This window comes from Xiphophorus hellerii, chromosome 13 (genome assembly GCF_003331165.1).
Source record: "Xiphophorus hellerii strain 12219 chromosome 13, Xiphophorus_hellerii-4.1, whole genome shotgun sequence".
In the NCBI taxonomy this organism is placed as follows: Eukaryota; Metazoa; Chordata; class Actinopteri; order Cyprinodontiformes; family Poeciliidae; genus Xiphophorus; species Xiphophorus hellerii.
In genome coordinates, this window is record NC_045684.1 from 3,771,905 (window position 1) to 3,884,584 (window position 112,680).

The window sequence follows — 112,680 nt, forward strand, 5'->3', positions numbered from 1 at the left end:
TCGGGAAGCTGAAATACATAGCAGCAATGCTACTTGACAATCTATTTGCTGGTGTTTGCAAAGCAGCCAATCCAGGAGCTCCTGTCAGGTTTAGCGGTGGTGAGTGGTGGAGGCAGACGCTGAGACCCAGGTAGGATGAATGATGGTGAATTTAATAAAGAAACAATAATCCAGGAAATCCAAAACACACAGTCCAGACAGCACACAGGAGCGGATGCAGGAGCTCACAAACAGTGACAACCGGTAGTGGACAAACACGACGAGGACCCGACGAGGAACAAAGAACACAGGTGGGGTTAAATACACAGAGGGTAATCAAGGAGACAAGAAACACCTGGGAACAATCAAGGGGAGACAGGACAACACGGAGACTAAGAGACACAGAAACTCAAAATAAACACAGATAAGGAACAGATCCTGACAGCTCCATTCATTTTCTTGGAGATGATTGGCTGTACCTCCAAGAGTGGAAATTAGAAAAATGTTAGCTTCTGTGGTAGCGCTAGCATTGTTTCCACTGTGTTTCAATGTGTATTGAGGTATGTTGGTTTTATGGTTGTGAAGCTACTGAAGTCATGTAATGTTTAGTTCAAACTATTCATTGAGTCTTTTGGGATGAGAATCAAAGAATTTGTACATTTTTTAAAAATATTGTTAACTGTTTTCTATTTGAAAATTTGAATGATTTGGTGACAGATAATGGTGAAGTTGCAAATCTTAGCGTGTCTCAACCTGCTTCTGGTTCCTAAAAACAAATTCAGAACAGTACAAAAGATATTTGTTATTATTGTTGTTTGTTGTGTTTGTTTTTGATTAATGTCTTTATGTTATGCGAACAAGAGCATTTGACCAAAACTCACCCCAATTTTGATGAATAAGTTTCAAAATTTTAAGTGAGATCTCCTATTATGTTTTCATTCTCTCTGGTAATGTCAAATTGACCTAAGTAGCAAACAAATGGGTTAAAATGCGAAAAAAAAAAGACTTTGCCTTGCAGCAAGAAGGTCCTGGGTTCGATTCCTGGCCGGGGTCTTTCTGCATGGAGTTTGCATGTTCTCCCTGTGCATGCGTGGGTTCTCTCCGGGTTCTCCGGCTTCCTCCCACAGTCCAAAAACATGACTGTCAGGTTAATTGGTCTATCTAGGTGTGAGTGTGGTTGTGGATGGTTGTTTGTCCTGTATGTCTCTGTGTTGCCCTGCGACAGACTGGCGACCTGTCCAGGGTGACCCCGCCTCTCGCCTGGAACGTAGCTGGAGATGGGCACCAGCAACCCTCCCAACCCCATTAGGGAGAAAGGGTGAACAGAAAATGGATGGATAACATGTTGACCTTATTTTTCTCTTGTATGTTGCTACAAATTTAACTATATGACTAATCTAAAAAATTTACATGACTGGATCAGATTTTTTCCATCCAAAGTGTTGAATTTCAGAGATGTGAACTGACACGAGCCTGTCTTTTGAAAAGTAAACTGTTGAGTTTCACAATCTTAACCTTTCACTTCTTGGCAAAGCTGGATAAGTTGTACAGCTATTTTTGTCTTCCTTCAACCAGGAAGTTACTATTAAATAATTCAGAAGTAAACAGTGTTGTTCCAGATTTTCCTCAAAAGCTAATTTTGAAAAGATAAATAGCAGAAGTAAAATTTCTTGGTAGTTTCAGCTTCTATTATTTTATTAAATTTTGTTGCTTCCCACCATGGGAGAAAGCCACTCTGCTTCTGTTTGCTCAGTTGGATCACATTTTTAAGATTGTTGATCATTAATCTGTAATGTTGTCACTTTTTCTTGTGTCCATATACACAAGGTACATTTGAAGATGGTTGGAGAAAAATAAAGGCAAACTTCCATTATTTTATTAATAAACAATATTTTCTTCCTCCTGCTGTTTTTTGACACCATTTCCTTTCCTATATCTTTCAAAGTGTTTGCTGTGTGGTGAGATGGAGAGGAATTTTATGTTTTCTCGGACTTCAGCTTGTTCAATATAAGATTGATTTCATTCAGAATTACCTCAGCAAATAAAGAAATATGGAGCTTGCTCAGATAAAGAGGGGTGAGGAGGGGAGGCTGGACGGCGTGGGCGTCGAAGCTCAGGCGGCAGCTACGGCTGATGACTCAGGTGATGTGTCATACTCCAAGCTATAAAAGGGAACTTTTACATTTTGTCCACACAAACACAACCACACACACGTACAGTACTCACACTGGACTCAGAGGGACTTTTGTTTACTACAGCAGGAGCCTAAAGATGAAATGTAAGTTTGTTCATCATACTTTTAGAGGAAAACATCATGTGTGTGTTTGTTTGTGGGGGTGTGTAGGCGTGTGTGTGTGTAAGAGGGAGTGTGTTTGTGTAGAGGAGGTGGTGGTAGTGATGGGGGTGTGGGATGGGGGGCATTCACTGCACGTGGTCTTAACTTTTACTTTTTGCCTGTGAATGTTTTAGAGTGAGAGTCAATGAAAGAATGAATGAATGAGATGTTGTTTTAGTTCATGATTGAAGCATGAGAAGTGTTTTTTTATTTAATGTGGAATCTGAATGACCCACTGTTTGGCTTCAGCTTGGCTGTGATTGGATAATCCTTTGTGTACGAGATGCTGTGTGTGTGTGGGGTGTGTGTGTGTGTGTGCGTGTGTGTGGTAGGGATTTCCCCAAATGCTTCCAACAAGAACTAAATTGCTGTATTTTTCTTTCCTCAAAACATCTGTGGTGAAATATTCTTCTTACTAAGCAATAAATTTTCACTGAAATCACTTTTTAAATTTATGGTATCTGTAAAATCCATTTTAATCTTCTAGCTGTTTGTTAGGGTACTCGTTTAAACAACTTTATGTAAACTGGACTAAGTCAGCTACTCCTAACAACAAATCAGAACCACATGAAAAGTTAGGCTTTTTACCAACAAACACCAATCAACTTTCACTGATGTGTTAAAAAGTTCAAAACTTAGTTTGTTTAGAGTGAAACTGAATAACTGACATGATTATTATCAGTTTGTAGTGATTCAATAAGTATCATTTAAATCAGGGAACTTGAAAGTATCATCCTGCCAGGTGGAGCGCGCTGTGTTTGGTCTTCTGTATAAGTTGTTGCGTCATTAAGTGGACACAGTGTTGGTGTTAACTGGGGGAAGGACTCCTTACACCACATGTTGGTCACTGAAAGCAGCAGCACTGACTGGCTTTGTGTTTGTGCTGCACAGCTTTGGTAAGAAAGTGAGGCTGGTGATGTTATGATGCCTCCTCTGTTTTCTTTTCTAGCAAACTGCAGAAAAAAATGCGGTTTTGGGGGAATTTACAGGTCCAAACTTGTATGTGATGGTGAAGTTTTGCATTGTGTAATGGCATAAAAGCAGGATTCTTCTTGCTTTTATGCAAGAAGAGAGTTTGGTTGAATTAATCTTTGTACAAGTGGTGTCTTGATGTATTTTCCTATAAGTTTTTGATAGATTTGAAGTAGCTATGGTAATTCTCTTGCTTATCCATCTGGCTATAATGCCTATTATAAAGTTAATGTTGTAAAAGTCATGGTGACAGTTAAATAAATCAGAAGAAAAAGACTAATGAAGAAAGGCGAGTCACTTTTGCAGACATCGATGTCGTCATTGCACATCACCAGCACACTTACAGTAATATATCCTATAGCCACATCGATCCTGACTCCTGTGATGAGTCAGCACTTAGCAGATTGCCCCTAGTGATCAAATGTGGTACTACAATTGAAAATACACAGCAGTCAAGAAGCTTGTTTTTTGCTTTTTTTTTTCACCTCTTTGTTTCCATAACTGCTGACGCTGTGAATACACCATGACTCATGCAAAAGCTGGTGGCTCAGCTTCTTTTATATGTGGTATCATCCAGATGGGGGTCAGAGAAATGAAGACAAAGCAATGATTAGAAGGTTACATTTGGACTTGTGTCGGGGATAGAGTTATACTAAGTAGTAACGTTACACTGCATGTGTCAAACGTGGTTATAGATCAGGAAACAGAACGCTGCTACTTGAAACTGTGGCTGCTCACATCTATCCAGTTACTCAGACATGACTTAATATGATCAATATCCTCTTTTTACAGGCCAAGGCAGGTGGCTTTGGATTAGTTTCACCTTTTTTATGGAACCAGAGATCTCAGCTTCCTTGACTTGCATGAAAATCAACAGACTGCAGAGAGATGAAGGTCATTAGATTTACACACTTCAGTGATGAGAGTCAATAATGTCAGACACAGCTGAATAAACTTTCACTTACTTAATCATCACATAAGCCTCTGAAACTAATAAAAACATCATCACAGGATAGTGAACCAATGAGGGACTGCATGACACAGCATGATGCATTTCTCTGTAATTGTAATGTGAAACCAGAGTCATACTGAAAACATGTAAACGCTGACAATGGAATAATAGAAGTCCTTTTATTCAAAATTGTAAATTTATTACCTGTCCAGTTGATGTAGATTGATAGCAAGCAACAAATTTACTGATTTGATATCCATTGTCTATTTGCATAACGTAACACTGAGCTCCATTTCTCTAAGCTACTTTTCAAAATGGGAAAGACAAGAGAGTATATCATTCAAGTGAGGTAAATGTGTGTTGAAGTATTCTGCTTCCATAAACTTGTCCATATATAGAGTCAGAGCAATAGTTATAACATTAAAAACAACTCATAATGTGACTAACCTGGCTCTTGCCACCACTCATGAGCTCACTCATAGTGAGAACGTAAGGGAGGTAATAAAAATCTGTTAGATAATTACACCAACGGGTGGTGTGTTGGGGTCACTTAAATCCAACCTTTTAGGTTCTAAGCTTGATTTTGCATCCGTATATTTGAGCAAATCACCAGTTTGCATGATATAAGCTGTGATGGTAAGCAAAAAGATTGCTTGTTTCATAGAAAGAGTTGTGGTTTTGTCCACCTGAATAATCTGATGATAACTCGGTGGTGCTAAAGGAAGTGTGTGTTTTAAAATCCACCAGCCAGTTTGTGTCTGTTTTCTGTTTGGTGCAGAGCAGAGAGGGGATTTTCACTGAGTTTATGTCTGGAAGCAGCTGCCTGTTGCTGATTAAACCCAGACCTTGAATTTACAAACTGTCACACAGAAGCAGCAAGTCAAGGAAGTTAAACTGCTGAAAAATGGGGAAAAAGCAGTCCCTAGTTACTAATTTATTGCTAATACGGTTTCATGCCACATTAATGTTGCATATTTTACATTTAACAACAAGACCCAGTTCACAGCAGGAGCATGAAATTAAAAACTGTAAACATTAGAAAAGCATTAATTTATGAAAGTCAACGCCGAGACTTCTTTGAAGCGAACAGAGCACCTGTTCATGAGTCGATTCGCTGTCCTTGAGAGCAAAAGCAAAGAGAGCAGAGGAAATAAGGCGTCCACTGAGCACACACAGGAAACTCCAGTGTTTGTTTGTCTGACCCAGCAAAAAAAAAAAAGGGGGCACGAACTCAAACGGAAACTGCGGAAGCGGGCGATTATGTGAGACACTGCACGCACTTGTTTGTGTTTCATGTTTGAGTGAATGTGTTCTGACGAAACGGCCTGCTCCACACATCAAAGACGGCCCATTCACTCTGCTTCTGAAGCAACTTTACTGTGAGCCGTAATGCTGTCACAGCTGTTTACTCAGCCAGATACATGACTGTACACTGCTCTGCCTCTGGATGTTTTTCTTCAGGTTTTTTTCTCCCCGTCTCTTTAGGTTTTTGCTGATTTCTTCCTCAGTAATTTTCCAACTGTTGACTGAAGGTATTCCAGTTTTCCAGTGTGTGTCCTTTGGTAACTGAAAACTCCTTCATTACGGCTTGAAACCAAGATAGCAGCTGATAACTGATAGATTTATTTTGAATCATTTTGAATGCCTGGCTAGATGTTAATCTGAAAGAGGACATCTGTTTGTGATTTAATACTTTATTTAGTTTGGCTCTCTCAATTTGGATGCAGTGTTGAACGTTTGTGGTGCAATCCAACCACAAATTTATTCAGTGTAAATAGCAAGAATTTTAATTTCCAGATGTCTTCTCACCACAAGTGCATGCCTCTGAAATTTCTTTCAGACTGAATAGATTTTTTCAAAACTGGAGGTTAATGTGACTCATGTTGACAAATATTTGCTGAAACATTTTACGATTCCCCTGATAAGGGACTTTATCTTGTGTTCTACATTTTGCAATCCCTCTCCCACATAATCTGAGTAGCTGGAGCAAACAGAGAAGGAAAACAAGATTCAGGTGGGGATATGAATAAAACAGAAAAATCTCAAAGTTTGTGATGTCATTCTAGTGGACAATCAGGTCAAAGACAAAACATACACAACACTGAATCATATTTGTAGCTAAGCTATTCTAGCATTAGATTACAAAATGAAGAGGTCAACCTTCCCAGCAAACAGAAGATTTATAGATGTAGCATCCTGTGCACCAGTTACACATGAATAAATCAGATGCATTCAATAGAATATATTTAAAATTCAATACCTTATCATTAGAAATCATCTCTAGACTTGAAAATTAAATATTGACGATGTTCAATATCTGTGGATTTGAGCTACAAATCCAGGTTTTTTTTATTATCTAAATTTTATTGTAGTCTTTACACTAATGTTCATGACAACCGAGTAGCAAAGCATAGTTTGAAACTTAATTTAGTGCTGCAACATAATTCACCAAGTGAAGCAGAAGTTTAAAATTCTTCAAATTCAAAAAGTCTCAAACTTTAATAATAATAAAAAAAGTTGCTTTTGTTGTTTCAGATCTTTGACCTTTTCTAGAACTTAGATTTGGACCATTGAGCATGAAGTTTGAGAAAAGGTTATCTACAAATACAACTTTGTGATGTTATTCACATCTAATTTACCATTAACATGAAAAATGGATCAAGGAGTCAACAATAAGCCTCATGAACTTCTTGCTTTTCATTTACTGCATTGATTTTCATGTAAAATCAGTGGCACAGTTCTTGAACCTCCTACTAACTCTTACAAATAAATGTAAGATTTTTAGCAGATGGAGAACAAATGAACATGTAGAAATTGAAAGAGTTATGTTGAAAATAAAAGGGTAACCACTGTGGCAACCTCCTGCTTTTAAGTGAACTCATAAATTAGACTCATTTTAGTGTCTGGGAAGCAGTAAAAGTGTCTGAACTGGCCCAACACCCTTGACAAAGGAGATGTTTTCTCTCCAAAGAGCACAGCCCAAGGCGTCAGTCTGCTGATGTCATCACATACAGACTAATCTGAGTCAGAACGGTGGGCTTGCTCGTCTCTCTTACAGTGTGAAAGCACGCTCTAAAAAAGCCCTGCATAGCTCACATTCCATAAGCATGACCTAACACATCTAACGGACAAGCCATCTCTTTGTTGATTTGAGGTTTGGGGTTTTTAAGTTTGCATAAATCAGTGAATAGGTTTACAGACAAGGAGCTAATCTTGATGTGAAAGGTATTTCTTCGAAGACAAGTGATTAATGATTAAAAAAGTTTAAAAGTACAGGATTCAAACCATTAATTTTCAGATTATTTTTTTCTCTATTTGGATTCATCAAACACAGAATGAGATGTTTGACCTGAGAAGTCTTTATTAAAATCTTAGCCTGTATTTTTAGATCTGGCTGAAACAACAAAAGTTGTTTTTTTAAGGTATTTTTGGAATATTCAAATGTAAACACAATAATGTCACTAAACAATTTACAAACTGACAAGAAACAGTGACAAATTCACATTTTATTAAACCCAAATCTACAGAAGAATTAAACATTTCTTTATGATCTACCATTTATATAAACCTCACAACATTTTTGAAAAGCCAAAGTATTGTTTATCCTTATCTTGATGGTCCATCTGCTGTAACCCACCCATTCCAGCATGATGCATGAAGTATTTGCAGATGACACTGCAGACTGTCTGCACAGCAAATGCTCTGACCCCACCTCAATACCCAACAGTTGTTGATTGAGTGGAAGCATGTCCAAGCCTGCAATACAATGAAGTCAAGTCACGTTTCTGATGCTTTACATCATAAAAACATCATACAGTCACCAATTATAGTGCAAGTAATAAACATTACATGTTGTCAAATACCATTATCGAAATCATCAAGCAAATAAACATCAAATGTGTTGGTCAGTGTTCCACAGATGCCAAAGTAGAAAGATGCTGCATATTTTGTATCAGTTTTAGATACAAAGATACTTCTTATAGTTAGGCAGCAGAAACAGAGGAAATAACTGTAACAAAGGAGTATTCATCGAAATGAAGGTGAGAACAGCCCTCAAGCACTAAAGACAGAGCAACAGTGCACCTCCTATTAAACTCTTGGGCTCATTTCGCCTGTGGCATTTTCTTCTTTTTTTATATATATATTGTTGGATTTAATATAAACAGAACTCAAATATTTGAAAACTATGAAGTCATAATGCATCTTTTTGGGACCAATGTTGTCCCAAAAGACCATGTTTTTTTGGTGTCATGTTGCCAGTGTGCTGGTCTACACACTGGCAACATGGGGCCAGTATGTAGACCTCTACCTATCAATGCTCTGTAATTTGCTTGAATAAAATATTTACTTTTGGGGGAAAATATGGCACCATAACTGGCTCCAGGCCAGGGGATCTTGTTCTTCCAAATTCAGCCCTAATTACACCTGCTTTATACTGTACTTGCAGAGTCACCCAGCAGTCAATGGGCCAGAGTCACCCAGCAGTCAATGGGCCAGAGTCACCCAGCAGTCAATGGGCCAGAGTCACCCAGCAGTCAATGGGCCAGAGTCACCCAGCAGTCAATGGGCCAGGGAGAGGTTGCCGGTTTATTCACAGGGTCACATAGATGTACATGTGTAGTGAGACCTAATGGCAAATTTAGAGAAGCCGATTAACCAATTATATAGGTTTTTTTACACTGTGGGAGGAAGCCAGACTACAGAGAATGTCTAAACTCCATGAAAAGGGTTAGTGAACCTGTATTTCAACCACATTTCATTATACGTGAGTTGAGCTCTTTATATGGTGTTTAGTCTTCCCAGAAACACGAGCCACGATTGGGCAGAATCTGTTTGTGTTTGATGTTTCTGCTCTCTAAACATCCGTCCAAGCCACAGCGCCTTTCATCCTGTCACAGAGATCAAACTTCTCACAGCTCTTATCTGATTTTTCAAATGACTGTAAATGTCTAGACGACAAGGTACTTTAAAGTTATCTGATAAAACTGTTAATGCAATAAACAAGTGCATTGTAACTGCAAAACAAATGTGAATTGCAGCTGGAGTATTAAAAGTGTTTGACCCAGTTCAAGTGTTGTACAGTGTTACTGCTGCTTTGGCAGCAACTAGCAATAATTATGTCAGCCAAACGGCCTCCTTACTGTCATGGCCTCCTTACTGTCAAACTACAAACTGACTGCAGCTGCCTCAGAGCTAATCTTGTGCGTCATGAGGTGTAGAAATGAAAACAAGCCTCGATCCAGTCTTGTGGTTTTTTACTTTGAATCACAACCACATCACTTCTGGGTAAAAGAGAGAGAGGAAATTTAAGATGTGCTGCTGGCTGATGCAGCGTTGCACACACCTGTCTGTGCAGCTGTGTGTACGACCACAGCTGGATGACAGTCAGTCAGTTGGACTGGATTTGGTGGATTCTTTTGAAGGAGAACCATTTCTTTGTTGTCACAAACGAGGCTTCAATGAAACCAGAACAGTTTTCCGTGGCTCATTGTGTGCGCCTCTCTCCTGTCTCTGCAGTTCTTCCTGAGACTTCCTCGTTCCTGTTCCACCTGCTGCTTCTGACTGAGCTGTTAGTCCGATCTTCATCTCTTCCCATCCGCAGCTCCTCCCACTGTGGATTTTTTGGATCGATGATCCATCAGGTGGAAAGTTTGATGAACTTATCGAGAAAAATCCATCAGCTGGTAAGGCTTGTTTTGAACTTCCTTGATCTCTAGCATGACAGTTATTCAGTTATTATCTTCTTTTTTTTTTTTTTTTACCTCTGAATCATAGCTTATATATCTTTGTTAACTTACTACGTCAGTGAAATTCTAGTAACAGTTTGGCAAGAAAGGAAATACAATTTTCCTACCAGGAATCAGGAAAAGTTCTGGGATTTGTCACCTTTACTGGTATATAGACCAAATGAATGATGTTTTTTTTTTTTTAACTTTTATTTCTTATTGTGTTTTGAACAGAAAACAGAAGACCTCGAACACTTTGAAGATGCCAAATTCAGTCTGGATAGCCTTCCTAACTTGTATCACACTGCTGACCATCTTAAGTCATTGAAGGTATAAAACTATAAAGATAAAAGATTAAAACAACTTATCTCTTCTCTTCATTCCTAAATAAAATATGTGTTTTATGTGCCTGCAGGTTAATGAATCCCTCACTCAGATGTATGGATACACTCAGTCCTTCAAACTGCATATCGACTGGTTGAAGGTTGCTAAAGAAAATGTCAGTTTGCCTTTCCAGACAGAAGAGGGCGCCAGCTCTCACCTTCTGCAGTTGTCCAATCTCATTGAAAAATGTTTTCATCCGGTAGGTCCTCCTGCATTTATACCATTACATTATGTGAAATTTTTCTGCGAAAATAAAAGTACAGAAATTATAGATATTGCAGCACAGAAATTGTCAAGGTACTGTTAATTAAATTATGCCAAAGGATGGTGAAAAAATAGAAATGTAAAATATGTGCAAAAAAAACAAACACATTTATCTGAAGTTAAAAGAAATGCAACAAGCCAACAATTAAAGATAAAGTAAATGGGTGTAAAAATTAAAAATTTGTAAAAATATCAAAAATAACTATTAATTTAGCACTTTTAATAAGTGGCTACAAGGCATATCAGAAGTTTTTTTTTTTTTTTAGATCTTAAGTTCCGATTATGATTATATAATCATATTATCATATCATATCATATTATATTATATGATTATAAAACTATGATTATATTATTATATTCATATTTACTTATGCCAGTAAAGACAGATACCCCTTCATTTTTTTCCTGTTACCATAGTTTCATAAATATGCATATTTATTTGAGTCAATCTGATTTCACCGTTCCTTTTTTTCTTTTTGTTTTTAGCAAAACAATGAGGCTCTTCCGTCAACGGCACCCAACCTTCCTGTTGTCTCCAACGCCTTTGGTGCCCTTGTGTACTCTGTAGAAATTTCTGACAGGTTAAAAGTTTTCTGTGTGTGGTCAAAAAGAGTCTTACGGTACTTCCAGAAGCATTCTTAAAAAAAAGGTCTCGCAGCCTTTTCGGAGGCAGTCCTGCTATTCTAGACAGTGTAAGCCTTAAAGGGCATTAAAACATCTTCCACAAAAAAAACCACTGCTAACTCCAGAATGTTTTTAAGCAATATTATGTCATGTTAGTGGACTACCTCAAGATGGCAGCATTAGGTAATCTGCTGTGGTGGTGCTGACCCAAACATCTCAGCTACAACCCACTGGATTACTATGAAAGCTTAAATTAGGATAAAAATACTTTTTATTAACTTTATTATCCACTTTTTTCTAAGCCCAGCTGTAGTTTAGAAATGTGATTTTCCAAAAGATTCCCCATATTGACAAGACTGTTAAAAACTCATCAAAACAAGTTCACAAGAAAACTTAACGTTTTATGCATTTTTTCTGCAAAAATGTCAGTTTGCTTGGTTTTATCAACAGAAGTGAAATGGTGAGAATAAGGAACCTGTCTGGCAGCTTCATTCACTCCAGACATGATTTTGGTTTGCATTTAATTGAAGTATTTAAATGATATTTTCGAAATGATTTAAGAATAATTTTACCATGCTTAATGAAAAGCTACTCTCACTGCATTATGACAATTTTAGTTCATACATAATTGGCATATTAGGCTTCAATCATCACAGAGGACTTTTTTTTTTTTTTTGCATTTTTACCTTTTATCCATATGTGAAAAGTATTTTTAGATAAAAAGTTTTAGAAATAGATAAACTGAGAAGATACAGAAATTATAGTCTATTTTTCTTAGACCGTTTTGCATATATCTAAATATCACCCACTGGAAACAAACAAATATGCCCAATTTCTTATTATTTTTCCTGCGCTTCTGACATCATTATGCATCAGCTGTGCTGTGATTAATAATCAATAACAAAAGGTTTAAAAAGGTTACTTTCAGTTATTTTACCAGAATTTCCAGCATTGCTCAGACTGTTCTTTGCTTGAATGTATTTCTTTTGCTGGTATCAACATCACTAACCATGAGTGTGGCATGACTGTTTCACCATCTGATTAAATGTTTGCCAAATGGAAAGAAATGTCTGTTTAAGAAATGTATGATGAATAGTGTTGATGCATAAATCTATGCAATGGGCTTCTTAATGCTAGTAGTATCAGAACCATCTCCATTTGATGTGACTGAGGTCAGTGGTGCGTTGTTTACAAAGTATTTTTTTGAACAGGTTGTCATATGAATTTCTTTTAAAGGAAAGCAGAATGTAGGTTTGTCTTGTAGGCTTGAGGAAATGTATATTTTTCTTTTACATGTAGCCATTTGAACTGTACTCATGCACTGTGCCGAGGTAGTGTCACCTTCGACCTTTACTCCCACTGAGACTGTTTACACTCACAGTGCCTGCCAGGTGTTGATCAGAATGATGAACCGAGTGATACGAAATATGGATTCTGTAAGAACTCTTCTGTTATATTTTTTTAACCTATTTAGAATGCTATTTATCAGTTTTTATATTTTGTATTTCAGCTTTGAGATGCAGGCATCTCATTTTTTTCAATAAATATTGTTTTATGTCATATATAATATTAATATTAATGTATTATTGTTATTGTAACTTATACTATTTATATGGTTATAATGTATTGCTTTTGTATGTTTAATGTAATTAATAAAATAAATGAAACATAAAGATTGTTTCAGTGTGGTGAGTAAATTGTGATACAATAAACAAATCAGCCAAAAGGCCACTGATGATTTGAAGTCAAATATATTAACATTTTTCCTCCAAAATGATCAAATATAGACATTTATTTTACATCAGTCTGTGTAAAACTTTAATTATCAGGGAGTCTCATATATAATTTTCCAGTGCTACTCAAAATCCTATTCATTAAGTGGATAAATATTGTGTGGAGGTTAACACATATTTATTAATTTTAAAATATGGTAAATTTGCAACAAAATCAACCAAATTATGGTAGAATTTAATATAATTGAAGATTTGTTTTTGGTAGAAAGAGTAATCAATTCGGGAACACTTTATGTCAGGGAATAGCTCTGATTGTAGCTTTAGCTATTAATAAACTTTGTCAAAAGTCTAAAGTACATTATAAATGTGAAAGTAGTCAAAATTAGGAGGTTTAGGAATTTTTTTATCAAAAGACAATGGAGATTATAACCTTAATCTGCTAGTAGAGCTGCCAAACCTAAATTCATTGGAGTTGAAGGTCCACTGTATAGAAATGTGATTCCTAGTGGTGAAAACTTGAAGTTACAACTAATGTAGTATGTCCAATCTCTTGTATTGTCCCACAATGGGAAAATGTCTGTGCAACAGTTGCAAAGTGACAGGCAATAACAGCAAATCAACTTACACAAAGATAGAATATAAAAATTTATAAAGCCAGAATAAAGATTAAAAATACTGTGCAATAAGAGCAGCATTTCAACATAAATGTTGCATAGTTATAAAAAATACTCCAGAGGAATACGCAACTGAGCTGGTTAATTAAAAAACGTACAAAATGTGCATGTTTTTTGAGCTTTAAAAGACAGACTATTTAAAAGATGACTATAAGACTGTATGAGTCAGAAGGGGAACAGAGACTTACATAACACCAGCGTGTTGATGTAGGACCTCAGACAGATGATCTCACACACAGACAGACTTTCATTGTAACAGAGTAAGCTGTGTAGAGTACATGTAGGCTGAGGCCACAAGCGACAGCTGACACTGGGATTTACAAATCACATGGGGTCCGGGTGTTAGAGGAAAATCCTTCCCCTGAACACGGAGTGAGAGGGAACATGTTTCTGTGTGCAGAGAGTGATGAGGATGTGGGAGAATTTACTGGCTGACAGAAGCTAAATACAGACGACTCAAGAAGAGTCTTCACATTTTACCGTATTTGCAATTTGGAGGGAACACTAAAACCCCAATGCACTAAATACAGTAATCCTTAAGGTTTAAAGATCGGCCTTTAACTGATAACTGATACTCAATACATGTTTGGATGCTTTTAGATGTTCTCTGCAAGCTGTAATTCTACCGTATGCCACACTTCGCTTTGGTTTGCAACCAGCACAGATAGAGTGTGTTCCACTAACAGATATTGTGAAGCAGATAAAGGTGATGGAATTTTAAAGAGCTGCTAATCGACTGTCACGATCTGAAATTTCAGGAAGTCACAAATGAAGTTAAACTTCTCTTAATCATTCTGAATATGAGTCAGTATATAGTATTTTAAAAGATTTCAGACTATTTATTATCCAATAAGAGGCCAGGAGACCATGAAAGTCATTTTTATTCTATGCTGTTTGCAGAAGAACATGCAGAAACTTTTTCTTTCATCAAAATGTGAAACAATACGTTTCGCTTTTTGCATCCTTACCATGCCTTTAAAATTTATTTCACTGCATGCCATCTGAAAACACAGGTCTTTCTTTTTATCAAATAAATCAAAAAAGATAGATGTATTTCCACTGTTTAAATTTGGGGTCAGTGTTTTTCTGTGCAATGTAATCTTTAATGTCCAGTTAAAAAGTGATTCAGCTAGTCTGGGTTCATTAGGAGACTTAGCATTAGCTATGTGTCACCAGGTAGTAAAATCAATGCTGTTCCACCCAACAGCAGCATATAGATAATAAAACCTAAAATTGAGTCTTGTGTTACACCGTAGTTTTGCTTCTTCACTACCATTCTTAGAAATTGAAGGGAAACTGTTAATCTGAAAGATGAACAATCCAAATGAGATAAAACAAAGAAGAATCACGTATTAAATGGAAAAGTCCCACACACACGCACACACACACCCTCTTTTGCACAGCCCCATGCAGAAACATTCATGACACCCTTCATGGTCTGTCCAGCAGTGCAGCAGCAGCAGATTAAAGGCGGGAGAAGGAGAGGACATGAGGACAGAACAGCAGCTGCCGAAGACATGAAAACGTGTATTTAATCGAGTCCAAAATCTGGTGAATAAGTGAAAACATTGAGACCAGAACTGGATATTTAGAGCTCAATGTTTTTTTTAATTAGTATTATAGCACAGAAAACCAGGGAGAGAAATATTCTGACTGCTGCACCTGCTGCATGAAGTCCTCAGCAGTGATTTGTGTTGGTCAGATTTAAGGGACAACATCAAACCAGGACTCCAAGATGACAGTAAGTTGAAAGCAGATATCGTCAATGATGAATGTTGCAAATGAAGTATAATGTGTGCTTTCAGAAGATAACAAGATTGTCCACTTCTAGACAAAAGTGATTTTTAGTATCTCTAGTGCTTGGATTCTGTCTTTACAACCAATGTGAATAAAACTGAAACACTTTTAAAGAACATTTTCAGAAACAGTAAAAAGTAATTATACAAATTAAGAATTAACATTCACTGCAATAACCTTTCACAACATAAAAATAGAAATAACTTGTATCTACACATCGAGGGTTGAAAACTTCCAACATAGCTTCTCAAAATTTTACCAGTAAAGTTGCTAAGCAGAAAACAAATACTGGAAATTAAAATCAAAACGGTTCACTGCAGGTTAAAATGAAGCTTTAACATTTTTACAATTCTGACAGTTTTTTTGCCACAATAATAAGCTATTAGCAGTTACAGATAAAAAAAAATACATGAAAAATTTCTTGAGACTTCAAGGATTGTTTAATATTTTTGACTGTTTTTTGAATGCATCATGTACAAACTTTAGAAGATTATGGAGTAAAGTATGGTAAACATTACTATATATAAACAGTTTCTTTATATTAAATACATGCTTGCAACCAAGGTCATCTTGTATCAAACTTACATCAAAATATAATGCATAGTTTTGCCCAATATTGTTCATACCTCTGGCAGATTTTAGATTTAATTTAATTTTCCATTAACAAAGACACGTGTTTCTCATAGGAACTGAGACAAAAATATCTTAATAGGTAATTCAGATTTAAGTTTTTACTTAAATTAAAAAAAATATCTTAGAGATAATCTACACCCTTCTCAATAATGAAAGGAAATCTGTGATGACTTTACAGTAATTAAACTTTTATAATTGCTCACTACCCTCCTGCAAAGTTCTCTCATGTTATTCTTAAGATTTATGTTTTGTAATGAGATCCAAGTCTTTGAAGTTGGAAGGCCTCCTTGCCATCGCCCTAATGTTTAACTCCCTCCAGTTTGGACTCCGGTTGGGCCTCACAGAAACAGAATATTACTCCAAAGCAGAATAAACATATTGGTAAAAACTGAACCTACATCTGCCAGGAGTATGTTTACTTTTGTGCCAAACTGTTCTACTGTGATTGTTTCTATTGTTACAAAAGGTTTTGTTTTTTCTGCTCTCCTAACATAAATTCAACAATGAATGAGGTTTGAAGAGCACAAAACATTCCTCCTTCCTCCTACTTTCAGAAGCTGTTTGTGTGACCTAAGCTGAGGAATTCAGTGTCAGCATGCAGAACATTTGCAGCTCGGATTTGGACTCTAATGAGAAGTAATGAGCTGCCCTCTGTTTGGATCTGGATGTTGACACCTAATCTTTGCTTGAGAGGTGCCAGCTGCAGTGGAAACATCAACAGACAAAACCAAGACCAGTGTGTGCCACAGGGTTTCATGTGGCTATTAACAGACATGTTTATGTCCACGGATGAATGTTATCAACGTCACCATGGCGACAATCAGTGCTGAAGCGGTCGCGTTGCATTCCCAAACGCTGTCAGGAATTCAGTTCATAAGAGAAAACTAGTCAGCGAGAATGGTATCTACATTTTCAAATTTAAAAACCCACTTTAAAAACTTCAAATATACTTTTCATTTTTAATGTTAAACCATTTAGATGTTTGACCATCTGTTTTGCTGAGTCTCATTTTAACTCTTTATCTGTTTCTCAAGGCTGCCACAAAGCTTCTGGATGAGATGTGCCATCTGACGGCTCAATCTCTGACAGCGATGGACACGTCAGAGCACTTCCAGGTCCTAAAGCTGCTGGGCGAAGGCTCATATGGAAAAGTAATGCTGGCTGTGCACAGAAAAAGAGGTGAGAAAGTTAACCAAAACCAAACAGCTCCAAGAAACCAAACTTGAAAGTAAAGAAATGATGTTTCTTCTGTTTCCCTCAGGAACTCCAATGGCTTTGAAGCTCTTCCCACGGGAATCCACCTCACTTTTCTCCTTCCTGAGGGAGTACAATCTCTCCTTGTCATTCTGCACCCATCCGTCTCTGACCAGAGCTCTGGGAATCGCGTACTCCACCCCGTCACATTACATCTTCGCTCAGCAAGCCAGCCTCTTTGGTGATCTCTTTGACGTAATCACACCAGAGGTATGCAACTAGGGTTTTAATTTGTCATATAAACTAAGAAAGAGTCTGATAAGAACAATGTTTCAAAGGAATAAGCAGTTTGAATGAATGACTGTAAGCTCACAGTAAGAAATAAGAGAATATGGACAGAAAGACTGATAAAATCTTGGTCCACCTGTTCTACAGGTGGGGATGGAGGACGACTGCTGTCAGCGGGTGGTGTCCCAGCTGTGTGGAGCTCTGTCCCACCTCCACTCCCTTGGTTTTGTCCACAGAGATGTCAAACCTGAGAATGTCTTTCTGTGTGACTCTGCGTGTCGATGGGTCAAACTTGGAGACTTTGGCATGGTCAGTCCAGGACTATCAGCATAATATGTCATTATAAAAACAGTCTTGCCAATAAAAACACAGCAACCAACCGTAGATTTTTTTATCCCCAGGTGAAGGCCAGGGGAACCAGAATCCCAGAGGTCTGGTATAGTTCTCCTTACTGCACCCCGGAGGCTGAGATTGCTCGAGGAAACGAGGACAGCTGGAGCAGCACAAATGACGAAAACGGTAACTTTCAGGAGGATGAGGAAAAGAAGAAAACAAAGAAGCAGAGAGTTTGGGCGTCTGTGGAGCCCAGCACAGACAGCTGGGCGCTGGGCATCCTCACATACGCCATGCTCACCGGCAGTCACCCCTGGGCTGAGACAGCCAGCGACTGCTGCTCATACGTAAAGTATCGAGATTGGTTTGAAAGTGCAGAAGGTCCTGATGATGAACTGGATGTGTGGGTAGAACCTGACACAGAGAGCACACAGGGAGCCACTGATCTGAATGGAAACAGACAGAAGGACGGTTCACCTGTCGCCCCTCAGTTTGCCTGTTTCACACAGTTAGCCTGCTCCTTCTTCCAATCGCTTCTCGACCCCAGGCCGCAACTTCGAGGAAGTCCTGAGGACGCTCTGAGTTACCTTGGAGACCACTGGATGATGGAGAAAGAGAGGATGAGACAGGAGAAGGAGAGGAAGAAGAATAGTGGGAAGACTGCAATTAAATCGGTGAAAGAGATGGAGGGGAGAGGAGAGCGGTGAGCAAAGATGGCTAAAGAAGACTTAAGACTGTGTGATCAAGATGAAAATGCAGTCATGCTTGTTACTTAGCATTGCACTGTTTTAAAATGTATCAACCTAAAATCCTGTTTATATTCCTGAATATGAATATTGCAATCTCTATTTTTGTAATTTTTGTAATTTATGCAATTTTTTTTATTTTATTTTATTTTTGGGGGGATCTGGAATGTGTGAAAAAGTTAGTCACTGTAGATGCCATAGAAACCAAGCTATGCAGTCAGGAAAAGTATGTTACCGTAACTTTTCATAATAAACTCTCCAAAGTTATGATAGACTCTGTCAGTGTGTAATTTTGTTGTGGCCAGTTCCTCAAGAAATTTGTCACAAAAGACTAAACACACTCCAGTCCTAGAGCGCCAATGTCCTGCAACCTTTGAATGCATCCCTGCTCCAACACACCTACAGATATAGCAGAAGGTAAAGTGATAAAATAAGGGCTACAAAATTTACAAAGTTTATAGACCTGAATAAAGATTTTAGAGGATTTTAGAAAACCTCAACAAAATTGCCATGGTTCGTGGAAAAGTGTGGGAGCATCAAACAGTTTCCCTCACTTTAGAGAATTTTAAACATCTGCTAATTTGCTAAACAATTTAATAGCAACAATTTTGAGAATTATTTGTCTTAATGGCAAGATTTTAGGTTGCAGTGGACCCAAACAAAGAAAATATTCTGGCAAAAACAAGGAACTTACAAAACTCACATGAGGAGGAAACTACATGGACCTAATGAGTGCAGCAAAGGAATTCTGCTCTGAATGATGGGAACCAAGAAGCCCAAACACTGATCAAAATGTGGAGAGTGAAATCAGGTGAGCTTAACCAGAGGAATCCAAAACAGCTGTGGAAGAGTGTGAATCAGAGAGACAGTGGAAATAAACACAGAAAACACACCAGGACCTAAACTAAAACACAGATCTACAAAACAAAAAGAGGTAAAGTCTTCAAACACCTGTGGATCATGACTGTTTAGTGGAGATGTAATATTACCATGTCCTTGTAAGACACTGTCTGTGGAGCTCTGTGATATATTTGGATCTAGACTTTGGAGAATACGTCATACTGGGTCATGAATGGTATGTAGACTGAAACTATAAACCCGTCTAGAGTTCAGTTTCCTTACAATCACAGTCAGGTCTCTTAATCTTTTACAAAAAAAAACTACCTTAAAGAATTTTATCAAGTTTTCAATGAATCAAAGACATTAAGATTTAACAGCATAATCATTTTATTATTCCTCTGTAATGCGTTTGTAAGATTATACACCAATGTGAATATACCACACACTGTAACGCCCATCAGGAAAGCCTCCCCAGGTGTTTTCATAAATAGACATTCAGTAATCAGTTTGACATTAAAACCTTTCAGCACCACAGACGTGCCAGAATCTTTAGCCTCATCGTCCGGCCAAGTCACACTCTCAATGATCATGCAAGCGCAATCCGCTGGATCATTTTTAGATCTCAGAACTGGCATGAAACACTGAGACTTGACAAGCATCATTAAAGGAATCACTTTTTTTTCATTTATATTTTGTAAAGGTCACAGCTGCACTGAGAGAATGACGCAACCAGGAAATAAAGTAGATGGACGCAGTTTTAGCCTAGTCCTGGTTTCTCTGCCAATAAATATCAATCTAGTATCCTGACTGTGTTTCTCACAATGAGAATGTGGGAGAAAGGCTACCATGTAATGTGTTTGCCAGAAAATATCTGATCTTTAGCACATGTGTTGAAAAGAGAAGGACAGTAGAAGTGGGAGTAAGGTCAGAGAAAGGTCATCTGCAGCAGCTGAATATTAAACTGGTGCCAAGTTCCAATAAAAAGACTTTTCTTCTTCAAAAAACTATGTAAGCTAGGAATAAGCCTAGAAATAAAATATCTGCTTTAACACCTTCTTGAATGTTATTTTCAGAAGGTCCTTTAATCTGAAAGTATGTTCTAATTTAAATAACATGACTTTATGTCATAATTCCATGTCTGAATGAGACATGGAAGTTATAAAAAAGGATGAAATCTTGTAACTGTTATCTCTTCATTGCTCCAAGTTCTCTTCCTTCATCACTTCCACAGAGAAAAAACACCATTGCAAATAGACTGGGTAATGTTGCACTGTAAAGTTTGACATGTTTGGTATTTTCATTGCTATCTCACCAAGGCAATAAATATAAAAAGACACAGACGAGGAATTAATGCATTTGCTAACAAACAGTCCCAGAAGCTGACCCAACAGACATCCAAATCAACTTGTAGAGTGTGTTTAAGCCACCTTCAGGATAAAATGTCATAATTCTAGACTTTAAGATTTAACCTTTTAGCTCTGACCCCATGTCTGTTACAGCTTCACCCAGCAGCTCCTAAATCTTTTATACAACCAGAGTCATGAAGTTCAGCAGCTCCTGGTTTGACCCAACAACGACTTCCCGACCTTACAGAATCACAAGCTGGGGGCCTTTGAAGTAGCCTGATCCAAACTCCACCACAGGAATTTCTCCTTATGAAGTTCCCTGCATAAGTATTCATACAACATCAGCTAAGTTTAATGGATTTTAGGGGAATTGACCAAAACAACGCAGAGTTTCATTGGATAAATAAGTTTGAAAATGTGGCATCCATTTTTATTCGTTCCCCAAGGTGACACTTTACAGAACCTCCTCTCACTGCAGTTACAGCTGCAGAACTTTTGGGGGGATTTCTCTTCCAGGTTTGTACCCTTACATGGATTTTATGCTAATTTTTCTTTACAAAGCTCAGTTAAAGCTCAGACTTGTTGAAGCGCATACACAATGAATCGTTTTTAAGTCTTGATACAGATTTTCAGCTCGGTTAAAATCTAATCTTTAACCATAAAAAAAACAAAAATTTGTTTTTGCTCTGAACTATTCAATTTCAGCTCTAGCTTTATGTTTAGCATTGTTTTCCCTCTACAGGTTGAACCTCCACTCCAGTTTCAAGTGTTCTGAGACGTCTCAAGATGTTTTGTCTACAAACGCCCTCCATTCAGCTAATTTTTGGGTTGTAATCAACTCTGACCAGGTTTTCTATCCCTGCTGAAGGAAAGCACATCCACAGCCTGATGCCGTCACCACCTGGCTTCATCATGGTGATCATATGTTAATGGTGATTAACAGCATTAGTTTTCACTCAAACCTCCTTGTAACTTTTCTGCAAAGGCCAAATTCTGTCTCATTAAATAATAAATATGCACTGCTTCAGTTGGTCTATCACATTAAAAATTTCAATAGTCATAACTAACCTTAAGACAAACCAGTTAATTAAGCTTCATTTCGGCAGATAACTTCATGGAAAATTAGGAGGCTGAGTAAAGTCAAATGTTTGATTGCATGAGCAGAGTCGAAGCAGAAATGACAGAAAGGTAAACATTTGGATACACTTCTCTGGCATCGTTATAAATTACCTTTAGTTGGTATTAAAAACTAATAAATTTTGCATTGTATTTGCGAGTTTTAGTCACTTGATAAAGAAATGGCTAAGACTGCAATAAGAACACAAACTCTGTGTTAAAATTATTTCATCTTCCTCTTGCAGTTTCACTTTGTGATAATAAAATGAGGGATTTTTGTTTCCACTAATCCACTATTCTGTTAATTTACAGCAACCAGGCAGAGTACAGGTGGGATCAGACATAGTGGTAATTATTCCTACCTGCTTTTTGATGAAAAAAAAACTTCCTCCTTATAAATTTACAAATCTATGCCAAAGAATAGTTTCTCAAACTATTTGCATGGCTGTAAACATAACAGAAGATCTACACCTATATGATAGTAACACTTGAGACCAAATGCTGAAACCTCATTTGGATCAGGAGGAGGGAAGCAGATCTCTTCAGCACATCTCATTTTCTGAACCAAACTTTCTCTGGGCAGCTGCTCAGAATGTTGTCATCAGAACCCCAAGCCAAACTGAATATTTACTGGTCTAATGAGAATTTATGTCATGCTAAAGTATCTATCTTTTAAAGGTAATGCTAATATTGGTGTAAGTGACCTAATCCACATGTTAGCTGTCATGTCTGTTCTGACCAGATCAGATTGGAGAGAAAGTTAAGAAGAAGAAACTATCCTGGAATCTGAAAAATGCCAGATTTTGAGGTAAGAACGTTGAGACATTGGTACATGCATAAAAGTGATATATGATTTGTGATTCTCGGAATATATAATGGATTTATCTTTTGATTTTAATTTTTATCAGATAAAGTGGATTCCTATAAAGTGGCGTAAAATATTTTCCCAACATTTGATTACCTTTGGTATATTATACAAAAAGTTACAATATTAAAGTATTTACTGAAAACATCACATTCAAAACCTTTAATCCTGACTTTTTCCATCTGATCCTGAACTTATCTTTGCATTTTAGTGTACAAACCTGTTAAAATAAAAAAACCCACCTCGTGTTATAAATTTTTATACTTGAATAACAACCTGTGCCTTGAAATATAAGAAACTGTTGCTAATAAGAGCTCTCTGGAAGAGGAGCCAGAGAGCTGCAGTGGTGTTGCGAGTAAGAAAAGTCTGTCTGTAATTCAAACTAGACTTTTAATAATTAATCAAAATGACAAATGAGGTGGCTTGGAGAGATGTGTTGGATGTGTGACAGCGTGGGCCGAGTCCAATCAGAGCAGCACTGAGATCCAGACATACAGTTCCTGTCAGACATCCCCATCCACTCATCCACTCATAACTGATATGGGAAATATATTTGAATTTGTCTTTTTCAAGGGTGAAATAGACAAAAAAAAAACAGCTTTAATGATTTGCTGTACGTTTGAAATTATTCTGGATTTTCTCTGATTTATGCAAACTTAAATACAGTCATATTCAATGGTTTGGGTATTATTGAGAAGTTCTTTTTTTGGCTAAATGATCTAAATGAAAAATATGATGCACTATTATATAGATGAAATACTTTACGTAGTGATGTTTACAAGGCTTCATTTCTGTTAATTATGATGATTTCCTGCTTACAGATAATGAAACATTATTAGAGCATTACATCAGACCAATAAAGAATATTTTAATACAAAATTATGTGCTTCATAAAAAGTATGTTTAATGTCTACTTTAAGGTTACATTTATAAGGTACTTTTAATCTGACAAAATAACCTTGATATTCAACAATCTGATTTATTGAATATGGCTGTATATATGTAGCATATTTGTAAAGATAATTTACTATATTTTCAATAAATGTAAATGAATTGTGACCAATAAGATCAATGGGCTAGTTTTCACAGAAGGTAAGTGCGACTCATGAAGGAGCAGACCAGAAGTTTGCAGTTGCGAGTGCCTTGCATTTATAGTGTGAAAAAATTATATACATATTTACAACAGTGGAAACATCCAAATGGCCATATAAAAATGCGCAAAAAAAAAAGAAAGAAAAAAAAAAAACAATAAACAAAAACCAAAATCAATCCCACAGTTCCAACATAAATGGACCCACACCCTTCAGTTCATCTACCTCCAAGCTGGGGTTGATTAGAGGCCCCAAGAAGATTACAGTTAAAATGCTTGGTGCAGTGCAGGTCATCAGCTGACTAAAGTCAGATCAGAGTGGAGACAAAATTGTTCATTAGCTGCAAGGAGCCTCCAGCCTGGCAGGAGAAGCAGAAGTCTTCCAGCACCAAAAGTGCAATCTTTTCTTGGGTTCTAGCTCGCCATCGCACCTGGCCTGAATAATGAACAGACCATTTTCTCAGTATGTACATATAAATATTCAAAACATTCTAGTGTGCACACAAATTCATTAACTGGCACTCTTTGCACTATAAATAATTCTAAAACAGTCCATTTCAGTTAATATGCATTTTCAATAATTATAAAATTCAATATAAATTACATCCATGAAAAATCCAATAAATATGCACCATATAAATTAGTCAACATGAAATGTAAAAAAACCAAATCTAAACAAGTGCTCAATAAATATTTAAGGCACCTTATTGTCCATCAAATGGGTTAACGGTCAGTCATTTAGCAGCTACACCGACAACCAGTGACAATGAGCTAATGCTAAATCACACACGGAAACACTCACCAATTCCGCAGTTTTATCTCACACAAATATTGATTTAAGGTGAATGATGAATGACACAACGCTCAACTAACTAACTAATCTAAAGCAGATTAGATTAACTCAACTAATCTGCTCCTCCCAACGCGTCCTAATGTTTCATACCTCCCGGCTCCTGCTAATACACCTAGCAGATAGGCTGCGATGGTACATGTGACACTGATTCCCAACAGCGATTGGCTGTGTGGAAATCTCGCGAGAATCGCTGACATTATATGAAAGATATCGCGAGATTTGAAATTAAAATGGTCAGGGTGTGGAGAAACCAGATAATGGGGGAATGGAAGTTAAAATTTATACCCGGGTTACTTATATACATACATTGCCAGTAATATTTGGTTAAATGTACTTTGGCAACTTGGACCTCAAGCAAACTGTTTAATATCCATCAACAAGTTTCTTGTGACCAGATTTCTGAACATACTTCCTTTAAGAATTGGTCCAGTTGATTAATTTTCCTTTCACACATCAGATCTGAAGCAAATTCCTCAAATGTCCATGTTGATTGGAGGCAACTCTCCAGTAATAAGATGCCACTATCATAGCACATCCACCAATAAAACATGATACACTCTTATACAATGCTAATGTGAAAAAATTTTCACTGAACCTTTCTCACACTGACCTTTCCCATCATGTGAATACCAGGCTGATGCACCTTGACACAATGATATTGCATATTTTGTAAACGAATACCAGGTTAGATGCAAACTGATATTTGAGTGTGTGATCTGAGTTGATCACACACTCTGAACCAGAGGAATCGAATTCCTGATGAATCTTTACGGAGCCGCTCGCCGCCTGTCCAGCTGTCTGATGCTCTCTGTTTCTGTCTGTCAGCAGAGCTAAAAGTTGCAGCTCCTTGAAGTCATGTCCGAATGTCTCACAACATTTCTCACTTCTACTATGACTGTCTCCGTTTCCTCATTAACAAGCTTCTTAGAGTACATAGTGTTTATTGCCAGCTTGAGGCAGCCAGGACAGATAGGGTTGAATAATCTGAAGAGTTTAAATATAGGTATATGAAACACTGGGATTTTTCATTCATAAAACCTTTCTGCTTTAGGTTCATGGCCATGTATTTTCAATGTTCAATGTATTTAGAAGTTAGAGAAAATTAAAATGTCAAGTATTTTTCACTTTTAAGGCAGAAAAGAAAAACGAAAACCCACAACAATCTAAAAAAACAGAAATGTTAAAAAAAAAGTACAGACCTGATGTATAGATACAATAGTTAATACTTTACCTGTTACTAATTCATTTGTTAGGCCTTGTAAAGATCTAGGATCAGGAAAAGGGAAGCTATCATCTCTGCAGACCTTACACATCCTGGACACAAACTGTTAAGGTTTTTACCATCATGTCATCACAGAGACAGTTTCTTCTCCCACATCGCTTATCAGTCAAAGTTAATTTGATACATACTGGCAGTAATTCAGCCTTGTCTTCCTCTTTTTATATTTTACATTTGAAAAGTTTTCATCGAGAGCAAAGCGGAATCAGAGTCAAACTCCTCATTTGGATGCACAAACAAAAACTCAGTTTTGCTGTGTTCTCCATAGTCACCGGGTCTCCATCTCACAGAGCATAGATGGAGATCCGATGGAGAGGAACGATGGCGCCCTGTAGAATTATTGCTGCAGACAGGAAGGTATGAAGGCAAAAGGGGGTTCAACCCAATAGCAGCAAGGTGTACCTAATAAAGTGGCAGATCTGTGTATCCCTATCACATATCAAAGTAAAAGAGACAGTGTCACAAATTGCAGTGGTGTGAGGTGGTGAGGTAGACGCCAGGAGATCCAGGTAAGTGAAATAAAGAATATTTAATGACAGAACTGATCCAGAAATGTAGTCCAACAACGAAAGCATCACTGCAGAGCAGAAACCAGGGCTCTTCACAGGTAGCGACAAGGAGAAACGAATGGACTGACGCAACATCAGACAAGACGCCAACCGAGACGAGGACCCGACAAAGACACAGACACACAGGTGATACTAAATACACAGGAGGTAATCAGGGAACAAGAAACACCTGGGAACTAATCAAGGGGAGAACAGGACAACAAGGAGACACAGAAAACTCGAAATAAACACAGAAAAACACAGATCCTGACAGACAGGGTACAAAAAGGTTAAAGAAAAGTACAAACTTCATCCATCCTTTGAAAGGTTTTATTGCCTCTCTGTCATTAAACTAGTCATAAATCAAGAGCTAGTCCAGTGAATTTACATCCAGAATGGAAGAAGCAATAAATGAAGGAGATGATATTTGATCTGGCAACATGAGTAATGTAAACATAACACATGACAACATAAACGAGTCAGTCCTATATCTCAATGCCAGTCAATTACAGAATATGTGATCTGATCACAGCACATCTTCAATACCTACGCAGATAATTTTAAATCACAGTCAATAATACAATTCAAATAAATTAATGTAAACTTTGTCTAAATTAATAAGACTTTTAGAGCAAAAAGATCAACATTTCATCTGCTGCCATTAACACATTCAGAATGAAGCAACACAATCATTTTGTTTTTCCTCCAGTGCTCAGGTTGCTCCTCTCACATCTCCTGCAGCAAACAGCTCAGTTCATTCTAGGACATGTTGACACATCTGGTGAGTTTTCAGAATCCTGACTGGAAAATGTTTATTTTTCCAGGCCACACCAGCTCATTCCAGTTTTTATGCACGTCCAAGCTCACAGGAAACAACTTCACCTAAAATAAAATCGTCTTCTGCAACAACATCACACATTTGCAGTCCAGCCTTCAAGGTATTTCACTGTTAAAATCTTTTTTATGATAACTTTCCACATATCAGAGGGCATTAAAACTGTTTACAAATCCAATTGTGGAGCAATTATTTGTTTTATTGTGCAGCACAACATCAGTCCGCCAAGACAAAAAGCCCTGTTTGTATCTGAACCAAACGTTTTACTTCCAGTCCACTTTTTCTTTAAACTTACATTAATCAAATCAGAAGGGATGTTTAAAAGGTGTAGCAGCACTGCTTCCTTTAAATTAAATTTCACGATTTAGTGACAGTGATGATGCCAAAAGCATTAAATGCCAAAAGCAGAACAATTACTTGACAATAGCCACCACAGAAGAGCCTCTCTATGATATCCTGAAAGAGAAATATTTTTTCTCTGATCCAATATCTTCACCAGATTACATGAGATTATGTAATTTGGATATGTATATATATCATGGAAAGAAGGATTTCCAACCACTTTTGTTTTTGCTGTAGACAGAACAGCAAAAACTGTTCTGTTTTTGCTGCCAATGTCTTACATTATATGCCAATGTAAGACATTGGCATATAATTTTACACTATATAACCATAAAATTGTGGACCTAATAATCCCATATAAGCACAGATGTATCTGTATGTCTATGAGAAAACCTCCCCAATAATATCACCATCACCTTTAAGTGATATCTATAAATTCTGCATGCTAAACCATAATTTTAATTCCTCTGTAAAACTAAAACACCAGCAACTTTTTAAAGCCAGTGGTTTAAAAATACATATTTTAATTTTCACACTGGTTTTCAAATACACATTTTTTAATGGTCATGTGATTGCATTTACATTTATATTAAAGTGGTTTAGAACCAGTGAAATAATTTCAGCCGAAAGGACAAAGCTACACAAAGTTATGTGTAGCTTTTCTTTTCTCAATTGCTTTTTGCTGTTATAAAACGAAAAAAAATGTCTTGCATTTTGTTTTTCAAAAAATAAATAAATAAGAGCTAGTCCTAACTGAATATATACATATTCATATAATTTATCTTAAATTAGTATTTTTCTTTAGCTCCATTTTGCTTTTTGCATATTTTCAGCACTTTTAAAAGGGCGATAAGAAACTGTATTTGTTGACATTTAGTACTCTTTGGTGCCAGCAGAGGGCGCTGTCACACAGACAAAATGTAAATCCATCTCTGTCCAAAAAAGAAAGCTCTGCTCAGAGGGACCCCTACAGGCGAACTGATGTAAACACATGAAGGAGTAACACCTGCCACATAGCCCTTATATACTGTTGCAGATGGCTCATATAATTTCATGGCTTTAAGTCATTAATGCTTCATTTGCTGTCAGCAGGATTTGAGAGGGAATACACGCTTTGACAGAACAATGGGGTGTGTAATCTCTGCTCTGAGGAGGGTGATGGTGTGGGAGATACTCTCAGAGGTTCACAGGAAGCCATGGACACGAATGCAGCAAGATGAAACATCACATCTGATGTGAGAAGCGACGGCTCAAAACTGGATCCAGTTTGTGGAGCTTTGAGTCGTTGATGGAGGAGAAACAGAGCTGGAAGTCCAAAACACACAAACTGATTAGTTGTTTTTTTTTTTTTTTTTTACACATCAATAAAAGTAAACGGTTTTCTTTTTGAAGATTAAAAATACATAATCATAATTTCTGAAATTGTGAAAAGAATAGAATATAAAATGAAATAACTAAATCATCAAATGTATTATTTGTATTGTTATTATTAACGTATTCACACCCAGACAAAAAAGACCACTGAAAAATTATTTAAAAAAAACCAAACTTTTAGTCACATTTGTTCTGACAAAATGTGGCGAGATATAGGGCCACATCTATATAGATGGCCAATAAATAAATACATAAATAAATAGATAATAAGAATAAATTTCCAACACCAGTGAAGTCATGGTCTACCTTGCTGGAGCTGAAAAGTCTCCCCAGAGTAGATCTGAGCTCTGATTGGACTGAACCACTGTGTTGGAGTTACTGCTGTCCAACTCCAAGAGGCAGCCTGAAAGAGACAAAGAAATATGAAAATCACTTCATGCAGCTCACAGATGGCACACTTTTTAAAATTCATTTCATGCAGCCGAAAGAGAGATATTCTCTAATTAACATTCTGACTGAGAAAATGGGTTACTCATGTAGGTTAAAGCTGCACAAGGTGGGATTTTTCCATGATTCCCAGGTCTGATGCACAGAGATTATTCATTTTTCCTCCAATTAGTTTTCATATGAGCTCATGTATACAATACAGTCGTGGTGCAGCTGTAGCACAGTGCTACTAACCTGTTGCTGTGCCAGCTGTCTGGGGAACAGTGTTGTGGTTAGATGAGCCAGACGAAGGAGGCGGAGCTATCTTCCCTCCAGGTGGTGGTGGCAGGAGTCCAACCCCCGCTGAGCCCTGTGGACGGGGCTTATCCCTCTTTTTACCCTGCTGTTTATGGAACAAAGAGAAAGCCAAGTTAAAGGCTGAAGAGAGAAAAAAACTGAGCATGTTTATGGTCAGAAGTTAAATATTTATTACTTTGCAAACTTTGCAAAAAAAAATACAAACAAAACAAAGTTGTTTAAACTGAGTTTGGTAATCAGCAATGATATTGAATATCATTGCTGATTTCACTGGTGTTTGTTTTCAAAACATTTTAACAATTACTAGTTTTGACAAGGATGATATTTATTGTGTATTTTAGATACATTTCTGTTAGTTTTATACCAAATTTATCAATTGAACTGTATTAGTTTGTATTTTTAGTAACTCCTATGTTAAGGAGTTGCATAGGATTTCCAGAAATAAGGCTTCACCATTAGCTTAACTTTTTATAAAAATCAGGGAATTAAGGAAAATCCAGATATTTCCTTACTCCTATATTCAGTGTGATTGTCTGTCCCTCCTTAAAACCCAAATCCAGTTTTGGTCCTGAATCCCCGAGCTGGTTGCTTTTACTGATTTCACTCTCCTGTTTCACCCACCTACAAAGATCCAAAAACACAAAGAATTTTCACTTAGAATTTTCCAATAAAACAAGCTGTGAAAACTTACATGATCAGATCATAAGGAAGTTTAGACAAAAATTCTATTCTTTAACATTTTTTTGAAGCTGAACATACATTTGCACACTGAACCTTCTTGCTTACTTGAAATGATCCTGCAGAGCGACGTTGAAATCAAAAGCGTCTCCTCGGTCCCCAAAGCCAACTCCTATGAAAGCACTGCGGCCTGCATGCAACACATGGTGTGAGAAAACGTGGATTTGTTTACAGGTTTCTAGTAGAAATGTGGGATAAAAATACCAACAATGCATTGCAAAAAGAATGTATAATCCCTAAACCTTTTCACATATATCAAATTACAGCAAACTTTCCTGTATTTTATTTGACAAAGCAACTAAAGGCAGAACCTAATTGTTAAGACACATTATATGCTTTTCATTTTACAAACAAAAAAATCAAGTGTATTTACTTAACTCATCATTACTTCAAAATAAAATCCAATGCAATCAGGTCCCTTCAGAAGTCACCAAATTAATTAGACTCAAAATATCCAAAAGCTATAAAAATCTATTTATGAAACATATGGAAGTCCTATGTTTGCATGAATCTTGTTTTGGAAACAACAAATGTGCTCTGATTCGGTGAGACAAAAATGTGACTTTCTTTCCATTTTCAAATGCTGTTATTGGCAGAAATCCTGGAGTAAAAACCTTTTGAAGAACAAAAAAAAAACTTCAAATTGGAACAACAACCCTAAACATGCAGCCAGAGAGATAATAGAATGACTTAGTTCATTCAAAGTCTCACCCTAAATTCAGTAACATGGTGCAAAAATGTTAAACATTTATGATCACAGAGAATCTCCATTAAATCTAACTGAGGCTGAACTATTTCGAGACATACATAACTGTCGCTATCAGAGACAAGCAGCTGGAAGTGCAGGTTGTGATGGTTCTAAAACTAATTCCTCAGAAATCAATACAAGTTCATTTCAAATATTTTAGCTTTCGAAAGCCATCTATCCTTGTCCTTCCGTGTCACAAAGTTTCTCTACTTTGAATTGATAATACAAAAAAAAAAAAGAATTAAAATACCCAGAAGTTTGTGGTTGTAACATGACAAACTGGAAAAACCTTTAAGGGGTGTAAATACTTTGACAGGGCACAGTTAGTATCCTCACCGCTGTCATCCTGTATCCTCAGAACAAAATATCGGCTGGAATCACTGACGGTTTCCACAGCGACGCCGGGGTACTCCTTCACAGGTGCCTGGGCAAACAGTTCTCCTGCAGTACCACAGGACACATGTGTTAAAAACTATAGAGGAATAATGGCTCCAGTTCATCTGCACTGCTTGTTTGTGTCAAACTGCATAAGTGTCAAAAGTACATGCTTTCAATGACAGCAATGTAATGTGCATGGAGTTTGTGTGACCTTAACACAGTTGTGTTTTCATTCTCAGTGGAAATGTCAGCGTCAGCAGGAGTTCCACTACCCGAGGAGTCTGACTCAGAGCGATAGAAAACATCAAGTCAACAAGTTTCATATCCAACCTGAGACTTTGTCTTCTAGTTTGATGTATGCTACTGTTCCTCTGGCCGTTATTCTCATCCGACCGGACCAGTCCGGAGCGTCTAGCTTCCAGTCAGCAGCCCTGCAGACAAACGGTTGTGATGAACAGTCACAGAGCTGCAGGTCTGCTGGGATTATACAATCTAACAGTATGATTATTCTGTTAGGTTATTCTGTTATGATTATTCAGCTTTCCCTGGAAGTGCAGTGATGAAATGACTTAACTCAAGGTATCACTTTGCTCTGATGTGATCGACGTGATGACATTTTTAATCTGAAAATAAATACTAAACAATAAGCTCCAAGTAGAACTGAGTTTCATGAACACTTTACTTTTCTTTCTGTCAAAAATTGACTGATTCTTCACATATATAATGAGATTATTTATCTAAAAAAAATAATTAAGAAAAATCATCTTGCTTGGCAATTTTGTTGGGCATTTGCACAACAAAAATTAAATATTGAAATTAGCACAGGTTCTGATAATACAAAAATCAAAATCCATCCTTTTCAGATTAAAAATGTTCATTACTCCTCAGAACAGCCTGGGGCCCAACTTTCCCTTCCTGCCCTCGGGATCCTCGCATGGGGATTCCGCCCATGCAGTGACCAGCCTGATGGACACGCAGCAATCCGTATGTGATGATGAAAGGAAAATAGACTTTCGATTTAGTTTTCAATGTGTTTCCCGGGTCAGCATTTCCAACAATCAGTTCCAGCCTATGGAGAGTGTCGGGAACTGTCCTGGCAAACTGCCCGTACTGATCCAGGCAGCATGATGACAAATAACACGGACCCTTTACCGCACACCGCGTCACGCAAGTAGCCAAACACGGAGCGCTCCAACAACTGGGACGTGTTTTGAACAGAAAAAACAGAATTACTACAGTTTCACTTGCATTAGTGGAACTCTGTGGCTTGGTGTCCATGTGGATGTAGGATCCGATCGTCACCGACCACTAGTAAACCCCTTCAAGTGGTTCTGCTTTAACCTCGCAGGTGTTGGCTTACCTGTACGCGCGGTTCGAAGCACGAGGCGGGATGCGGTAAACGTTGACATCTGGTTTAACGCACAGGATCGACTCGTACTCTCCCTCAGCCGCCATCTTATCCCGAGTGCTGATGTGGGAGGATCGTGGTCGTGAGTCATTTATTCAGCTCTTTTCTAACGGGTTCGTGAGTATGGCAAGACATGTTGTCATGTAATAATGAGACCGGATCTTAAATTGCCATAATTCAGTTCTTCATTGGCCAAGTAAGCAGTTCAGCAATCTATTTGTGTTTAAGTTCATATCTAAAATAGTTAAGAAGACTTAAGAAGACTAAATCTGCCAATCATCTCAGCTTTATTGCCATTCCTAAAAACATAAACCATGTAGAAGAACAAGATTTGTTTTGTGTTGACTCAAGCTGCATTTAACATGTTCAAACTAACGTACCATAACACAGCACATTGGAAATCAAATGACATATTATCCATAACAGGGAACCTTGAAAATAAAAGTAAACAATAAGACAAAAAACAAACAAGCAAACAAACAAAAAACAGCGTGCAAATAGATGCAAGTGAAAACCGGTAGACACTGGGCATATATTTATATATGCATATACAGTATATATTTATTTCTTTTTTTCCCCGGGTTTAATTATAAGTTACAATGGCCTGCCATAAAGAAGACCTCTTTACTTCACCTCGGCGTTAAACAAGCTGGTATCAATACTTTATTCTTACATTGTAGTCATGGAGTGAAAAAAGCAGGTTATCCAAAGAATGAATAAATAAATGAATAAATAAATAAATAAATAGTAGGTAGCAGTATTGGATGTGGGTGGGGGGGCAGGTTGGGGGCGTGGTCATCTGCGGAAGCGGAAACCGTAGCTTCGTGTCGTCTGCTCGAAGATATCTGAATATCTCTGGTCAGTTTTTTCTCGAATACGTCTTATTTTATTTACAAAATATCCATACCATTTAGCACTACTTTAAACTGTTAACAGTGCTTGTTTTTGACATAAAATAAGTCTTTTGATTAGCATTTTATTTTATATGTAGCTAATTCCTGCAAACTTGACACCCAGGGTAGCCCGTTAGCCATGTTGACGGTAGCGCGCCGTCTTGAGTCGCTCTCCGAGGTGCTGAAATATGATTCTTCAATTTTATTCTTGTAAGCGCATCTGCTGGTAGCTGCTTTAGCTTACAATTAACCTCCTGCTTTATTATAATATGCCAGGGTTTTCCTTGTTTTTTTCTTACACCCATGCTAACTAGCTTATAGCTTAGCAAAACAGTTGGCAAACCTACAGTAGGTGAGGATCTGTGTTTGTCGCAGAAGGGAGCAAGCTAAGATCTCCACCGGAGCCAGTTTACCGTCACTGTCATAATTATCTGGTCTATCCAAACGTTGGCGCAGCATCTTTTAATGTTGACTGGTTGCATCTCTGCAGCTGCTGGGATCTGGTTTCTGACTCCCTGATACAAAAACCAGTCCAGTCAGGAGGCAGAGAGAACAACAAGATGAAAGGTCATTGATCTACAACCTGCACGCAAGCAATTTAAGCTAACACTTCAGCAAAAGAGGCTGCATTTACTTAAGGTATCTGTCATTATCCATTTATATGTGTGATTAAATATGCCTGGTTTTGGATCTGTCCAGCACCGCTTGATGTGTTTTCTCTTGGACAGACTGCTGGTCGCATTCCCCACCTCCGCTGGTCAACATGACGTCTTCAATGCTTCGAAGGCAGCTGAAGAACCTGGTCCAGAATTACTCTGAGGCCGAGGTCAAGGTATAAGAAACACGTTTTTGGGTTGTTTTTATGTGAGTCCGCAGGAAGCATCAACCGGTTTTTAAATGTTTAGTGATGATGTTGGTCCTGACATGAAGGTGTGTACTGCATGCCATAGAGCCAGCACACAACACAACTGTACACAAATGTTATCCTTAAATGATTTTATGTGCTGGGGAGTTGACTGAAGTCAAATATGTAAAATGTTATATTTGATGTGAAGTTTTGTTCATGATCTATGTGAATCAAATTATCCTGCAGTTTATAGTATTATGATGTGTAACCATGTAAGTTTTGTGTGTGTCTTTTCTTTCTTTGAAAAGCAACCTCTGTTTTTTTACTTGTCTTGATTTGTTATTGTCCATCAGTTTAACATATAATATTCTGTATTAATAGAAGCACTTAATAGTACATCTGCATGCAGAAACTTATCTATTCACAGTCTTATAAATTTGTATTCACTTCAGTTTCTTTATTATAATGTGTCACTTGGATTGATGTAAATCAAGATTCATATTCAAGCAATTTATAGACTTTTGATTGTTTAAATGGTTAACTAGCTAACATACTATTAAAAAACTAATTGAAAAAAAAGCAGAGCACCAAACACCAATTAGAGTGGAAATCTTGAAGATGAAGGAAATGGAGAAAACACACTCTGTTCAGAATTTCTACAGTAAAGGTGAGACTTTATAATGCTACACCTAGAGGGGTTTTAAAGTTGCAATGTAAAATGATACACTGCAGTCAAATCTCTCACAGTGCTGAAGTCATTGTTTCTTTACTTCTTTTCAGCTGCTGCAACTGTATTCCTCCTTTTGCTTTGCAGCACCCTTACACTTTTCCTTTTGCTTTTTCTGCAGGTTAGAGAAGCGACGTCCAATGATCCATGGGGCCCTTCCAGCACTCAGATGGCTGACATCTCTGATCTCACCTACAATGCGGTGGCTTGCAGCGAGATCATGACAATGCTCTGGAAACGCCTGAAAGATGACAAGAATTGGAGACATATCCACAAGGTGAAGAAGATGAGAAACAGAAAATTAAAACAAAACACTATGTGTTTTTTGACAGTCTAGAGCATTTTCTGTTCTTGGAGAAGTAATTGTTTAGCATTGAGATCTGTTTTTTTACAGGACAGCTTCAATCTTTTAATGCCTGAAATGTGGAATCCAACACATTATTGATTAATTTTTCTTTCTTTTTTCTTTTACTTTTCAAAATTGGTAAAGCAGCTCTTCCTCCAGAAGCATTTTGTAAATTAATACCAATAAATGACGACGTAACATTTAAAATTTTTGCAACCACTACTCCTCAGTTGGATCACTTAGTATCAGACCTTGCTCTCACTGGAAAGAGTTGCTGTGACAACAGGTTTTTAATTGTTTTGCTCGAAACAACAACATTCTACTGGACTTTTTATTTTATTCATCTGAATAATTCCAGAAATCTTAGTAGTGTATTAAATGACTATTATGTGCTTTGAAGTCCTAATCAAGACCATAGATATTTAATTACGCTTTGCTTGTATTCATAATTGTGACACCTGTTTGGCTAAAATGTCATCACTGCTCCAGCTAATCTGCGACTTTACTTGGTAAAGTAATAAATTAATTGAGTTGTGTTTTTCTTCCCAGTCTCTGACTCTGTTGGAGTACCTCCTGAAGACTGGTGATGATCGTGTGATGCTGAAAATGAAAGAAAACATCTACATTGTCAAAGCTCTCACAGAATATCGTTTTGTGGAAAAGGATGGGAAAGATCAGGTGAAGCTTGTTTTTATCTCAGGCTTTTAGCATTCTGCCCGGCCAGTTGGGGGTTTATTGAACTGCATTAAGAGTATCCATTATTGGTACTAAAATATTCATTGCCTTTTACCTTCATAACCTTTTGGCCCGGTGTTAAGCAATATTGGATTGACTCAGTAAAAGCCTTTAGAAGAAACATTCACGGTTTGGAATGCTTTGGCAAATTTTAAATAAAGATTGTTAAAGATAAACATTATTTTGGAAAATGTTTATATGTTTTCCTATACATTTTCTTCCATATTTGCAGTACTAAACCTGGGTTGGTATGAGAGTATCATGGTATATTAACCTCTGGTGAAATTATTCATGGTGTCATGGTATGGACACAAGATAATCAAGGTTCAAAGTTATTGTAGTTGGTGCTATCATAAGATAGCACATTATTATTCCATTTATAATGATATTATAATGTGTACATCCTGCTTGCTGCTTGCCAACTATAAACCATGTCACCCTAAATTTATAGGTGGAACCCCTCTAGTTTCAACAACAATAATCATCTGTTTTTAGGCCAAAGTTTAGTGTTGTGTTACTTCATCACCCTGGAACTTTCACCTGCATGAACCACAGGAGAAGCAGGAAATGAAATACTTGCTGTTTTGACTGCTAACCTGTTTAAAACATTGCTATACCTTGATACCTCTAACTGGCCCATGCTTAGTCTGTAACTCGTCAAACCAACTAAGGAATAATATAATTGAATTTGTCATAGGGAGTGAATGTAAGAGAGAAGGCCAAGGTCGTTCTTGTTCTTATGGAGGATGATGAAAAACTGAAAGAAGAAAGAGAGTTTGCTGTGAAGACCAGAGAAAAGACATCCAAAGGTTCTGCTGGTAAGATATTTGGACTTGGAGTATGACTGCTGAACACTTTCTGGTTCCCTTGTTACCTTTACTTGTGTCAGCATCTTATACATATTTTGTTAATTTCTTTTCTATCTCTTCCTACTAGCATCATCCACAGACAATGTGAAGGATCCTAACTACAAGCCAGTTTATGTTCCTGGATCTTCGGGACTTCCATGCTTGGACAACATTCCATCTGTGGCCGACTTGACTGCTTCTTTTGCTGCCCGCAAAGAGGAGCGACTTCGACAAGAAGCAGAGAAGAAGGAGGCTGAGAGACGAGTGAGTGAGACAAAACAAGATTATGAACTGAGATGTAGCCAGGGAAATTTTGTACTTTTTAAATACGATTTAAAGCTCAAGGGGATTACTTAAGCTTAAGAAATTAAGCAAGTTGATTCCTCAACAAAACAAAATGGTAGAGAACTTTCTGATCAACAGTCTGACTTTGTTTTGATGGGTACTCCGTCTTTCTATTCTAGGCCAAGATGAGCGAAGATGAGCTTAAATGGGAGGATGCAGGAACAACTGAAAATGCAGCAAGTGAGGCATGGGGTGGCGAGAAAGAGGAGGAGAAGAAGAAGGAAGTGAAATCAGATCCATGGGGAGCTCCCAAAGAACCTAGTACTGATCCTTGGGGTGCTACAGCCAAAACTGAAGATCCATTTGTGGCAGACAAATCTGATGAGGATCCATTCACAGCACCTAAAGACAAACCAGATCCCTTCAGTTCTTCCAATGGGGATCCATTCAGTGCTCCAAAGGATGATCCATTCAGTGCTCCAAAGGATGATCCATTCAATGCTCCAAAAGACGATCCATTCAATGCTCCAAAGGAAGATCCATTCAATGCTCCAAAGGAAGATCCATTCAATGCTCCAAAGGATGATCCATTCAATGCTCCAAAGGACGATCCATTTAATGCTCCAAAGGAAGATCCATTCAGTGCTCCAAAGGATGATCCATTCAATGCTCCAAAGGAAGATCCATTCAATGCTCCAAAGGAAGATCCATTCAATGCTCCAAAGGACGATCCATTTAATGCTCCAAAGGAAGATCCATTCAGTGCTCCAAAGGACGATCCATTCAATGCTCCAAAAGATGATCAGTTTAAAGCCCCCAATGGTGACCCATTTGGTACTCCAGAAAATGATCCATTTAATGCTCCAAAAGATGATCAATTTAGCGCTTTAAAAGAAACCCCGAAAGATGATCCATTTAATGCTCCTAAAGATGATCCGTTTGAAGCTTCAAAAGACGTCCCATTTACAACACCAAAAGATGATCCTTTTGGTGTCCCAGCAAATGATCCTTTCACTGCTCCGGTATCAACACCCCCTAAAGAGGAGCCGTTAGTAGAAGCAACAATATCTAAGGCTGATTCGTTCACTGGTCCCACAACGCCACCTAAAGCATCATTTTCATCACCAACCAAACCTGTTCAAAATGATCCTTTTGGTGAACAAACAACGCCGGGTAAGGAGGATCCGTTTTCTATAACATCAAGAGATGACCCCTTTACTGCGTCATCAGCACCATCAAAAGAGGACCCATTTACAGTGCCATGTAGTCCACCAGTGGAGGCTGCTTCGGATCCCTTCAGTGCCCCTGCAGCAGGTTCGCCCCAAGAAACTGCAGATACATGGGGAGCTCAAACCAGTTCTCCGCCTGCCAAAGGCTCTGATGCTTGGGGAGCACCGAGTGTTCCAAAGGAAACCAAGAGTGCCGATCCCTGGGGGAACGACCCAAGTGTCTCTTCGCCACTTGCTGACTCTGACCCATTTGGAGATGCAACCAAGCCAGACGATGACCCATGGGGAGCCCCTGGTAAGAAACATTTAAATCTGTTCTTGGAACCTGATTTGGATGTTTACATTTCCAGTTTGATCAGCAGCTGGATAAGTCTTATTAAGGGCCTTGACATAAACTTCTTGAACATTCCAGCATTTAATTGTACTATTTCTAGCTTTGTTGGACGTGAGCGTTCCTTTTAGAGATATAAAAGGCTTATGGAAGAATAATGCTGTGGTGTGAACATTGTCTACAAAGAATATAACTTAAATTTTTATGTTGCTGTCGATGCAAACAATTGAAATGCCCACAGATATCTGGGCCATAAGTAGATTCTTGGGCGGGGTTCCAAGTCCTGCCCCACATCTCTTCTCCCACACTCCTGAATGAAATGAGCAGCTTGTTTTCCACACTGACCTGAACCACTAAATGCTGACGAGACAGTTGATGAGAATATTTGATTGAAGTGTGTTTAAGAGTGGATACATCAAAAAGTTGCAGGACAGTAGATCTCGAGGACTGGAATTAGGAGCCCCTGTTCTAGTGGGATGATTCCCAACAGGTTTTGCTGTTGAGTGGATAGTAGTGCAAACTGGGAGAATTGAATTATGAATCTGTCATCAGGTGACAGAAAGGCAGTGCTTTCACACTTTCAGTCTTTGGGAACCACAGCGGACTTCACAATATTTCTGTTGATGCATTGGTTTTCTCTGGGTACCTCTGCCTCCTCCCACCTTCTAACACATTCATACCCCTCTCTGCTTTGTGTTCCCAACAAGAGAACAGGTGGTGTGTCCTTCACAGATACTGCAGGAAGTGGCGGATGCAAACTCATCAGACTGAACTAAACATGCAACTATTTGAATTAGAGAGGAATATGAAGCATTCAGCAGCCTACACTGTTTTTTGAATTAGTCTGTTGTCAGATATTTCTGCTTCTTTTTTCAAGGTTTTACTCATCATAGTTTCAGTAGTTTATGAACAAGAAGATGTGTGTGTCTCAGGCTGTGTGTGTATTTTAGCTCAGTTTTTGCTTTCACAATCAATGGATATATTTATAAAACTACTATCTGGGGTAATTGACCACTTGGGGTGCAACCCACATTTGTGCTTCGTATTATGAAGTTCCTCTAGCTTTCAGATGAAGCCTTTCACACATGACTCCATTGGGAGCATGAGTGAAAGGCTGCAGTCATCTGTACAGCCTACAGATAACAGACTGTAGTGTTATCTGTCACTACAGCTGGTTATTCTTAACTGCAACTAATACACACACAGTTACAAGATACTATAAGTTTATGGTATGCCATTGAGGGATTTTAGGCTTTTTCCTGTCAGAAGGTTCAGATAGCAGCCTGTCTGTGTTGGATCTTTGTCTGATTCATTGTCTTGAGACTCTAATGTTCACTTATTGTTGAGGTTTTTTCTTTACCTTTTGTTGAACAACCTTAGCATTAAACAGCAAATGCTTGTCTTACAAACTTTATTTATTCTCCATCGTATCATTTGGAGGTAATGTAGTCTTAATATAAATGTTTTTTTTCTCTGCTACTTTCAAATCAAACTCTTGTATAAATGTGTGTCACTTCAAAATTCCTACAGGTGTTTTTTGTTCTCAGACTTATTTTCTTTCAATTACATATTTACAGTAAAATATCACAAATACTGTAACAAATTTGATTAATCACAATGAAAGGTTTCTTTGTAAGAGAATATGTTTTTCAGTAGACAACCTTGACTCGATGAAGGTCAAAATCAGTATTTTGTACTGAACAATCAGTACAAAATACTGAACAATCTTTATAGAAAGGAGTAATTTTATCTTTACATCCGATATCTTGGGAAACCAGAGTACCATTATCACTTATTTTATGTTAATATATCCTAATGAATATTTTGTACTATAAGGTTGGACTCGGCTTGGGTTTTGCTGTTGCTGTTTTTTAAACATGTACTTCTGTTTAATTTTTCCATTCAGCTTCAGCTCCAGTCACATCTGATGATGCATGGGGAACCCCAGCTCCTCCCGCAGACTTGTCCCCCTCCGGCGACCCATTTGGAGACGGAGCAACTAAAAGCAGTGATCCCTGGGGGGCACCAAGTAATGCTGGTGGTGATGGTGCAGGTAAAACATGGCTGTTTTTTATGTATATTTCTGTCATCCATCCATCATTTAATGAAGCATACTGTGATTGTGTCTAATGTGCTTTGCTCTGATTATGTCACTGTACCTGTGAGTAATCTAATGAAATGCTTAACTTTTTTTCTGCTGCCTAGTGCAACGTGGCAAATTGTGATTCTATAATCTAAGATTTGTGGCTGTTTGTGTATAAAACCATTTTTTCTGTCATTGTGTGATTTTCATCTCTAAAGTAAAGCTTCTGCATGTGAAACCTTTTACCTTCAACACTTTTTCCTCACATCATCTGTACTTTAGCCATCATTCAGCTAACAATCTTAACCAATTAACCTTCTCTTCCGCTTTGCTCTCTCTTCCTCTCTGACCTGGCCCCTAAAGAAAACACCTTTTAGAGTAGCATTGGACCTTTATCTGATTTCAGGAAGACGAACATCAAAAGAAGAGGAGATCCGTAGAAAGACTGCTTCATTTTTGGGCTCTATGGGGGGGTCACTGGTTGACGTGGACGATCTGTTTGCCCCGAACCCCAAAACCAAACAACAGCCCCTCATCAACACGCTCGCTGCCCGGACACATGCCATCGGTAAGGTCAGAAAAAAAGCATCTCTCTGGGTCACAAATACCCTTAAGGACACAACCTGTGTGGGGTATTACTTGCAGATCACTTGATTATTAAGGAGGCATGATTCATTTTCCTGGGAACCAAAACATTGCTGTTTCCATGGTGATTTTCAGAAGCACCTCAGAAGGAAGTGTTAATAGAAAGAAGCTAAGATTGACCAACAGTTATTAATGGGTTTATATGGAAATGCTTATTGTGATCATTTTGCACCAACCCGTCCCTCCTTTGTGGTCTTGCTGTCACATATAGACGTGTGTAACACCTGTTAGCGTTAATGACCTGCTGTAAAGTTGCCCTCTGTAGATAGTGGTGTGTAGTAACCTGCCGACATCTTCTCATTCCTCTCTTTGCTCTACTTTGGTGTCTCTTTTCTGGAATGCTTCAAACTGCATACCCCACCCTCCCTCCTTCCCCTGCCTCCTCTTACCGCTCACACTCATTTCCCAGGTACATCCAAAGGCATGACATCTGGTCCTTTGGCCAGATCAGAGGCATTCACTGAAACTTTAGCCCCAAACTATAACCCCTTTGATCCCAGCCTAGCACCCACTCCTGGTGTAACTCATTCTGCTTTTGGAGCTGCCGGTCCCTCTGGTGAAACTCTCCAGTTTAGGGAACCGTTACACGCTGTGGGAATGCCTCATTCTTCTGTGCATGTTCTTCAAGCAGCTCAGGACGCTCCAAAATATGGAATGCCACCACCTGCAACACAAATGGGGTTGGGAATGTTGGAGTCGGAATATAATGTGGGGAATATTTTGGGAACAGGGGACGCTCCAATTAGCTTTTTTGGAGCAAACTCAGCAGGTGTAAATCCATTTCTATGTGTTTCTCCACAGACAGGAAGTGAGAATAACACAGGCAGTGAACCAAATGAGATGATCATAATCGATACCAATACATTCTTGCTTTAACAGATTATTTCATTGAGTCAAATGAAATTGTTATTAAATATCAATAAACAACAATAACCATTATGGAGCTTTTCAGTTTTATGACCATGATGTTGTTATTTAAGGCATGTTTCCACTTCTACGTCTGTTGACACAATGAACAATGGTCAGGATCTGCTTATGAAATAGTAAATTATTCTTAAAACCTTCCCTTTTGTATTTTGTTCATTCCTTCAACTGTTCAAATAAAAAAAACATGTCAGCTGGATAAACCATTAAATTTATCTGGGAAAGGAAACATTCAAGTGTCTTTGGGGAAACACTAGAGTAACTGTGTATCTGTGTGGTTCTTTTGTTACATATGTTTGTTTTCTTCAAGTGTGCATGTGTTCAAAGAAGATGTGTGTGTGTGAAGTGTGTGCACACTGTGCAAGTGTGCAGTATATAGTTATATATATATTGTGCTGATGTAAATAGTGGAAGTAATTACTGCTAAACCTTGAATTATACTGTATATCAAAGTGTTACAGTCAAGATTAACTATTTATGGATATATTTATTAATTTATTTATTGCTTCATACATTATTGATGCAACTGCGGCCTCCAACAAAAGAAGATCAGGTGAACTTATATTAAAATTCAGCTCAGTAACTGTTGGTGCGTCCATTTTATCCTCTCTGATTAGGATTCATCGTGTAGTGGAACATGTCTGCGTTGTATGTCCCAACAAATTGCTTTCTGTTACATGCATGCACTCTGAGCACATCCTGTTATCGTATATGTGTGGGTGTGTGTGTGTGTGCGTGTGTAAGAGTGAGTTCGACCTTTACAGTTTTGGTGTGTGAGTGAAACAAAATTCTGTATTTTAGAAAACAGCTGCTGTAAGAGTAAATAAAGGGATTCAGTTGATGTCGTTCTGATTCCAGCAACATGGAACTGAACAGTAGCAGCTAAAAGGACTGAGTTTCAACCTATACTGAGCCATGCAACTTCTCACATTTAAACTGTTTGCATTCTTTTAATCAACTCGGGGGGTACCTGTTCATATTCTGCTTTATGTGGATGAAATTAAAAATTTTGATTGAATGAAATCTGAATTTATGCTCACTTGGATTCTAAGTGTTTCAGGTTTTGCTCATCCTAAACGATTAAACAGAAGGTTGTCATTTAAAGCCTCACACAGCAGATGAAACGTCTGTGTAAAGATAGAAAGAAGGTCAGCCTCTGTCCGTTCAGACTATGAGGATTTTGGCAGATAGACCGTGTGATTTTCAGATTTTATTTTGTATGAGATACATTTATTTTGCTGTGTATTTACCTTTAAAACTGTGTTGTAGACTGTGACAGTGTACAGTACGTTTGAGAAATAAAATGGATTGTGTTGCCTCTGTATAGTGTGCTATGTCAAAATTTGTGTTTCAAAACAATGTAATGTCATTTTTCATCTCTGGTAATCAAATTGAGAAAGTTACAAACAACAAAATTTTGTTTTACTTTACTGTTTAAACAAAAGAGAGCCAAAATATCTAGTTAAGGAAAAGGTTGGGACACCTGGCCCTCTATTAGTAACCCTTTGGCTTAAATAGCTGCATGAAGATGCTTTTTGTGACCTTCTACCAGAGAGATGAAGCTTATTCTAAGAGACAAAATCAAATAAAACGTGGAAACATGTTAAAAAAAATGCTCAGCATCAACAGGGATCATTTGATTTATGTCGACCCAATGAAGGCTTTTGCACTGATCAATATAAAGGCTTATTGCTTTACCCCTTGTTTTATAGCACATCATTTTATTTTAGGAGGTGAATTTTCATATCCTATCATAAAAAGAATACATTTCCATTCAATGAAAATAATTATAGATCTAAATCTGCCACAGTATGAATAATTTTGAGCTCAATTTTATATTTACATTGACTTCTGATATCGTCAGTATCAAAAGTCACCGCAAGAGGGCGATAATGAGGCACTACGACACCACCACGTTTTCATGTTTTCAGCACATGATTGGTCTGTATACTCACATTTTGAAGTAAGATCAATTTTGTGTATAATATCTAAAATTGTATTTTTAAATAAGTGATTTTTTTTAAATTGTGATTTAAGGTCCCTGTTCAAAACTGCCGTTGTGGTGTATGTTACCGTTTACCGTTTATGTTTTGATCTTTAAGGTCAATCAATAAAAACGATACATTTCTTACTGTATCTAAATGCAAGATTTGAATAAAAACCATTGTTTATAGAGACCTTTCCATTCACATGCATGTCCTGAATTTTCCAGAGGTGTAAGACAATAAAGAGGCCATTACAGAATTGTTTTTTGAGTAATTCAGGATATCCAGCTGAGCCGGATCTCAGCTGTTACATTCATGGAGAAAGAAGCTTAGAGTCTAAAAGCAGAGAGATGTGTCACATCAGGACAAAATGGGTTGGTCAAGTCAATGTGTTACCTATTTTCACTCAAGCAACTTAAATAACATAATCCGCAGGAAAAGCTCCTTTTTTTCAGCAACCCAGATCCATAATAATTATAATTATGGAAACATAATGAGTATTTTCCATGATGATGACAAACCATTGAATTAATTAAGCCTCTGTAAGATTAAACTGAAAATCTGTTATAAGGTGTTAACAGTCTTGTTTTGAAATCAAACCTGTGTGATAAACTTTCATTGTTGTCAATTTTGACATTTAAAGTTTATCATCTAGAGATGGCCTATCACAACTTGAACCTATTGGCTTAGATGGACTCCTTGGGAAGTAATTAGTCAAAATTGTCTTCCTGATGCGGGGAATATGCTTGTGTAACTTTAGGTATCAATTAAGGTAAACTGTTAATTTACTTTATAGTGTTGCATTGTTGTGTAAGATTAATAAATAATACATGTCTCTAATGTTGATATAATGAAAAAGCAATGTCATAGTGAAGGTCACAGCAGTGTCTAGTATAGATGAAATGTTACCAACCTGTGGAGTTTAAGCTGTGCTACATCAAAATGTTTCTTTTCACTAGATTTCATGGTTAAATTGTTGGTGTGACTGGTTTTCTGTAGTGACTCTGTAATCTGTTTGTGGGTCAGAATTATTCCAATTTTCATGCATGTCTGCTATAACAAAACCACAACCTTTAGGTTTATGTGTATGAAATTTTGAATTTCTTGTTTCTGTCATAAGAACTCAAAAACAGCTTCAATTTAAAGTGCATTTTGAAAACGCTTTCATCTGTAAATTAAGAAAAGTCGTCACCGTCTGAGTTGGATAAATGACATAAAGTTGTGTAAAGTTTCACACCTGAAACATGAGAATGTTGGGACAGTTTGTGGATTAGCAGTAGCATGGCTGCCCTGTACATTGAGGCTATTAGTCCTTGAGGTAGCTGTTCATGGATCCTCTACCTATTTCCTGTCTGAATACTGTAAATATCAAAAACTTTTTAACATAAGACAATACTGAATGTGTTTTATTTTCCCCCACTAGCCTGCCAAATGGGACATTGTGGAATTTTGGTTCTTCAACTTTCAAATTATTTTTTGATACCTTCTCAGAATTTGACTGAAAGCTTAATTTTGTTGACAGAGGAAACTTTGTCTTGTGATTTGAACTTTTTTTTTTCTTTGAATTCATAATCTCCCCTTATTCTGCTAATGAATTGCCAAAGACTCGCGTCTTTCTTCATTGAAACAAATGCGCAAAGTGTATTATAACCTAACTACATGAAAAAAGTCCAATAATACCATGACAATCAGATCCCTGACTAGTGTGTGTAAACATCTGGCCACAACTGTGCAGCTGCACTGGATTGTGTTGAAGGGTCAAAGCTTAAGAAGCAACACGGACCATCAGAGTTTATCACTAGTGCACTCATCCAGCTCCCAGCTGTTCGATACCACGCCGTTAAATGAGTCATATTGGGTCAGGTTGGATGAGAGAGACAAGAAATGAAGTCAACAAGAGAAAGGAAAAAGCTGCGATGATGGAAGGATACAAAGAGCGAAGGGGTGGGAAAGTAACAGATGGACTTGGGCGGATTAGAGCGAATCTGGGTGGGTTTCTACTGGAAACCAGGAGCGATGCCGGAATCAGGAGAAAAATTCAGGAAACCTGAATCTATTATTCAAGAAGGTTGAGACAAACACAAAGTGAACGTTATCCAGCCTACAGGCATTGGTAAGTGACACTTCATTCCTAATTCGTTGCTATGATTTCTTGCTGTGTGAGATTTTTTGTTGATCAAAAAGTTGAGCTCTTCCAGCTGCGGCTGGATTTTCTAATCCCACCCCTAAGGGAAAAGATTTCGGCTCATTCTGATGAGACGCTTACAGAAGAGATCAACTAACACATTACTGCATGTTATTTCATGTGAACATTGGTGTTATTGATTCAAAAATGCAATGCAAAGTCAGATCAAATGTGTGAAGAAGCCTGAAAGAAAACCTGAATGATGAGCAAGCAAACTGTTGGGGTTCTGGAGAAACATGTTTTAGAACCACTTGCTCATATCAACTCGGAACAATTGACCGTTTAATTTAAAACAAATGAAATTACCAGGTATCTTGTTGCACATGTAGATTTTCAGTAGCCAAGATTGTTAATTAAAATAATTAGCAAAACCTCCTTAAGCAAAAGTATAAATTAGATTTGTTTGAAGAAGAGAGTGTTTGCTGCTAGGCAGACATTAGATAAAATCATAGCATGTTCACTTCTGAAAAGTTATTGTAACTGAGTCTGAACTCCACTTATTTCCTAAATTAAACAATTTAATTGTTTAATTGATAACTGTTTGCATGTCGTCTACAAAGTCTATTGTTTTGCTCAATATATCTCAAAAACATACTCGTTCAAATTACAGTTTCTGTGCAACAGAAGTGAATGCCTCTGCACTAACTTCTGAAAAGTTATGTTGGTTTAATTTGAAGCAATCTTATGGTTGATAGAAGCTACACAATAATTACCATAAATAGGTTGAGGAATGAATCTTATTGGTTTACTATTCTAATTCATTGTAAAAACAGAAAAAATAAATTATGTTAGGTCTCGCACTTCGGTTTTTATTCCCCAATTCCTAACTCTGCTTATCTGAAGTGGACCACACATTTCACGTTGCTAAAGTAAGGCATACATATGGACAGGAGTTGATTGAAAGAGCAGCCAAAGTTAAAAAAAAGTTAATATAAACATCAGAAACCATGATTTATTAGTCAAGACTTCTTTAAGACAACATTGCTCCTTTAAACAAATTACAAAGACATTTATGTGCAGCTCTGTTAATAATCCTAAATGAGCCTAAATCCCCAGGAATCAGTCAACAAAAATAATAACATTAAACTTTGTAGAGGACATGCAAACAATTATCAAGAGGAATGATTTTAAACCAAGGTGTCTAAATCCAAAATAAAAAGATAAATTTTGGATGCTAACAGAACCTTAGCACATACAAAAACCCCCACAGTGTCCTGAGGTCTCTCAGGACCTGAGAGATTCATCATCCAGTGATCAGAGTTGTCACAAGTTTTATTGATTATCTTTAACCATTCACCAACAAATCACATTTTGCTTTCTTTTTACTGTTTCTCTTCTTTAAAAACACTTCACTACTTTACTTCACGGTAACAACGCAAATCTTCTTTGAAATATTTTATTGTGAGGTAAGAGAACCAGATAAAGGTTAGGGAACTAGGATTTGATGCATAAAGGAGTAAAATCGTGGGATTTTCGGTTGGATTCAAAGTTCAAATAAAATCTGAAATGAAGAAAATCCAATCAGTGCATCTTTAAAGTTTAGACATTTTTATAGATAGAGCAAGAGAAATTATAACAATTTTTGGTAAGCTGCTTTGTTGAGATAAAACCGCTTCATCTTTTGAATTGAGGAGCTTTTATTGAATTTCACAAGTCATAAGATTGTTCAAACTAATCTAAATCTGGTCTTCTCTTTTAGGTGGTCAGCTGAAAATAGGCTTAAAAGTGGTCAAAGTCCAAAGAAAAACTTTTAAATGCCTTTGGAAACATTGAACAACTATTGATTTAGAGAAGAAAATGATGAATTATCACTTTTCATTTGCAAGAACTGGAACAATGAGTTGTTTGTCGATGAGTCACCATGTGAAGGCTGAAGATGCTACAATAAGGAGCAAAGCTTTGTTTTATTTGACTAAAATCTGTTTTCACAAAACTCCATTTTCAATCCAGTCGTTCCACCGTAGACAGATGGATAAATAGGTCAACAGCACAACAGCTCTTAAGGTACTGATGAGCCAACATGAACTTCGCTTCACTTAGAGCTTTGCAGATAAGAGGTGAAATGTCTTCAAGAACCAAAGATTAATCCAAGTTGACTTCGGGTTAATCTGCCATGGCTACAATGACGTTATAGACGTATAATCTTTCAGGATATGCTTCAAGTTTTCTTGATGATTTTGGCCAGATGTCAACCTTCTTCTTCTCTTGTTCTCATGATAGGTGCAGCATGAGAGTCACTGGCCATTAATCTCCTCCACCTTACCCAAGATTAAAACAGATTTACTGGGACCCAGAGGCAGGCCTGAGATCCTGGACTAATCACTCCTTCTTTAACCCAATCCCTCTCGGAGAGGTGAGGGAACAGGTTGAGAAGAGGGATGTACCATGAGGCTGGACCTGATTAGGTGTAAAATCCGGATTCTGAGATTTAAATCTGCCTTGGAGCGGAAAGAAGAACTCATCAGGAAGACGGATATGGGAGGAGCCTCGAGGCAACATGAAACACAGCTAGACAGGCGGCTGGTGCTGTAATACTCTCAAGAAACAAAGATCTTAAATTTAAATCTGATAACCTGCTTTGTTCGCCTGGTAAATCCCAAGTTTCTGTAACAGACACTACAGCTGGGATCCTCCAGCTTCGATAAGGACGCAACAGCTGGAGCTCCTCATGCAAGTTCCAGTCGGCACATCTGCCGCAACTTGATTAAAACCCAGCACTTTCTTTCCCTCTCTGTCCTCTGACCTCTCATCAGATATCTTTCCTCAGACCCTGCCCTCCTTCCAACTCTTCACCACTGCTCATCTTCCTCACTGACCTTTGTTTCTCTTCTGAAACATCCTTAATCTCCTTATTTTCTCCTCTTCTGCTCCTCCATGAGTCACTCTCAAACTTCCAATCAGCCTTCCTGCTTCTTACTTTTCACAAAGTTGTCCTAATCTTGTTATTGAGGATGCTTCAGCCTGCTGACCTTCATCCCAATAGGTCACCAAAGCTGGTTGCCATTTTAGGGACATCAAGGTAAAATCGTCCCACCGCCTGCCACATTTCTCCACTGGCTTCATTCCGGTTGAGCAGTAACGATGCTGGAGAAAATGTCCAGACGTAACCGGACCCTGCTGTCCCTGGGTCTCACCTCTCTGGCCCTGACGATGTCCGTGTCAGCCTTCTGCAGTTCCTACTGGTGTGTAGGAACACACAAAGTAGTGAAGCCAGTCTGCCTGTCACCGGTCAAGATGAAGAACTGTGGAAAGAACAACAGCCAGCCGTACACAACAGGTGAGGCTGTGAGGGCTGGGGATGATCAAAATACCAGCTACAAGTAAAAAGATTTTCTTTGACATTAAAAGGTGTTTTATTTCTCATTTTGAGTTGAGGGTCAATTTTCAGAGGCAGCTTTCTAACTCTGACCTTTGAGTCTTTCCATCATAAAAAAAATCCTCATTTCAAACACCTAACCAAACTTTGGTTGGGTGTTTGAAATTAGACACAACAGCTTGTCTAAGGTGTCACTCTTTTACTGTCATGACACTAAAGTTCTCATGAACCCAATGACTGTAAGCATTTTGAGAATCATAGTCAAGGGGTTAAAACTGGTTCATTGAAACTTTGTTACAAGCAACCAAAATAGAAAAAACAATCAATGGAAAAACAGAAAATTACAGAAGCATTCAACTTTCATATCCGGGAAATAAAGATATGGACAGCATCTCATTAAAACAGAGAAGGGTCAACATTTTAAGGTTAAGCATCATTTTAAAACTCCAAAACCTCTTAACACTGAATAGATTTGATCAAAGTTTTATTATTAATGATATTTAATTAATCTATCATGTTCTCAAATACCAAGTCAAATATTTTTGAAATTATGTTAATTTGTGTGCACAGCTTCTACCCTCAAAGTCTGATGCGATTTATAATGTTTTTACTAAATAATATACAGAGAATCTCAAATGTTTTTACATCCTTGTTATATTGACAGTTTCTTGTGACGTAATCTAGAAATCATGATTAATATTTTTTTTAATTGTTCATAAGTTCACCCATCTTGACAAAAACTTCAAACTGACACCAGACCATGATTGGGGCACCACCATGCTTTATCTTAGGTATGATATTTCTTTGTTGATGCTCAGAATGATTTCTCCCTCCAGGCTTTAGGATATCTTCCAGATATATGGAGAATAGTGGAGTCTGCTGTCACTAAATTATGAAAATGAGCAAATGTCAGGATATCCCTACTAGAACTCTATTTCTGAATAATCATATTCATCCTAATTGATGGCCAGTTAAAACCCAGGTTAATCAAATTGTGAAAATGGATCAAAAGATACTTCCAAAAAGTATTATCCGATGGTTGTGGACACATATGCAGCCAGTTTGCAGCATTTCACTCTTTTTTATTCATATATTTAACTCAGATGGCTGTTGATTTGTGCACAAAAAATATTATATTCAATGTGGGCAATGTTTTGAAATACGTTTTTATGGTTTTAATCAATTTCTTACAAGAACCTATTTTAACTGGTGCATAAATTTGCAAAATTTTCAGCCATTTGGCTCAAAATATTTGGATATTCTGTGCATAATTAAGAACCGTCTCTTAACATGTCAGCGTATGTAATCATATAGCATTCTGTGACAAATATCACAAAGACTCTGTGGCATCTCTTAGCTGTGCACAACACATTATATGCAGCAGCATAATGTGAAACTGCAGGGTGTTCTCTGTGGAAAAATAATCCCCCAGCCAGTCATTTAATAAACAGGTTAAATTGGTAACCTAAGAGCTCAGTGGCAAAGCTTTGAATGTAGACATTGTCATACATAATTCACATAATCCCATGTATGCTCTAATCTCAGTAAAGTAATAAAAAACACCACAGCTGACTTTAAGAACAGTGTTTGAGAGCTTTACATGCTGTCATACAGATGAATCATCACTTCATACAATTTTCTCATACTCCTGTAGTTACTGCACAGGAATACTTAAAACAACCAAAAGCCACATTTCTAGATTGTTTTAGGTCATATAAAATCAGTTTATTCTACTTTATAAAATATGTTAAACTCTTTTATCAAATCGATCATCTGTATTTTTTCCTTCTCAAACAGAGGCTCCCACCCAGGACCCCAAGAACCCGGTGTCCAATGTGACGCTGTCTCCACAGCAGAAGGAGGAACTGGCCCAGATAAGGAAAAAGCAGTTGGCCAATGCCGTGCAGTATCTCTGGGAAACGGGCGAGGACAAGTACATGCTGAGATATTTTCACACGGGTTTCTGGCTTTCCTGTGAAAAACACAACGAAGGTTGGTGAGGCAGAGAGCCAAGAGGCTGAAAACGGGTTCAGATGTTTACTTAATGTCTAAACTCATTTGTATTTAAAGTGAAAAAGAAAATCAGTAATAATCGTCTCCCAGAGCATTTTCGTCGTAATTTAAATAAATTCCCAAAATCTTGAGGGAATTTGTTTTAAGAATCTGGATTCTGAAAACAGTTTCTAAGAACCAACTGAATAATTTCTTTTCACTGCAGCATTTTATTTTATTTATGGGAGTTCAAAGCACATAACTGATCAAAAGAAATCTGTTTTCGAAAGATGCATATTATAATGACAGCTTTAGATAAAAAAAAGTAAAGTTTGTTTATCATAAACATGAAAATAAAGTGGATGACAAAATTGGAACCTTTGTACTTCTTTTTGTCTTTCTGTAAGGTTAATTTACATAAACCTAAATGTATGTAAATGAAGACAAAGGTGTCTGATGTGCAGAAACAACTGTGTGATTAGTGCAACTAATACCTCCACCATAAAGCATGTACAGACCTGCAGAATCCAAATAGCAATCACTCAACTTAGATCAGAATAAAAGATTATAGGTTTCCAGAATTTAGGTGTAAAGCTGACAGAAGGTGGAAGCCATTGCACTGCATGTGCTCTATTTTAATACTGTTTACATTATCTGAATCTGTTCATAAATCATTCAGAAATTAAATTAATTCAGGGAACCAGGTGACTTGAGGTTGTATGTGGAACATTTTGTTTTTAGGAGATGATCAGGAAGAAAAGTGCCGCAGCTTCATTGAACTCACCCCAGGAGAGACACAAGGTTGGTGCAAAAACAGTTGTTGGCTATATCAAATATTATAGAAAATAAGCAATAATAAAAACACATTATTTCTTTTTTACACTTGCAGGTGTGCTGTGGCTGTCTGTTATCAGTGAGTTCATGTACATCGGCCTTCTGGCGATGGGTTTCCTCCTGATGTGTGTCGAAGCGATGTGCCTCTGTGCCAAGAAGGAGATGAGCTCCCTGAAGATCAACGCCTTCGCTGCAATGTGCACCGTCCTTTCAGGTCAGTGGTGAAAAATATTGTAAACATTTTTTGATTTTTCTGGTTCAGTATACGCACTGGAGTAAAAACCAAAAGTTTATCTCTGTTTTTATACACTATGTTAGGTCGTTTTTTCTTTCCTCATCTCTTTTTTTTTAAAGCGATTCCTTTTCCATGTTTACCAGGTATGATGGGGATGGTAGCCCATATGATGTACACCACAGTGTTTCAGATGACAGTGAGCATCGGACCAAAAGACTGGAGGCCGCAGTCTTGGGACTATGGATGGTCTTTTGCGTGAGTTAGTTTTTGTGATCTCCTTGTTTTGAATATTGTCCAAGGCTTATAGAACTACTTTGACTCTCACTGGTTTTCGAGATCCATTAAGAAACCTCCTATGTTCTGTAAAATGAAGGCAGTAACCAATCTCATCAGAATTACATTATATATATTTGTTTTTTTCTGTGTCTTATCTCATAAGAACATTTCAACCAACTTTGAATAAATTCCCAAGGAGACCCTTAAAGTCCAGGTCTATCTCCAGGCATTGCTGTTTTTATAACACCATATCACGTTATATTGGGAAATTAAATAAAAACAATGCTCAGTGTTGTTTTCTTTACTCTTTTCATGTCTCAGGTTAGCGTGGCTTTCCTTCAGCTGTTGCATGGCAGCTGCTGTGGCAACACTCAACTCATACACTAAGACCATCATTGAGATGAAGCACAGAGCCAGGTTGAGGCTGGAGGAGGCCCGAGCTGCTACCATCGCCCCTTCCTATGAGGAGGTTGTTCAAGCCGGAGGCGGAGGGCTTTACTCAGTCAGTCAGCTGATTCATCTCGGCCAGCAGGGGGCCCTCATGGATCCACTGTGGCCAAGAGGAGAGGGACCGGCAGTTGGACCTTTGGCATGCAGTGCTGGTGGGGCCCTGCTGGTTGGAGGTGGAGTCGGGGGCATCGGGATGGGAATGGGAGGAGTTGTAGCTGGAGGAAGCACAGCTATTGGAGGAGCAGGTGGGATCGGTGTTGGAGGAAGTGGAGTTGGGATGGGAATGGGAAGCACTGGTGGGACAATGGGGGCAATGGGAGGAGGTGGAATGGGAACAGGAAGAATGGTGGACGCTCACGGAGTCGTAGTTGTGGAGGGATGCGCCACAGAAGGATGTGAGGAGTGTGAGCGAGAGCTGGATGAGATAGATTACACTCTGCAGGAGGAAAGAGAGGACTCCATCTGCTAAAACTTACAGGACTAAGGACTGGTGAACAACACAACACATGAACAACACAACACAAGACTTGAAGAATCACCTGTATTAGGTTTTTTTGTACATAAACTGTCTTCAAGTTTTTAGATGTTAGGTGTGTCAGTTTCATTATCTCTAGACTAAGATTTCCAAACTTAAATGGCATGACTAAACTTTTTTTTTTTTATCATGTTTTGTCATGCCTCAGAAGTTTGCAATTACAGTTTGGATTTATTCATATTGCAGTCACATAATAAATATCCCTCAAGTCTTCTTCCTGAAGAGCTGGTGAGTATTGTCACAGTAAACCGATAACATAGATATCTTCAAAGTGGTATAAAAAAAGACGCAAAGAAAATGTCATTTGGAGTGAACTATTAACTGTTGTCTCAAGTATACAAAACCAAACACCAAAGACTTCATATATTTTAAGAGAACAATTCCCTATCTGTAATGCTTTAGATTTAGGCTAACCTTACTCATACTCATATAAGGACATTTGCTGGTAATTAATTTAAGACTGAAAACTTCAAGAGATTTTGTGAATACATGCTACAAGATGGTCACATTCCACAGCAGCTTCTTTAAGTTTACTCATCGTTATCAGGACAAGTAATAGAAAACTGAACCAGTTTACTTGTGTAAAACTAGCCTTACACTGACTTTTTATGTGAATGAATGTGTTTTATCAGTGATTTAGATAATCAGAATTCAAAATTACAACTTCTCAGGGCAAATGATTTTAGTTATGTACTTTTTAGCCACAACTTTTCAGAAATACTTATGGACATGACAAAAGTTGCACATATGCACATGTAGTGACAGAGTGACAAGAGACATTTTGAATTTAGTGCGGCATGGATGCCCTGCTGCCTCCTGTTGTAACAAGTGCAGATATGAAAAATAAAAAACAAAACTGATGAAAGGTAGAAACACCAATTTTTCTGATTAAATTTTTATTAGTGTTCTGCAAAAAAATGTGGATAAAACAGTATTATTTCTTTTATTTGGAGGGGTGAGGGTTGGGTTGGGTTGTGTTGGGTGTTGGAGACTTGGAGTAGAGTGACTCAGTTGAGGCGCTTTCGACATCTGGTCAGGCTGACCCCTGCGTGCTCCCTCTGAGGGTATTTTAGGGCAGACCCAGAGTCAGCTAGAGGGACTTTATAAAAGCTTGGGAAAAGCTTTATGTTCCACAGAATAAGACTAAAAGTTTCATTGGGGGAATAATATCCTGTTTTTTCTCCTAGACCTGAGACCCTCATGATCCAATCTCAAATAAGCTGATAACACAGGATGCTTGTTTTGGTTAAATGTTCTCAATCAACACAGATTTTTCTGCTCCCATAACAAAAGACACAAACTGCCAAGCAGTGTCAAAAACTTTCTGGGAATAGAGTGTGATTGCTGCTATATGGTTCGGTTTCTGCTTCTGAGAATGTGAAAAAGTCTATCTAGGAATACTGAAAAACGTGAGATGACTGTAGCAGAGAGGTCTGGATTTTGAGACAGATGTTTTTAGATGTTGGACAGAAGATTACGTCAGTAATCTCTACCAATGATGGAAATAAGACAGAAAGAGAGAGAGGGATTGACTTAATTCAGGCAGTGAGGCGGAGATAAATTCAACTCTAAGGTTATCGAATGGCACTGTATGAGGACAGTAATTAAAAATGTAATTTAAGAGGTTAGATAATGCAGCAGTTATGCAACCTCAACCATATGGGCAGTAACCGGCTCCTGTATCATTAATTAGCAGCAGAATAATGTTGACCACAGCATTTTGCTTTTGTAATAAATATTTATGATTTTTCATAAACTGAAACATAAGTGATTTCCTCTGAATGAATCACAATTTAAGTCAGGAGATTTTGGAAGAATATTCCAAAAATGACAATAAACAGAATACTTGTGAACCTTTTTTCAAATATGTCTTTGCATTTTATTTGACATTAAAGCAAACAAATTCTAAAACCTCATTTGATCAGAATTTTATTGTTTCCATTTATTGAATATATTACAAAGGAACATGCAGGACCAATGCTAATTTTCATAGTCATCACATAAACAACAAACATGTAAAATTGTGCCCCGGGGTTAAAATAAAAATGGTTAAAGACTAATTAAGCTAAAGTAATGAAGCGATATTGTATGTCGGTCAGGGTTTATAAACAATAACAATAATTCTTATAATTAACTACTGAATTGAATACATCTTCAAAGCAAAATAAACCTTCATTGTATCCCTTTTTATTTGCACTAAATACTGGCTGCATCAGAAATTCATGATATGTAAATGTATGTGTTTAAGTGTCAAATGGGTCCAGAAAGGTTTCTGTCCACTAAGCAGCAAAATGGACAGACAGCAGTTTATAAATACCTGTTTACAGATACTTGTAAAGCATGTTGCATACTGATTTTTACAGTCAAAGTAATCTGTTTGCACTACTTCACTTTTTCCCAGTTTTTATTGTATCCTTCATATTTCAAACTACAAACAACGTGGACAGCACACGTAGACAGGCAACAAAACGAAGTAGGAAGTTAGGCTTCAATACTTTTCAAGGGGCATTATGTGCAGTTATGTGTTCACATTGTGTGAGGATACCATCAGGTGCCACTGCATTTACAGAAAGACCGGAACCAGAGGGAAATGGATCAGTCAGATAAAGAAGTTATTTTGAAGGTTCATACTGAATCAAACGGAGGGCGTCTTCATTTTCCAACAGTCCTTTGATGAACTCTCCTTCTGCAACTCGGTCTAGAGAAAACAAAATAAATACCAAAACATACAGTTACCCCATGATTAATGCATACTTATCCATTTTTGTACACACATTTAATAATAGAGTATAAATGTATTTCCGAAGAAATAAAAGATTTAAAATGATAGTGAGTAAGATTGTTCTGGTCAAACTGGAACAGAGATTTACAAATATTGAAAACAATTAGAAATGTCTGCAGTTTTTTAAAATCCTTTTGCATTTATGAACTTAATTAAAAACAAAGAAATTTCTGGCTCCAGTTGTAGACAATTGAAGAAGAACCAGATTTTTTTTTTAAAGATTTAAAACAAAAACTCATCTACCACTTTTGCTCTTGAGACATTTCACTACATTGTTTATTTGCTACCATCAATACTACTTCATCGTACCGTTGTCACCCTTATCGAAGACTTTCCAGAGTTTGTTTGCCCTCTTTTCAGGTGTGTTTTCATCCTCAGGTAGATCACCCACTTCATCTGTTGGTATCAGCTTGAAAATTGACTGTAAAACAGGAAGGAGAGTAAATAAATTGCTCAAGTCAAAATAATGAGTTCTTCTGTGGATTTTCATCCAGCACTGTCTCCAGTTTCATCTCATTTCTCTGTTTCGTTTATCTACATTTATTTACAACAAAAGTAACATCCTTCCATAAAGCCATTTATTTAGAGAGCATCTCTGGTTTTATCTAATTATATTTTCTCTTATCTTTCTCATTTATATTTGACAATGAAACATGCTTACATGGAAAGTGGACAACTTTATATAGTTACAGCAGTGCTGTGTAATTGCTTAATTACTACAACACGAATGCTGCAAGGACATATAAAGAGTGTCAATTGAGGACTTTTATAACCGTAGATTGAGTGACATTTGCTTGAACTTTACTATGTTTTTTTTTTTTTGGTTGAGAGGACTTTGTGTAAAGTATATTCATATGAAACTACTTTCATAGATTTCAAGAAAATATAGTAGTATTTGTTTTAATGCAATTGTTTTATCCTCACAAGGACATATTACATGCACTATTATTACAATTCTTGCATATCTTGCTTTAGTCACCATTTTGGATAAATTAAATAGGACATAACTTCCCTTCTAAGGTGTTTGAATGTTCAGAAAGATTTGAGACACAAAGTCTCAAGAGCTGCTTTATAACATCCAGTCATTCGCACACTGATCATGGTAAGCTACAACACTGCAGCCACAGCTACCATGGGGCAGTCTGACAGAAGTGAGGCTGCCATGCACTGGTGCCACCGGGCCCCCTGACCACCACCAGGCCCGTGCACCACAAATAGCAGACAAGGTGAGTGAAGTACTTTGTCCAAGGACACAACGACTAAGACAGACAGAGCATGGGTTTGAATCAAAAACCCATTACAGGACGAACTCTTCCCACCATCGCCCTGTTTTTTACATTATCTAATTGCAGTATCATTTTATCAAAATTTTAAAAAAGAGAAAAATTGAGCCTTCTCAGCAATTACTTTCAATATTTTGGCTTTTTAGATATTAGCTGCTTTATTACTGTTGTAAATTTACCCTGAAAAGTGCATCCATGCAGTCAGTGTTACTAAGCTGTCTTCTGACTCCAGCATAAGCTTAAACTGTTTATCAGCGTGAATGAAAGTCTAATCCTGAAAATATGTTACCTAACCAGTGGAAGGGCCTGACCTTTTGGCTAAAAATAAATTAGGGAACTGACTTCAGACCAGACATGGACAAGAAACAAGTTCATAATGTGGTCACAAAACAACCATTACTGTAACAAAAGCAGGTTGGGAAATTTAACAAAATATTAATTTTTGACAAGGAACATTGCAGATTAATGTCCAAAAATGTCAGTTCATCCAATTATTAAAATTTGCCATTAAGAATCAAATCACTGAACTTAGAAAGTCAAAATCATTGGAAACCTGTACTTGTTTGTGTGTATAAATCTACATCAACACAGTGGCTCTACATCTCTTCTAAGAAAAGAAATATGGTGAGAAACCTGGGGAGAATTGTAGGCTTTGTGAACTAACTCCGTCAATACAGATGTGCTATTTCCTTCACAGATCACAGTCTGTGTACTCTTTGCCATGGAATACCAATAAAGATCTGCAACTTTCCAATCATGCTAAAAACTGACATGTAAAATGTAAGGCAGATGTTTCTGATAGTCATTATCCAGTTATCAATTGATCTACTCCAGTTGTTTATGCTATGCTATGCTCTGAAAATATTGGAAAATAATAAATAATAGTAAAAATATTTACAGTTTCACAGCCTGAAAATTGAAAACACTACTGTCAAGCTCTATGTCGATGACACAGTTTTCTCCAGCTACGTATCCAAAACTCACTGTGCAGATTTCTGTGACCTCTGACTTGGTGATGTATCCGTTCTTGTCCACATCAAACAGCGAAAACGCCCATTCAAGTTTGCTCGTGGTTTTCCCCGTTCCAGTCATGTGGAGGGCGATGATGTACTCCTTGAAGTCCAGCGTGCCGTCGTCATTGGTGTCGAAGGAGCGGAAGACGTGCTGGGCGTAAGTGTTTGCATCGCTGTCCGGGAAGAACTTGCGGTAGATATTCTGAAACTCGTCTTTCGAGATGCGGCCCGATGGACACTGCTTTTTGAAGTTCTCATACCACTGGACAATCTCAGTCTCTGAGAACTTGGTGTTGAGTTTAAGGTCCTCAAGGATCTCCTTGGACACAGCTCCACTCTTGCTGTTACCCATTACTGCTGGTGTTGGAAATCTGTTTAGAGGTTTAACTTGTCGGCCCTTGGTTTTTCAATGGCACTTGTAGCACAACTTCAGCCTCTGAAGTTTCCTACTCTATTTTGTGAATTAGTAAAAGAAAGACTATTTATGAGACACAGCTAAAATGTTCTTGATGCTGGTGTTGGCCTGGTGTACAACTCGTAGACACAAATGCTGTGAAAAGAGCAGAAGGCACTTGGTAAGCTCATTAGGCCTACGATTAGATCCGGTAAGAGGTGTCAAGGACATGTTTTATCTTAGGTCAAATCTCAAATGCTTGTTTTTCGTTCAGTGTGAAGTGGGTTCTCTGACATGTTGTAGAATCAAATCAGGTTAAAAAGTATTGAAATGCTGTGAGTTGAGATAGGAGTGGGTGTGAATGCTGAACATGTTTCACGTTGCCGCAATATCATCCCATGTGTACTGCTATTAAATGCATCTCATAGATTTTAATATCTATACAACATAAATATACAAGAAAAATGAACAGCTGAAATGCTTATTTAGTAATTTTCATCTTTTGTACACACATTTACTCACTTAGTCCTAATTAGCCCAAATGATTGTAAAATATAATTTCTTTCCTGGTGACATATTTCTGTAATTATAGAGTTGTGTTAAACTATATTTGCAAACTACTATTATTCTAAAGTGTGTGAGGGTTTTAGAAATCACTCTTCTAAATTATCATTCAATGGGCTAAGGGAGAAATTTAATAAAACAAATAAAAAAACAACCAGAAAGAGACTTGAAATCTCTAGGCACTGGTAATCCTCTATTGCTGCCATAATCCAGAGTGACAAACGACTTGGAGTGACCTCAAATACAACCTCTAAAGCTGTAAGAGACACAGCAAAGGTAAGGGAGGCTGAAACTATAAGCTCTACAGGCAAAAATACCAGGGCGGTGATAATAAATGGGAGAAAACTGATTTCCATGGTATTTTGGTGTTAGAGGTGACCTAGCTAAGCATATGCTAGTTTGAGAGCAAATCCCCAAACTTGATTCCAGCTTTGTTTTTTTTAGTTCTTCAAAGAGTTGCATCATTATGTTTTGCAGTAGTCAAGAATGTAATATGTAGTAGTTATATTTGCATAGGACTCTCAGTCACAGTAAATTAAGTGGCCAGGTAACATCTGATGTGTCCAGGGTGTACCCTACCTCTCACCCAATGACTGCTGGAGAAAGGCAAGGATGGAAACATCTGACAGGTAACTGAATAATGACCCTCCAGACTTCTTTCCAAATGTTAAAATTTTTGTTTTTGTGATCTGGAAGGTCATGCCATTTTTCTACAATGGAGAGCTCCAAATTTCTACCAGGTTTAGAAAAATATTACAAATTTTATTTTGAACATTGTAAAGCTGTCAAATGGTTCCAGCTATTAGTGGTTTGATAAAAGTACTTCCACTAACACCTCATATTAACATTGCATTTAAGTGCCATTTTGGGCTGACTGATTACAGATATAATATGCCTCCTCAACAATGTTTTTTGTTGGGGGTTTTCAGTTATGTATTGACTTGAATTAGTTGAACAAAATTAATTCACATTGACAAGACACATTTTTAAGCAAAACTCGAAACTGATTGTTTCTGAATTGTAGCACAGTCTATAATAACACTAACATAAATATTTGTTTGAACAAATAGGAGTATACTAAATCGGGTTTTTCAGAATTTGAGAATTCTTCAAAATCTCAAACATCTATAGTTCTATACCTGAAAACAATGTCATAGTGTCATAAAGTAGGGTTCACCTCCAACTCAAAAATCACACTGAACATTTTAGAAGTTCCTCAGTCAAACTGAAGTGATTAATGTCTCATTATTCTGTGTCATCAAAGGAAACAATACCATTCCAACATCTTCTCTCAATCATTTTTTAAAATAAATTCTATATTAAGTAAATGTCAATATTTCTTCAAATTAATCTTCTCAATCAGAACATTTCAAACCCAGTTATCATCCTTGAATCTTACAGCACACGCTAAACAATTTACTTCTACACCAGCTCAGTTTCAGGTATCTCAGATAAACACACAGAACCTCCAGACCACAATGAATAAAGGACAAGTCAGACTTATTCAACAGCAGCATAAAGCAACAACAGTGTGAACAGACAGCTTCCAGTTCGGTTTGTGTCCTACCTGTGTGAGCAGTGGAGCGGTTTGGTGCTAACAGTGATGCTCTGACTGTGAACAGCAGAGGAAATCAGGTTCCACCTGCTGAGATAAGTCAATTGGACTGGCTTCCCCCTCAGAGGCGGAGCCACACTAACATCCAGAAGAACTCTGACAGCTTCAGGAAAATGAATTTCATTTTCTTTTTTGTAAAATTTGACAAAGCCTACCTCACAAGTAGCTGCTTTGGATTTCTACACCACCAATTGGTTAATGTATTTTTTCTTTTTAAAATTACGCTTTTTCCCCAAAACGTATAAAAACACATTCATTCTTAGTTAGGAATATTTTTTATAAACCTGTGATAAAACACATGAAGTTGAAATGCTGTGTAGTCAAAACTAAAGACATGGATGCAAATCAAGTACAATAAGAAATTTACTTGATTTATTTTTATTTAACTTTTGGTGGGCTCAGGAAAAATGCCTCACTCAGGGTGTCGTCGGTGGCAGAACTGCATCTGCTGAAGTTAACAGACTTTCTTAAGTCAGTGGTGTCCAGGATCTTTGCCATGTTGGTGGAAATTGTAGGGCAGAAAGCAATAATCAGCCACAAAAACTTGATTTTTGAATAAAAAACATTGTTTTACATGCTCAACTACAAACAAAACAAGGAATATTTTATTGAAGGAAGAGAGCTGTATGAAGTCATCCCTAGCCACACCAACAGTCCCTGGGCTGCACTTTGGACACCCTTGTCACAAAGGGCTCAAACTTTGAACAACGACTAAAGTTTACCACTAATCATTAAATATGGAAAGAATTACTATGACCTAAATATAAGCTTTAAGAAATACAGTACTGAGACATAGCATATGTACAACCTCAGGATTTTTTTAGGTCAGCTTTTGACAATGTCAGCCATGTTGAATAAATAAAATAATGTACAGAATTCTGAGCCAAATAACCTTCTTAGGGTTTGTAGCAGCAGTGTTATAGAAAATCACAGATTTGTGTATTTGTGTGTGAAATAGTGTCACTTTACTCAGCTATACTACTTTAAAGGTAACGTTGGTTCTAAATCTCCAGTCTACCTGGTAGATTTCCAAGAGACCTTGCCAGCTAATGGTGCTAATGTGGCGCCAGAATTCCAGAGTTGATGAGTTATGTTGTTGTTTACTATAGAAAAGAGATTATTATTGATTTTTTTTAAAAACCAAGAAAGATAACCATAGTGCTCAAACTAAGCAAATAGGGTATCATCAGGTCTGATCAGTTGGATGTTGCATGACTTGCCTAAAATTTCTGAATAAACATGACAGAATTCATTTTATCTTCATAGAGTGTAGGAAATATTTTTCATAATGTATCAGTTAGGTTTCATAATAATATGCACCTATAAAACCTTATTTAAGCAAATGTGTGTTTTTGACAATCAAATTGAAACTACACAAAAAATGTTCCGAAACGGATTGGAAATGACTTGTGATCTCCGAGCCGCCTTCACACCTGCTCAGAGCGAGGTGTGGGTTTCCTTATGTACAGATTTGCAGTTACAGCAAAGCAGATGGAGGATTCAGCAGTCAACACTTAGTTAATTAAGAGCATTTAAATCCCGTACCGACTGCAGCAGAGCCACCCTCCACCCACCGGATTTAAACCGTTAAGTCCTGACCTGATCAAAGGTTCACAGTAGTTTTGGAAACAACTATGCTTTATTTTTACCACTACTAAATCCTACAGAGTAATTGTGGTTCAGTCAACTGGCTTATTTTAAGCTGAAGTTCAATGCAAGTCAAAGTGCTGCAGGATATTTACTACCTGCTTGTCTGCACACATCTTCCCTCCGTAAAAGCCTCAAACACAATGTCTATCCGCCGGACGGACATTGTGTTATCAATGATGCTATTTTACAGCTATGGTTAAAAGTAGAAAACATATTTCATCTAAGCTCAACTGGACCAGTGCTGGTCAAAAAATGTGTAAAAATAATTGGCTATTGTCAAAGGAAGATCAATTAAAGACAATCAGGAAGCCCAAAGAGAGATTGATCAAAACTAGTTGAAGATATTACACACATGTAAACCTTTAGAAAGGAAAACATGTAGAAAAAAAATATGAATCAAGACTTTTGTGCTGTTTGTACATTCCATGTGTGTTAATTGTTTTATGCAGATAATTCTCAAAATTTTTACCATTCTTCAGCTTTATTTGTAAAAAAAATCCTTTTGAGGGAGGGTGGAGTTAAGGAAGGCTCCAAGCAATTTCATTTTTCATAAGTTGAAACCAAGTTTTTAAATACACTGGATAAAACACAATTCTTTCTCACGGTCTGATATTATGTTTAACAAAATGCCAAAATAAAGAGAAAATATTCAAATTTTAATTTGTAGAAATTTTTTTTATATAAATATATATATATATACAAATCTTTATACTCTCAAATACTTTGACCTGGTCCAATCTTTTTGTCTGTCTTTCTCACTTCACTTGTAAGCCATATTTTTGTACAACTTTTTGTGATCTGGGTCATGTTTGAACTCTGCTTAAGCTCTATGTTTAATCCATTCCACAATTTCACTGCACACACAGAAATGCAAACGTGTTGCTATGACAAAATGTTTTACATTTTACATTCATCTCAACAAGGAAAACATACTGTATTTGAATCCAGCCAGGGAATAATTTGTTTATTATTTTGTATGTTATTTGTTCTGGCAAAAGGTGGAAGAGAGCAGATAAGTATTTGATGTTTTTGATATCACTGCAGTTGCATAACTATCTCCCCAGGGCTATGTCAAATAATTCAAGAGCCACTGCACAATTTAATATCTAAAGTAACTTTGTGGTCATTTAAAACAGTTGGATCTTGCAGAATGACTTTGTAAATGTTTTATAGGAGGTTTTCCATCTTATTTTGTTACTTTCTTTCACCCTGTCGGTGCTCAGTCCATTTACATGCAGTTAAACTTAAATAACAGCTTTATATTTAACAAAATAACAAGACTTTTATTATTATGATGCTTTTCATGCCAATTTGTTGACATTGACATAAAGTTACTCTTAATTTTGCTCGTTTCTGAGGTAATTGTTTCAAGCAAGGCCTTTATTTTTTTCATCAGTGCATATCAAGATATTGTGCATCAAAAGAATAATTCATTTTTGCATTTTTTAATTTTTTTTTTTACATTTTTTTTTACCTTTTTGTATTTCAAAAGGAAAATAAATGATCTGGGACTAATACAAGGTCTTGAAGAACACCATCATTATCTTTTAATTACCAATAGACAATTCATTAGGAAAGGAAAATATGAAATATATTTCTAAGGTAAACTGGCCTTAATGCAATCAAAATAATTTAATATTGTTGATGTAAAATGGTGGTAGGAGAGGAAATATGCTCAAATATTAGCAGGAATGTTTTTGTAGAAATTAGGAAAAACTACAAATATTGAGTTTGAGTTTGTTGAGGGTAGTGACGGTTATAAAATCTAAGAGCTGCTTGGAGGAAGGATCTGTGACAACACTCCTTTGTGAACCTGTCACTGAATGAGTTCTCCAGTTCAGCAACAGCTTGATGCATGGTGAGAAAAACACTGTCTGGATATTATTTTAGCCAGAGTTCTTCTGCCACCCACCACCTCCAACAGGTGCACAGGGGCATCCGACCTAGACGGAGTTGGCCTTCCTAATGAGCTTATCCAAATGCTGCCTTTAGATAAGCTGCTGCTCCGACACAAAACACCATAAAAGATGTCTGATGTCATTGCAGAGTAAAACAAAATGGTTCAGTAGCGCCTCATGCACTTCAACAGATCTCAGGTAGAATCTGCTGTGACTTTTCTTGTAATGAGCATCAGCGTAGTGACTCCAGTTCGGGTTATTGTTCAGGTAAAGACCGAAGCCCATTATTTCTATGTAAGCTTCCTGGATATTTTATGGTTGGAGACTAAGAAAAAATAAGAATTAAAGTATAAAATTACGAGAATAAAATGAAAATAGTATGAGAATAAAGTCATAATGATGTGACAATAAAGTCACAATATTTTGAGAATGAAGTCACAGTATTACTATGAAGTCATTTCATTATGAGAATGAGTTTTACTAGAATAAAGTCAAAATAATAGGAGATAAAGTTGCGATAGTGTGAAAATAACGTAAGACTAAAGAATAAAGCTGTATTATGAACCTAAATGACCAATACTTCTTGGTATTGTTTTACTTTTGCTTATTAATACTCCATTTTCTCTGGTGTACCTCTGACTCGCTCCCTTTCTGTTGCTTCTCATTCAGTATCCATCATCCTTCCTCTTCCAGTCAGGATCCGCCTACCGGCCTCACACTGTAAAGAATCTGTATTTATTGGATAAGCAGGATTTTTGTTGTGTGGCTTTGTGGACCAGCCTTAACCTCACACAATCCACAGTCTGACCTTTGACCCTTAACTTGGCTTGGATTAAGTTCCAAGAAAGGGAATCCTTTAACTCAGAGAAGCCACGAATTAAAGTTGAAGCAGAAAGAGTCAAACAGCAAAGGTGGTGACGCAGTGCACTGTAAGGAGGATTTGGCACCAAGCAGACAGCGAGCCTTAGAAACCTGGTGACTGTAATAAAGTTGAGCTGACAGTTTTCTAAAAGCTCTTTGGCCAGAAGTCAAGGTGTCTATTTTCAGAAAAAGAAAGTTTAATCTAGAAACACTTACAGTCACATGACCCGAAGTGAGGTCAGCTCCAGGACACAGTGGAGAAAATAAGGGATGGCTGCAGGTCTGTTTTTATTTATAGCAAAGTCTGGTTCCTGTAGGAAGCCATTTAAATTCAAAGCTCCTGTCACAATTGCTGTAAAGGATCAAATTATCTAATATATCAAATTGCTGGTCTAGATATGGCCAATATTTTTATGAACAATGCATAACTTAAGTTAGAGACGCTGTCACAATTGTCTCAAAGATGTTTGGGGTGTATGATTTACTTACTACGTTTTGGTAAGAGTCTACTTTTTTGTTAAAAACTCCCATCTATGGTAATCAGCTTGCACTTGGAGTGCGCAAGAAGCTTAAGTGTTTAACCTGCACCACATTTTATGTAAAACAGGTCAAAGGTGTGTCAGTCTGTGGTGGAAGCAGAGGTGAAGGATTAAGGAGGAGTTAGGATCCAAGCAGGAAAAAGAAAAGAAGCATAAATCATAAATGTACCAGCTAAAATCCAGTTACTAATCATGTTTATTCAATGAGAACAAAATGTCAAGAAATAGAATAACCTTTCACAAGATTAAAAGATAAAGAGACAGGGGTCTTCTTTGCACAATCTCTCTTTCATTCATCTCACAGCCTATCAATATTACACCAGAGAAATAAGACTTTATATCTGGACTATGTTTCATGTCTGAGATGGCTGAGGAACAAAGAGGATGTTGTGTCTTATTTTTGTGTTGATGCAGGACATTTGTTTTGGATCATAGTCCTGTTGAAGAACGCAACAATGAAACATTTTCAGTTTTCTGGATAAACAGAAAATTAGACTTTATTGTCCATTCACATGAAAGTTTATCTTTGATTTTTGCCCAACACCACCACACAAAGAAATGTCTTGTACTTCCATTTGTCATGCTGTGTTTTCCAACATGTTTTAAGGACAGTTTGTAATTCTTTGAATATTTTTGATTGGAAAAAAAATTACAGAAAAGGGTAAAAATGTTTCCTCCAACGTTATATACACAAATTCTGGAATACATTTGGTTACTGAAAAAAAATGAATCAAACTTAAGACACTCATTAAAGATATAAGTTTGACTGCTATTGGAAATATGTTTTGTTTTAGTGACCATAATTTCTTAAGAACCAGAAGAACAACACAGAGCTGACGTTCCAGAGCCATGTCTTCATAGTTCCCTAAATTTTCACAACAGAAGTGAGTTATTGATCAGGGATCACAGAGTGACTCACCTCGCATCAAAGAGCTTCTGGCTTAAATCCTCCTCTGACCACTGATCAAATGCTGCTTTTGTAGAGTATGTTTCCCTCTAGAGGACAAACCAGGAAGATGTAATGAAATTACCCCTGCATAGGCTGCAATTTGTAAAAAATAAAAAATAACACTAAAATACCACTTTATTGAACGATAGCTAGAAAATGCAAACACTGGTTAATAGTAAACATTTGAGTAAATACTTTGCAGGTGAAGGTGTACATATGCTGAAATGATGAATGTACATATCTAACACTTGTTTTGATTCAGTAACATTTTCTGAAAATACTGTCAGACACGATTTGACTGTGAATAATATTTGTTTCTCCGATGGGAGAAGATCTTCCGGCTGACTCGGCGGGCGAGCCGGTCAACAGCGGAGTTGAGATGTCCGTGCTCCTTCTTGGGGGGCAAACCCTCGATGTTCCCACTGTACCACAGAACCCATCCAGCCAGAGACGCAACTAAGAAAAGGATTCCTGAACAAATGTTATACAGAACCATATGTTAGGTTTTTACATTTTTTAACAGCACAAGTCAATTGGCAAAATGAGTTTTTGATCAGATTTTAGCACAACTTTCAAACTAAAAAAGGAACAAGAAAAAAATATGGGTTCAGAGGAAAATACTTCCAAAGTTTTGCACCAAATATATTCGATCCTAAACATTCAGACTACACACATTTAAAGCACAGTTCTCATACAGTCTCTCTGTATGGGAACTGCACCAAATACTTTTTTTTCAATTTGTAAAAAAGAAATGAAAATGTAAATTCTTGGGTTTTGCAAATCCAGAAATAATCAAACTTAAAGCCTAAAAAAATACTGTTAAAAAGCATAAACACAGCAAGTATGTGGAAAATTTAGGTTCAACATTCATATGACTATAGGGGGCAGCAGCAGCCAAATGCTGCTTAGCAATTGCATCTGATTAATTGATCTGACCACCGATAAAAAAGCAAGAGTTTTCTCAGGCTGTTGCTCTGGATCATAAAACAATTGTATTAACCAGAGAAATAACCAGCACTGGCCTTAGAAAAGCCATTGTTCAGCCCATTGAACTAGGAAGGGTTATAAGGTTATTTCCAAACTATTTCATGTCTTTCATCCTGCAGAGTGAGAAGATTTTTTACAACTGTCAAACATTTTAGACTGCTGCTCATCTCCCCAAATATAAATTTAGCTTAAGGCCAGACTGTACTTTAAGCTAAGGTTCAGTCTCACACAAAATTTTCCTCATCAGGCAAGATTGGTTTGTATATGAATCGTTTACAAGCAATGACAATGAAACTGCTCTCTGTATTTAATAAGGTTCTCTTTTTTCCAAGAATTTCTTGATAGTTTCTTGCTAATTTAATAACATTAAATTGCCATAAAATAGTATGGCAACATCAGCTACAGCAAAAACACGTGAGCATTAAAAATAAAAAACAAATTTAGATAAATACCGCTATAAACCAAGACGTCTCCACATTCTTCTCCATTTAACTTCAAAGAGGCAAAGACTCCCACCAGCAGAGAGGCGCCTCCCAGTAGATCCATCAGCACAGCAATCACCAGCGCCATCTTGCAGTGAGACAGGTCATCACACAGACCCATGGCGAGACTGCAAAAGCGGGAAAGGACGTAACATTTTTATTAGAAAGAAATATTAACATTAACAAAACTAATTAGAGCTTCAAAAACACATACAATCCACCATACTTACGTTTCTTTTTGACTGGAAATATCCCACTATAGTGGTAATCATGTGTATGATGGAGAGATGTATAGATGAAATTACTTTTTTCTGTTAAGACTATTTTATCTTGTAAATTCTGATGTAATTGTTATTTTCTCCCATAATAAATCAGCTGTATTCACAGTGCTGATATCCTCTTTAACTGTTACATACATAATCTGAATCTGACAGGATCTTAAAGAAATAAAAAAAATTAAAATGATTTATTTTAAAACAAGAAAAATATCTGCAAGTGAAATGCTAAATGAGAGTGAAACAGATATTGAGAACAATTTTAGTGTTTAGAGCAGGAAACTTTAAAGTAAGACTTGATGTGTTTTTTTTTTTTGGTGTTTTAAACTTTTTTTAGATAATTTTTATTCTGCTCACTTTTATAAGCTCCTTAATATTATAGTTTTATCATTTGAGGTCATGCAAATATTTATCCAAGGCTCGCTGAGAACAAGCTGATGCATCTCGACTGGTAAATACATGTCCATATGTGTAATATAAAAACTTTGTTAAATGCATTAATAGAAGATAATACCCACTGGATAGCTGATTAAATGGCTAACTGTAGCATGAGTAGATAATGTACCTTAGCAACATATTTGAGATAACATTTTAGACGTTCAGTCTTTCAGACAAGACTGTACCTTGAGATAAGAATTCAACTTTTCTCACGCTGACATCCTAAAAATCACAGAAAGCAGAGATTTTAAAGTTCAAGTAAGTGAACTCGCTCTGGATGAATTTAAACACAAATCTTTAAACTGCCTTACTTGTTCTTTCGACTCGTGCCGATGAAAACGGCTCGCTGAGAGTTTAGTTTGAACTTTTCTCTTCAGTTTCCGTACTTCCGTGTTTACTGCCACCTGGGCCCCTCCCTTTAGGTGAGACGGTTTGCCGCGTTCACTGATAAACTCGGAATTTTGGCCTTTCAAATTCGGAAAAGGCTACACAAACTTTACCACAAGCCAAACTACAAAGACTTGTCACCACAAACTCATTTTGCATAGTTAACTAAATTAAAGAAGAGGAACTTCGGTTTTTTTCAAGCTCATTTTTTAAACTTACGAATTCCTTTTGGGAGATTTTTCAAATTATTTATTTATTTAATAAAGAGAGGAGCACACTGTTTTCTTAATCCAAACAAATCAGAAAACCATCAAAACAAATGTTTTCTTGTAACTTTTGTATAATATTTCTATATGTGTACACAAATGGAAACCTAAGATTTTTTTTTTATCTGCGATGCACATCCAATACATGCTTTTTTTTAGTTCATTCGGTAATTATAATCCTTTCAGTAATAAAGCAATAAATAAAAATGTGTTTTGGGTTTTTTTTTGTTTTTTTTTGGTTAAAAATTGCAACAATTCGACGGAAGTTTATTTTTGGAAAAATGTTGCACAAGGAACTTCATCTATTTTACACGCAGAATTGTTTTAATGTCTGTAATGTAACTGGAAAGCGCTCTGCGCATGTGTGAGCTGATCCAAACTGAGCGCGGTCCACCTGTGGAGGCTGAGTATAATCAGGTAATTGCTGCTGCAGGCCGGGTTTCTGCTCTGCGGCGAAGCGGCTGATGTGACACCGTTTCAGGCTGTATTACAGAAGTATAACCGCGAACAAGACGCCTGGAAGTAAATTATAACAACTTACGGCGGACATACTGCGGACAGCTGCCTTATTATTGAGTCACTTCATCATTATCTGCCAAGCTCAGCTGTCATGAATCCCGCAACCAGCAGACACGATACAGACACGCCAGGTAACAGCAACTCTTGGACGCATTCACCCGAATGTTTAAATCTCCCAACTCCTTTGTTATGAACAGTTCTGACCTTTCTTTGTCAGTTAATATCCATTTTGTTGTAATACGGTTCCTTTATTGTGACAAATCATGTTTTCTATGTAATAACTGTTTCAATTGACTATTTTTCAGCTACTCTCGCGTGATTTCGTTTGTCTTGGTTTTTTTCGTTTTTCTTGTGCAGAGAAACAGCAGCTAAGACAGTTTTCAAGCTGCGACACTTCTATAATAAACTGGGTATTTATATTCAAATAGAATCACCAAATATGATTTTATGATGTGAAGTACTTGTTCTGGAGACCCTGCGTATTTTATACAATCTGACAGATTTTGATTTATTTGTGTCTTTTGAGTAGTAGAGCTACAGTTTTAATACTTTTGGGGAAATACCAGCAAAGAGTTTAAAACAGTCTTGAAGTCTGACATGCACTTTTGCAGTGTCTCATTGAAAGAAAAAAAATAACAGAAAGAGTCAAATAGGAAAATTAAAAGTTTCTCATTGACCCAAACGCCAGAATCCAGGATGGCCACCATGCTAATAAAACAGTGATAACTGGATTTAAGTACAGCTGGACTATTTAATAAGATGATTTTAAAGGAAAGTCTAGCTGGTTTCAATAAAATTCTACAAAAATGAGGAAAATTTTATGACATTTTCACTGATTTGTTTTAGCAAAGACCTGTAGCACTTATTTCATCTTTTTCTACTGTGTCCTTTTTGTACATTTTGTACAACAAAATTTTCAACTTCTCCAACCAAAACTTTCACCTATTTTGCCAAATGTTACTTTCCCATATATCAGAGCGCTACACCTCCCAGGCTTCGTCTTCTTCATCAGGAATGGGAGGAAGTGGACAAACGGGAGGTTTGTATCTAAATGCCTATGAGGTCTCGTTTCCCCTCGAAGAGAGTGTGGAGCGCCCAGCTGCCTACCACCTGAACCATGGTCAGCAGATGATTGAAGGTAAGTCACATTATGAGAACTACATTTATTATGTATCAGTAAATGGCAAAAAAAAAATTGTTCAACTCTGAAAACAAAATGTACAAGCCTTACAAAAGTATAGAATATTTATCAATTTGCCAGGTTACAACCAGAAACTTCAATGGATTTTATGTGATGTGATACACAAATTAGTGTACAAGTGTGAAGTAAAACAAAATTGTGATTCCACTACATCAGTGGTCTTTAGAAAACAAAAAAACCTGAGCAGTTCTGTTGAAGCACAGGAACTATAGCTCCTTGTCTCTTATGATTAAAATGATAAATTGGTATTGTTATGTAACAATACCAATTGTTACATAACAATTGTACCAAGCCATGTATACATTTTTCAGTCCCCTGCTGGTTGTGTTTATATATTTATTTCCTCTGCTTTGAAATCAGAGCCAGTGGTACAGGAGTCCCTTCACTCCCAGTACAGCCCTTTCATCCTGATTTCTAACCTGCGGGCTCACCTCTACGTCTCGCTGGAGAAGAACGCCTGGCTGCAGAAACGCATTGAGGAGCTGGAAGAGGAGCGAAACTTCCTTCGCTGTCAGCTGGACCGCTTCATCGTCAGCATGAGGAGTCCAGACGGTGAGGGGGGCTGATTTACGAAAAAAAAATTAATATGTTTCAGCTGATTTTTCTGTGTTACAATTGTTGTTGAATTCAATGGCAGACTGGTCTGGAGAAGCCCAGCGTGCTGTGAAAGTCCAGCCTGCCAGCTCTCCATCTCCTCCTTCCCCGATGACCACCAGGTCGGGGATGACCCTCAAACGCCTCCAGCGCCCCGGAGCTCGGATCCGCCGCAACATCACTGTCCCTGGTGAAGAGCATCACAAAAAGCAGTTGTAACGTTGTAAAGGAAAGGCGCTTTATTTTCTATTTTTATTTTGTGTTGCATTTTTTGTTTGCAGTCAAACAGGAGTTTCATCTTGAAGAAGACAAATATTACACAGAGGAAGAGTTTGTTGAGGAAGAGGGGGAAGAAGAGGTGGAGGATGATGCAGACTCGACTGTGGAGAGCGGGTCAAAGAAGAAGAGCCGAGGGCGTGGCACCGGAGAGCCGAAGATGAAGATGAGGAGGATCTTCAGGATCACGCATGGGAGGGAGAGGCAAAGAGGTAAAAACAGATAAAACTGAACTGATAGTAGAAAGAAACATAAAACTGATGTTTTGTTAACGAGTAAAATGTCTATTCTTTAAAAAAGTTGGTGTAGTTTATACTTTTCAATTCTCTCCAAGCTTAGCCCTCATTTGCATAAAATCAACACCTGCCTCTTTAACTCAATTATTTGACCCATTCTAAAAATGCACATGTAATATCTAACACTATTTATCTCACATTCCACCTGCTTTTTACCTCTCTGCTGTCCAGTTAAAGACCCAGATGGTGTTCTGATTCGTTACAAGAAGATCCTGTCCACATACCAGCGGGTGAGGAGCATGTCCAGAGCCTTCCAGATCCACGGAGTCGACCGAAACACGATGGCCTCCACCTCCCCGATCGCAGAGCTCCTGCTTGTGGCCCCAGAAAAGGTGTTAATGTCACTTTTATGACTAGAGCAGCAGGCAGATCTAAATATTTTCTATTAATCAAAAATTCTCTGGGTTCCCTGAAGGCTTTTCCTTGGATTTTGGTTGCTTTACATTTTCAGTATTTGAATGGACTTTCTTTTTGGTTTTAAAACTTTTAACATTGTTTAAATAAGTGATGAAGAAAATAACCTATAACATCAACAAATTCAGGAATAACAGCGCCAGCAATTTACATGAAATATAATGTTTTTATGGGTTTGTATTTCAGCTCATCAGAAACTGTAAGAAGTTATCATTATGTTTATGCAAGATAAAAACATTCAAGCCAGATGGGCTCTCTGCCTTCAACAGGTCATTGATTTAGGACATAGATTGTCCTTGTTTGATAATTTTCCTGCTGTATTTCTACAACTAGTCTAGATTTCCACCTTTGTAAAGACTGAAGTTTTTCTCCTGCAGGTGACTGATGTAGGAGAGTTTGAGGCCTCCAAGGAGAAGCTTCTGGATTACGCCAGGCGATGCTACAAGACTATGGATGAGGAGACGCACGCTAAGGTCCAGAACATGAAGAAGACCAACAAGCTGCTCCCAATCTCCTACAGGTTCAGGAACTGAGGAAGGAAAGTCATGTTGGTCATATATATCTTCTTTGCCTTAAAAATAAAGTTATGCAAAGGTCAAGTGCCAATATACAATATTTAGTCTACATATAAGAGATCCATGTGATGAGTTTTTTTTCAGATGTTGGGCAGATTTTCTTTGAGTGGATCCTTTTTTTTTCTTTTTTGCCTGCAGTAATTTAAATATAAGACACAGTGATCTTCACTGTCTGAGGTGTTTTGTTCTTGTGTTATTGTTTTTGTTTGTACATTAACTGAAGATCTATATTAACTTAATAGAATGTAATAGACTGTCCCTGAATATATTTTGTTTTTTAAGGAGAAAAATCAATTTTCACTCAATAGTTACTGCATGACGTCTACATACCAAGCTCAGGAATTTTGATTTCTATTAGACAAGCTTTGCTTTTTTCACTTTGTGGTTTTGTCTTTTGCACACTGAAAAATAAATGTTCAATTGCATAATTTGTTTGTTTTCTTGTCTTAATTTAAAACAAGTTGACAGTTTTTATTCTCCAGACATTTTTTGACTTTTGTCAGGCTAAAAAATAGGTAAATATTAGGTATTGTTTACATACAGCAGAGATTTGTCTGAATCCCCTCCTGAATAAAGGTGAACATTGTAATAATCTGTAATCTGTTTTACTAGCAGTCAGTAAGCAGAAAAACAATGGTTGGCTTTTAGAATTAAAGCAACTGACAAACATCAGCGCCCTCTAGTGTATTACAGGCGTACTGCTCAATAGGACAGCCAAAAAATGACTCCCTCTTGAAATTAATCACACCAGACATATTGTTTATAAAATTACAAATTTGAACTCAACTTGTAATGAATCATACTCTAAACTATTTGCGCTGAATTTTATAATCTGATTTTGCAGAACTTCCATGAAAGAAGGAATTCTGTAATGAATAGGACATGCAGTTTTGTAACAGGAAATTGGATTTACAACCAGAAAACTAAAATCAAAATGAACACAGAAAGAAGGGGGAAATGTTCCAGCAGACTGAAAAAAGCAGCTATGAACTGTGGATGATTGAATGATATATTGATGAATCCTCAGTCTGTCCAGGGAAGTGATGCCAGAACGTTTCCTTGATGGCATCTCAAAAAAAGAACAGTGACAAATGTAATCAGTTTTCTCTTTCTTTTTTTCTACTTTGTTCTGTACTTGATTTGAAAGATTTTTGCCTTTTTTACATTTTGTTTTATTAAAATAATGCTCACGAGTCAAACAACTTTTTCCTTTGTTTTATTTTGTTTCCAAGATTATATTTTCAATGAAGACATATTCAGATGGTTTTGGCTCGGGGAAATTAACTCTGCAGATTTTTATGACCAATCTATACTGCAATAACCACAATCCAAAGTGGGTGTCAGTGTCAATAATGAGATTAAAATTATTCTCTTTTTTTTTAATCCAATTGCAATTGTGTCTTTAATAAAACAAAATTGGGACAAACCTTGCATTTCCATGAATAATTCTGACAGCTTATCAAATATTTCTGATTTGATAAGCTGGTAGATGCTTTTCAATTTTCGCAGACGTTTTTATAATAAAGCATATCCCAAAGTTTTCATTGGCTCAGGTATGGTTCAAACTTTAGCCGTAGCCTAAGACACCAACTTCATAATTTCATACCTGAAGCATAAAAATTGTCAAAGAATCTGAAAATGTATTGTTCTTTCACACAGCTGTCCTCCTTGTGTTGTGTGAACTTGCAGACTAGACATTTTAAAGCAGGACAAAGTAAATATGTAAAATTTCAAACCCATTTGCACGTTGTGGAAGTGCAGCATAACATAGTGCAGCATGGAGAGCGTCAGCTACTACAAACGAAGGACATCAGCAGCACAGTAGCCTGCAGCCTATTGAAGCTTTTAAAGCCTAATCAATAAATGGCTTTTTTCATTGATCACAATAAAATCGAACCATCAGAGGGAGAAAGTATGCCAACATTGACGTATGAATTATTAGGTATCAGGAGCTGATTTTAAGGGTAAGAGAATTTATGTCCAAATTTTTAAAACGTTATTTTGCAAATTACCAGAATGTTTGTTTTTGAAGCAACAGCCAAGAGGAATTTGAGATTGATATTGATGAACGTACTTTTTCCTCAGTATTCAGAGTTAAAGGTGACTTTACACTAAATAACACAACTTGCCCCAACCCATTTTGTACAGTGGAAATATGATTGATGTTCATAGATTAAATGGGGAAAGCTGAAAAAAATTATGTTATTTAAAAATTACTATTCTGCTAATATAACATAACATATACAAATATCAGTGGTGCTTTTAAAATAAAAGAACATTAAGAGAACATTTAAAGCAACTTAACTAAACTTTTTATATATAGAAATTGTTACTTAATAGAAAATAACCAAACAAGACAAGGCCTTTAAAATAAAAAATAAACAACAAATAAAGCATGACAAATATACATAAAGCTTTTATTAGATCTTTATGCAGCCATAAATGTATCCCAACTTTATATGATTTGTCAGCAATTACCATAGCTAACAGTAGCTATTTAACTTGTAAAAAAAAAGTAGGTCGCTGATTTCTTAGTTGAATGAAGATTACAGTAATGATTACCAAGTCACCAGAGTCCACTGACAAGTTTTTATAATAAAATTGAATGTGCTCCAACTTAAATGTGGTATTTTCCAAGATTACTGACAGCTGACAATAACACAATAACAAAACTCTATTTCCCATGTAAACCTACCGCCTGGTTACCCTTTAACCTCTCCAGGCGATCCAATCATAGCCCAAGTCAGCCTGGAAGTAGTTAAAGCACACTGTCTCAACAGACGGCTCTGTTGAACCAATAAAAGCAGGGAGTCAGTAGAAGCTGCCCAATCACAGGCGAAAGGGGCGGGACTCGTGGCCGCCAGGGCATCCGAGGAGGAGGAGGTGTTCCTGGTAGCCATCTTGGATGTGCGGGGTGATTGTTTAGCGAGAAGAATTGACAAATTTATTTTAAAAACTAAGCCTTAATATTGAAGTGCTGAGGATTTGTTGGAGCTTACCGACAGAGGAACTCAATCTCAACACGGAAAAAAGCAGGTAAATTAGAAGCAGAAGTTCAGGAATATGGTTTTAGGTACCTTCTCTGCTCCTCTTTCCCGTTTCCAAACTGAGTCTCCCACATCAAACAGCGCAGCCGGTGGGAAGCTGCTGGTCTCACTGACTAACAGCAACTTAGACTCAGTGTTATTGCTTTTAAAACAGAAAACTTAAACTTATTCCGGAAGTGCGCGGGTGAAATACGAACTTGAGTTTGTTTTGAAGCGTGTTCGCCTGGATGTTGTCGCTCCGAGGCTGCTGTTGGCGCTGGTGATGCCCGCATTGTTTATAAACATCCCGGGCTAGCAAACGCTTTTTCACCCCCCCCGCTTGTGAAATCAGGCGATGCACTTTTTGGTTGTGCAAGTCCGCAGAGACGTGCAGCTTTTTAATACCTGAATAGTTATTAAATATGGAGTCAGGTCGTGTTGAGACTCAGCAGGTGAGTGAATGTGTGTTTCCAGGACAGTGGTTTGCACCTGCTTGAAAAAAAGTTAACTCGGAAGTCAACACGATGTGCTTCAGGCTGATGTTGACGTTGTTTAAAAACTAAAGCGAGCTGCGAATTGGGCCGTTTATGAAAACAACTCCAATGTAGACAACAATCTTTATATCAATTATATAGAGATACAAATGCATATTCCATAGGCGCTTTATTACACACTCCAACTAGTAAGCATCTGTATTGGGAACCATGCTACTTTAGGTAGTACAAAAACTCTAGTTCAGAAACACATTTGTAAATCCCACTTTAATCCCTCTTTATGCAAAACATAATTTCTAAAGAAGTAATTTTTGCAGACTGGAAAATTTCTTCTGATGACATTTACAAAAAGTGGCGTATTGGTTGCTTTTTCTCTCCGTCAGACTCATAAATCCAGCAGCTGTGTTTCTACTGAACAACATTCATGCAAAGCTCAGTATGATATTTTGGAATAAACATTTTTAATATTTCCAAAAAGTTGAATTTATAAAAGAATTCAACCATAGGTGTGGTTTAGCAAAAGTTTTCTTTGTTTGGAAGCTTTGGCATACTTCATTTGGAGATCATTTGATAATTACACAAGCATGTGTTTATTCTTTAGATTTATTTACACTTTTTTGTTGTTATGTAGGGAAACTGATTAATGCATTAAACTAGCTTCCAAATATTTCATTATATTAAGCAAATAAAAAGCTCTCTAAATCCCTATTTATACATCCTGTTTGTCTCCTTGACTCCCCATATCTCACTGTCTCCTATCAGACGTGAGAACAGAGTAGAAAAGGACAAACACTTCACATTCTGAGAAGTTTTTGTAAGCGGCTCCCGTTGTTGTCCACTGTATCTCCTCCAGCAATCAGTCGCTTCTCTCTCCAGATGCCAATTGGACGTTAAGGAATGCTTTTGTAATATTTAGCTGAGACTGATGATACATTTTTACAGAATATGAAGAAACGCTCAAGGTGTAATTGTAAAAATATCTGTAGCATTCCTCCAAACAGAAAATTTCTAACACCCATCCAAAAGATAAACCAGGAGAGCTGATGATTTCACCAGAAACGAACCATCAGCCATCAGATCTAACTGGTTTCCTGAGGCCTATATGGTGCCTGAAATCCTCTGGTACCGCCGTCTGAATGCGTCTCATCTGAGCCCAAAAGGCAGCTGAAACGTGTCAAAGTGAACCATCAGAATCCATGCATGTCGTGTGCCGACTTGTTCTAGTCATTGCTTTTAATTTCTGTTCAGCTTATATATCATCTTTTTCATTTTTACTTTCATCATGGCAATAATCCAGTTATTGATGATAAAAAAATTTCTTTCTCAAAAATGTTTCTCCTAGTAATTTGTGTTTCTTTTTTCCTGCAGTGAAAGAAGGCATGAAGACATCATCTTAGTCATCAGTCATGGCCGATAAAAGGAAACTTCAAGGTGAGGCCTTCTGACTGAGCTCTGGTGTGTGTTTGTGCTTCCTTCGAAACACCCGAGTTCACTCGGATAAGCGTTAGGATTCGTTGTGGTGCCATCAAGTGTCCGCTGGGTGAGGTATACCGCAAATTATACCACCGTAATCATTATGGTCTCCCTACAGCACTTTACAGGCGGCGTGGTTGTAATTTATTATGATTTGATGGCACCTTTAGGTGTATCGCTGTGAGAATGTTGAAGCCAATGTTCAACATCATGTGTGGATGTTTTTCCTGTGTGATCACACCTACTGCTGCTCGGTCCGGCCGTTTTCTGTAACTGTTTATTTTTAAAAGAGTCGCAGGCCTTGTAAACAAAAATCACATGCGCTCACAAGTAAGTTGTTTGCTGGGTTGATTGCTGGTAAGATTGCTTCATTACTAGGTTGGAGATGCTTGACTGATGCGGAGCTCAGGGTGGCACATCAGGAATCATGGGATTTTTTTCTGACTAAACAAAACAGAGATTCACTGATCAGGGCTTTCCTAGCCGGTACCGATTTTGATTTTCTTTGCCTTCCGACCCGACACTTTCACATTTCTATAGCATAGAAAAGTTATAAATTCAACAGAAAATGACAAACTTGAAACATATCTGTATTTGTGCATAAAAACACGTCTCTAAGCTTTTAGTTTTCATTAAACTAAAACAAAGATGCATCAAGCTACAGGCTGGCGGTCGATCTATTTATAGACAGAGAATGATCCAATATTTGACTTGGGGATTATTGATAAGAACAGATCAGTAGACATTTTTATTTCTGTTTTACTGATTGATGCACCTCTAATATCAATACAGAACAAATCTTTTTCACATGGAAAAAAAAAATCAAAACAAAAAACATTTCTACTTAAAAAAATGCATAATTGGAAGGAACTCAACAAAAGTGTTATTAACTATTTCAGTATTTTAAACAGATTACAGTAATACATTTTTTTGGTTTATGTGCCTTAAGTTTCCATTTTACAGTGAAAAATCTAGGTTAGTAATTGTTTGTATACAGTTAATTTTTTTTGTCGCTAAATATACTGACAAAGTCACTAAGTTGGCAACGTTGGGTGACTATTGTTGGGCTCACACGTGCAGATGAGACCGGTCTCTCACGGCAGAGCAAAAGGAGACGGTGGATGATTATCAGACATTGCAGATCTGTGGATTAGATTGGTTTCTCATGTAAATATCGGCCTTTTGCAGATCTCCCAAAATGAAGGAAATTATGGCTGATTTATTGGTGTACCGCTAAATTACTATATTAACTGATATTAACTAATATCAGTAAATATTGGATATTGACCCAAATTTACAAATCTGTGCATCCTTAGTCACTTCTGAGTAAAATATCAGTCAATAAGTATAAAGTACTTATCATAAATTCTACATTTTTGGACATAAAATCCAGTTCAAACATATTAATGTCTGCTTAGATAGATAGAAGTGATCATGTTTTTAGAATAAAGCCATTCCAAAATCCACTAACAACCTCATATTAAAAAAATATCCCACAAAAAAAGTTAAATAAAAAAAGTTAAATACTTTAACTTTTGTGTTAAAGTATTTTATGTAGATATCCAATCGAAATTCTGGGATACTACTATTATTATTGCCATCTACTGGCATGTTTGTTTAGCCTTCAAACTGCCGCCCTCGTGAGTTTGATGTGTTAGCTTGTGATCCTCGGCAGGCGCAGCTGTTAGGTGTGTTATCCTCAGTCTTTCAGTCGTGAAACAAAAATCTGATGAAACCAGTCTGTCAGTGTGAACTCCTAGTCTTTTCAAAAATCTGTGAAGACTGAATGTTGGATAATGTTTTCCTCAAGTGCAGTTTTCTTTATTGTACTAAGTTACTATGATGTAACAGATAATTTGAAGTGGCTAAAGTTTGGTATGAACAGCTGTTGCCTTCAAAGGGAAACGCATGCTGCTTTTAATGTGAATATGAACTTCACTGTGTGAAAGACAAAGGTTGTTGGGTGTTTTGTTTTTTTTTCCCACGTGACTTTTTTGTCAAGCAAAACTTTGAGTCGCTCTCAGACTTCTTCATTGTGTTCTGTGACCTGAGACAGGAGATAACTCACTGCTAACATACTAGCTAGCTAGCAAGATAGCTTTTTTGCGTCTATCACGGTCAAGTGTTAATTTCTCACCAGATGGATGGATGAAGTTCTTACATTTCTGTGGAGATATAAGCCTTAAATTCCATCGTAATGGTCTTCTCACTGCTTCTCCTCTTATTCTCAGTACTTACATTTTAAAAAGAATGAAACACTGCAACAGCACAGATGAAGTTGATGTCAGCTGATGTTTGAAGGGGTTTGCAGAGCATAGATGACTATGCATCTCAAGCAACAGGTGTTGTAACTCTTCTCAGACCTTTTCTAAGGAAGACAGTAGAACTAGAGGCTTCACTCTGGCCTACAGAAACATACTTTGATGTAATTTTCAATCGATAGTTGTCACTGCAGGCTAAAAGTTCATTTTTGACAGGGATCAACGTCCCGCTCTGTTACACGTTTGTCACAGTGGCTTCCCCCAAAGAGCAGCTGTCAGATTAAAAACAAAACAGAAATGTGGACATTTGCTAAATGTCCTCCTGAAGGAGAGATGATCTAGCAGCAGTGTTGCTCCGGCCTTCTCAGATTGTAATGTATTATTACAGAGGAGGCTGCCTTTCATCTAAAAATAACCCCCCCTCTGAAGTATCTGAACATCAAGACACTTTAAACCCAGACCTCAGCTGGAGTTTATTCAGACAAATTGTTTCAAGCTGTCTTTACTTAATTTGCCTGTTTTTAGTTTAAGAAACACCAAATGCATATCATGAAATGATATAAAAGCTATAAATTAATGTTAGAGACACTGTTTAAAAAGGTGGAGTGAATTTTCTTTGTGTTGCATCTGCAATAATCTGCAATCTTCCTAGAACTTGTCATTTCCATATCTCCTTAATGTTTTTATGTTATCATTTATTTTTGATATTGGAGATTTGTGTGTTTAGATCTGTTTGTAAGTTACAGACTATTCTCTATTTATATCAGTGGAATTACCAAATGGAATTTATATTTATATTTATAATTTTACATCATTTTTGTTTCTTTCTGGACTCACATGAATATTTTTGTGTTTCAATAATGAGTCTTTAATGTTTTGAACTTTTCACCTTTTCACTAACAGTTGCTGACAAAAACAACGTGACAGATGTGAGAAATCTGTTGGTACAGTGGGAAGAATAAATGTCATGCTTAGGCCTGACATGATTTTAAACAAACAATTAAAAACAACGAAGGAATAAAAAATGTAAAATATTTAAACAAATGATTTGCACTTTATGTATGAACTAAATGTACAAATTACTACTTTACAAAAATCTATAAAATTATCCCTTATTTGTATTTACAAATGAAAAACCCTGAGGATTCAGAATGTCAAATATAATGAGATTAAGCTAGAAATGAACATAAATAGGCCTCAGTTCAGTCATGAGGAAAACTCCAGAGGAAAATAATCATCATGCCATTTATTCATTTTTTAAAATAATGAATAACATAGAAATAACTAGCATTCACTGTGTGAATTATGAGTTTGTTGTATTGATTTAAATTGATTTGTTTACATTTACTGTTAATCACATCAATGGTACCCAAAGATTTCTACGTCTGATCCCCCCAAAAAATATGGAAATATTTGTGACACGTTCTTCTAAACATGTGAATATTACAAGTTATTATGCCACAATGACAGCAGTACAGTTGTTCCATTTGGAAAGTGACAAAAAAAGTTAGCATCTTATGCCTGATTTACTTCTTTTTTGTCATGTTTTTTTTTTTTTTACTGGTTTGTAGTTTTTCATATTGATTGTCATTTCAATAAAAAATTAACTAAATACGTTTATGGAGAACAGAGTGGTATTTCCACTGCTTGTATAAAATAAAAATAATCCTTTCCATGTAAAAATGTTCTGCTGTCACAAATGATGCATAGTTAAGCTAATCTGAGCTCCTTCCTGTTTGTTTTATTGTGAGTGAATTATCAGATCCACATGACAAAAGTTGACATAAGTCATCTGAGACATGTTGTTGTCACAAAAGAATCCTAATGTTGACTTATCTGTCTCAAAATGTCAGTTTTTAATCCATTTTGCTGTCTGTCATAAACGCTCATATTTAACATAGCAATATATACTTGTGTGTGACTGGGGGATGTGTGTCACCTTTAATTCTCAAGCACTGTGGACCCTTTTATGACATGCATATTTCATGAGATGTCAGCTATAATTTGTAAGTGTATTGCTTTTATGTGCTGCAGTTGTTTTTTGCAATGTCCTCATTTAAACAGGAGAAACTGTGCTGGGGAAAACCTGCCCGACAGGGAGCGTCTAATTTATTCAATCAGAAAAATTGTTTTATTCACTTTTTATGCATTTTGACTGTAGGATAAATAAACACTATCAGTTCTGAAGAACCAAATAATTTACCAGATAAAAGCAATTTCACTTTGCACACACATTAGCTTCAGTTTTTATGCAGATAGGAAAGAATTCACATTCTTTAAACTCAAACTTGTTATGTTTTTATTTATGGTTTGTTTATTATTTTCTCTTTCAGGGGAAATAGATCGATGTCTGAAAAAAGTAGCGGAAGGAGTGGAGCAGTTTGAAGACATTTGGCAAAAGGTAAGACATTTTTAGCACAGCAAAAAATTAATCAATTATTTGGTTAAGAAATACAGAGAATGGGCGGAAATGCACAAATCTGACTGTTTTTAGTCTAATAAAGCTTTTAAATAGTCAAAACAATTCTCAACATATTGCTACTTATGCTGATAATGAACATTTTTGTGATTCATATACTAATAAAACTGTCAAACATCTTCACGTGAGAATTGTTTAAAGAAAATAGCTAAAATAATCAATAATTAAAATACTTTCCTTTTATTCTCTGCCAACAAAGTGATACATTCGCCACGGTTTTTAACCTTCCTAGTTTGAGCTTTGACTTGACAGTAAATATGATGAGAAGAAAATATTGACTTTTAAAGTTTCATCAGGAGCTGCTGCCTTTGTAATTTAACAAAGGCTATCATTCCCTGAAAAAGATTCACACACTGCCTAGAGGAGCAATAAAAATGTGCAGACTTGAATAGCAAAATTAATAAAATGGCAGAAAGTCATTAATTGGGTTTGTTTGGCAAAAGAGATCCCAGTTTATTTTTCTGACTTAATTATGTCCTGGAGTTATTTTTGCTGTAGTTGGTCGTTGGCGGTTTTACTACTGAAAAACTATTTTTTCCTTTTTAATAACATTTAAGTAATTCATTATTTTGTCTTTCTAGCAGAACCATACTATTATTGAAGCTAAAAATAAGATTTCCTCCAAAAGCAGTATTTCAAATCAAACTCCCATAACTTTGGAGTAATTAGTAACTAAAGTGGTTATTTAGTTCTTTGCAGCGTTTTACTGACTTGCTGATATAAGTGTATTGCTATTACTAATTGCATTTTTGATTTGTGTTAGCCAGTACTTGCTTGAAACTTCATCTTTTGTTTCTTTGTAGCTTCACAATGCAGCCAATACAAACCAGAAGGAGAAATATGAAGCGGACCTCAAGAAAGAGATTAAAAAGCTGCAGGTACGATAAAGCCATCATTAGAAACACTTAAACTAAGTTATTGTAAAAGGTAATTAAATACATGAGTGAGTCAACAAAAACACTTTTGAGAAGTTAAGGTTGCAGAAATTACATTTCGTCTTGGTGTAATTAAAACATTGAGCCATTTTCTCTCCAGCCGAGTCCTTTAATCCCCTTGAATGAGTAAAGTTCACAAGAATGGAAACTTTAAGAACATGTAGTCGGGTCATTAATCTTCCCAACTTTCTTCTAATAAACCCGTTTGGTAATTTAAGGATACCAGGAAAGCAGAAACATAAAACATGGTGTCGGAGAACAGCCAATCTCAGTAAACTTGCGCTCCAACGCTTTTGTTTCCAAATGTTGTGTGAGCTGCACAGGCCGGCGTACGGAAACTGCAGCACCTCTCTACTTTCACAGATGCCCACATGTTGTCATAAGCTTTGTCATCACTGATCCAAAAGGTCCAGGGCGGTCATATGTACAAACAAACAATGTTAGTCAGTGATAAGATCACCTCACAAGATCCTGGATTAAATAATTAAAGCTCTTCAAAAAAAAAACAAAACATATATACATATATATATATATATATATATATATATATATATATATATATGTTTTTTTTTTTTTTTTAGCAGATAGATAAGCAAACACATGGATAAATACATGAGCACGACACAGAAAGGTATCGGTGTAAATAGCAGAGGAGCCAAACACCAACTCCTCGCAGACCGCACAGTTGCCCGAGACTGCAAAACCCGACACACCAACCTGTGCATGGCTTGGATTGATTACAAGAAAGCCTATGACTCAATGCCGCATACTTGGATCATTGAATGCTTAGAGATGTATAACATCAACAGGACTCTGAGAGCCTTCATTGCAAACTCGATGAAGCTGTGGAAAACCACCCTTGAAGCCAACTGCAAACCACTTGCACAAGTGTCCATCAAATCTGGCATATACCAAGGAGATGCTCTGTCCCCGCTACTGTTCTGCATAGGCCTGAACCCCCTCAGCCAAATTATCAACAAGACTGGCTACGGATACCGACTCAAGAATGGGGCCAACATCAGCCACCTTCTCTACATGGATGACATCAAGCTGTATGCCAAGAGTGAGCGAGACATCGACTCACTGATCCACACCACCAGGATCTACAGCACGGACATCGGGATGTCATTCGGACTAGAGAAGTGTGGTCGGCTGATCACAAAGAGGGGGAAGGTCATCCGCACAGAAGGGGTCTCACTCCCAGAAGGAACAATAGCAGACATAGAGGACAGTTACAAGTACCTAGGTATACCACAAGCAAATGGCAACCTCGATGAGGTCACAAGGAAAGGAGCCACAGCTAAATACCTCCAACGAATAAGGCAAGTCCTGAGAAGCCAGCTCAATGGCAAGAACAAAATCCGCGCAATAAACAGCTATGCCCTGCCAGTAATCAGATACCCTGCTGGAATAATTAGCTGGCCAAAGGAGGAGATAAAAGCCACTGATATTAAGACTAGAAAACTACTAACAATGCATGGAGGATTCCATCCCAAATCCAGCACCCTGAGACTGTACACGAGCCGCAAGGAAGGAGGCAGAGGACTAGTGAGTGTGAGAACCACAGTCCAGGACGAAACAACTAAGATCCATAAATACATCAGGGACAAAGCCTCAACAGACAATGTGCTCAGTGAATATCTCAGACAACAGGGAACGGAGGTTGAGGTGCCAGAGATACCATCATGGCAGGACAAGCCCCTACATGGGATGTACCACCAGCAAATAACCCAAGTGGCTGATATCAGTAAATCCTACCAATGGCTGGAAAAAGCTGGACTCAAGGACAGCACAGAGGCCCTCATCCTGGCCACCCAGGAACAGGCCCTAAACACCAGAGCAATAGAGGCCCAGATATACCACACCAGACAAGACCCAAGGTGTAGGTTGTGCAAGGAGGCCCCTGAGACAGTCCAGCACATAACAGCAGGGTGCAAGATACTGGCAGGGAAAGCGTACATGGAACGACATAACCAAGTTGCAGGCATAGTGTACAGAAACATCTGTGCAGAATATGGACTGGAAACCCCGAGATCAAAGTGGGAAACACCCCCAAAGGTGGCGGAGAACGCCAGAGCTAAGATCCTGTGGGACTTCCAGATCCAGACAGACAAAATGGTAATGGCGAACCAACCAGACATTGTCGTAGTGGATAAACAACAGAGGAAAGCCGTTGTGATAGATGTAGCAATACCAAGCGACTGCAACATCAGGAAAAAGGAGCACGAGAAACTAGAGAAATACCAGGGCCTCAGGGAGGAACTGGAGAGGGCCTGGAAGGTGAAGACCACAGTGGTGCCTGTGGTCATCGGGGCCCTCGGGGCAGTCACCCCCAAACTGGACCAATGGCTACAACAGATCCCAGGAACAACATCAGACATCTCAGTCCAGAAATGTGCAGTCCTTGGCACAGCCAAGATACTGCGCAGAACCCTCAAGCTCCCAGGCCTCTGGTAGAGGACCCGAGCTCAGAGGATAAGAACCACCCGCGGTGGGTGAGAAGGGAATTTTTTTTTTTTTTTAATATATATTTACACACTTTTTTTATTAGTCTCACAGCCTATTTTTCCTCATCATGTCTGTGAAACAGTGAAAGGAGAGAGCGCTAATGTGAGGCTGTCATGTTAACAATGAGAGACGGAAACTGTTCTGGACACCTGTGTCAATACATGGGCCGCTGCTTCTCTTTTTATGTTTTTGTTATTTTGTGTTCATTTTTCCACTATCAGCAAGGAATACAAACAGTATGTCTGGCAATAGTCAGCAGCTTCTGATAGATGTCGCTACATGACACATAGCTCATCTGGAAAGTATTCACAGTGTGGCACCTTTTCCACAGTTTATGTTACGACTTTATTCCAACTTGTATTAAATTAAAGTCTTTCTTCGAAACTCTGCACATTAATACCTCATTATAACAGTGTGGGAAAAATATTGAGTTTTTGGAAAAATTTTTAAAAATAGAAAACCGGGAGCTGCAAAGAACGGACCAAACTGTCTGATGATATGTGAGCTAAGCTTGTAGCATCACATTCAAAAAGACTTCAGGTTGCAATTTCCACCATAGGTGGATCAACAATGTGTTGTAAATACTTGAGTAATTGTGATTTCTTGGTTTCCTCTTTCTAAGAAATGTGCAGAAATCTCAAAAAAAAAATGTTTTCACTTTCTCATTGTGGGGTATTTCTGCATAAACTTTGAGTTAACTTTGAAAAAAGGGTGTAACATATTAAAAGGTAGAAAATAATGAAGGGCTGTGAAAGGAGTAGTGGTGGTCGGGTGAGTCAAAGTACTGCACTTTAATTAAATAGAGAACCTTTGGAAAAAATTCAGAGTACCTTTTACCAGATACACTCTGTTGAATTTCACTGAACTGGAGTTATTTTACAAACCAGATTGCTCAAAAAATGTATTGCAAACTTTTATATTTTTGTAAAATTTGTTTTAAAAATTGTGTATCTTTTTGTTCCTCAGTGAAAATGTCAATAGAATACAAAGGTATTCAGTTGATTTGAAGCTGCAAAATTTTTACTCTAAAATAAAATGTTTACCTTTTTTGATTAAAATCCTATCTTAATTATCAGCCTTTTTTAATCTTTTCTGTGTGAAATTGTATAAATGTGTGTTAGTTTGACTTCAAGCAGCAAGTAGAGAGAAAAACTAATTAACATGACTCTGTGAACACCAGATTGAGAGAGTTTACAGACGCTCACAGCGTGTTGAATTTCATCTCCTTCAGCTTAAAACATAGATTTATATGTGTGTCCACTGCTTTGTTTCTGTTGTCATGAGGACCAAACTCCAAGCGAAGCCTGCATCAGCTTCACCATCTGACTGTTTAAGACAAGTCTATGCATGTATTAATAAGTTCTTTAATGTTTTTGTATCCTACTCTTCCTCCCTCCGCTGTTCCTCTGTATCGTCTTCTTCCTATATGATCCCGCAGCGCCTTCGAGACCAGATTAAGACGTGGGTGGCATCCAACGAGATCAAAGACAAAAGGCAGCTAATAGAGAACCGGAAACTCATAGAAACGGTGAGTAGGAACCCCCAAGAGAGAGGATGAAAACTCTCTGTTGTTGCAGTGAAAATAAAATAAAATTGTAGTTGATTGACGGTTTTTTACTATGTGAACATATGAGATGGAAATTATGTTATCAGCTAATTAAATTAGTATTTTTCATAGATAAGTAAGATAAGTAAAATAGATAAGTCTTTTTTTATGTGATAGTTTAATGAAATATTATGCTTATATAAAATTTCTTGATTTTTTAAGTCAAATACAAAGAGAAGGAAATTAAATACATTTTTAGTAATGAGGAAAACATTAATAAACAAAAGGAAACATTATTTAACAAACTGTATTTAATACTGTACTTTATTTAACCAGGCAAAAAACTGATTAAGAACAGATTTCTTATTTACAGTGGCAGCCTTTCAAAAGGCAAGGTCTTTTGAGGGAAAAAAAATATAATTATCTTTTACTACATTTTATCTTTATGTGAAGAATGCTTAGAGTTTGTATTGGTTTTTTTTACAGCTGAAAGCTTCTCATCCTACGTGCTTAAATCCCTCCATGATTTAAAAATTCTCCATTATTTCATGTTTTAGAAGTTGCTTTGTTTATGACTGATGGCCACATCCTCAGCTTCTATTTTCTGCTTCAGCTCAAACCAAAGTCTTGTAAAACTCATCTACAGGACAACATGTGACTGCTGTGTATTATACCCCAAAACCTGGACTGTTTATGAAGCTAAAATTGATTGGAATATTGTGATATTATAATACTTCAGTTAGTTGGACCTGTAATTCTATGAAATGAGCCATACATCTCATTCAATTGAAAGCTTTATGAACTAATGGTAAACTAACTTTGCTTAGAGGAAAAGACCAGTGTGTTTCTTTATAATCAGGTGGCAGTAAAAGTAGAGCTAATATTGACTTAAATGATCAGCTAGGCTTTATTTTGAAATCTGTAAATCTCCAACTTTGTAAACTTGTCATTTGTGGTCTCATGGACTGTTTCCGCTGCCCTCAAGTGGCATAAAAATTAATTACTTCTGGTTTGAGATGTTAGATTTGCATGAGAAGACAAATGAAGCATTTGCACATGGATTAAAAGATCTGTTCCCAAAATATGTTCATTATAGTACAAGATAGTTTGTTAGCTAGCTAACACTGTGTCTTCAGTGTTGCTGCTTTGCCTGTCGGGCCTCAGAGCCTCATTTACCTTTCAGTGATAACTATTCAGATGGATTACATGCGAGACACATCCTTCACACCGAGAGAAGACAACTCACCAGAGCTCCATCTGTCACACTTGAGTTTTGGTTTTTATTCTAACCCCACGCTGATCATTTATTTTTCATATGGTTTTCGCGGCTGGTATGAAAATACAGTGTAGTGGACAGAATTTGTTATTATCGTCACAAAAATATGAGGCACTGATAAAGTTATAACTGAGAGGGTTTACAGGCTAAATCAACAGGTTTATAACTAATAACTCTTTAGATTTGTACAAAAATATTGTTAGTACGCCTGTCAAGGTTTGTTTAAATACAACTGCAAAGAGGCAGCAAAATATAATTTTTGTGACTGTCTTTTAATAAGGTGCCACAAAAAATCCAAATGTGAATAGTTTCTTTGATAAGTTATGCAGTGACATGTTACTTCTCCTGTGGTTTAAGAAAGACATTCCCCATATTTGAGTTGAACAATTAGACCCTAGAAATTTAGAAAAATGCATTAAAACCATTTAGTGTTGATATAAAAGCAGTATTAGCTCAAGACATTCAAGAATGCAACGTCATTGAAAACAAGCTTTATTAAATTTCCAGAGGTCTAAAATTGTATCTCTTTTTCTTCAGGAATTATATCTTCATCCATTTTCTGTGTTTTATCTTCTTGCAGCAAATGGAGCGCTTTAAAATAGTTGAAAGAGAAACCAAGACAAAAGCGTACTCAAAAGAAGGACTCGGCCTTATCCAGAAGGTGGACCCGGCGCAGAAGGAGAAGGAAGAGGTCGGCACCTGGCTAACGGTGAGCCTCTGGATCAACCGGACCGCTGGGCTTTACCCTTCAGAGAAAAACAGTTTCACTCATTCGAACTGCTGAATCCTAATTTTTCCTAATTTTCCCCAATATGTGATAAGTGAGGAACAAGACATAAAGATGCATAAATGTAACTGGATAGGTGGAGTCAAATTTTGCTCACAAGGGAACGTTTTTCCCCTAAAAGATTCTTAAAAGTAATTAAAACATGGAAGTGAAAATGCTAGAGGAACCAAAACTAAATGAAATAAAAACAAAGTGTTTTTAGTTTGCTGGGCAGAACTAATAATTACAGAGCAGCTTGTTTATGAAATAGACATTGACTGAATTACCTGATAATTTACTCTTTACATTTTGATTGTTATTAATGAAAAACCCTAATTGGATTTTTCATTAAATAAGCTGATTCTCAGGCATTATGCTTCTCAGCTCCATAAAATGCCTTTAGATGCTATTTTTTGTGAATGCCCTTAATGAATAAATTGAATTGAATTTATAAGAGAAGTAAATGCTCATTCTGTACTTACTCCGTTTTTTCATAAGTTTATGATTATAATTTATAATTTTCCCAGATTTTTCCCTCATTGTCATCAACACCCAACAGTATAGTTAGATTTTTTAAAATAATTATATAGAAAATTATAAAACTGTTTTGTGAGATCAAAGATAAGCAATCATTTCAATTGAACAATGGAATTATGTCAAGAGAATCCCAGAATTACAAAATAAATATTTTATTTTCTAAATATTTGATGCTGTTGTTTGACCTTTTCCTTTTCTTTTATCTCAGAACACGATAGACACGTTGAACATGCAGGTGGACCAGTTCGAGAGTGAAGTGGAGTCTCTTTCAGTCCAGACGAGAAAAAAGAAAGGAGACAAGGAGGTCAGTCTGCTCCCCTTTCTGAATCATTCATTTTTTCCCCTTTCATTGCTCTACCACTGCTGCTTCCAGATCGGTTGGCTTGTCATCCCCACAGTTCTCCTCCTTTTATCTCGCTGTCTCTTTTTTGGCGGAGAGGTCAGACATCGAACCCTGCTTTCATCTTCTGTCTCTGGCCAACGACGATAACCTCACTGACCGAGTCTCTCTGACTCCAACTTTCCCTTTAAAGTCCTCCCCAGGGACTTCATTTATCGGAAACTTACTGATGTGGCAGTGCAGTCTTTTCAGAGAACCTACAAGTTCTGAATTAAGAATGAATACTTCATATCCATATGTCACAGCAGCTTATTTATAATGACAGTGAAATGAAAGACATTACTGTCCCTGAAAGACCCTCCTGTTTGTTTCTGTGCAGAAAGTTTCAGATTGAGAAGCAGGAAGATTCATTTTGTCTGTTTCTTGTGCAGTTAACAAAGCTGTCCAAAATAAGGATCAAATCAGCGAGTTCTTGAATGCTGATACAAGTTTGTCCTTTAGTGACCAAAATATCAAGAGCAAAAATATGAATAATATTTATAGCAAATGTTTGACTCCTGATGATTTTGGTTGAAGACACAGGTTGGAAATAAACATCGACTCTGATCAAATTTATCACTTCAGACTTAAAATTCCTTTGCTTTTGTTAAAAGATTTACAGAATAGTGTTAGAGAAGTGTAAAAAGAAATACTTAAACATACATAAAAACACCCTTCAGCCAAAAAATATCCTTTTAATATGTGAATAAAAATTTGCTTATGAAATAGGTTTTAAACTTTCTGACTTTAAACCTGTACATTGCATCTCAGTGTTTCAGTAATCAAATAAATGAATTTGCTTCTAACAAAGCTTTTCACCACGGATGTGTCAGTGGCCCAAACCACCTGAATCAAATTACTGTACAAATTTCACAGAATTTAGAAAAGTTCTTCGGGGTTCTGCTGTGTATGAATTATTTGGTTCAGGTCTGTTGAAACAGAGAAACATCTATAAGTTGTAGGACATCAGCCATTGAGGACTGGCATTTGAAGCCCGTGTGAGGAAGATTTTGAGGACTTTTTAACGTTGCGTCTCATTTCTTTAGGATTATGAGCTTATTTTTAGAGGCTAGAAGGTGCATCTCTCACTGTGTGTGAATTATTAGCCTTTGGCTGTCTTCAAGTTTTTCAGAAAGGTTATTTTGTTTGTTAGAAGTGACCTTTAAGTGTTCACATATACCTTACTGAAACATATAGCTTGAGTCTATATTTGACTTCCACGGTTCCTGTTCATTTTCAGTCTGGACGTTATCCAGTTAATTGATGAGGGAAAAAAAGAATATGGAAATTTTTTTTTTTTTTAAGACTTGATGCAATGTTCCATTGTCTAAATTTTGCGTCTGTTCATTTGTTTTAGCTTGTTATATAGATTTTGACCTAGATTTAGAATAATAAATCAAATTAGTAATGAATTTTTGAATTTATTCTCAAATATTGGTCTAAATAATAAACTATTCCTGTACCATTTTCATGCTAAGATGAAATGTGTTAGGAAGTTTGGTTTTGCTTACCTCCTTCATGCAGCCTAATAACAAACACCCCTTAGTGTCTTTTAAGAGCTTTTGTGTTTTAATAATATCCATTTAGCTGGTTTGTTATTTGCACACCAAGCCCACGCATTGCGTTCTGTCCAAATAGACACTGGGGGCAAATTAGGACAATTAAACATTGGAGTGTTCTCCAACCTTCAGAGAATGTGTGAATTAACAGTGAAGCACTTGGAGAATGAAATATTGAAATCAGAAAGTGGCACTCTGCCTGCGTGCTTTGTGATGCATTAGGCTGGAAAGTGCACATGGCGGTCACTAATGCTCTCACAGCTTTAAATCATTCGTGATCTCCTTTCTGCACATTTCACTCGTTAAACTTTAAACACGCTTTTATTTTTTGTTTTAGAAGCTGTTAATATTCTCAAATGCTTTCTTGTTCCCCCTGTTGGAGTTAAATTATTAATGAAGCTTTGCATTGTGTGGAAGAATAAAATGATTTATTTTATTTATTTTAAAATAAATCACTTTGCAGCCAAGAGTATAAACATATGAAGCCTTTTAAAAGGGGGAAATTTTTATTTTGTTACCTTGCAATAAATTTGAAAAACAAACCTTACATTGTAGCAAAAAGACTTTCAGTATTCAAGATGCCGCATGAACAGACTAGTAAATACATTATTGTGAGGAAACGCGTAAGTATTGCATGGGAATGCAAAACTTTTGTGAGAGAACGCAAAACTTATTGCACAGGAATGTAAAACCTCCATAAGGTAATGCTAAAAAACCTTTGTGCCTGGATAAAAACAGATGATTAAGTTGACCTGCTGTTGTCCTACAGAAGCAGGACCGGATCGAGGAGCTGAAAAAGTTTATCGAGAAGCATCGGTATCACATCCGAATGCTGGAGACGATACTGAGGATGCTGGACAATGACTCGCTGCAGGTCGAATCCATCAGGAAGATCAAGGTTTGTCAAAAAAAATCACAGAGATGACAAAAACTACAGAGACACACAGCTTTATTATTTAATATTTAACTAAGACTGAAGTATTTGTGCTTTCTCTCCAAAGGATGATGTTGAGTACTACAGAGAGTCATCGCAGGACCCAGATTTTGAGGAGAACGATTATATATATGACGATCTCGACCTGGATGAATTCCGTACGTGTAAAAAATATTAGTGAAATATTGAATAAATAATTACAGGAGTCTTTTGGTGCAAACATTGTGACTTCCCTTAAGGGGAAAACATCTTGATTACACATGAAAACAAGTACAGATGTCGTCCTGTGCAAACCTGGTTGTATTGTACTCCAGTGGAGGTCTTGCAAAAAAGTCACTTTAAACAAGTATAAGCAGTCCCATAAATATTTTTTGGTCATTTAAGCTAAAGAATGTGTATGAATCTTTTAATTACATGGACTCTACAATAAATGATAAATATTTAACCACAAGCTCAATAAGTTGAGTTGGTCGAGATCAAACCTTGACCTACAATAACAAAAGAGTACAAAAGACTTAAAAATTCACAATAGAGGCTGAAACCTTTTGTCTTTTCTGTTTCCAGCTCAACCATTACTTGCCACCTCCCCACCAGGACCCTCACACTTGGAGGACGAGATCTTCCAGAACTCCAGCAGCACACCGACCTCCACCACCTCATCCTCACCAATCCCTCCTTCGCCTGCCACTTGCACTACGGTGAGAAAAATGATCCTTTTCATTTTACGCACATCATCAATTATTTGTCCTTTCTGTTTGTTTTTACTTCTGTTCTTCCTGGTTTTTGATCCTCTAGCAATATGAGTTTAAAAAAACTAATCCATTCATTTGTATAAAGAAATAATGGCTTAGATTGTTTCATCGTTGACCTGAAAGATGTCCTAATGTAACAATGGTAATCATGAACAATTAAGTCAGTTATTACATTTAGCTCAAATCAAGGCACATCAGTATCTAAAATATGTGCAGAAGATAATTGCACCATTATAGAGCCTTGCCATCTGCTCTTTATATTCTCTTCTATTGGCTTCCGTATCATCTCTTCTGCTTCTACACTCTCATTCAGTGGGTAAAAGTAGTTATTATAAGTCTGATATGTAAGTGGGAGTTATGGTATTATCCACTGCTGATCAGGAGAGTTTTTTTCTGGGATTAAATGTGAAAGATATTTGTGCAGGATGCTACAATTACTCATTGAAAATGTAAACGTAATCTCAAAAGTTTCACTTTCACATACTAACACTGACATAAGAGAAGCAGAGTATTTGCTTCATTCCAAATTACTCTAATCAAAAGTGGTTTTTACTTTTTTTTGGTCATCCTCACACTAAAGCATTACACTTTAGTGTTTGCATAGTATTTAGCAAATTTAAAAAGACGTTTAGAAAAAAAACTGAACTGGTTTCGACTGGTATAGTACTGGCCTCAAAACTGGGAAGTGTGTAGAAATCCTGCAACAAAAAAATCCCCTATCTCTCCCAGAGAGGCCCCAAGGCTTAATTCTCGGACCACTTCATTATGTACTTACTCCAGAGGTTCAGTTCTGTAGACTCCAGTATCACTGCTTCACAATCGATTCTCACAATATAGCATCTTCATTTACTTATTCATACTTTTGTTCTCTGTAGATAAATAAAAATATTGATTCTTATAGTTTTTCTTCAATGAAGGTAAGAAAAAAAGTATTAATTCTCCTCTGAATCTGAAAGTGTAAATGTTTGTCTTCTAAGTAAATTTATATATTTGGTCTTTTTGTCAAATTAATGCATCTTTGAAAATATTCCCTCTTTTAAAAGATTATTATCACATTTTAACAAGTCATTTTTCAAATCTTAGGAAAATTGTTCAATATTTATTAGAACTGAGACTGTATGTTCAAGTCAAGCAAATGAATTAGGTTTTTTTTTTCAGTTTTATCAGAAATAATTTTGATTCTCAATCATACGGACTCTTTAAAAAACATGCTGGATCACCATATTAAGTTGCTATAAAATAATTTAATTCAACTTTAAAAGATGTTGACTCTTTTGATAAATATCATTTTGAAAATGACCTGTGTTTACTTTTTTTTAATGTAATTTGTGATCCTGTTTCTGATGTCAGTTTTTTTCTGAAACCTGATTGTGATTCAATTTCCAGGAGAACTCAGAAGATGACAAGAAGAGGGGACGTTCGACGGACAGTGAAGTCAGTCAGGTTGGTATAAATGCTAATGTGGACTACTGTAATGATTAAATGTTGTTTTTGAGGTTTTAAATGTAAATAACTAGAATAAATTGACAACTCAGATTTCAACTCATTAATACAATTTTAACATGTTTTTATGATGACTTATGTTCTTGAGCTTTGAATACAATGCACAGTTTTTATTAAAGCATTAATTAATTGCCAGTCTTTTTAAATTCTAATTAATCTTGAATTTACTGTGCAGCAGAATTTAACAAACAAAATTCTCTTTGTTCCTTTTCCAGTCACCGGTGAAGAATGGAAATCCCTCCTCGTCATTATCTTCTTCCTCCTCTTCCTCCTCTTCGTCTTCTTCCGCCTCGGGGCTCACCTCATCCTCTCTGGTTTCTGTTGCGGGCGGAGGCATCGGCGGCTCTGGAAGCAGTCATCTTAGTGCAGTGGGGGGTCCTTTTTCCAACACTTTAGCCAGCAGCTACAGCAACGCCACGCAGCAGCCGCCTCACCCGTCGGTGCAGCAGCAGCAGCAGGCCAAAAACTCGCCGAGCTCTTCGGCTCCCATCAACTCCAGCACCTCCACCAACAGCCACAACGCCTCGTTGGCGTCCTCGCCACCCAGCACACAGGGGCTCCTGACTTCGAACTCCCTGCCCCAGGCGCCTTCAGGTCCCACGGCGACCTCCAACAGCCTTGGCCTCAGTCTGGGGCCCTCTCTGGGGAAAAGCTCCATCTCCACCAGCCCCGGCCTGTCAGGGATGCCGGCGTCCCTAAGCAATATGGTGGGTCTTCTCTCAAGCTCCACCCCAACTCCCTACGCTCAGGCGGCCGCCTCGGGCACGGCCAGCTCAGGGTTACCGGGCTCTCTCGGCGGCGTCAGCAGCACAACGACCAACAGCGGGGTGGGCGCCATCGGTAGCAGCAGCATCGCGGTCGGCGGGCCGACATTCTCGCAGGGAGGCATGCTCGGCACGGCTTCTATAGTGGGGAGTGTCGGCTCGGGGATTCTGGGTTTGGGTTTGGGTTCAGGTCAATCGGGAGTGCAGGGATCTTCCCTGGGGCCGCAGAGCCCCATCGGGAGCTTAGCTCCTGGAAGCGGAATAGGAGTTATCGGAAGCAACAGCGGCAGCTCAGGATCCGCAGGGAGCGGAGTTGGAGGAGGAAGCTCATCCCTGTCCGGTCGACCGCCGAGCAGACAGAAGCAGAATGGTAGCACCAGTGAGTATCTGATTTCCACCCAAGTCCGTTCATCTAAATATAATAACAGACATTTTATTTATTGAGCTACGGAGTTAATTTTGATGGTTTGCTCTCTCTCTACAGGTCACAGTGCTGTGGTAGCAGATAGCACAACAGACTCCGCCCTCAACAGTGCCACCCAATCACAAAGCAGCCAATCCTCATCTCTGACCTCCACAGCCAATCAGCTGTAAGTTTAAAGTACAAGAAGAATTTTGGAAATAAATTTATTTTCTTCAGCCTAACCGATCTTCAATATTTGTTTATTTATTTATAATTTTTTATATTTGCTTCATATTTTTATTGTTATATTGCTGATTGGCTGAGCAACATGTCATATGTGAAATATATTAATTGGATCACTTGCGTCACTGTTTCTCCTTCCCAGTAAGGACACTGGTCCCAGTTTACTTGGCTCCATGGGTTTGTCGTCCACCTCTCCATCGCCGGCGTCCTACAGTGAGGCTAAAACAACAAGCGGTGGAAGCCTTCAGAACGGGCCGCTGTCCTACTCACAACCACCCGAAAGCATCAAGGTGAGGAGAATGCAGCTTGTCTGCTGTGTTTCCTGATCTTCATCATACCTTTTGTTCACTGATGTTCTCTGAATGTCTCTCTAATTAGCTGAGTTTTGGTGGTTCTTGTTTGCACAAGTTTTATTCAGGGATAAAAGAGTAAAGAGGGTGTGGAAACAAATGCAAACTAAACTTCCCACATTTATTGTAAAAATAAGAAATTAAAACAGAGTATAATTTTCCTTCCATTTAACAATTATGCAGCACTTTATGATGGTCTCTGGAATGTTTGAGGCTGTAATGTGATAAAATGTGAAAAAGGTGAGGGGTATGATTAATCCAACAGAGTTGTCTTAATTGATAATATCCTGGTTTTCTAAAGGTCTTGATGTTCTTCTTTGCCTTTCGGCTGCCTTTCCAATCATTTCCAAAGTTTCTTAATTCAAGAGATGACCAGTGTTTTGATTTAACTATAACAGACAACAAACATGCCTTAATAACTGATTTGAAATGGGACCTTTGGGCACTTTTTGCTAGCAGGTTGCGACAAACTATAAACCCACCAGACACCATTTTAATCCAAATTTATCTCTCTTTAGGGAGCACTTCTTGGATGCAAATGTAGAATTTTGTTCCCATCAAGCTGTTATCTTTAGTTGCGTTTGTGGATAGAATTTGAAAAGCTGGAATAGCCTTTTTGTAGCCAAATGCAAAACAAAAATTGTCCCTTAAATGCATTATGTCTTTGTGTAGCACAGATTCACATAAATTTTCACAGTTGTGTGTTCATCTGCAAAATCTAGTAAAAATCTGGGAAATATAAAATTTACCAACTTTTAAATGGATGTAAATGTAACACCAATTGCACAAAAACATCTGCAATTTTCACTGTTATTGTTTTTTTTTAAATAACTTCAAGCCAAAATGGTAATATCATGTTTGAAAAAGTAAGGGGAACATGTTCAAGAGAGAAAGTAGCAGGCGGGGACCGATAATGCAGATTGTTAATTGATCACCCTCATCTTTTCCACCTCTAACTGCACAAGTTTTCAGTTTACTGGTTTAGCACAATGTCAACCAAGAAAAATATCAGCAATAACCCATCAATAAGCGAAGGGTGGTTAAAAAATATTTTCAAACAGTCTTTTGTTGAATTTTCTGCACTGAGAAAAACAACCAGTCGCCAATCTTCTCAGGAGTTAGAATTTTTTAAAAATTCAGTGAGATCAGAACGCACAATGCTCCGAGAAATTGTGAAAGACCCCAAATTTCAATTTCAGATTCCACACTCCTCAGTTAGCATGTAAAGTCAATAAAATTGATAAAGACAGAAAGATACAAATGTTGCAAGGAGAGAGCTTTGTGATGAAGAAATAATGACAGGACAATTTCAGGTTTGCAAGGTTTTATGCAAATGAACTTTTGGACATTTTGGAACAAACTGTGAAGTATGGAGGAGGGGAGCTGATAATAAGTGCATGTTTGTGGTCATAGCCTGTTGCTATTGTGGTGCAATTTTTAATTTCTAATTTGGTAAAAAAAAAAAAAAAAAGCAATACTTTGGAATATTACAGATTTCAAGGACAAATGAAATTGTCCTCAAAATCTGGGTCACACTTTTTTGCAGTGTTGAAATAATCCTCTGAACCCAGGGGAGTGAAAGAAAGAGTTAAAAAAACACAAAAACAGTCCAAGAAGTAAAATCTAACATATTTCCTTGACAACCTGACCAGTGAAGCGGGAACTGGCGTTCCTCCGCCCAGAACGATACAACAACTCTGCACACACATCCAGGAGAATCTGTTTTCCCATGAGTGTCCTTGTCTGTCCTCATCAGCCCCAGGAGCCTCTGAGCAGGTCCATGGCCGAGCGAGCAGCGCCCAGCTCAGGGATTGAGGGAGATGTATCCTCCCTGCACCTTACTTCAGGTAGGATTCACACCAACATGTGCTGCAGCGAGAGGACCGAGGGGTTACCACCGAGCAGAAATAGAATTCAGCAGATTTAATGGAACTAAATGTCATCTCCCTTCCCACTCTCAGCGCTTCTGAACAAAGGCTGCAGCTGATATAATCATCCCTGACTCAATTTTATTTCTTGTTGTCTCTCCTTCTGCTGCATCATCTCTTCCCTCCCCCCCTTTACTTCCATTCCCTCATTTTTCCTGTGTTTTCTCAGACATCTTCCCAAGCAGCACTACGACCCCCTCGGGGGCCCCGTCAGCACCTCAGTCCTCCCTGTCAGAGGTCAGCATCCTCCCGTCACTGGGCGTCTGTCCACTGGGGCCAGTTCCCCTTTCCAAAGACCAGCTCTACCAACAGGCCATGCAGGAGGCGGCGTGGACACACATGCCCCACCCGTCCGACTCAGAGAGAATCAGGTGCAGTAAACTTCTCACAGTTCTTACCCTTTTATTAAAATAATTACAGATAAGAGGGATCAAATGTTTGGGTACAGGATGGAGACTCTTAACTATGGGACTTGTTGCCCTCAGCACTCAGTGCACCTCCATTTTGGGCCCACTTTGAGAGTTGATGATTGAAAGTAATTTTCTCTGTTCTGTTCATACTGTAAAATTTGACTCTACTAAATGTTATCTACAGTCACTCATTGCCATTTTCATAGTTCAACTCACGGCTTTTTGAGCTTCTGAAAGCATCCTTTTAAGTGTTTTTTAAAAAATTTATTTATTTCGTTTTTTATGAAAACAATTGACGTTAATTATATCTAGATGTTCAAAATAATAATTAATACATCATATTATGTAAGATATAACTGGTCTGAATGAGAATCAAGATAATAATAAATGGAAATGGGATGTAAACACTGCAAGCACATACTGACCAAATATTTTTGGTTTAGTGAAAATATCTTAGTACACTTGAGATAAGATAAAATCCAGTTCTGGATTAACAACACGATTTCTTTTTTGTCTATTCTAAAGGTGTGTGAAAGTTTCTGAAAATCTGTTAGAAAAGCTGTCATGATCTTAAATATTTTAAAGATACAGATACTTTTTAAAATTATTTATACAATGAAAGCACAAGTCAAGACCAAGTAAACAAATAAATCTGGCTTCGCTTGCTTTCCTTAACAATAAACCAAAGCTAAAGGTAAGCAAACATCACTCAGTAATTTATTAGGCTTGAATGAAAAACACAAATCCATACACTTGTACCCTTTTAAATACAGCAAAAATAAAAATGTATTAACATTTTTATATGTCTATATTTTGCATTTGGTTTCTGGGTTTTTTGTATTTTTAGAAAGAAAATTTGAAGAATTGTTCAAATTCATTAACTGGCATTCTACATGCGCACATAACGGTCTTTAATCTCCCAATGAAAAATCTTTTTTTTAAGTATTTCTCTTTACACTTATGATGCCAAAAAAATTCAACCGATTTCCATTCAAATGAAGCAGCTTAGAGACTCTTCGTCAGCAGTGCGTTTCATATTTTCTGAAGCTCAGATGTTCTCTGTAACGATGCACACCTGCACACAGATTCACAGTCAGAACCCGGTTTGCTGCTGCTGCATCTGCAGCCCACACATCAACAATTGACATTTAAATCCAAACACTCGACAGCTCTCTTCCAACACTACCTGTTTGTGTTTTACAGTCGCAGCAGAAAAACGCTCCTGTCTGTTTCTGTTTCTTGAGTCTGGTCCACTTCTAATCTCAGGCAGTTATTTTTCTGCTCACAGCCATAATTTCTGCTGCTTGAGTTGAAGAGCTCACATTAGTCAGATATTCCGAGCTTCCACTCTATAAAGATTATGATGTGGTGATTGTTATTTTTCACGCCACACAGGATCTAAAAATACAGAACTTGGCTTAAAATGCACTGTTTGCTTAGCGGCTTAAAATGAATCAGCGAGGGCAAACTTTGGGGTTGTGGAATCCTTGTTCAGATTTGATTTGAACTCAGTTGTGTTTATCTTAAAAATGTACATATATTATCCTAAAAAAACACCCACAGTATGCCACTACTGTTCTATAACCAAAAAAATTGGATTAGTTATATTCTTATTAATTATATTCCTTCAAATTAATTTCTCTTGGAATTGGTCCATTAGTTTCATTTAATTAGAGTTAATTAACCGGCAAGAAACAAAGCCAAACGACAAAATTAATCTGAAAATAAAGAAGATTAAGAAAAAGGGTTAAAGGAATAAAATGAATAGACGTTCTGAAACAGTTCAACAATGGTTAAAATCTGTGAGCAAAGCCGTTCTGCAGTTCACTGCCTGTTAGAACTCCTTTAAAAATGCATGAATGCTTTATGTAGGCCAGGAGTGCTACACTTAGAAAAATTGATAGGTTTGTTTTTAAATATTGTATATGTGGTCATTTTAAATAATAATAAAAATCAAGTATTGATTATGCTAGTATTATATTAAAGTACATGTTAAGCAGCTCTTTTATGGTGTGAGAAAGTATTTTTGAATCGAATAAATAAATTCACCTATTTCGATATTTCAATAATTATTTCATGAACATGTGTTGCAGATCATCAAACTTAGTTGGACTGGTCAACACTGTTACAGACAAGGTGATTGTTACTGAGTCTCTGTGTCACCCTTGCAGGCAGTACCTTATGAGGAACCCCTGCCCCACCCCACCTTTCCACCACCAGATGCCACCACCTCATTCCGACACTGTAGAGTTTTACCAGAGGCTTTCCACGGAAACGTTGTTCTTCATCTTTTACTACCTGGAGGTAATTCTGTGTTCATGTAACACAGTTCTATTGAAGAGTTTTTAATTCTAATTACACCAGATTATCTGATGATGAATGCTATGAACACAGCAGCCTTTCCTGATTTACTTCATGTCCCTTCGGCTCCCCGCTGTGTGCAGGGCACGAAGGCCCAGTATCTGGCAGCCAAGGCCCTAAAGAAGCAGTCATGGAGGTTCCACACAAAGTACATGATGTGGTTTCAGAGGCACGAAGAGCCCAAGACCATCACTGATGAGTATGAGCAGGTCAGTTTGGATTTATGATCACCTGATAATCAAATCCAGTTGCTGCAGTTATTGTCCTTGGCGCTGATTGTCTGAAACCTCAAGAGCAGAAGTAAGAAAGACTGACTGTAGAAATGATCTTCTGGTTGTCCTAAAATTCTCTCCACTCTGTGCATTAATGCATATTAAGGTATATTTCATGTTGAAACTATGAAAATAGGCAGTTACAAGGATTTTTAGAGAGAGTCTGTAGTATTTTAATTAATTGTGTGTGATTGTGACTCCTAACCCCCACAGACACTGGGGGCAACTTTCCAGGTCTGAATAAATATGTAAAAGTGAACAGAGTATTCAGAAATATGTATTTCCAGAATTTAGTGAATAAATAGATTTGTAAAATCCCTAGTTTTATGTCCAGCTGTGTGTCTTGGATTTGACTTCAGTTCAGAGAAAAGCTGTAAATAAAGATTGGAAGTGGGCTGAGGACCACTCCCTGGGGTACACCAGATGTTAATATTTTTCCCAATGTTTACTTTTTTTTTTAGGGAACATACATTTATTTCGACTATGAGAAGTGGGGCCAGCGGAAAAAAGAGGGGTTCACCTTTGAGTACCGGTACCTAGAAGACCGAGACCTCCAGTGACACGCACAGACACCGACGAACGGACAGCTGAGAAAGTAAGAGGAGGACAGACAGACAAACGAATGAAGACGGGTGATCCGCCTGCTGACATTCCTGGATTTGACCTCAGCTCTCTGGGGGGAAAGGAGACTGAAGGGTCAGCGTAGGGGTGGGGAAGGGGGCGTGGCCAGGTTTGCAAATGCACATTTGAAGCCCCCTTCCTCCCGCCTGACCCTCCAAACCCGCCTTACTATCCTCACACTGACAGAGACAATTCCTCCCACCCTGTCATCTCCTTCCTCCTTCTCTTCTCCTCCATCCCTCCATCATATTATTTTTATTTGCGTCCTTTATTAGCAGCCAGACATAAAATCAGTCTTGGTTATCAGAGAATTATGTGCTTTTCATGCTCTTGCGCTGGCTTTGCGTTCTCTCAGTCCCATGAGGACCAAAGAGATTTTATACACACAATTATTTAAGAAATCGGAGAAGTAACCATCAAATGCCGCAGCAAGAAACAATTTCTACCTGTTTTTCCACAAACAATTTAAGCAAACATAATTTTAAACCCTGAAAACTTCTTCAGATGATTGTAGAGGTTCATAATTGTTCAATTTAGACCGAAAATGTTAGATCCTGTCATTCCACCCTGCTGTTCCCTCGAGTGTTTGTTCTCGCCTCAACAACCTGACTTCACCTTTCCGTTAACACCACCGCCGCTCCGGCGCCAGTGGCTGTTTGTCGTAGGTGGCACCACGGGCCTCGCTCTACTCTGTTGTGTTCCTTTATAAAAGCCCAAAGAGCATTTTTGCGAGGTCCAAAATTATCCTGCACTGTTTTTACTTCCGTCAGGCCTGTGGTGGAGGAGGGTGACACACAGCCAGAGAGGTGCTGGTAGTAACCGACTCTTACCTGGTGGGCAGCGTTATGTCACGCTCTGCAAACAGATGCACAGAAATAGAATCCAACTTCAGGTCTCTTTCCTCTGGCGGTATCTGTTTACATGGATTGTTTTTCGCACCAACAAGGAGAAGGTGAACCAAAACAACGAGACAAAAATGTCCTGGATACACTTTTTTCATTGACTGCGACCTTTAAAGCAAACAAATTCCTAAAAAAAATATTAATGTGTCGAGGAACAGAGGTTGAGAGCAACTAACGCATGTGCAAAAACATAAAATTCAAGTAAATAAAGAAAAGATATTTCATCAAATCTACAACAGTGCTTCAAATAAAACACAACTGAATAGTTTTCCTTCTTGAAAATCTCACAGTTAAATCAAATCGAAGTAATCTAAGAACATAAACTTAGATTACTTCTAAGTAATCTGTAAAGGCAAGTTTTTATCTTTTGAAACAAAAGCTAAGATGTAATAGTGTTTTTTACACATTTTTTATGAACTTGCATTTGTTGTGAGATTATATAACGCAGATCTTATTCAATTCTGTTGTATTTGCAGAGCACTTCTTTTCCTGTTTTGGCCGTGAATTTGAAGCTCTTTTGATGTTTTATAAAGATTGGATTTGCACTTATAGCACGTTATTTAAGTTGCTGCAGATAATTCAGGGCATATTCTACTAAAGCAGCAATTTGAGTAATAGACAGCATCATATCTGGATTTTCTGATGAATTGGGAGAAATTGAAGCTATTTGTAACTAATCCTAATTGGAAAATTTGTGAGTGAAGAACCCAACGACACCTACCATCGCCGCGGAAACACTTACAAGCTTGTTTTCTGCTTTCTGATGATTTCAAACAGTGAAAACAAAAACTGCCAGCATGACTAGATTTAGCCAGATTACAAGAGAGGATCCTTGAACATGAAAAGCTGCAGGTGTGATGAGTGCTGCAGGTGTTGGATGCTTCCAACAGCCAGGTTTGTTTTGCTCATTCAGGCCCAGCTTCCTCCTTTCCTTCCTCCTCCTCCTCCTCCTCCTCTATGTGCCAAAGAGCACAAACACCAGCACTGCTGCCCACTTCTCCTCTGTCCTGCAGGTCTCTGCTTCATGTTTACACTCTCATGGATCCAATTAAATTCACAATGAACTCACACATACATAACAGCCTGTGTACCATCCTGGACACCTGGACCACTTCCTCGTTTTGTCCCTCTTCCTTTGTTTCTCTCTCAGCCAGACTCCTCCCTTCCTCTTTTTCTTCTTCTTCATGCCAGGTAGATATTTCCTTTATTTCTCAGGAAGTATTCAATTGACCATTTTATGAGGAAATGTATCAGCCAGCACAACAACAAGCGAGCAACCTTTCAGCAGCAATTCGTACTTTTAATTTTGGCCTCATTTGGGAAGTGTTTGCCTGTATTCGTACTCAACAGTGGCCCTTTTCATTTCACAAAAAAACAAACAAAAAGCATTTTTCTTTTTTAATAAAATAAACAAATATTCTCCAATGTTTGGAGCAGCTGCTGAAAGAGAAACCATCTTTATATTTTGTATTTGTTGTGGTAGATTGTATATTACTTTTTTGTTTTCAGAAGTGAGGAAAATCATTTTAAAGAAAACACAAGGATGGAGCTCTGTGTCCTTTTAACAGATCAGTTACTTCTTGACAGGAGTTTGTATTTTTTGTTTTTTTTAAAGCCAAACACAAAGACGAGACACAAACCTGACACGTATTCACTCGACTGACAGTCCTGCTTTTAACCTTTTTTGTTTACTGATTTTTGACAAGTGGGCGGGACGAGAGGTCGAGCCCAAATGTGAATCTCTTTGTGCTCCTTGTCAAAAGTGTTGAATAGACTCTCATTGTTTAAACCTCTCCTTTTTGTTTTGTTCATTTTTTTTCCGTTTGTTGTTGTCGTCAGACAGCATGGAATAATGACACTTGCAAAGTGACGCTGAAAAAGTAAATGATGACATAACCATGATAAAAGGATTGTAAAATATTAATAAAAGAATTACTTTTCAGAAATCTGTGCTTGTTCTTTTTTTCCCCCTGAAATATGTTTGAGCTGAAAGTGGAAAAAAATACATCTGCAGGTTGCCATGGTGACCAGGAGAAATTGGTTGGCAGGAAGAAAATTAAAATAATTACATACAGACATTTTTTTTTGATTGATTTTTAATACAGATGTGTAGGCCTACTGAAAAAATATAGATGACTAGTTTTACATGAATTACTGTGCTACAAATTAAAAAAAAACTTTACATGGCAGAATTAAAAAAGGTTTGAGAAAAAAGTTCTAATTTTTGTTGCTGGGAATAAATCAAAACAGGAAAAATTCACAATGCAGTTTTTTTGCATTTTACATAGAAAAAAAAAGGAAAACATTGAAAACAATTTATTTTGGCAATTTAGATTTTTGCTGGTTAATGTTTCCCCTACTCCAACATCTCTGTAACCTTACAGTCAGACAAATTTTAAAACAAACAAAACAAAAAACAAAGGAGCTGGATTAGCATTGCTTGTCAACAACTGGTGGTGTAATCCAGGACATATTAATGTGGAATATCATCTGTTGGCATGTCATAGCAGTCAGTAAACTGCCAAACAGGAACAGTCTTTAGTCAGAGGCCACTTCACATTTGTTGTGAGACTTACTGCTACTGGATTTCCTGACTGGCCACTGCGATACTTTGATCATGTGAGTTACAACAACATTCAGTTTCCTTTTGGGTAAACAGTGTTTTATAATTGAGCTGAAATAAAACTTAAATGTAATTTTTTTTTTATGCCTCGAAATGTTTTTTGGTCTGTATTATTGGTGGATTTTCATAAGTACGGGGCTTTAACAGGACAGCTTGGATATTGCGGGTTTAACAGCAGATGTTCTCTGTTCATCTGCCAGACTTTTGTAGTTGAGTCGATAAAAAACCTTAAAGATGACGGGGAGTTAAATATTTCTCTCGTTCCATGTTCACCAAACACACCTGGGTGTTTTTCACGTGGTTACATACATTAACACCAGCAGCTGCCTCTGCTGCCCACTGAGCGGCTCCCTCACAGGCAAATCAGCTGCACTCTGCCGCTATAACGTACCTCTGCAGTGTGGGTGTGTGTGTGTGTGTGTATACCCCACTACCCCCACATCCTGTCCTTCACCTCTGGGCTACCGCCGCCCCACTTATTTACACTCGGCCTGCTTTCATGTGCGTGTTCTGCAGTGATGTTTGTTTACTCTTCTCTCGGTTTTCACGCAGTTGTTTGCCACAGTCAGACATATGGAGACGTGCGGCCATATGGCCGTGTTTTGCAGTTCTCCAGAGTCAGGCTGCAGCAAACCGCTCTGTCATGCTGCTTTTTGGATGACTGACTGCATGCACCAACCATCGCAGCTCCTTAACCAGGGCTGCCGCCTGCAGATGTGACGTTTATTCAGTTTAAATTCTCTCTTGTCCACGGAAATTGTTCTCTGAAGCTTTTATGAATACAGAGTTTGAAGGTCCATTGTGTGGAACCCTGGGAAATTAGTGTGGTGTTGGTGTGTAAGTAACTGCGCCAGTTTCAGGAAAAAAGGATGTCTAGAATTCCCGGCATAAAACACATTGCGATGTTAAATGTAAATAAAACCTTTTCAGTTTTCAGTTGTAAGGAAAGTAACCTGATCCTCATAGAATGAAGCTGCAAAGATTATACGGACGCAATTCCTGGATCTCAATATCCAAAGCCAGACAGTCCAATTACGATATTTGGCATTGGAGAAATCTGTTTTTAGTTTGACTTTAAAGGGGTTTTTTGGTAACTATTTCTGTCAAAAAAAGGCACATTTTGTTAGTCATGGTGGATTTGTAAACATAGGAAAAAGGTAAAACGTCCAACTGGAGTGAATGCATTTTTTAGGCACTGTAAATCCATCCATCCTTCATCTAACGCCACGCAACCTGTTTTGTTTTTTGTTTTGTTTTGTCTTTTTTTGCAAATTTCCTAGAAATTACTAATCCAACCAGTAGATCTCGGGAGTTCTTGCTATTGCAGATTAAATCAAACTTAAGATGGTCAACCTTTGTATTATTTTAATTTTTCATTGATTGTACTCACTAAAAATGGTAACCAAAAAACCTCAAAGATTAAAGTTGAGACCAGGATTCACTAAAACGTTGTCTGTCAATGCAGCACTGTTCCATACCTACCAATCTGCTGGATTTCCTTTGGAACTTTTTAGTCAACTTTGAATAATTAATTGATCATACTGTACTGTTTGATAACTATGATCAATTAGAATGTATGTGTGATTGAATTGAAAAGATTTTTTGTAAAGTACCTTGACACAACATTTATTGTAAATGAACTGAATTGAATTGAGTTTAGGAGCCTTTTTATTCCTGAATGATTGTCAGATTGCAGTTACATGATTTAGAAAAAAAAATCTGAAGAACAACGACTGAAAATGAGTAAAAAAGTCCAAAGAAAATTTTTATTTCAAACCTTCGGGGATTTTCAGCTCAGGTCTCATGGAGAAGCTCCTCATTTCAAACCCTTACAAGTTTCCATTTCAGCAAGCATCCATACTTAGCATGACATATGCATTTTGGTGTGTGTTTGTGTGTGTCGTTTGTTCATGTATGTGGTATGAGTGACGCACTTTCTGCCAGCCAGAGGACATTTTGAGTCATCCCTGTGTGTTGACTGTACTGAAGTCTGGCAGGGCGACCACTGAGAGCGGCGCTGCAGCGTCAACCCCCCCCCCCCCCCCCCCCCCCCCCCCCCCCGCTCCCCTCCTGCCCCGGAGATAATGATGTAAAGGCAGCACATGATCAAAATGAAAGCAAAACCAGAGATTTTCGCTCACTCTGTGTGAATTTTTGTAAATATGAACTAGTTTATTTTCATACTACCGAGTATGATGTATTTCCGAGTTTTTCCCCACATCTGAATAATGTAAATATTTATCACATGTTTAAAAAGCCAAGCGTTCCTCTTGTGTTCCTGCATGAATACCTTGCAGCAAACCAGAACTCGAGAAGACGCCATTTTTGCATTGACCTACATTCTACTGTCTTATCCTTTCAAATGTGCTACTACAAAGATGCACGATGGAGGTGGTGATGCAGACACTAAGGGAAAAGGGAAAAAAAAATAAACAGGCCCTGAGAAAGTTTCTCAGCAGCACTATCAAAGTCTGCAGAGCCGCAGGCTGTGGAGCAGCTGCTCGCCACAGCAGCTTCAGAAACTCCTCAGCATCATCACAGAAACACTTCACAGAGATTCCCAGCCTGCGGAGTCGGGTCGGTAGATGGTCGACAGTCAGTCTGCTCCACATTATCCCGTTGTCTGGCCTCTGACCACAGAGTGACATGTAAACAGCCCGCAGGGTCAACTAAGCTATGACTTAAAGAACAACAAGCTGTCCCTTCGTCAAGTCTAACAAGATTCTAACAGAATCCAAGTGAAATCAGTAACTCAGGAAAATGCACATTGTTCATAATGACTGGATCATAACTGAAATTAACTTCTGGGGGGAAAAAGCGTATTTATTTTAATATACAGACACCTGCTGTGAGCTGATGAGATGGAAAAGGAAAGAAAACATCTGTGTCATTTTTTCAATGTGGCTGAAAAGTCTGTTTCAGTGTTTTGACATTATGTAGTTTAGCTTAGAAAGCCTTGATTTATTCCAGCATTCAAAACACTTCCTAAAGGACACAGAACCGATGCCTGCAGCAAGTCAGGAAAAGCATCTAAACCTTTGGCCTTCGTCGTCACAGAGCTGAAAAAATAGATGCAAATATAGATATGGAACTGAAAGAGTCAATCCCAAAGAAATTAAATGGTAAACAATATTCCTGATCCCTTTATGTTCACATCAGAATTTTATCAATGTGAAGTTGAGCAGAAAACATTTGTTAGGCTTCTCTGCAGTGACTAGATTTATTAATATTTCGCTTAATGAAGCATTTTTGATGGAACATGAAGCTGAGAATTGTTTTTCATGTGTTAGGTAAAAGTGGATAACCCCATTGCAGATTTTTTATTTTAATTTTTTTTTTGTTGCCACATTTCAATGTTTCAGATCATCAAACAGTTTTCAAATGTCAAAGATTAAATTAATCAGAATCATAGAATTGTTCTTAATCAGCTACATCAAAAAGCTTTAAAATATAGAGAATTATAAACTGGTGCAGTTTAAGAACCAATTTTCTCGGCTCCAGTCACTCAACAAAGTGACTGGACAGTCAGGTCCAGTCACTCACTGGAACTGACTGCTGGTGTCCCAAATCTTCAGAAATGTTTCAGACAGGACTAGATTGTTTAAGACATTCTAAAGTCCACAAACTGCATTATATATTAACTCCGGTCATCTTTGCTTTACATAAATATTTGTTTGATCGTCTGAAATGTACAAAAAAGAAAAAAAAAGTGAAGGAAATCTGTAAGGGGCCTTATAAATTTTACATATGTGTATATCTTTATGTTGGTAGCCATGGCAGCTGATAATGTAAAATCCAACATTTTTTGGTTGTTGTGTATTTAGAGACAGAAATCAGAAAGATCTGTTGCCACTTCTGTTTTCACATACAGGGATTTGTTTTGGCATCTGGTGCAAACATAAAAAAAAACTAGAAAAAAATGTAAAAACCTTATAGAAGAATAAGTATAACCAGTCCAACCCCAACAGGAGGCAGCCTGAAGGCATCCTAATCACAAACAGCTGGAACTAACTCCCTTTGTTGCATAAATCAGTTCAAAACATCGTTCTATTTCAGCCCAAATGTTTTTCATTCGGTCTAGTCCAATCCAAGCGTAAAGCTGAAGCTCATGGCTCTGCATGCACAGAAACATTGGGAGCGTCCAAGCATGGACCAGATGCACCAAAACTTTTCACTCTTTGGCTACAGTTTTACAGTTTTCAACTAAAATGCATCGATTTAGCAACTGTTTGTTGAGAAGAAAACATGTTTCAGTCATTTTGCGCCAGGAATACAAGA

General features: G+C 37.4%; 9 protein-coding genes and 1 long non-coding RNA gene across 18 annotated transcripts; 6 read left to right on the forward strand and 4 right to left on the reverse strand.

The window, feature by feature from the left end:
* Positions 1-2,149: 2,149 nt before the first annotated feature.
* Positions 2,150-12,803, forward strand: LOC116730610 (interleukin-11-like). Of its 2 annotated transcripts, XM_032579954.1 has the most exons (5): positions 2,150-2,257; positions 9,756-9,922; positions 10,199-10,294; positions 10,380-10,547; positions 11,099-12,803. In XM_032579954.1, exons 1-5 carry the CDS (start codon positions 2,251-2,253, stop codon positions 11,252-11,254), a joined length of 594 nt encoding a protein of 197 aa, XP_032435845.1. In that variant the 5' UTR covers positions 2,150-2,250; the 3' UTR covers positions 11,255-12,803. The 2 variants fall into 2 exon arrangements, with proteins under 2 accessions (XP_032435845.1, XP_032435844.1); XM_032579953.1 differs by lacking the exon at positions 2,150-2,257 and having other exon boundaries at positions 7,629-9,922.
* Positions 12,804-15,070: 2,267 nt separating this feature from the next.
* LOC116730515 (serine/threonine-protein kinase SBK2) lies at positions 15,071-18,906 on the forward strand. 2 transcript variants are annotated; one of them, XM_032579814.1, is made up of 6 exons: positions 15,071-15,384; positions 16,628-16,973; positions 17,108-17,252; positions 17,335-17,537; positions 17,703-17,864; positions 17,957-18,906. In XM_032579814.1, the coding sequence occupies exons 2-6, from the start codon at positions 16,971-16,973 to the stop codon at positions 18,593-18,595; spliced, it is 1,152 nt and encodes a 383-aa protein (XP_032435705.1). In that variant the 5' UTR covers positions 15,071-15,384; positions 16,628-16,970; the 3' UTR covers positions 18,596-18,906. The 2 variants fall into 2 exon arrangements, with proteins under 2 accessions (XP_032435705.1, XP_032435704.1); XM_032579813.1 differs by lacking the exon at positions 16,628-16,973 and having other exon boundaries at positions 15,072-15,384.
* A 9,569-nt stretch (positions 18,907-28,475) lies between these two features.
* Positions 28,476-33,220, reverse strand: necap1 (NECAP endocytosis associated 1). Its single transcript, XM_032581642.1, has 8 exons — positions 33,091-33,220; positions 32,061-32,161; positions 31,689-31,793; positions 30,653-30,734; positions 30,379-30,487; positions 29,804-29,951; positions 29,429-29,525; positions 28,476-29,053 (listed from the first exon to the last, which is right to left on the reverse strand). The coding sequence occupies exons 1-8, from the start codon at positions 33,183-33,185 to the stop codon at positions 28,999-29,001; spliced, it is 792 nt and encodes a 263-aa protein (XP_032437533.1). The 5' UTR covers positions 33,186-33,220; the 3' UTR covers positions 28,476-28,998.
* Positions 33,221-33,929: 709 nt separating this feature from the next.
* On the forward strand, positions 33,930-44,352 carry epn1b (epsin 1b). Of its 5 annotated transcripts, XM_032581378.1 has the most exons (11): positions 33,930-33,996; positions 34,522-34,670; positions 34,760-34,863; positions 35,727-35,882; positions 36,501-36,629; positions 37,384-37,504; positions 37,623-37,798; positions 37,999-38,665; positions 38,726-39,343; positions 41,280-41,432; positions 41,869-44,352. In XM_032581378.1, exons 3-11 carry the CDS (start codon positions 34,795-34,797, stop codon positions 42,114-42,116), a joined length of 2,337 nt encoding a protein of 778 aa, XP_032437269.1. In that variant the 5' UTR covers positions 33,930-33,996; positions 34,522-34,670; positions 34,760-34,794; the 3' UTR covers positions 42,117-44,352. The 5 variants fall into 5 exon arrangements, with proteins under 5 accessions (XP_032437269.1, XP_032437266.1, XP_032437268.1 ...); XM_032581375.1 differs by having other exon boundaries at positions 37,999-39,343; XM_032581377.1 differs by having other exon boundaries at positions 37,999-39,343; positions 41,286-41,432.
* Positions 44,353-49,241: 4,889 nt separating this feature from the next.
* Positions 49,242-55,152, forward strand: LOC116730615 (germ cell-specific gene 1-like protein). Its single transcript, XM_032579959.1, has 6 exons — positions 49,242-50,478; positions 52,315-52,509; positions 53,251-53,310; positions 53,399-53,557; positions 53,722-53,833; positions 54,176-55,152. The coding sequence occupies exons 1-6, from the start codon at positions 50,283-50,285 to the stop codon at positions 54,771-54,773; spliced, it is 1,320 nt and encodes a 439-aa protein (XP_032435850.1). The 5' UTR covers positions 49,242-50,282; the 3' UTR covers positions 54,774-55,152.
* A 1,599-nt stretch (positions 55,153-56,751) lies between these two features.
* Positions 56,752-62,508, reverse strand: LOC116730616 (recoverin-like). The gene is made up of 4 exons (XM_032579960.1): positions 62,443-62,508; positions 59,889-60,467; positions 57,931-58,042; positions 56,752-57,537 (listed from the first exon to the last, which is right to left on the reverse strand). The coding sequence occupies exons 2-4, from the start codon at positions 60,267-60,269 to the stop codon at positions 57,452-57,454; spliced, it is 579 nt and encodes a 192-aa protein (XP_032435851.1). The 5' UTR covers positions 60,270-60,467; positions 62,443-62,508; the 3' UTR covers positions 56,752-57,451.
* A 5,393-nt stretch (positions 62,509-67,901) lies between these two features.
* LOC116731218 (transmembrane protein 238-like) lies at positions 67,902-70,970 on the reverse strand. 2 transcript variants are annotated; one of them, XM_032580857.1, is made up of 3 exons: positions 70,881-70,970; positions 69,827-69,984; positions 67,902-68,858 (listed from the first exon to the last, which is right to left on the reverse strand). In XM_032580857.1, the coding sequence occupies exons 2-3, from the start codon at positions 69,975-69,977 to the stop codon at positions 68,671-68,673; spliced, it is 339 nt and encodes a 112-aa protein (XP_032436748.1). In that variant the 5' UTR covers positions 69,978-69,984; positions 70,881-70,970; the 3' UTR covers positions 67,902-68,670. The 2 variants fall into 2 exon arrangements, with proteins under 2 accessions (XP_032436748.1, XP_032436750.1); XM_032580859.1 differs by lacking the exon at positions 70,881-70,970 and adding an exon at positions 70,087-70,126.
* A 1,460-nt stretch (positions 70,971-72,430) lies between these two features.
* On the forward strand, positions 72,431-74,844 carry LOC116731219 (coiled-coil domain-containing protein 106-like). The gene is made up of 5 exons (XM_032580860.1): positions 72,431-72,879; positions 73,303-73,494; positions 73,580-73,726; positions 73,818-74,024; positions 74,280-74,844. Exons 1-5 carry the CDS (start codon positions 72,696-72,698, stop codon positions 74,459-74,461), a joined length of 912 nt encoding a protein of 303 aa, XP_032436751.1. The 5' UTR covers positions 72,431-72,695; the 3' UTR covers positions 74,462-74,844.
* LOC116731220 (uncharacterized) lies at positions 73,613-78,588 on the reverse strand. Of its 2 annotated transcripts, none has more exons than XR_004341556.1 (6): positions 78,097-78,588; positions 77,793-77,997; positions 74,869-75,051; positions 74,333-74,419; positions 73,856-73,989; positions 73,613-73,723 (listed from the first exon to the last, which is right to left on the reverse strand). It is a non-coding gene; the product is annotated as an uncharacterized LOC116731220 (long non-coding RNA). The 2 variants fall into 2 exon arrangements; XR_004341555.1 differs by having other exon boundaries at positions 74,333-74,422; positions 78,097-78,587.
* Positions 77,979-107,725, forward strand: LOC116731217 (CCR4-NOT transcription complex subunit 3-like). The gene is made up of 19 exons (XM_032580856.1): positions 77,979-78,133; positions 79,986-80,048; positions 84,685-84,752; positions 85,634-85,708; positions 89,712-89,801; positions 91,676-91,804; positions 92,607-92,702; positions 95,106-95,234; positions 95,338-95,428; positions 95,835-95,968; positions 97,409-97,465; positions 97,741-98,668; positions 98,774-98,879; positions 99,078-99,225; positions 101,042-101,132; positions 101,383-101,584; positions 103,795-103,927; positions 104,068-104,193; positions 104,718-107,725. The coding sequence occupies exons 2-19, from the start codon at positions 80,024-80,026 to the stop codon at positions 104,814-104,816; spliced, it is 2,727 nt and encodes a 908-aa protein (XP_032436747.1). The 5' UTR covers positions 77,979-78,133; positions 79,986-80,023; the 3' UTR covers positions 104,817-107,725.
* The last annotated feature ends 4,955 nt before the right edge of the window (positions 107,726-112,680 follow it).

Excerpts from the sequence above, each read along its gene's own strand:
- LOC116730610 (XM_032579953.1), top strand. The coding sequence starts at position 9,617 with ATGACAGTCAGTCAGTTGGACTGGATTTGGTGGATTCTTTTGAAGGAG. Across the intron at positions 10,295-10,379 it reads ACCATCTTAAGTCATTGAAG|GTTAATGAATCCCTCACTCA; the intron begins GTATAAAACTAT and ends ATGTGCCTGCAG. Across the intron at positions 10,548-11,098 it reads TTGAAAAATGTTTTCATCCG|CAAAACAATGAGGCTCTTCC; the intron begins GTAGGTCCTCCT and ends TTTTGTTTTTAG.
- LOC116730515 (XM_032579813.1), top strand. Across the intron at positions 17,538-17,702 it reads TTGACGTAATCACACCAGAG|GTGGGGATGGAGGACGACTG; the intron begins GTATGCAACTAG and ends CCTGTTCTACAG. Across the intron at positions 17,865-17,956 it reads AACTTGGAGACTTTGGCATG|GTGAAGGCCAGGGGAACCAG; the intron begins GTCAGTCCAGGA and ends TTTTATCCCCAG.
- necap1 (XM_032581642.1), bottom strand. The coding sequence starts at position 33,185 with ATGGCGGCTGAGGGAGAGTACGAGTCGATCCTGTGCGTTAAACCAGAT. Across the intron at positions 30,735-31,688 it reads GAGGATACAGGATGACAGCG|GCCGCAGTGCTTTCATAGGA; the intron begins GTGAGGATACTA and ends TGTTGCATGCAG. Across the intron at positions 29,054-29,428 it reads GACTTTTCAGCTCCAGCAAG|CTCTGTTTCTCCTCCATCAA; the intron begins GTAGACCATGAC and ends TTGGACTTCCAG.
- epn1b (XM_032581375.1), top strand. The coding sequence starts at position 34,795 with ATGACGTCTTCAATGCTTCGAAGGCAGCTGAAGAACCTGGTCCAGAAT. Across the intron at positions 36,630-37,383 it reads AAAAGGATGGGAAAGATCAG|GGAGTGAATGTAAGAGAGAA; the intron begins GTGAAGCTTGTT and ends AATTTGTCATAG. Across the intron at positions 37,799-37,998 it reads AGAAGGAGGCTGAGAGACGA|GCCAAGATGAGCGAAGATGA; the intron begins GTGAGTGAGACA and ends TTTCTATTCTAG.
- LOC116730615 (XM_032579959.1), top strand. The coding sequence starts at position 50,283 with ATGCTGGAGAAAATGTCCAGACGTAACCGGACCCTGCTGTCCCTGGGT. Across the intron at positions 52,510-53,250 it reads CTGTGAAAAACACAACGAAG|GAGATGATCAGGAAGAAAAG; the intron begins GTTGGTGAGGCA and ends TTTTGTTTTTAG. Across the intron at positions 53,311-53,398 it reads CACCCCAGGAGAGACACAAG|GTGTGCTGTGGCTGTCTGTT; the intron begins GTTGGTGCAAAA and ends TTACACTTGCAG.
- LOC116730616 (XM_032579960.1), bottom strand. The coding sequence starts at position 60,269 with ATGGGTAACAGCAAGAGTGGAGCTGTGTCCAAGGAGATCCTTGAGGAC. Across the intron at positions 58,043-59,888 it reads AGGTCACAGAAATCTGCACA|TCAATTTTCAAGCTGATACC; the intron begins GTGAGTTTTGGA and ends CCTGTTTTACAG. Across the intron at positions 57,538-57,930 it reads CTTCGATAAGGGTGACAACG|ACCGAGTTGCAGAAGGAGAG; the intron begins GTACGATGAAGT and ends TGTTTTCTCTAG.
- LOC116731218 (XM_032580857.1), bottom strand. The coding sequence starts at position 69,977 with ATGGGTCTGTGTGATGACCTGTCTCACTGCAAGATGGCGCTGGTGATT. Across the intron at positions 68,859-69,826 it reads AGACGTCTTGGTTTATAGCG|GAATCCTTTTCTTAGTTGCG; the intron begins GTATTTATCTAA and ends ACATTTGTTCAG.
- LOC116731219 (XM_032580860.1), top strand. The coding sequence starts at position 72,696 with ATGTTACTTTCCCATATATCAGAGCGCTACACCTCCCAGGCTTCGTCT. Across the intron at positions 73,495-73,579 it reads CAGCATGAGGAGTCCAGACG|ACTGGTCTGGAGAAGCCCAG; the intron begins GTGAGGGGGGCT and ends ATTCAATGGCAG. Across the intron at positions 74,025-74,279 it reads TGGGAGGGAGAGGCAAAGAG|TTAAAGACCCAGATGGTGTT; the intron begins GTAAAAACAGAT and ends TCTGCTGTCCAG.
- LOC116731217 (XM_032580856.1), top strand. The coding sequence starts at position 80,024 with ATGGCCGATAAAAGGAAACTTCAAG. Across the intron at positions 89,802-91,675 it reads ACCGGAAACTCATAGAAACG|CAAATGGAGCGCTTTAAAAT; the intron begins GTGAGTAGGAAC and ends ATCTTCTTGCAG. Across the intron at positions 98,669-98,773 it reads GAAGCAGAATGGTAGCACCA|GTCACAGTGCTGTGGTAGCA; the intron begins GTGAGTATCTGA and ends CTCTCTCTACAG.